Genomic DNA, 142,636 nt, shown 5'->3' with positions numbered 1-142,636 from the left:
TGTCATTGATTCCATGTAACCAATCCTAGCTCTCATCTCTATCTTTTTCCTTTTATGAATAAACCTTTAGATTTTAGATTCTAAAGGATTGGCAACAGCGTGATTTGTGGGTAAGATCTGATTTGTATATTGCCCTGGGTCTGGATCTGGGTCCTTTGGGATCGAGAGAACCTTTTTTCTTTTACTGGGGTATTGGTTTTCTTAACTATTTGTCCCCATAACGAGTGGCACTCATGGTGATACTGGGAAAGTGGAGTGTCTAAGGGAATTGCTTGTGTGACTTGTGGTTAGCCAGTGGGATAAAACTGAAGTCTTCTCTGTCTGGCTGGTTTGGTTTGCCTTGGTGTGCACAGAAACCCCAGCCTTGGGCTGTGACTGCCCTGCTTGAAACAATTTGTCCTGAATTGGCACTCTCCGTTGTGTCCCACCAGAACCAGCATCGTTACAGTGCCACAGGACTCTTTGCCGCTTTTACAGATCCAGGCTAACATGGCTACCCCTCTGATACATACCACAGTTAGTAGTTCTGCAATTTTATAGTCCTTCAGTTCCTTCAGAACTCTTGGATGAATACCATCTGGTGACTTATTACTGTTTAATTTATCAATTTGTTCCAAAACCTCTTCTCCTGATATCCTATTAAGGTACTTTATACAGTAATCAAGTGATCTCTCAGTCTTCTTTTTGATCAGCTTTGTAGATTAAGTTCTTTAAGTCTCTCACTGTATTTTTTCCATCCCTCAATTTTTGTGCCTGTTTTCTGCACCCTCTCCAATTTTTCAACATCTCTTTTAAAACATTAATTGAACTGGGCACAGTATTCCAGTATCTGTCTCACCAAGGCCACATTCTCCAATCAACATTAACTTCCCCCCGGGTCTGCAGGCCATCCCATTTGTATAGCTGTCTCCCACTCTGGAATGTGATGCAGTGCTCCACAAAACTAGAACCTCCAGCTTCATGAGTTGTACACCTCCCATATTTTCTGCCTCTCGCTCATGGGACTGAATGGAAGAATTTCTGAGAATCAGAAGGCTGGAATCCAGGCACGTTTTTGGTGAGGGGCCAAAGTGAACAGTGAGTCTTCACTCTCACTGCTAAGTAGTGCTGCTTCCAGCACTTCCTTGCCAAGAATCATAGAATCATAGAATATCAGGGTTGGAAGGGACCTCAGGAGGTCATCCAGTCCAACCCCCTGCTCAAAAGCAGGACCCATCCCCAATTAAATCATCCCAGCCAGGGCTTTCTCAAGCCTGACCTTAAAAACTTCTAAGGAAGGAGATTCTACCACCTCCCTAGGTAATGCGTTCCAGTGTTTCACCACCCTCCTAGTGAAAACGTTTTTCCTAATATCCAACCTAAACCTCCCCCACTGCAACTTGAGACCATTACTCCTTGTCCTGTCCTCTTCTACAACTGAGAATAGTCTAGAACCATCCTCTCTGGAACCCCCTCTCAGGTAGTTGAAAGCAGCTATCAAATCCCCCCTCATTCTTCTCTTCTGCAGACTAAACAATCCCACTTCCCTCAGCCTCTCCTCATAAGTCATGAGTTCCAGACCCCTAATCATTTTTGTTGCCCTTCGCTGGACTCTTTCCAATTTATCTACATCCTTCTTGTAGTGTGGGGCCCAAAACTGGACACAGTACTCCAGATGAGGCCTCACCAATGTCGAATAGAGGGGGACGATCACGTCCCTCGATCTGCTCACTATGCCCCTACTTATACATCCCAAAATGCCATTGGCCTTCTTGCCAACAAGGGCACACTGCTGACTCATATCCAGCTTCTCGTCCACTGTCACCCTTAGGTCCTTTTCCGCAGAACTGCTGCCTAGCCATTCGGTCCCTAGTCTGTAGCTGTGCATTGGGTTCTTCCGTCCTAAGTGCAGGACCCTGCACTTATCCTTATTGAACCTCATCAGATTTCTTTTGGCCCAATCCTCCAATTTGTCTAGGTCCTTCTGTATCCTATCCCTGCCCTCCAGCGTATCTACCACTCCTCCCAGTTTAGTATCATCATGTGCCAGCAATGCCCCTCTGCCATGTATATTGGCCAAACTGGATAGTCTCTGCGTAAAAGGATAAATGGACACAAATCAGACATCAGGAATGGTAACATACAAAAGCCAGTCGGAGAACACTTCAATCTCCCTGGACACTCGATAACAGATTTAAAAGTAGCCATTCTTCAACAAAAAAACTTCAGAAACAGACTTCAAACAGAAACTGCAGAACTACAATTCATTTGCAAATTTAACTCCATCAATTTGGGCTTGAATAGGGACTGGGAGTGGCTGTCTTACTACAAAAGCAATTTTCCCTCTCTTGGTATTGACACCTCCTCATCAATTATTGGTAGTGGACCACATCCACCCTGCCTACATTGGCCTTCAACATTGGTTCCCTACTTGTAAGGTTACTCCCTTCTCTTCATGTGCCAAAATATATTTATGCCTATACCTCTAATTTTCATTCCATGCATCTGAAGAAATAGGTTTTTTACCCACGAAAGCTTATGCCCAAATCAATCTGTTAGTCTTTGAGGTGCCACCAGACTCCTCATCTTATAGTAGTTTCATCTAGATCCTATTTCCCTAGTTTGCTTATGAGAATATCATGTGGGACAGTGTGAAAAGCTTTATTAAAGTCAAGTTATATCATGTCTGCTGCTTCCCCCTATCCACTAGTTCAGTGACCCTGTCAAAGAAGGAGATTGGATTGGTTTGGCATGGTTTGTTCTTGACAAATCCATGTTGGCCATTCCTTATCATCTTGCTATCCTCCAGGTTTGTATGAACTGATTGTTTAATAATTTGTTCCAGTATCTTTCTGGGTATCAAAGTTAGGCTGACGGGTCTATAGTTGTGCAGGTCCCCCTTTCCCCCCCTTTTTGAGAATAAGTGCTATGTTTGCCCTTCTCCAGTCCTCTGGGACCTCACCTGTCCTCCATGAATTCTCAAAGATAATCACTAACGGTTCAGAGATTGCTTTGGCTAGTGTCTTAAGTACTGTAGAGGGTGAATTTCATCTGGCTTGGACAACTTGAATACTTCTAACTTACCTAAATATTCTTTAACTTGTTCTTTTCCTATTCTGGTCTCAGATCACTCGAGCCATCTATCCCCACACACACACATCTCTATCTATCACGGTTCTTAACACCACGCTATATTTCAAGCATTCACTGTGATGAATTCCCAGCCATGTGACCAGGACACAGGCTGACGCTCCTAATGGGACACAGCCCAGAGGTGTCTTTAAAGTTGGGTGAGGCTGCAACCCTAACGAGCAATAAACCATCCCTGATTGAAATCAAGAAACAGGTTCTGTGCCCTTCAAAACTGGCAGGCACGTCCCAGCCTGTCCGCCCCTCCCTGCCCCCTGGGGACGCAGTTTGTATCAGCAGGTAAGATTCCCCTGGGATTGACAGGGAGGCTTCCAGGGAGTGTCCTTCTGCAAGGGAGAGCTGGGACACTCAAGTGGGGAAGGGGAAGCCTGGGTTTCCCTGCTCTGGGGCACAGCCTGGGCCTACGTTCTCAGGAATGCACTCACACCCCTTCCCCACGTTGGCATCTCCAGGCTCACACTCTCCAAACACTCACACTCCCCCTCACACATGTATGCATGCTCCTCCTTTCCCCCACACCACCCCAACACCCCCCCTTTTACACATGTACGCATGCTCCCCATACACACCCCAACACACATACCATGTACGCATGCTTCCCATACACTCCACAACACCTCCCCCTTTTACACACATACACAAGCTCCCCACACACACCCCAACACACACACACCCCTTTTACACACATACACATGCTCCCCAAACACCCCAACACTCACCCTTTACACATGCTCCACACACACATCCCAACACACACACCTTTTACACACCTATGCAAGCTCCCAGCACTCCCCTTTACACATGTACGCATGCTGCCCACACACACCCCAACATCACCCTTTTACACATGTACACATGCGCTCTCTTACACACACACTCCCTTCCCAGTTGTATGTATGCTTACACACACAGACACACACAACTCCTTTTACACACATACGCAAGCACACTCTCACACACATGCCTCTTCAGATGTATGTTCCTACACATACACACCCCAATACGCACCACCCCTTTTACACAAGTACGTGTGCTCTCTCACACACACCCCTTTACAGATGTGTGTATGCTTACACGCACACATGCCCTGACCCACACCCCTTTTACACACATACACATGCTCACACACACACACCAGCTCCTTCACCCAAATGCATATGCTTCCTCCCACACACGCACTTTCACAGTCATTTTCATCTTGTGTCTTCGGGGCAACTGCACATGGCCAAACACACACATGGCACTGAGGCCGTGTCTGCTCATAGGGGTGCTTAGCAGGACCCTGCCTTTGGAACGACAGGTGAGCCAGGGAGGCAGTGACTGAAGGATTCTCCCAAAGCACCTGGTACACCGGGTGGCTTAGCCAGGCCATGCAGACACAGCAGGGCTCCCGGGTGTTTAACCCAGCAGCCGGGGCGCTCATCTCACTCATCACTTTAGTGCTTTTGCTACAGCTCTGGCAGACGGACTTCTTAGTGTGTGCACCACATGCCTCAGGTGGCACCTGACCAGGATTCATCACTGAATTTGGTCCACTGGGCGGATCATTCGATTCCCAGGCTGGGTACTGACAGGGAGTGCAGCATGAACACTGATCCAGGCCCCCCAGGGATGGACTGAAAGGGGCCCTCTAGCTAATAGACTGGAGGAGCCCAGAGGGAAAGGCCCTCTTCCTCGCACCTGCCTCCTGGGGGCTTCAGCCAGCATCCAAACTGTGAAGGAGTACTTCCTTTTCTTTTTGTGAATACAGACTAACACACAGCTACTCTGACACCCAGCCAAACTGTGTGTCTCTAATGAGCAAGGCTTCACACTGAGCATGGGGGGTGGGGGGTGGGGGGGCACCAGGATCCAGAGGCAAGGAGTGGAGGAGTGGGGTGGGCTTGAGTGCGAGGCTGTGGAAGGGAGCTCAGGAAACTGTTGTGAAGGGGGAGGGAGGCAGCAGGGCTCTGGGAGGCAGTGGGGGCCAGAGGGGAAGGGTGGAGAGCCTGGGGGGGCAGCAGGGGCTGAAGCAATGGGGGGAGGTAGTGGGGACTGTGGCAATTGGGGAAGGCAGGCCTGGGAGGCAGCAGGGGCCAGGGGGGATTGAGGGGGAGGCAGCAGGGGCCAGGGCACCAAAAATTCACCCAAGGTGCCATTTTCCCTAAAGCCGGCCCTGCATCCTCCCCTGCCTGGGAGCCTGCAGGAGAGTTGACCCATGGCTGGGCAGGGTGTAGCAGGTTCTTCTCTACCAGCGGTTGCTCTGGCCCTGTGGTTGTCCACTTCCATGACTCAGTCTCTGACCAGGTCACTCCCAGGCATCAACAGCCACGCGGACAGTGTCCCTCATGCTGCGGGTCATTAAGACAACGTTTCCCGCCCTCTGGGGCTCCTCTGCCGTCAGATCAGGACCCTGCAGCTCCTCCCTGGGGCTCTCAACAAAACCACAAACCACAATGGAAGCTACTTCTGCCTTCTCCCTTGGGCTTAAACGTAATCAATGTGGGTCCTGCCCAGCTCTCCGGTCCTCTGCAGAACGCTGCCTCCCTGGAGTCTCGTCTCTGCTCCCCCACTCCTGTCCACCTCCAAGGCCGCTGTTTGTGGGTTGGCCTCTCTTTGACCCAAATCAGGAGTCTCCTTCACCCCTGCTGCCCTCTCCCATCACGGCCCATCTCCAGGTGCCCTCTTCAGTCAAACACCTCCCTGGTTTCTTCCCTGGTGCTCTGTCTGGGCTCTCCGCTGGAGCACGCTGCACCCCGGCTGCTTCTCTGTAGCTCTGGGTCCCACTCCCTATGCTCAGAGAGGGACTGCAGCATTTGTCCCTCTCCCCTGCAGCCCCCTCTAATCTGGGCCTCCTCCCTTTACAGAAGTTACCCAGCTCTCCCTAGTTGGACCTCATCTTTAATCAGGCCTGGCCCCCTCCAGGTGCAACCAAGTGTGTTCACTGGTCTCTCATGGCCACAGTAACCCTTACACCACCGGTGTGAGCAGACACTGCATTGCAGAGCCCTATGTAGGAGTGTTCCTGGGGAATCTGGGGGTGCTAAAGGCCTGCGGGACCATTTCCAGCATCAGAAGGGTGAGCCTTAGCATGCCACCTGGCATCTGAACAGGATTAGTCTCCGAGACAATCCTAGGGACCACAGGGGAAGGGAAGAGCTGACTTTGGTGACAGGAGACAGGATGCTGGTTTGAAGCTGCCATGGGTTGGTCACAATAAAAAGCTGTGACTATTTGATGGCCTAGGGAAATGAGCTGGTGGATATCATCCCATCCCAGCCTCTCACCACTCCTGGAGCGAGAGCCGCCTCCTCTGCAGCTCTGGGTGCCTTGAGCAGTCTTAGCCACTGTCACTCTTTCCTCCTCTCCCAGTGCCTCTGAATTCCTATTCCTCTCTGCTTTGGTTACTAAGGAGCCCATCTGGGGACAGGTCCTCTGCACCGTGCAATTAGACTGCAAGCTCTTTGGGTCAGGGACTGTCTGTTTGTATAGCACCTGGCACAAGGGGTTCCTGGCTCAGGACTGGGGCTCCTGGGTGCTACAGTAATGTGAATTCCTAATAAATCACTTTTTTTCCCTCCTGGAGTCACTGCCAGAGGGTGAATTTCAGCCCCATGCAGAGATCCAGAGCCAGCCCCAGCCCGAGGCACCATGAAGTCCCAGGTGGTGCAGAGCCCTCAGCACAGGGGTGAATTCCACCCACCAGCTGCCACTTCAGCTTTCAGGGCCCAATTCTGAGCTTGCATGATCAGCATGGTGCCCCACATACAGGAGGCAGGCGCTTGCCACCGGCAGCAGGGCAGGTTCTGCACCTGCATCCAGCTTGCACTTGCTGGCTGGACATGGTGCTAATGCACTGGGCACTGATTTTCAGATGGGGCTGGTGCTGCTGCGGGATGCAAGTCCTGCTGGCAGGTAACAGGCTAGCCCATCCATCTGCGGCATCCCAGCCAATCGCTCTGGCAAGAAGGATCAGTTGGATAAAAGCTTTTACTTTGCCAAATGCTCTGGCCGTAATTACATTTCATCACATTCTCATTTGTGCTGATGAATTACCTTATGACTAACTCATGATTAATTAATCCCAGGGAGGGGAACATGCCTTTATTAACTAAACTTTCCAGTTCACTTCCAGGCACTCTGGACACATTCCATCAGTTAGGGAGTAAGGGGATGTTTGTTGTTAGCTAACAGATACCGCAATGAATCTCCTGTGATGGGGCTGGCTGAGCTGATGGCTTGTTGGGGCTTCCCCCAGCCTGAGATGGCAGCCACCCATGTGCTGCATGGACAAAAAGAAACCGGTCGTTTCAGGACAAAAGGAACAAGATGAAACAGGATGAGTGATGATGTTGCAGAGGAACAGCTGCCAGGTGTGGAGCTGACTCCAGAGATGCCAAGGGGACTTGCCAGAACCGAGAATAGACCTGAGAGGAACAGGAAGTGCAGGCTCCTTGCTGAATCAGTCTCATTTTGTGGATTGGAGCTTAGACAGACAGACAGACATATGAGCACAGATGGGGGTGGATGGGGAGATGAAACACAGATCCTTTTCAATAATGTAGACAGACTCCGTATCACTTTTCATGGTCCTTTGTTCCCTCAGGAGTCCTATTCTCCATCTTCTCCCAAGGCACAGAGCAAGGGTCTCTCATACCCAATAAAGATTTACTGTCATCACCAGGTGTATTACAGATGGCAAACCTGAAGCCCAAAACCTTCTTTTCCACTGCTATCATGTTACCACTGCCTGTCCCAAAGGACTGGTAGCACTGATGGCAAGTGTTTGGCAGACAAGTCTAGTGTAGACACAGCCAGAGAGGTTAAAGGACTTTTCCAAGGTTACACAGTGAGTCAGTGGCGAGGTCAATTAAGGCACCTGGGGCCAATTATGATCTTTCCAGAAGGCAGGGAAGACAGCTAGGTTGATTGGGACATCTGAAGCCAATCAGGGGCTGGCTGAAACTAGTTAAAAGCCTCCCAGTTAGTCAGGTGGGCACACATGTCAGGAGTTGTAGGAGGAAGCTGTGCTCTTGGAGGAACTAAGCAGTACAAACCATATCAGGCACAAAGAAGGAGGTCCTGAGGTAAGGGTGAAGTAGATATTGAGGAATTGGGGGCTGCTGTGGGGAAATGGCCTAGGGAATTTTACATGTCCTATTTCCAAAAAGTCAGCTACCATAGCTGCTACTATTAGGGTCCCTGGGCTGAAGTCCAGAGTAGAGCATGGGCCCGAGCTCCCCCGCTCCCCTCCCCAATTAATCACTGAGACTGGGAGACAACAGAGACTTGCTGGCTTAGATGAAAATGTCTCAGTAGGCTGTGACCCTTGCCTCTAGAGAGAAGGGCTACGTGGAGGGTCACAGTGAGCCTCTGAGGCTAGCGAAATCTTCCAGGAAGCGTGGGACCCACTGAGACAAGGACAGAGCTTTGTCACCTGGGTTATATATTCTTCAGCATTTTGCCCAAACAAATTTTAAATTACTTAAGCTATGGGGCTCCCATCCCTTCCCTGGGAGAGATTATTTCACAGCCTAATAGCTCTCAAAGTTATTTTGATAAGGATAAGATATGAATAAGACAGACTCTTCTCTGGGCAAAAATTACATTGGGGAAGAAATCTACTAGAGTTTCCCCTGGGATAGTGCTTGGGGTGTGCTAGAGACTGCCGGGATCTCATTTGGATATGGATCGAGCCCTCTTTAATGTTTCTAATGAAGTAAATACTAATGGGAATTGTGTGATCATGGGAGACTTTAACTTCCCAGATATAGACTGGAGGACAAGTGCTAGTAATAATAATAGAGCTCAGATTTTCCTGGATGCGATAGCTGATGGATTCCTTCACCAAGGAGTTGCTGAACCAACAAGAGGGGATGCCATTTTAAATTTGGTTTTGGTGAGTAGTGAGGACCTCATAGAAGAAATGGTTGTAGGGGACAACCCTGGTTCGAGCGATCATGAGCTAATTCAGTTCAAACTAAATGGAAGGATAAACAAAAATAGATCTGTGACTAGGATTTTTGATTTCAAAAGGGCTAACTTTAAAAAATTAAGGAAATTAGTTAGGGAAGTGGATTGGACTGAAGAACTTGTGGATCTAAAGGTGGAGGAGGCCTGGAATTATTTCAAGTCTTTACTTTTTTGCGAACAGGGACCGCTAACAGGGAGTTTCGAGAGGGAGTTTGGAAAGGGGGCCAGGTACACTTGCCATTCTTTAAAACCTTTAAACTAAACTGTAATCAAAACTTATTGATTTAAACAAAAACCCTATCATTAACCTAGGTAACGGTAGGAGAAAATGCAGGCAGAAGCCCAGCAGCAGAGTGGGGGCTATCCAGTTTATTGCACTCAGAGTAGCATGTATGATTACCTGCCCTGTGGGCGGGTGGCGTATGTGTGCATTCGGTGCAAGGAGCTCCTGGCCCTCAGAGATCACGTGCAGGCTTCGGAGACCAGGGTGGCAGAACTGGAGGAGCTAAGGGAGGCAGAGAGGTGTGTTGATGAGGCTTTCCAGGACACTGTAGATTTGTCCCACCTCTGGTCAGACAGCCCCTGCGCTGTTAAGGAGGATGAAAGGCCCAGAGAAGGAGAGCAGTCAACGGGAGCAGAGGGAAGCCTTCCCATAGTTGGGACCCTCCTTCCAGGTGATGTTGGGGTATCCTCTCGTAGTGAGGTTACCTCTCCGGGGGAGGGAACTCCAGTCGTTAGGAAAAGACAGGTGTTAGTAATGGAAGATTCAACCATTAGAAACACAGATAGCTGGGTTTGTAATGACTGGGAGAACCGTAGGGTGACTTGCCTGCCTGGTGTGAAGGTTGCGGATCTCTCAAGGCATCGAGAAAGACTTATATGTAGTGCTGGGGAGGAGCCAGGGGTCGTGGTACATGTAGGTACCAATGACATAGGGAAGGGTCGGAGAGACGTCCTGGAGGCCAAATTTAGGCTGCTAGGAAAGAGACTGAAATCCAGGACCTCCATGGTGGCGTTCTCAGAAATGCTTCCAGTTCCAGGCGCAGGGCCAGGTGGGCAGAGCTTCAGAGTCTCAATGCGTGGATGAGATGATGGTGTAGATAGGAGGGGTTTACATTTATTAGGAACTGGGGAAACTTTTGGGATAGGAGGAGCCTATACAGGAAGGATGAGCTTCACCTCAACCAAAGTGGATCCAGACTGCTGGCACTAAACATTAAAAAGGTTTTTAAACTAAGAGATGGGGGAAGCTGATCGCTGCAGAGGCGCATGTGGATGGACAGAGACTTCTCTTAGAGGAGAGTCTAGTGAGAGAGATTCTCCAGGTTTTAGTCAGGAGGAGAGGATGGAAGAGGATAAAGTATGGGCCAGATCAGACAAGAAACATTCACATAAAGAATCTGACACATCAGAAAAGGGCAGACAAATAAACAGTGACAAGTTTTTAAAGTGCTTGTACACAAATGCTAGAAGTCTAAATAATAAGATGGGTGAACTAGAGTGCCTCGTGTTAAAGGAGGATATTGACATAATAGGCATCACAGAAACCTGGTGGAGTGAGGACAATCAATGGGACACAATCATTCCGGGATACAAAATATATCGGAAGGACAGATCAGGTCGTGCGGGGGTGGGGAGTGGCACTATAAGTGAAAGAAAATGTAGAATCAAATGAAATAAAAATCTTAAATGAATCCACATGTTCCATAGAATCTCTATGGATTGTAATTCCATGCTCTAATAAGAATATAACTGTAGGGATCTATTATCGACCACCTGCCCAAGACAGTGATAGTGATGATGAAATGCTCAGGGAGATTAGAGAGGCTATCAAAATAAAGAACTCAATAATGGGGGGTGGATTTCAATTATCCCCATATTGACTGGGTACATGTCACTTCAGGAAGAAATGCAGAGACAAAATTTCTCGATACTTTAAATGACTGCTTCTTGGAGCAGCTGGTCCAGGAACCCCCAAGGGGAGAGGCAACTCTCGATCTAGTCCAGAGTGGAGCACAGGATCTGGTCCAAAAGGTAACTAAAACAGGACTGCTTGGAAACAGTGACCACAGTATAATAACATTTAACATTCCTGTGGTGGGAAGAACACCTCAACAGCCCAACACTGTGGCATTTAATTTCAGAAAGGGGAACTATGCAAAAATGAGGAGCTTAGTTAAACAGAAATTAAAAGGTACAGTGACTAGAGTGAAATCCCTGCAAACTGCATGGACGCTTTTCAAAGACTCCATAATAGAGGCTCAGCTTAAATATATACCCAAAATAAAAAAAACACAGTAAAAGAACTATAAAAGAGCTACCATGGCTTAACAACCATGTAAAAGAAGCAGTGAGAGATAAAAAGGCATCTTTTAAAAAGTGGAAGTCAAATCCTAGTGAGGTAAATAGAAAGGAGCATAAACACTGCAAAATTAAGTGTAAAAATACAATAAGAAAAGCCAAAAAGGAGTTTGAAGAACAGCTAGCCAAAAACTCAAAAGGTAATAACAAAATGTTTAAGTACATCAGAAGCAGGAAGCCTGCAACCAGTGGGGCCCCTGGACGATCAAGATACAAAAGGAGCACTTAGAGATGATAAAGTCATCGCAGAGAAACTAAATGAATTCTTTGCTTCAGTCTTCATGGCTGAGGATGTTAGAGAGATTCCCAAACCTGAGCCGTCTTTTGTAGGTGACAAATCTGAGGAATTGTCACAGATTGAAGTGTCATGAGAGGAGATTTTGGAATTAATTGAGAAACTCAACAGTCACAAGTCACCGGGACCAGATGTCACTCACCCAAGAGTTCTGAAAGAACTCAAATGTGAAATTGCAGAACTATTAACTATGGTTTATAACCTGTCCTTTAAATCAGCTGCTGTACCCAATGCCTGGAAGATAGCTAATGTAACGCCAATATTTAAGAAGGGCTCTAGAGGTGATCCTGGCAATTACAGACCAGTAAGTCTAATGTCAGTACCAGGCAAATCAGTTGAAACAACAGTAAAGAATAAAATTGTCAGACACATAGAAGAACATAAATTGTTGTGCAAAACTCAACATAGTTTCTGTAAAGGGAGATTGTGTCTTCCTGATCTATTAGAGTTCTTTGAGGGGGTCAACAAACATGTGGACAAGGGGGATCCAGTGGACACAGTGTACTTAGATTTCCAGAAAGCCTTTGACAAGGTCCATCACCAAAGGCTCTTACATAAATTAAGTTGTCATGGGATAAGAGGGAAGATCCTTTCATGGATTGAGAACTGGTTAAAAGGGTCAGGCCTAGGACCAATCCTATTCAACCTATTCATAAACGACATGGAGAAAGGGGTAAACAGTGAGGTGGCAAAGTTTGCAGATGATACTAAACTGCTCAAGATAGTCAAGACCAAAGCAGACTGTGAAGAACTTCAAAAAGATCTCACAAAACTAAGTGATTGGGCAACAAAATGGCAAATGAAATTTAATGTGGTGTGACAAAGCTCTGTCCTTGCCTCCGTGGGTCCCACGTTTCCTGGCGGATTTCGCTAGCCTCAGAGGCTCACTGTGACCCTCCATGTAACCCTCCTCTCTTTAGAGAAAAGGGTCACAGTCTACTGAGCCATTTTCATCATAAGCCAGTGAGGGAGGTGAGGAGAAGTTATCCTTCCTTGCACAGTCTCTGTTGTCTCCCAGTCTCAGTGATTAATCAGGGGGCAAAGGTGGGGGAGGGGGGGAGCCCGGGCACACCCTCTACTCCGGGCTCCAGCCCAGGGACCCTAATAGTATCAGCTATGGTAGCTGACCTTTTAGAAACATGACATGTACAATTCCCTGGGCTACTTCCCCCACAGCAGCCCTCACTTCCTCAATCTCCACTTTACCCTTACCTCAGGGCCTCCTTCCTTGTGCCTGATATGGTGTGTACTACTCAGCCTCTCCAACAGCACAACTTCCTCCCACAGCTCCTGACATGCACACCCACCTGACTGACTGGGAGGCCTTTAACTAGTTTCAGCCAGCCCCTGATTGGCTTCAGGCTTCAACCTAGCCTTCTTCCTGCCTTCTGGAAAGTTTCATAATTGGCTCCAGGTGTCTTAATTGACCTGGAGCAGCTGCCATTTCACTTATCCTAGTACCAGGCATTTGTTTAGCCTGGAGCTAATATATCTATCTCCCACTACTTTTCCATAGCCATCTGGCCTTGCCCAGTCACAGTGGATAAATGTAAAGTAATGCACATTGGAAAAAATAACCCCAACTATACATACAATATGATGGGGGGTAATTTAGCTACAGCTAATCAGGAGAAAGATCTTGGAGTCATCATGGATAGTTCTCTGAAGACCATGCAGTGTGCAGCAGCAGTCAAAAAAGCAAACGGGATGTTAGGAATCATTAAAAAAGGGAGAGAGATTAAGACAGATTATTGCCCTTATATAAATCCATGGTACACCCACATCTTGAATACTGCATACAGATGTGGTCCCCTCATCTCAAAAAAGATATACTGGCATTAGAAAAGGTTCAGAAAAGGGTAATTCACATGATTAGGGGGTTGGAATGGGTCCCATATGAGGAGAGATTAAAGAGGCTAGGACTTTTCAGCTTGGAAAAGAGGAGACTAAGGGGGGATATGATAGAGGTATATAAAATCATGCGTGGTGTGGAGAAAGTGAACAAGGAAAAGTTATTTACTTGTTCCCATAATATAAGAACTAGGGGCCACCAAAAGAAATTAATTGGCAGCAAGTTTAAAACAAATAAAAGGAAGTTCTTCTTCACTCAGCGCACAGTCAACCTGTGGAACTCCTTGCCTGAGGAGGTTGTGAAGGCTAGGACTATAACAGGGTTTAAAAGAGAACTGGATAAATTCATGGAGGTTAAGTCCATTAATGGCTATTAGCCAGGATGGGTAAGGAATGGTGTCCCTAGCCTCTGTTTGTCAGAGGGTGGAGATGGATGGCAGGAGAGAGATAACTAGATCATTACCTGTTAGGTTCACTCCCTCTGGGGCACCCGGTATTGGCCGCTGTTGGTAGACAGGATACTGGGCTGGATGGACCTTTGGTCTGACCCAGTATGGCCACTCTTATGTTCTTACGTTCTTAAGTCATAGCTGCAGAAGCTATCAGAAGCCTGCATCCCAAGAAAGGGGAAAAAATTCATAGGCAGGAGTTGTAGACCAAGCTGGACGAGCAAGCACCTCAGAGAGGTGATTAAGAAAAAGCAGAAAGCCTACAGGGAGTGGAAGATGTGTGAGATCAGCAAGGAAAGCTACCTTATTGAGGTCAGAACATGTAGGGATAAAGTGAGAGAGGCTAAAAGTCAAGTAGAGTTGGACCTTGCAAAGGGAATTAAAACCAATAGTAAAAGGTTCTATATCCATATAAATAAAAAGAAAACAAAGGAAGAAGAAGTGGGACCGCTAAACACTGAGGATAGAGTGGAGGTTAAGGATAATCTAGGCATGGCCCAATATCTAAACAAATACTTTGCCTCAGTCTATAATGAGGCTCTTAGAGATAATGGTAGCATGACAAATGGGAATGAGGATATGGAGGTAGATATTACCACATCCGAGGTAGAAGCCAAACTTGAACAGCTTAATGGGACCAAATCAGGGGGCCCAGAAAATCTTCATCCAAGAATATTAAAGGAACTGGCACATAAAATTGCAAGCCCATTAACAAAAAATGTTAATGAATCTGTAAACTCAGGGGTTGTACCTTATGATTGGAGAATTGCTAACTACAGGCCTGTTAGTTTGACATCTGTAGTATGCAAGGTCTTGGAAAAAAATTTGAAGGAGAAAGTAGTTAAGGACATTGAGGTCAATGGTAATTGGGACAAAATACAACATGGTTTTACAAAAGGTAGATTGCGTCAAACCAACCTGATCTCCTTCTTTGAGAAAGTAACAGATTTTTTAGACAAAAGAAACACAGTGGATCTAATTTACCTCGATTTCAGTAAGGCATTTGATACGGTTCCACAGGGGGACTTATTAGCTAAATTGGAAAAGATGGGGATCAATATGAAACTTGAAAAGTGGATAAGGAACTGGTTAAAGGGGAGACTACAACGGCTCACACTGAAAGATGAACTGTCAGGCTGGAAGGAGGTTACCAGTGGAGTTCCTCAGGGATCTGTTTTGGGACCAATCTTATTTAATCTTTTTATTACTGACCTTGGCACAAAAAGCGGGAATGTGCTAATAAAGTTTGCAGATGACACAAAGCTGGGAGGTATTGCCAATTTAGAGAAGGACCGGGATATCATTACAGGAAGATCTGGATGACCTTGTAAACTGGAGTAATAGTAATAGAATGAAATTTAATAGTGAGAAGTGCAAGATCATGCATTTAGGGATTAATAACAAGAATTTTTGTTATAAACTGGGGACGCATCACTTGGAAGTAACAGAGGAGGAGAAGGACCTCGGAGTATTGGTTGATCACAGGATGACTATGAGCCACCAATGTGATATGGCTGTGAAAAAGCTAAAGCAGTCTTGGGATGCATCAGGTGAAGTATTTCCAGTAGGGATAAGGAGGTACCATTATACAACGCACTGGTGAGACCTCATCTGGAATACTGTGTGCAGTTCTGGTGTCCCATGTTTAAGAAAGATTAATTCAAACTGGAACAGGTACAGAGAAGGGCTACTCGGATGATCAGAGGGATGGAAAACCTGTCTTATGAAAGGCGACTCAAAGAGCTTGGCTTGTTTAGCCTAACCAAAAGAAGGCTGAGAGGAGATATGATTGCTCTCTATAAATATATCAGAGGGATAACTACCATGGCGGGAGAAGAATTATTTAAGCTCCGTACCAATGTGGACACAAGAACAAATGGATATAAATTGGCCATCAGGAAGCTTAGACTTGAAATTAGACAAAGGTTTCTAACCATCAGAGGAGTGAAGTTCTGGAGCAGCCTTCCAAGGGAAGCAGTGGGGGCAAAAGACATATCGGGCTTCAAGACTAAGCTTGATAAGTTTATGGAAGGAATGATGATGGGATAGCCTAATTCTGGCAACTAATTGATCTTCAACTATTAGCGGTAGATATGCCCAATGGCCTGTGATGGGATGTTAGATGGGGTGGGATCTGACTTACTACAGAGAATTCTTTCCTGGGTGTCTGGCTGGTGAGTCTTGCCCACATGCTCAGGGTTTAGCTGATCACCATATTTGGGGTCGGGAAGGAATTTTCCTCTACGGCAGATTGGCAGAGGCCATGGGGGTTTTTCGCCTCCCTCTGCAGTGTGGGGCAAGGGTCACTTGCTGAAGGATTCTCTGCACCTTGAAGTTTTTAAACCATGATTTTGAGGACTTCAATAGCTCAGACATAGTTTAGGGGTTTGTTACAGGAGTGGGTGGGTGAGATTCTGTGGCCTGTGTTGTGCAGGAGGTCAGACTAGACTATTGTAATGGTTCCTTCTGACCTTAAAGTCTATGATTCTATGATATTCAGCTGCATTTTCCCATACACCATTTCAGCCATTGCTCCTAGAGAAGAATGAGGACTGGATGGGCCCTCTGGGGCAGCCTCCCATCACTCCCCCTGCACCCCTGCAGGACTGATCTCAACACCTGGGAACAACCCTAGTGGATGGGTGGGTCTCTCTCTTCGCTGACCTCACACTTGGCAAGGCAACTCACATCCTTTCATTTTCCACTCCATGCATCTGATGAAGTGGTTCTAACCCACGAAAGCTTATGCCCAAATAAATTTGTTAGTCTCTAAGGTGCCACAAGGACTCCTTGTTGTTTTTGCTGATACAGACTAACATGGCTACCACTCTGAAACCTCTCTTCGCTGTGGTTCTCTCCATCAGCTTCCCGTTGGCAGCTTGTTCCATTGCTGAGCTGCTCCTGGATTTATAGCTCTTTCTCATAGTGGTGAAGCTAAGTTTTCCCTGCTGCAGTATCAGGTCATTACTTCTTGTTCTGTCCACACTGAGTAATGCAAATAATTGATCCCTCTCCTCTTTCTAACATCCCTCTACTCCTCTGCACACAATAATCATCTCTCCCCTGAGCCACCGCTCCTCTTTAGGCATTCACGTGGTGTTGCTCCATGGTTAGACTCCTCCATCACCAAGATCGATGCCGCTGGAACCACGTCAGAGGGATGGGGAGTGTCTGGGGTGAATCGCCAATAAATCAGCCATTGCTTCCCTCACTGCACTCCCAGCTACAGCAAGAATGTGGCTGGTCTCCTGGCTGGGAAGGAATCCACTGTGAACAGGACTATCTGACTCCTGCCCCATGGACAGAGCCAGTTGCTATGGGAGCGAGAAATCTCAGTGATCCATGAAAGCGGCTCTCTGCGTAAATGGGGGCAGAACTTCTGAGCTTTAACATCACTTCTGAGACTTTCTGGAGAGCACACTATCACTTGTGCCCCAGCGCACGGTGGGCTCTTTAACATGAGCCACCAGCCACTTGAATGAGACCTTTAAACTCATTACACTTGTGGCCCCAAGCAGGATGTAATCCCACATCCCCATTGGTGACTGGCTTGCACCCTAACCAAGGGCTGCCACTTAGCCTTGTAGCAGTAGACTTAAAAAGCGCTTTAGTACTCCTGGCGATCGTGCCTCAAACACACTGGCTGTTTCTGGGTTACATAGCCCACGCCAAGAGCTGACTCTTACCCCAGGATCACCAGCCCAGAGCATTCAAAAGAAAAAATCGTGAGATCTGGGAAAGTAAGAAAGGTGCAGCTCTTTCCTTTTGCCTTCTGCCTTTGGAGCCTCGTGGACAAACTCAGGTCACATTTTCTCTTTGCTCCCCAACCATTAGAGTGAAACTTTTTTTTTAATTAAATGAAAACTGGGATTCTTACACAATCCCAGGAGCTGGGGCTTTACAAAAAATACCAAATATTGTGATACTTGTAATAAACTCATGAGAGTCAGCAACACTGCTTGCCACTATGAATAGCTATTTAAATGCCATACTCTCTCTTTCGGGGCATAGATGCTTGCTAATCTGTTACTCTGTTTGCTAATCTACGGGAAGGGAGATTTAGGTTAGATATTAGGGAAAACTTCCTAAGATCTAGAACTGGCTTCCAAGCAAGGCTGTGGAACCCCCATCATTTGCAGGTTTTTAAGAACAGGCTGGACGAACACCTGCCAGGGATGCTCCAGGTTTACTCAGTTTGGCCTCAGGGCAGGGGGTGGACTTGGTGACCTCTCAATGTCCCTTCCAGCCCCACATTTCTACATTCTATGAAAATCCCACTGAGTGCCCACATACTTTTAAACATCTGACCTGAAATGTCTATACTGAGTTTGGCTGTGTATCCTTCGCTCTGCCCCCTGGTGCTCCCATGGTGCAATACAGCTTTAATGACATGGTCACATGTCATATTCCCACCCTGTGTTTGTTGTCTGGAGCACAGTGAAGGAGGCAGCTGTGCAATATTTATTTTTATCCCCATTATTCATTGAGTGGATTCTTGTTGCTTTCACGTCACACCATCCAGCCTGCCCACTGAGGGCCCTCGTGTGTTCTCAGTTAGATCAGGTTCATTTGCATTTACACCTTAGTAATCACAAATAGAACTAGGTTCCTTATCAGGGACAGATCCTCAGATTCCCAGCCTCATCTACTGCAAACTGCCCAACCCTAGCAAAGAGTCAGGGGACTTGGGGGGAAATAGTAGGTGATCATGTAATTAACAACTGTGGGTGGGATTTTCAAAGGAGTCTGGATGCCCAATTCCCACTGAAAATTAATAGGACCTGGACATCCACATTTGACAATCTGAGCCTAAATTGTTTTGCAGATACACAAGGGGACAGAGCCAAGTATGCACAACACCTGACCTCTGTATTGCAACATGAACGCTCTTGCAACTGAGTTGCTGTAGAGGATTTCCTAGATCATTGTTTCTAAAGGAAAATGATAAAGCAAAGAGAAAAGGAGGACTTGTGGCACCTTAGAGACTAACAAATTTATTTGAGCATAAGCATGCATGCATCCAATGAAGTGAGCTGTTGCTCACGAAAGCTTATGCTTAAATAAATTGATTAGTTTCTAAGGTGTCACTAGTACTCCTTTTCTTTTTGCGAATACAGACTAACACGGCTGCTACTCTGAAACCTGTCATAAAGCAAAGAAATCCCCTTGTGTGAAACTATTTGCTAGAGGGCAGGAGGGGGCTGATTCCTATACAAGACACTCACTAGCTCCACCTTATGGTGGGTGAAATTCACCTATGCAAAGAAAGCCAGTGCAATGCTTGGCCTTAAGTGGGACTTCAGAGATACAAAGGTTTGTGCTGGACCTCTGTCCAGGGGTGCATTCCAATCCCATAGGCAACTTCAAACATGGTATAGGGGAGGTTCTATAGTTACCTTCTGAGAGCTGAAATCCCATTGCAGTGATTTGTATGTGTCAGCCCAGTGCTAAGCCCAGTGGGGGAGGTTGTTACTAAGGAATCTGTCACATCTTTGCTCTTGAAATAACATTAGGAGTATGCAGAAAGCACGCTGACACCAGGGGGCTGCGAATAACAGGGCTTACTAACTATATGCTACATAAAAGGCCTATATAGCTACATAGACACGCACTCTGCTGCTCTTTTAGGCGATAGTGCATCCTGCAATAGAAGAGAGAGAGGCCCACCAGAGAGCTCCAAACTATTTAAAGAGACACTACCCAATTTTTTAACACTGCAGAATCCCTCATCATTTTCTCAAAAGAAAAAAACAATCGAAGCACACGCACAAAGTGTTTTAGCAAGTATTTATAACTCACCGTGAAAGGCTTCGCTCCACTCCCAGCTGTGGCAGCCCCTCCCCGGGGCTTATCTGTGGAATTCACTCACCACTGTGCGAGCCCCAGCCTGCTCGGGCTCAGGCCTTTGCCTCAAGCACTTGCTCTGCAGTCCTTCTCTTGCTAGCCAGGAACTCTAGCACTTCTGCATGGCTTTGCCCTCTGGCCTCCCCTGCCAGGGTCTCATCAAAGTCTCTTTCCACCAAGTCTCAGGCAGTCTCCATATCCCCTGTGCTGACTGTGCCCCTCCCACAGTGGCTGGTAGGGGAACCCGGGCCTGTCCTCTTCTCCTGGTGCCAGGCCAGGGACCCTGAAACCCACCGTTCAGGTCTATTCTCCCTTCACTGCTCCTTCCCTGGACTACTTCCGAAAGCGCCTTTTTCAGGGTCCTAGTCCGGCCCTTCTACCAGGGAGTGTGACTGCACCTCGGCTCCTGGGCTTTCTAAAAGCCCCCTCCTGGACCTGTCCAGATGAGCTTCAGTCTCAATGAGTGTCCTTGCCCCTTAGCTCCCCAGCTGGCGCTGCCTTCGGCTAATTGGCCTCTTGCCACCGTAACCCCTTCAGTGCTGCTAAGGGGTGAACACTCCATCACACTCACCCAAATCAAAAGGCGTTTTTCACCCCCCACTGAAAGGCACTTCTCTGAGCTGGCTCCTCTCCCCTGGCCTGGCCAACATGAGTGTTTCTGCACCAAACCACGGAGGCGTCAGAGCTGTTAAAAAAGAAGGGTTTCAGAGTAACAGCCGTGTTAGTCTGTATTCGCAAAAAGAAAAGGAGTACTTGTGGCACCTTAGAGACTAACCAATTTATTTGAGCATAAGCTTTCGTGAGCTACAGCTCACTTCATCGGATGCATACCGTGGAAACTGCAGCAGACTTTATATATACACAGAGAATATGAAACAATACCTCCTCCCACCCCACTGTCCTGCTGGTAATAGCTTATCTAAAGTGATCATCAGGTGGGCCATTTCCAGCACAAATCCAGGTTTTCTCACCCTCCACCCCCTGAAAAACCTGGATTTGTGCTGGAAATGGCCCACCTGATGATCACTTTAGATAAGCTATTACCAGCAGGACAGTGGGGTGGGAGGAGGTATTGTTTCATATTCTCTGTGTATATATAAAGTCTGCTGCAGTTTCCACGGTATGCATCCGATGAAGTGAGCTGTAGCTCACGAAAGCTTATGCTCAAATAAATTGGTTAGTCTCTAAGGTGCCACAAGTACTCCTTTTCTTTTTGTTAAAAAAGAAGTCACTTTTTATTTTATTTTTTTTTAATGCTGGGGAAAAAAGTATTTTCCCACCTTCTTTGTTCCTGAAATTGACTGAGCTGTTTTTGCTCAGTCTTTCAAAAACGAGAAAGCAGCGGACTCACAGGCACTGCCCAGGGCCAGAACAATTCACCCGGAAAGGGAAAAGCTTCCCACTGTAAGGACGTGCAAAAGAAAGGACAGCACCAGGGTGGAACCCAGGAGATCTGGGTTTGACTCGTGGCACTGCCAGCGACGCCTTAGTGAAAGCCCCACGGCACACTTCCTCAAGGTGCCTAACTCCCGTTGACAGAGCTGGATTAACACATAGGCCAACTGGACATATGCTGGGGGCCCAGATTCGTGGGGAGGAGGGGCCCAAGACATGGAGGTTTATTTATTTATTTATTTATTTTAAACCACAGAATCATAGAACCATAGAATATCAGGGTTGGAAGGGACCTCAGGAGGTCATCTCGTCCAAGCCCCTGCTCAAAGCAGGACCAACCCCAACTAAATCATCCCAGCCAGGGCTTTGTCAAACCGGGCCTTAAAAACCTCTAAGGAAGGAGATTCCACCGCCTCCCTAGGCAACGCATTCCAGTGTTTCACCACCCTCCTAGTGAAAAAGTTTTTCCTAATATCCAACCTAAACCTCCCCCACTGCAACGTGAGACCATGACTCCTCGTGCTCTCAATGTGGATTTGCAGGCAAACTGAAAGAACTTTGCTCCCTTGAGTGGGTGCTGTTGTGGCCTGGCACAAGGGTCCTAGCACCACTCAAATTTGGCCAGGCTGCCCTTTCATCCAAGTGAGCAGCACCCCTTGGAGCAGCAGGATGAGCAGCCGGTCCCAGCAGATCTGCAGCACAGTCGGCCTGGCTGCAACGGACAGTTGTTTGTTGTTATTCATATTAGAAGGTAGAAACCCAGAAGCGTCTGTTTGCCTAGAGCACAATGACGGGGTAATCTGGCTCTGCCCCTTGATTTCAGTGGGTTGGTGGGTTGTCTGTGGGCGAGGACTGGCCTGCCTCCCAAGGCCTGTGAAAGTGAGGGATCGCTGTCCAGGATGGGTTGTAGATCAGTGATGATGCGTTGGAGAGATTTTAGCTGAGGACTGTATGTGATGGCCAGTGGAGTTCTGTTGGTTTCTTTCTTGGGCTTGTCTCGCAGCAGGAGGCTTCTGGATACACGTCTGGCTCTGTTGATCTGTTTCCTTATTTCCTCATGTGGAAATAAGGAAAGAGGCCAGTCCTCGCCCACAGACAACCCGCCAACCTGAAGCATATTCTCACCAGCAACTACACACCACACCATAGTAACTCTAACTCAGGAACCAATCCATACAACAAACCTCGATGCCAACTCTGCCCAAATATCTACACCAGCAACACGATCACAGGACCTAACCAGATCAGCCACACCATCACCGGTTCATTCACCTGCACGTCCACCAATGTAATCTATGCCATCATGTGCCAGCAATGCCCCTCTGCTATGTGCATCGGCCAAACGGGACAGTCACTATGTAAATGGATAAATGGACACAAATCAGATATTAGGAATGGCAATATACAAAAACCTGTAGGAGAACACTTCAGCCTCCCTGGACACAATAGCAGATGTAAAGGCAGCCATCCTGCAGCAAAAAAACTTCAGGGCCAGACTTCAAAGAGAAACTGCTGAGCTTCAGTTCATTTGCAAATTTGACCCCATCAGCTCAGGATTAAACACAGACTGTGACTGGGTCGCCAATGACAAAAGCCGTTTCTCCTCCCTTGGTGTTCACACCTCAGCTGCTAGAAGAGGGCCTCATCCTCCCTGATTGCACTAACCTCATTATCCGTAGCCTGATTCTTGCTTGCATATTTATACCTGCCTCCAGAAATTTCCACTACATGCAGCCGACGAAGTGGGGATTCACCCACGAAAGGTCAAACTCCAATACATCTGTTAGTCTCTAAGGTGCCACAGGACTCTGTGCCGCTTTCACATTGAAAAGTCAGCCTTTAGTGCACAGAAATGCACGCCTCGCCGAGGCTACTCTGCCAGCCCTCGCCTCTCCCCCAAGACAGGGGAACTGCCAGCCATTTCCTGTTACTGTCCTGACTCTCTGCCCTCCTAGTTCATCTCCTTCACGAAAAGAAGGGCTGGATGGTAACTAGTTTGAGATCTACTGACCTAATTAATGCCTCATTATTAATCACTCACACATAGAACTTATATTACTGGTTAGGGGTGATGAGTTACAGAGAAGCATTTTAAAGAACTTTAAACTTAAATGAATCAGACACAGAAGCAATAATGACAGGTTTCAGAGTAGCAGCCGTGTTAGTCTGTATTCGCAAAAAGAACAGGAGTACTTGTGGCACCTTAGAGACTAACCAATTTATTTGAGCATAAGCTTTCGTGAGCTACAGCTCACTGCATCGGATAATCAAGGTGGGCTATTTCCAGCAGTTGACAAGAAGGTCTGAGGAACAGTGGGGGGTGGGGTGGGAATAAACATGGGGAAATAGTTTTACTTTGTGTAATGACCCATCCACTCCCAGTCTCTATTCAAGCCTAAGTTAATTCTATCCAGTTTGCAAATTAATTTCAATTCAGCAGTCTCTCCTTGGAGTCTGTTTTTGAAGTTTTTTCGTTGAAGAATTGCCACTTTTAGGTCTGTAATCGAGTGACCAAAGAGATTGAAGTGTTCTCCCACTGGTTTTTGAAAGTTATAATTCTTGACGTCCGATTTGTGTCCATTTATTCTTTTACATAGAGACTGTCCAGTTTGACCAATGTACATGGCAGAGGGGCATTGCTGGCACATGATGGCGTATATCACATTGGTAGATGTGCAGGTGAACGAGCCTCTGATAGTGTGGCTGATGTGATTAGGCCCTATGATGGTGTCTCCTGAATAGATATGTGGACACAGTTGGCAATGGGCTTTGTTGCAAGGATAGGTTCCTGGGTTAGTGGTTCTGTTGTGTGGTGTGTGGTTGCTGGTGAGTATTTGCTTCAGGTTGGGGGGCTGTCTGTAAGCAAGGACCAGCCTGTCTCCCAAGGTCTGTGAGAGTGATGGGTTGTCCTTCAGGAAAGGTTGTAGGTCCTTGATGATGCATTGGAGAGGTTTTAGTTGGGGGCTGAAGGTGATGGCTAGTGGCATTCTGTTATTTTCTTTGTTGGGCCTGTCGTGTAGTAGGTGACTTCTGGATACTCTTCTGGCTCTGTCAATCTGTTTCTTCGCTTCAGCAGGTGGGTATTGTAGTTGTAAGAATGCTTGATAGAGATCTTGTAGGTGTTTGTCTCTGTCTGAGGGGTTGGAGCAAATGCGGTTGTATCGTAGAGCTTGGCTGTAGACGATGGATCATGTGGTGTGGTCTGGGTGAAAGCTGGAGGCATGTAGGTAGGAATAGCGGTCAGTAGGTTTCCCATATAGGGTGGTGTTTATGTGGCCATCGCTTATTAGCACCGTAGTGTCCAGGAAGTGGATCTCTTGTGTGGACTGGTCCAGGCTGAGGTTGATGGTGGGATGGATTGACAGAGCCAGAAGAGTACCCAGAAGTCACCTACTACAGGACAGGCCCAACAAGGATAACAACAGAACGCCACTAGCCATCACCTTCAGCCCCCAACTAAAACCTCTCCAACGCATCATCAAGGATCTACAACCTATCCTGAAGGACGATCCCTCATTGTCACAGATCTTGGGAGACAGGCCAGTCCTTGCTTACAGACACCCCCCCAACCTGAAGCAAATACTCACCAGCAACCACACACCACACAACAGAACCACTAACCCAGGAACCTATCCTTGCAACAAAGCCCATTGCCAACTGTGTCCACATATCTATTCAGGGGACACCATCATAGGGCCTAATCACATCAGCCACACTATCAGAGGCTTGTTCACCTGCACATCTACCAATGTGATATATGCCATCATGTGCCAGCAATGCCCCTCTGCCATGTACATTGGTCAAACTGGACAGTCTCTATGTAAAAGAATAAATGGACACAAATCGGACGTCAAGAATTATAACTTTCAAAAACCAGTGGGAGAACACTTCAGTCTCTTTGGTCACTCGATTACAGACCTAAAAGTGGCAATTCTTCAACAAAAAAACATCAAAACCAGACTCCAACGAGAGACTGCTGAATTGAAATTAATTTGCAAACTGGATAGAATTAACTTAGGCTTGAATAGAGACTGGGAGTGGATGGGTCATTACACAAAGTAAAACTATTTCCCCATGTTTATTCACCTCCCCTCCCCCCGACCCCCCGCCACTGTTCCTCGGATGTTCTTGTCAACTGATGGAAATGGCCCACCTTGATTATCACTGAAAAAGTTTTCTTCCCACCCCTCCTCTTCTGCTGGTATTAGCTCATTTTAAGTGATCACTCTCCTTACAGTGTGTATGGTAACACCCACTGTTTCATGTTCTCTGTGTATATAAATCTCCCCACTGTATTTTCCACTGAATGCATCCAATGAAGTGAGCTGTAGCTCAGGAAAGCTTATGCTCAAATAAATTTGTTAGAAGCAATAATGTCACAGTAAAACCAATATGGGACTGGCCTAGTTGTTTTCAAGAAGCAACACTGCCCTTCCCCTCCCTGCGCACACTTCACTGCCTGAGATTGGGCAGCACCCTCCCCCCCGCTCTAGACCCCCATGTTCATCTCCTCCCCTGCTCCAGGGCCCCATGCTCACCTCACCCCCCCTCAGCTCCAGACCCCCATCTTCATCTCCCCCTCCTCCCCTGCTCAAGAGCCCCATGTTCACCTCCCCCCTGTTCCAGACCCCCCCGTGTTCACCTCCCCCCCATCCTCCCCTGCTCCAAACCCCGTGTTCACCCCCCCCGCACTCCTCCCCTGCGCCAGACACCCCCAGATTTCCTCCCCACCCCTGCCATACCTCCCCTACTCTGGATGCCCTCACTCTCCTCCCCACCCTGTCCTGCCTCCCCCTGCTCCACTTCCTCCTGCTACCCTCAGTGCTCTGCCCCCCCTCACTCTCCCCATTCCCTTTTCGCAGGGTCCCTGCTGCTCCTCACAGGCCCTGCGACCCCTAGCACAGCAGCCACGTTGCCGGTGGGCTTGGCTTTAATCGCACTGCAAGCAGCAGGAGGTGGCAGCCAGCACTATTAGGGGAGACAGACTGTAGGGAAATGGCAGCATCTTGCTGGCTTCAGCCCACTGAGAGTGATAGGAGATGGCGGCCATTGTGAACAGGGGAAAACTCATGAGCTGGCACCTTCCACCATGTTTTCATGAGACAGGTTGAAAACCAGCCCAGAATCACAAAAGTCAAACAGATCGTGAGAGCTGGCAATGCTGTAAATAGTGTGACTCTCCCCAGGGCTCAGTTCTCTTGTGCAAAATGGAGAGGGTGGCATGTCCCTTCTCTGTCTACAGAGATTGTAACCTCGCTGGGGCCGGCTCTGTCTCTCATTGGGTGTGTAACATGCCAGGGCCTGGGGGGGCCTGCAGCTGGGAGGCCTGCAGCTGCTCCTGTGAGAACAACGAGACCCTTTCAAATGAAAAGCCTTAGGGTATGTCTACACTACGAAATTAGGTTGAATTTATAGAAGTCGGTTTTGTAGAAAGCATTTTTATACAGTTGATTGTGTGTCCCCCCACACAAATGGTCTAAGTGCACGTAGTCGGTGGAGTGTGTCCACAGTACCATGGCAACTGTCGACTTCCAGAGCGTTGCACTGTGGGTAGCTATCCCACAGTTCCCGCAGTCTCCGCTGCCCATTTGAATTCTGTGTAGAAATCCCAGTGCCTGATGGGTCAAAAACATTGTCGCGGGTGGTTCTGGGTACATGTCATCAGGGCCCCCTTCCCTCCCTCCCTCCCTCCCTCCCTCAATGAAAGCAAGGGCAGACAATCGTTTTGCACCTTTTTTCTTGAGTTACCCATGCAGACGCCATACCACGGCAAGCATGGAGCCCGCTCAGTTAACTGTCACCATATGTCTCCTGGGTGCTGGCAGACGTGGTACTGCATTGCTACACAGCAGCCGCTCATTGCCTTTTTGGCAGCAGACAGTGCAGTATGACTGGTAGCCATCGTTGACGTAGTCCTGGGTGCTCTTTTAACCAGCCTTGATGAGGTCAGGGGCGCCTGGGCAAACATGGGAGTGACTCAGCCAGGTCATTCCCTTTTAAGTTTCATCTCATGGCGATTCAGTCCTACCAGCAGTGCACTGTCTTTTAATCAGCAGCCAGCAGAAGACGATGGCCAGGAGTCATACTGTACCGTCTTCTGCCGAGCACCCAGGAGATGACAATGGCTAGCGGTCGTACTGCACAGTCTGCTGCCAGCAAGATGTATAAAGATAGATGAAGTGGATCAAAACAAAAAATAGACCAGATTTGTTTTGTATTCATTTTCTTCTCCCTCCCTCCGTGAAATCCACGGCCCGCTAAACTCAGTTTTGACTTCTATCCTTGAGGGGGCCATTCAATTTCTCACAAAGCCACCCTCTTTGTTGAATTTAATTCCCTGTAAGCCAACCCTGTAAACCATGTTGTCAGTCGCTCCTCCCTCCATCAGGGCAATAGCAGACAATCGTTCCGCGCCTTTTTTCTGTGCAGACGCCATACCACGGCAAGCATGGAGCCTGCTCAGATCACTTTGGCAATTAGGAGCACATTAAACACCACACGCTCTATCCAGCAGTATATGCAGCACCAGAACCTAGCAAAGCGAAACCGGGCGAGTAGGCAACGTCAGCTTGGTGACGAGAGTGATGAGGACATGGACACAGACTTCCCTCAAAGCACGGGCCCTGGCAATGTGGGCATCATGGTGCTAATGGGGCAGGTTCATGCGGTGGAACGCCGATTCTGGGCTCGGGAAACAAGCATAGTGTTGGTGGGACCGCATAGTGTTACAGGTCTGGGATGATTCCCAGTGGCTGCGAAACTTTCACATGCGTAAGGTCACTTTCATGGAACTTTGTGACTTGCTTTCCCCTGCCCTGAGGGGCAAGAATATCAAGATGAGAGCAGCCCTCACAGTTGAGAAGCGAGTGGCGATAGCCCTGTGGAAGCTTGCAACGCCAGACAGCTACCGGTCAGTTGGGAATCAATTTGGAGTGGGCAAATCTACTGTGGGGGCTGCTGTGATGCAAGTAGCCAATGCAATCAAAGATCTGCTGATATCAAGGGTAGTGACTCTGGGAAATGTGCAGGTCATAGTGGATGGCTTTGCTGCAATGGGATTCCCTAACTGTGGTGGGGCCATGGATGGAACCCATATCCCTATCTTGGCACCGGAGCACCAAGCTGGCGAGTACATAAACCGCAAGGGGTACTTTTCAATAGTGCTGCAAGCTCTGGTGGATCACAAGGGACGTTTCACCAACATCAACGTGAGATGGCCCGGAAAGGTTCATGACGCTCGCATCTTCAGGAACTCTGGTCTGTTTCAAAAGCTGCAGGAAAGGACTTTATTCCCAGACCAGAAAATAACTGTTGGGGATGTTGAAATGCCTATATGTATCCTTGGGGACCCAGCCTACCCCTTAATGCCATGGTTCATGAAGCCATACACAGGCAGCCTGGACAGTAGTCAGGAGCTGTTCAACTACAGGCAGAGCAAGTGCAGAATGGTGGTAGAATGTGCATTTGGATGTTTAAAAGCGCCCTGGCGCAGTTTACTGACTCGGTTAGACCTCAGTGAAACCAATATTCCCACTGTTATTACTGCTTGCTGTGTGCTCCACAATATCTGTGAGAGTAAGGGGGAGACGTTTATGGCAGGGTGGGAGGTTGAGGCAAATCGTCTGGCCACTGGTTACGCGCAGCCAGACACCAGGGCGGTTAGAAGAGCACAGGAGGGCACAGTGCGCTTCAGAGAAGCTTTGAAAACCACTTTCATGACTGGCCAGACTATGATGTGAAAGTTCTGTTTGTTTGTCCTTGATGAAACCCCCAGCCGCTTGGTTCACTCTGCTTCCCTATAAACTAACCACCCTCCCCTCCTCCCTTCGATCACCGCTTGCAGAGGCAATAAAGTCATTGTTGCTTCACATTCATGCATTCTTTATTAATTCATCACACAAATAGGGGGATAACTACCAAGGTAGCCCAGGAGGCGTGGTGGAGGAGGGAAGGACAAGGCCACACAGCACTTTAAAAGTTTAAAAGTTTAAAACTTATTGAATGCCAGACTTCTGTTGCTTGGGCAATCCTCTGGGGTGGAGTGGCTGGGTGGCCGGAGGCCCCCCACCGCGTTCTTGGGCGTCTGGGTGAGGAGGCTATGGAACTTGGGGAGGAGGGTGGTTGGTTACACAGGGGCTGTAGCAGTGGTCTGTGCTCCTGCTGCCTTTCCTGCAGCTCAACCATATGCTGGAGCATATTAGTTTGATCCTCCAGCAGCCTCAGCATTGAATCCTGCCTCCTCTCATCACGCTGCAGCCACCTTTCTGCTTCAGCCCTCTCTTCAGCCTGCCACTTACTCTCCTCAGCCCGCCACCTCTCCTCCCGGTCATTTTGTGCTTTCCTGCACTCTGATATTGTCTGCCTCCACGCATTCGTCTGTGCTCTGTCAGCGTGGGATGACAGCATGAGCTCAGAGAACATTTCATCGCAAGTGTGTTTTTTTCGCCTTCTAATCTTCGCTAGCCTCTGGGAAGGAGAAGATCCTGTGATCCTTGAAGCACATGCAGCTGGTGGAGAAAAAAAAGGGACAGTGGTATTTAAAAAGATACATTTTATAGAACAATGGGTACACTCTTTCACGGTAAACCTTGCTGTTAACATTACAAACATAGCACATGTGCTTTCGTTACAAGGTCGCATTTTGCCTCCCCCCTCCCCATGGCTAACAGAGGGGAACATTTCTGTTCAGCCACAGGCAAACAGCCCAGCAGGAACGGGCACCTCTGAATGTCCCCTTAAGAAAAGCACCCTATTTCAACCAGGTGACCATGAATGATTTCATCTCCTGCGGATAACACAGAGAGATAAAGAACGGATGTTGTTTGAACGCCACCAAACGTACACTGCAATGCTTTGTTCCACAATGATTCCCGAGTACGTGCTACTGGCCTGGAGTGGTAAAGTGTCCTACCATGGTGGACGGAATAAGGCTGCCCTCCCCAGAAACCTTTTGCGAAGGCTTTGGGAGTACATCCAGGAGAGCCACAAATGCCAGGGCAAATTAATCATGAAACATGCTTGCTTTTAAACCATATATAGTATTTTAAAAGGTACACTCACCAGAGGTCCCTTCTCCGTCTGGCGGGTCCGGGAAGCAGCCTTGGGTGGGTTTGGGGGGTACTGGCTCCAGGTCCAGGGTGAGAAACAGTTCCTGGCTCTTGAGAAAACAGGTTTCTCCGCTTGCTTGCTGTGAGCTATCTACAACCTCATCATCATCATCATCTTCCTCATCCCCAAAACCTGCTTCGGTGTTGCCTCCATCTCCACTGAAGGAGTCAAAAAACATGGCTGGGGTAGTGGTGGCTGAACCCCCTAAAATGGCATGCAGCTCATAGAATCATAGAATATCAGGGTTGGAAGGGAACTCAGGAGGTCATCTAGTCCAACCCCCTGCTCAAAGCAGGACCAATCCCCAATTAAATCATCCCAGCCAGAGCTTTGTCAAGCCTGACCTTAAAAACTTCTAAGGAAGGAGATTCCACCACCTCCCTAGGCAACGCATTCCAGTGTTTCACCACCCTCCTAGTGAAAAAGATTGTCCTAATATCCAACCTAAACCTCCCTCACTGCGACTTGAGACCATTACTCCTCGTTCTGTCATCTGCTACCACTGAGAACAGTCTAGATCCATCCTTTTTGGAACCCCCCTTCAGGTAGTTGAAAGCAGCTATCAAATCCCCCCTCATTCTTCTCTTCTGCAGACTAAACAATCCCAGTTCCCTCAGCCTCTCCTCATAAGTCATGTGTTCCAGTCCCCTAATCATTTTTATTGCCCTCCGCTGGACGCTTTCCAATTTTTCCACATCCTTCTTGTAGTGTGGGGCCCAAAACTGGACACACTACTCCAGATGAGGCCTCACCAATGTCGAATAGAGGGGAACGATCACGTCCATCGATCTGCTGGCAATGCCCCTACTTATACATCCCAAAATGCCATTGGCCTTCTTGGCAACAAGGGCACACTGTTGACTCATATCCAACTTCTCGTCCACTGTAACCCCTAGGTCCTTTTCTGCAGAACTGCTGCCTAGCCATTCGGTCCCTCGTCTGTAGCGGTGCATGGGATTCTTCCGTCCTAAGTGCAGGACTCTGCACTTCATAAAATCATAGAATCATAGAATATCAGGGTTGGAAGGGACCCCTGAAGGTCATCTAGTCCAACCCTCTGCTCGAAGCAGGACCAATTCCCAGTTAAATCATCCCAGCCAGGGCTTTGTCAAGCCTGACCTTAAAAACTTCTAAGGAAGGAGATTCTACCACCTCCCTAGGTAACGCATTCCAGTGTTTCACCACCCTCTTAGTGAAAAAGTTTTTCCTAATATCCAATCTAAACCTCCCCCACTGCAACTTGAGACCATTACTCCTCGTTCTGTCATCTGCTACCATTGAGAACAGTCTAGAGCCATCCTCTTTGGAACCCCCTTTCAGGTAGTTGAAAGCAGCTATCAAATCCCCCCTCATTCTTCTCTTCTGCAGGCTAAACAATCCCAGCTCCCTCAGCCTCTCCTCATAAGTCATGTGTTCTAGACCCCTAATCATTTTTGTTGCCCTTCGCTGGACACTCTCCAATTTATCCACATCCTTCTTGTAGTGTGGATGTGGATAAATCTAGCCAACTTTCTATCCACCTTATAGTCCATTCATCCAGCCCATACTTCTTTAACTTGCTGGCAAGAATACTGTGGGAGACCGTGTCAAAAGCTTTGCTAAAGTCAAGGAACAACACATCCACTGCTTTCCCTTCATCCACAGAACCAGTAATCTCATCATAGAAGGCAATTAGATTAGTCAGGCAGGACTTGCCCTTGGTGAATCCATGCTGACTGTTCCTGATCACTTTCCTCTCCTCTAAGTGCTTCAGAATTGATTCCTTGAGGACCTGCTCCATGATTTTTCCGGGGACTGAGGTGAGGCTGACTGGCCTGTAGTTCCCAGGATCCTCCTTCTTCCTTTTTTTAAAGATGGGCACTACATTAGCCTTTTTCCAGTTGTCCAGGACTTCCCCCGATTGCCATGAGTTTTCAAAGATAATGGCCAATGGTTCTGCAATCACATCCACCAACTCCTTTAGCACTCTCTGATGCAGCGCATCTGGCCCCATGGACTTGTGCTCATCCAGCTTTTCTAAATAGTCCGGAACCACTTCTTTCTCCACATGGTCACCTCCTCCCCATGCTGTGCTGCCCGGTGCAGAAGTCTGGGAGCTGACCTAGTTCGTGAAGACAGAGGCAAAAAAAGCATTGAATACATTAGCTTTTTCCACATCCTCTGTCACTAGGTTGCCTCCCTCATTCAGTAAGGGGCCCACACTTTCCTTGACTTTCTTCTTGTTGCTAACACACCTGAAGAAACCCTTCTTGTTACTCTTAACATCTCTTGCTAGCTGCAACTCCAGGTGTGATTTGGCCTTCCTGATTTCACTCCTGCATGCCTGAGCAATATTTTTATACTCTTCCCTGGTCATTTGTCCAATCTTCCACTTCTTGAAAGCTTCTTTTTTGTGTTTAAGATCAGCAAGGATTTCACTGTTAAGCCAAGCTAGTCGCCTGCCATATTTACTATTCTTTCTACACATAGGAATGGCTTGTCCCTGTAACCTCAATAAGGATTCTTTAAAATATAGCCAGCTCTCCTGGACTCCTTTCCCCCTCATGTTATTCTCCCAGGGGATCCTGCCCATCAGATCCCTGAGGTTGTCAAAGTCTTCTTTTCTGAAGTCCAGGGTCTGTATTCTGCTGCTCTTCTTTCTTCCCTGTATCAGGATCCTGAACTCGACCATCTCCTGGTCACTGCCTCCCAGGTTCCCATCCACTTTAGCTTCCCCTACTATTTCTTCCCGGTTTGTGAGCAGCAGGTTAAGAAGAGCTCTGCCCTTTGTTGCTTTCTCCAGCACTTGCACCAGGAAATTGTCCCCTCCACTTTCCAAAAACTTCCTGGGTTGTCTGTGCACCGCTGTATTGCTCTCCCAACAGATATCAGGGTGATTGACGTCTCCCATGAGAACCAGGGCCTGGGATCTAGTAACTTCTGTGAGTTGCCGTAAGATAGCCTCGTCCACCTCATCCCCCTGGTCCGGTGGTCTACAGCAGACTCCCACCACGACATCACCCTTGTTGCTCATGCTTCTAAACTTAATCCAGAGACTCTCAGGTTTTTCTGCAGTTTCATACTTGAGCTCTGAGCAGTCCTATTGCTCCCTTACATACAGGGCAACTCCCCCCACCTTTTCTGCCCTGCCTGTCCTTCCTGAACAGTTTATATCCATCCATGACAGTACTCCAGTCATGTGAGTTATCCCACCAAGCCTCTGTTATTCCAATCACATCATAATTCCTTGACTGTGCCAGGACTTCCGGTTCTCCCTGCTTGTTTCCCAGGTTTCTTGCATTTATGTATCGGCACTTAAGATAACTCACTGATCCTCCCTCTTTCTCAGTCTGAGGCAGGAGCCCTCCCCTCTCGCGCACTCCTGCTCCTGCTTCTCATCATAGAAGCAGCATGTTTTGGGCTCTGATCCGGAGCAGCCGTTTGCCTCTCTGATTTTCTGGTAGGCTTGGCTCAGCTCCTTAAGTTTCACGCGGCACTGCTTCAGGTCCCTGTTATGGCCTCTGTCCTTCATGCCCTGGGAGATTTTGACAAATGTTTTGGCATTTTGAAAACTGGAACGGAGTTCTGATAGCACGGATTCCTCTCCCCATACAGCGATCAGATCCCATACCTCCTGTTCAGTCCATGCTGGAGCTCTTTTGCAATTCTGGGACTCCATCATGGTCACCTCTGCTGATGAGCTCTGCACTCACCTGCAGCTCGCCATGCTGGCCAAACAGGAAATTGAAATTCAAAAGTTTGTGGGCCTTTTCCTGTCTACCTGGCCAGTGCATCTGAGTTGAGAGTGCTGTCCAGAGCGGTCACAATGGAGCACTCTGGGATAGCTCCCGGAGGCCAATACTGTCGAATTGTGTCCACAGTACCCCAAATTCATCCCGGCAAGGCCGATTTCAGCGCTAATCCCCTTGTCGGGGGTGGAGTAAGGAAATCGATTTTAAGAGCCCTTTAAGTCGAAAAAAAGGGCTTCATCATGTGGATGGGTGCACGGTTAAATCGATTTAACGCTGCTAAATTCAACCTCAACTCCTAGTGTAGACCAAGGCTTAGGCAACCTTAGCAAAAGGATTGCTAGGCTCTTCATCTACAGTGCTGGGGGGGAGTCCTCCAGATTTCTGTCCTACTGGTGCCAACTTTCCAATGTGCTGGGGGATACTCAACCCCCGGACCTGCCCCAGGCCCCACCCCCACTCCACCCCTTCCCCCAAGGCCCCACCCTGCCTCTTCCCACCCCTATCCTGCCACACCCCTGTCCTGCCTCTTCCCACCCTATTCCTCCCCCTCCCCTGAGCATGCCCCCCTGCTCCTCCCCCTCCCAGTGCCTCCTGCATGCCGTAAAACAGCTGATCATGGTGGGTGGGAGGTGTGGGGAAGGAGGGGGAGGTGCCGAACGGTGGGGCCACTAGCGGGTGGAAGGCAGTTGGGGCAGGAGGGAGCTGATGGGGGTATTATTAGAGTCTTATTATGAAGAGGACCTGAAAGGTTTTAGCTCACAAAAGAGGGTGTTTTTTCTTCTTTATTTTTTTAATCTTAGAAGTACCCCCAACATGAAGCATTGTCTCTTCTAGCAGGGCTTGTGGGGGACTCCAGAGATGTGAATTGTGTGTTCTCACACCTTAATTGAAGGTGTTGGCTGAGGGGAATGGTGACTGTTTAACAATGACATCCTTTCTCCAAAGAGAAAAGGAGGACTTGTGGCACCTTAGAGACTAACCAATTTATTTCAGCATAAGCTTTCGTGAGCTACAGCTCACTTGCTCATCAGGATGCATCCGATGAAGTGAACTGTAGCTCACGAAAGCTTATGCTCAAATAAATTGGTTAGTCTCTAAGGTGCCACAAGTCCTCCTTTTCTTTTTGCGAATACAGACTAACACGGCTGTTACTCTGAAACCTTTCTCCAAAGAGTTCATAGGCCATTGCTATTCAATAGGTGTTAACAAAAACAAACCAAAAGCACAGCGTTTTAAGCAGCCTAATTAAATCTCCTTCCCCTCTCAGCCACTGCAGCTCTTTGATGATGGAATTTCACTAGCTCTCCAGACCCCAGTGACTCTTTGGGGCTAGACAAGATGTGAATCCCTAACATAAAAATAAACCTTTATTACTTTTTAACACAACCCCCTTTGGGCTCGTCCTGCATCAGCAAACACAAGGCACAAAGTGGCTGAATTTCCCCCTTTGCTGGTCACCTTTAAATGATCCCATCAAGACCTGGGCGAGTCCACCACAGGGAGGTGAATGGGGAGGGGGAAGTGGGCTGACTGCTGAGATGGAGGAGGGGCTGCTGCCGTGCTGGGCACCTTGTTGCTCTCACCCGGGGAAGGGATTGGTCCGTCGGGCTCAATGGGTAGTGATCAATGGCTCCATGTCTAGTTGGCAGACAGTGTCAAGTGGAGTGCCCCAGGGGTCGGTCCTGGGGCCGGTTTTGTTCAATATCTTCATAAATGATCTGGAGGATGGTGTGGATTGCACTCTCAGCAAATTTGCGTATGATACTAAACTGGGAGGAGTGGTAGATACGCTGGAGGGCAGGGATAGGATACAGAGGGACCTAGACAAATTGGAGGATTGGGCCAAAAGAAATCTGATGAGGTTCAATAAGGATAAGTGCAGGGTCCTGAACTTAGGACGGAAGAACCCAATGCACAGCTACAGACTAGGGACCGAATGGCTAGGCAGCAGTTCTGCGGAAAAGGACCTAGGGGTGACAGTGGACGAGAAGCTGGATATGAGTCAGCAGTGTGCCCTTGTTGCCAAGAAGGCCAATGGCATTTTGGGATGTATAAGTAGGGGCATAGCCAGCAGATCGAGGGACATGATCGTCCCCCTCTATTCGACATTGGTGAGGCCTCATCTGGAGTACTGTGTCCAGTTTTGGGCCCCACACTACAAGAAGGATGTGGATAAATTGGAGAGAGTCCAGCGAAGGGCAACAAAAATGATTAGGGGTCTGGAACACATGACTTATGAGGAGAGGCTGAGGGAACTGGGATTGTTTAGTCTGCGGATGAAAAGAATGAGGGGGGATTGGATAGCTGCTTTCAACTACCTGAGAGGTGGTTCCAGAGAGGATGGTTCTAGACTATTCTCAGTCGTGGAAGAGGACAGGACAAGGAGTAATGGTCTCAAGTTGCAGTGGGGGAGGTTTAGGTTGGATATTAGGAAAAACTTTTTCACTAGGAGGGTGGTGAAACACTGGAATGCGTTACCTAGGGAGTTGGTGGAATCTCCTTCCTTAGAAGTTTTTAAGGTCAGGCTTGAGAAAGCCCTGGCTGGGATGATTTAATTGGGGATGGGTCCTGCTTTTGAGCAGGGGGTTGGACTGGATGACCTCCTGAGGTCCCTTCCAACCCTGATATTCTATGATTCTATGATTCTTGGCAAGGAAGTGCTGGAAGCAGCGCTACTTAGCAGTGAGAGTGAAGACTCACTGTTCACTTTGGCCCCTCACCAAAAACGTGCCTGGATTCCAGCCTGCCCCCAAACAGACCATTTAAGCCCTAGGATGCTGGTTTACTCCTAGCCGGACAGTTTGTTGCTACTAGGGGGCGCTGTGCTGTCCTGGGGAGGGAGGAGGGCTGCTGACAGCAGGGAGTCTGAGTAAGTTGAGAAACTTGGGAGGGTCCAGAATGACACCCCCTCTCCCACCCTCCAGCAGCCCTGCCTCCTTCCCTGTCGCTGCTCCAATACAACCCAGCTTCCTCCCTCCCTTTGCCCCGGGCTGGGAGGAGACAGGCCATGTCAGGCAGGGGGCATGAGGGAGCCAGCCCAGTGCTGGCGGCAGGGGAGAGCCGGAAACAGGGCCCTGGAAGCTGAGCTCCGCAGCACCAGCCATGGCAGGGGAGAGGGGACCTGAGTCCCCACTCAGGCTTTGGCCTCTACACTGGGTGCAGGGCCCAGCTGTGCATGATGTCACTGCTCTAGCCAGACGGCTTAGGTAACATGGGCTGTAATGACAAGCTTTATTTTCGATACAGCTGAGTGCGAGGATGGGGCAGCTTCCTCCCAAGGCTGTCTGAGAAGCTGGCCCCTCAGAGCCGCCCATCCGATGTGAAGGCCAAAGCCTCGTGCCATGGGCCCTCCACTCAGCTGAGTCAGCCCAGGCGCAGGATGGTTTTAGCCCTGTTCAAGCCCCACAGGCAGTGTGAACCCCTGCACCCGCTCCTGGAACTGCAGCCACCAAAGGGCCCATTCCTGCCCTTGAGCTCGCTGGGCCCCAGAGAGCGACAAGTCAAATGCTGGGCAAAGCCCTGGGCAGCCAGAAGGGTGGGGAGAGGGACTCAGCCCAGGAGGGTGGCGGGGACAGGGAGTCACAATCGAAGAGTGGAAGCTGAGAGCGTGGAAAGGAGCACGGTGAAAGGACTGGCAGGAGGGGATGAGAGCAGAGAGATAGAGTGGGGAGGGCAAGATCAGTTGCACACATACAAAATGGGAAATGACTGCCTAGGAAAGAGTACTGTGGAAAGGGATCTGGGGGTCACAGTGGACCACAAGCTAAATATGAGTCAACAGTGTAGCACAATTGCAAAAAAAGCGAACATCATTCTGGGACATATTAGCAGGAGTGTTGTAACCAAGAATACAAGAAGTAATTCTTCCGCTTTACTCTGCTCTGATTAGGCCTCAGCTGGAGTATTGTGTCCAGTTCTGGGCACCACATTTCAGGATGGATGTGGACAAATTGCAGAGAGTTCAGAGAAGAGCAATACAAATGATTAAAGGTCTAGAAAATATGACCGATGAAGGAAGATTGAAAAACTTGGGTTTGTTTAGTCTGGAAGAGAGAAGACTGAGAGGGGACATGATTACAGTTTTCAAGTATGTAAAAGGTTGCTACAAGGAGGAGGAAGAAACATTGTTTTTCTTAAACTCTGATGATCGGACAAGAAGCAATGGGCTAAAATTGCAGCAAGGGAGGTTTAGGTTGGACATTAGGAAAAACTTCCTGTCAGGTGGTTAAGCACTGGAATAAATTGCCTAGGAATCTCCATCATTGGGGATTTTTAAGAGCAGGTTGGACAAACACCTGTCAAGGATGGTATAGATAATTAGTCCTGCCACGAGTGCAGGGGACTGGACTAGATGACCTGTCAAGGTCCCTTCCAGTTCTATGATTCTATGATCATGATGGCCCTTGTAGCCAATGAGGAGAGAAGCAGCAGGACTGGCCCTAGGTGGGCAGCTGCCAGAGGAGAGACATCCCCATGCTCTGTGCAGGCTGGGAGGCGCCCCAAGCCCTCCATCTCCCTGGAGAGGAGCATCAGCCCCGCCACTACCCAGGGGATTCAGACTGCTCAGCCATTGCTGGAGCCCTGCCAGGATCCCATCACCACATGGCACTGGGAGCAGCAGCTCTGCCTCAGCTGCTTCCCTGGCACCAGCTTCCTGGCGGCCCCAGGGTTCCTGGCCTGGCTCCAGAAGCTGGTTCTGGAGTCTTTGGGCCAGGGCTGCACTGGGTCTCTGCGGGGGTTCTCCATCTCCCCCTGGAGGAGGGAGGACAGGGCCTGACGTGTATGCACATGCAGGTCCATGTCTTCCGCCTCCAGGCCCTGCAGAGGCTCCTTTATGGTGCAGGTAGCTGGGCGTGGAGCACGTTGGTGCACACCTTCCTCCGCTGCCTGCGAGGGCTCCAATACGGCCGGCAGCTCTTTTCTCTCCATCTGAGAGGTCTTCCGCGAGACCTCTCCGAGCTGCCAGTTTTCTACCAGGACCTTCTCCGGAACTGGAAGCTGGTTTCAGCGACCAGGTCCATGGTACCCACCAAGGGGGCGGATCTCCTCGCAGAGCCCCTGCCACACAATCTTCATCTTTATGTACAGGTGGCGGAGTCCCCACTCGGTGAGCCTGGTGGAAGTTACCAGGATCGGTGACCTCCTGGACTATGACCGGGGGGACTGGGTGGGTGCCTATGCGCTCAGTAGGCAATGGGGCTCTCCACCCTTGGTACCCCCAGCGTGTACTTCGGGAGGTGGAGGCAGCCTTATTGTCCACTTTTCAGTCTTTTCTCGAGTGGGTCCTGAGAGAGAGTATCCCCCACCCGCCCCTTACCCTGGGCCATCCGGATCTCTTCATCCGGCCCCTGCCCTGTGAGTCCTCTCGGCCCCCACCCCTCTGTACCTCAAGGTGGCTGCGCGATTTGCAGCCGGTTCACTTCCGAACCACGCCATGGGACCATCTCTACATGCTCGAGCTCCACATTCTTCATTTCCCCACCCTCGCGTCCTACCAGTTGCAGGGGGTGGGGGACCCCGGTGGGCCAGTCTGTATTCCATCCTGGTTCCACGGCCCGCCAGGGACATTAGTTGGTGGTTCCTCCATGGAGCCATGAGCAGGGGCGTGTACCTGGCACAGTTCACCCCTCTTCCTGACGCCTGCCCTTTTTGCGGTGTGCAGGAGACCCTGGTGCACGTCTATCTGCAGTGCGCCAGGTTGCAGCCCCTCTTCCGGCTCCTCCAGAACCTCTTGTTGAGGCTCTGGCTGCACTGTTCCCTGCACCTTTTTATACATGCTCAACACATCCGTGGCCCCACGAAGTCGAGGGACCACCTCATCAACCTCCTAGCCACGGCCAATGTGGCCTTTTATAACACCAGGGAGAGGAGGTTGGCTGAGGGGAGGGCCAGAGACTGTGTGGCCTGTTTTCGTTCTTTCATCCGTTCACACATCCCGGCAGAGTTCCTCTGGGCGGCGTCCGCTGTCTCCTTGGATGCTTTTGAGGAGCAGTGGGTGCTGTCCGGGGTTCTCTGCTTGGTGTCCCCTTCTGGTTCCCTAGTTTTGGCCCTTTGACCCCCACACCTGTTCCTGGTTTTTTTTTTCTGTGTTGTCCCCCGACTTTGGTTGAGTTCTGGGCTCAGTAGTTCCTCCCCAGGAGGAGGACCTGCGCACCCAGAAGGACCAGCTTCCTGGCAGGTGCTTCCCAGCCTCCCCTCCAGCCCTGCGCCTCACCCTGACTGCAGCAGGGGAGCACAGAGTGGGGCAGGGCTGGGGGGGTGACAGCACAGTGCCGGGTGTGATGCATGCCCTGGCCCTGCCAATGATGTGCCTGCTCTGGGGATAAGCAGAGGCCCTCAGGCTCTGGGGCTGTCACATCCACTTGCATTCTGCTGCCCTGAGAGCTGCAGATCTGTGGACCAGCCTCAAGCCATACCGGAGTGGAGTGGCAGCCAGGGCATGCAGCCCCCTGCGGCTGGGGCGCCAAGCAGCACCAAGGCCAGGCTCTAAGGGCCCCTCCTGGATCATTGCAGGGAGGGGAGTCATGCTGGCTAAACAGGCAGGGGGCTGGGTGGGTGTGAACAGTGAGGAAACGATCCCCAACCCCCCAGAACAGGCAGCGCCGCCCTTCCCCAGCTGCTGCCCCCCAGCAAAAGCAAGTGCCTCGGTGTGAGGCCACCTCCTGGGTGACTCCAGCAGAGAAGGGGCCTGGACCGACCCCCTGGGGCTCAGATCTGGGACCAGCCTCTCCGGGCCCAGTAGCAAAGCTTGTGCTTGGGCCCATCTCTGATCCCTGAGACCCGGGGCACTTGTTTCCCAGGCTCAGTGCCCAGGCCATTCAGCTCAGTGAACCCCACTGCCCTGTCGCCACAAGCAGCATGGGGGGGGGGCTGGGACACAGTGGCCTGGCTGACAGCACCTCGCTGCTCACACCCTTCTCAGCTCTGCAGCAAGGTCTCAGGGCCACTTGCTCCCCACAGCGGTGGGCTGCTCTGATGCTTTGTGCCTGAGAGAAACCCGCTTCCCATGGCCCGTGGGAGCATTATGGGGTGTTTGGGAACGGAGTGGCCAGGCCAGCCCTACTGCCCAGGGAGCAGGCCAGCACCTTGGCAAGAGAGTGGGGTGTGCCAAGTGTTCCATTGGGTGATGCTGTGGGGACAGGTGAGCTTGTGGCTGTCATCCAGACCTGGGCTCAGGAGACATGGAGCCCATTCCCAGCCCTGGCACTGACTCGCTGTGTGATATCAGGCAAGTCAAAACAGTTTGACAGTTTGACTGTGTGCTTGATTGGTTGTTTGAAAAAAGTGTGAATTGGGCGTGCTTTGTTCCAGGTGAGCCTTGAGTGGGCCTGACTGTTATAAAAAGCCAGTCAGCTGCGAACCAGCGACCAGCAGAGAGGCTAACAGAGGGAGTTTGCCTGGGAGTTCGCCCAGGGAGAGCCCACTGAGCCTTACATCTTGCCAGTTTCTCTGAGTAGTTACTACAACTCCTGTGGAAGCTCGTAGAAGGAAGGTAACATGGATGAGGAGCGTTCAGCTGTTGTGACCTGCACTGGATGTGCCATGTTTGTCTTTCTTCCACAGGACAGAAGTGACTTTGTCTGTACAAAGTGCAAGCTGGTCTCCATATTGGAAGAGAAGGTTCAAGGTCTGGAGCAACAGGTATCGACCCTGCGTTGCATAAGAGAAACTGAAGATTTCCTGGACAGACGTCAGGATATGCTTCTACGGGCACAAGGTTCTGAAGATTCAGAGCAGGCTGCGCAGCGGGGACAGGAGGATGGGGAAGAAATTTGGCAGCATGTGACCTCCAGAAGAAGAAAGGGGAGCGTCCATGTACCAGCAGGGCAGATACAGGTATGCAACCGTTTTCGTGTTCTCTCCACAGGTACTAAAGCGGAGAGTGGACCAGATGATACATCTGAGGGACGGGAACAGAAGCAGACTCCGCCGATAGGAAGGCATGAGATGCACTGTCCCAGGGATGGGGGTTCCACGACCACCGCTCCCAGGAGGAGGAGGCGGGTGGTGGTGGTCGGGGACTCTCTCCTCAGGGGAACGGAGTCATTTATCTGCTGCCCTGACTGCGAAAACCGAGAAGTCTGCTGCTTGCCAGGAGCTAGGATTCGTGATGTGATGGAGAGACTGCCGAGAGTCATCAAGCCCTCGGATCGCTACCCCTTCCTGCTTTTCCACGTGGGCACCTATGATACTGGCATGAATGACCTTGAGCGGATCACTGCAGACGACGTGGCTCTGGGAAGAAGGATAAAGGAGTTTGAGGCACAAGTTGTCTTCTTGTCCATCCTCCCCGTGGAAGGAAAAGGCCTGGATAGAGACCGTCGAATCGTGGAAGTCAACGAATGGCTACGCAGGTGGTGTTGGAGAGAAGGCTTTGGATTCTTTGTCCATGGGATGGTGTTCCAAGAAGGAGTGCTAGGCAGAGACGGGCTCCACCTAACAAAGAGAGGGAAGAGCATCTTCGCAAGCAGGCTGGCTAACCTAGTGAGGAAGGCTTTAAACTAGGGGGAAGGAGACCAAAGCCCTGAGGAAAGTGGGGACCTGCGATACCGGGAGGAAGCATGAGCAGGAGAACGCGAAAGAGGAGGGCTCCTGCCTCATACTAACAAAGCAGGACAAACAGCAAGTTATCTCAAGTGCCTATACACAAATGCAAGAAGCCTGGGAAACAAGCAAGGAGAACTGGAAGTCCTGGCACAGTCAAGGAATTATGATGTGATTGGAATAACAGAGACTTGGTGGGATAACTCACATGACTGGAGACTGTCATGGATGGACATAAACTGTTCAGGAAGGACAAGCAGGGCAGAAAAGGTGGGGGAGTTGCATTGTATGTAAGGGAGCAGTATGACTGCTCAGAGCTCAAGTATGAAACTGCAGAAAAACCTGAGAGTCTCTGGATTAAGTTTAGAAGCATGAGCAATAAGGGTGATGTCGTGGTGGAAGTCTGCTAGAGACCACTGGATCAGGGGGATGAGGTGGACGAGGCTTTCTTCCGGCAACTCACGGAAGTTACTAAATTGCAGGCCCTGGTTTTCATGGGAGACTTCAATCACCCTGATATCTGCTGGGAGAGCAATAGAGCGGTGCACAGACAACCCAGGAAGTTTTTGGAAAGTGGAGGGGACAATTTCCTGGTGCAAGTGCTGGAGGAACCAACTAGGGGCAGAGCTCTTCTTGACCTGCTGCTCACAAACCGGGAAGAATTAGTAGGGGAAGCTAAAGTGGATGGGAACCTGGGAGGCAGTGACCAGGAGATGGTCGAGTTCAGGATCTTGACACAGGGAAGAAAGAAGAGCAGCAGAATACGGACCCTGGACTTCAGAAAAGCAGACTTTGACAACCTCAGGGAACTGATGGGCAGGATCCCCTGGGAGAATAACATGAGGAGGAAAGGAGTCCAGGATTGCTGGCTGTATTTTAAAGAATGCTTATTGAGGTTACAGGGACAAACCATCCCAAAGTGTAGAAAGAATAGTAAATATGGCAGGCGACCAGCTTGGCTTAACAGTGAAATCCTTGCTGATCTTAAACACAAAAAAGAAGCTTACAAGAAGTGGAAGATTGGACAAATGACCAGGTAAGAGTATAAAAATATTGCTCGGGCATGCAGGAGTGAAATCAGGAAGGCCAAATCACACCTGGAGTTGCAGCTAGCAAGAGATGTTAAGAGTAACAAGAAGGGTTTCTTCAGGTATGTTAGCAACAAGAAGAAAGTCAAGGAAAGTGTGGGCCCCTGACTGAATGAGGGAGGCAACCTAGTGACAGAGGATGTGGAAAAAGCTAATGTACTCAATGCTTTTTTTGCCTCTGTCTTCACGAACAAGGTCAGCTCCCAGACTACTGCACTGGGCAGCACAGCATGGGGAGGAGGTGACTAGTCCTCTGTGGAGAAAGAAGTGGTTCCGGACTATTTAGAAAAGCTGGACGAGCACAAGTCCAGGGAGCCGGATACGCTGCATCCGAGAGTGCTAAAGGAGTTGGCGGATGTGATTGCAGAGCCATTGGCCATTATCTTTGAAAACTCATGGCGATCGGGAAAGGTCCCGGATGACTGGAAAAAGGCTAATATAGTGCCCATCTTTAAAAAAGGGAAGAAGGAGGATCCTGGGAACTACAGGCCAGTTAACCTCACCTCAGTGCCTGGAAAAATCATGGAGCAGGTCCTCAAGGAATCAATTCTGAAGCACTTAGAGGAGAGGAAAGTGATCAGGAACAGTCAGCATGGATTCACCAAGGGCAAGTCATGCTTTACTAATCTAATTGCCTTCTATGACGAGATAACTGGCTCTGTGGATGTGGGGAAAGCAGTGGACGTGTTGTTCCTTGACTTTAGCAAAGCTTTTGACACGGTCTCCCACAGTATTCTTGCCAGCAAGTGAAAGAAGTATGGGCTGGATGAATGGACGATAAGGTGGATAGAAAGCTGGCTAGATTGTCGGGCTTAACGGGTAGTGATCAATGGCTCCATGTCTAGTTGACAGCCGCTATCAAGTGGAGTGCCCCAAGGGTCGGTCCTGGGGCCGGTTTTGTTCAATATCTTCATAAATGATCTGGAGAATGGCGTGGATTGCACCCTGAGCAAGTTTGCAGATGACACTAAACTGGGAGGAGAGGTAGATACGCTAGAGGGTAGGGATAGGATACAGAGGGCCCTAGACAAATTAGAGGATTGGGCCAAAAGAAATCTGATGAAGTTCAACAAGGACAAGTGCAGAGTCCTGCACTTAGGACGGAAGAATCCCATGTACCGCTACAGACTAGGGACCGAATGGCTAGACAGCAGTTCTGCAGAAAAGGACCTAGGGGTGATAGTGGACCAGAAGCTGGATATTAGTCAACAGTGTGCCCTTGTTGCCAAGAAGGCCAATGGCATTTTGGGATGTATAAGTAGGGGCATTGTCAGCAGATCGAGGGACGTGTTCATTCCCCTCTATTCGACATTGGTGAGGCCTCATCTGGAGTAGTGTGTTCAGTTTTGGGCCCCACACTACAAGAAGGATGTGGAAAAATTGGAAAGTGTCTAGTGGAGGGCAACAAAAATGATTAGGGGACTGGAACACATGACTTATGAGGAGAGGCTGAGGGAACTGGGATTGTTTAGTCTGCGGAAGAGAAGAATGAGGGGGGATTTGATAGCTGCTTTCAACTACCTGAAAGGGGATTCCAAAGAGGATGGATCTACACTGTTCTCAGTGGTAGCAGATGACAGAACGAGGAGTAATGGTCTCAAGTCGCAGTGGGGGAGGTTTAGGTTGGATATTAGGAAAAACTTTTTCACTAGGAGGGTGGTGAAACACTGGAATGCGTTGCCTAGGGAGGTGGTGGAATCTCCTTCCTTAGAAGTTTTTAAGGTCAGGCTTGACAAAGCCCTGGCTGGGATGATTTAGTTGGGGATTGGTCCTGCTTTGAGCAGGGGGTTGGACTAGATGACCTCCTGGGGTCCGTTCCAACCCTGATGTTCTATGATTCTAAGTCGCCTCGCTGTGCCTCAGTTTCCCCATCTGTGAAATGGGAGTAACGGAGCTACTCCTGCGAAGAACTGTGAAGGCTTGAGCCAGATCCCCAGCAGGTGGCTCCAATGGAGCAAAGCCAATGTACGTTGGCTGAGGATGTGACCTTCATGGGTGGCACTCACTGTGTCTGACTGGAGCATCCATGGCAGCTCCTCCACTCCCCAGGCCCTGGGAACTTCTGTTCTGACCTCTCCTTCCCCCTGGGGGCATCTGGCTTCTGGGAGACTTGCCTGGGACCAGATTACCATTAATGTCTGGTGATAAGGGGATTTAAGCCATCTCTGGATGGGTTAGGAGCAAGGCCTGTTTGGTGACATTTTGTCCATGTGCTTGGAAGCAGGGCAGGCATTTTCTAGGAACGCTCCCAGTCAAGGGTCAGGGGAGGCCTTGTCTCTCCCTCTCTGCTACAGCCACAGAGACAGAGCACATGTCCGGTTCAGTCACTCCCCAGCACGGGGACCTGGCTGGGCTAAGCTCCTTCTGCAAGGGCTCTCTCTGACTGTGAGTGTCTCCTGTGCCGAGGAATGCGGGCTGTGGGCTGCACTAACAGCCATTCCACGCCCACTGTCCCTTCACCTGCAACCGTGGAGCGACCTCCTGCCCAGACAGGCCCTAGTTACAAGGAGCTGAGCTGAATTGCAGGGAATAATGAGCCCAGGCAGCCTCCTTGGTCTCCAGGCTCAATTACCATGACAGCTCTGCCTCGGGCCAATTAAAACAGGAAGGTGCAATTATCCTGCCAGCAGGCAGCCTTGGCTAGCTCTGGAGATGGGCTGAGGAATGTGGCTCATCAGAGTTAACTCTTTAGTGACAGACGGAGAGAGAGCAGAGGGTGAGTGAGAAGCAAGGGGGTGAGATGAAGATGAAAGGGTGGCAACAAGGGATGTGCCCCCATAAAGAGCCTTCAGTGGGTCACCCCTCTAGTTTTGCACAGACTATTGGGGGTGGGGCACTGGAATCCAGTTCCTGGCTCTAGAAGGAGCCCATGTGCCCCGGTCTGTGTCCGGCTGGTGTGTTGCGAGTTCCAGCCAGAGAGACCAGAGACTTTGTGACCTGGCCCAGGCACCCGTGGAGGGTCCCCAGAGCATCTGTTGAAGGTGGATCCCAGAAACAAGCCTCTCTTCTCTCTCAGGCCTCCAGATGCCCAGGGCAGTGAGGCACAGCATGCCTCTCTCTGGCTCCTCCTCCAAGGCCGGCTGCTAATGAGTGTAATTAATCATGGCATAGGCATGAGTTCTATCTCCACCTGGTGCCTTGGCACCAGCAATATTCAGAGCCCAGGGGCCCAGCTCCACCCATATTTGGGGCTGAGTGTCCCCCCCATCCCCCACGCCTCCTACGGGTGTCACCCGGCCTCCCCTTGCTGCCCACAGGCACCCCAGCCCAGCGGCCCTGCCTCTGCCCTGCAGCTCCCTGCCGCCTCCCTGCAGCAGCTGCTGCCGCAGAGTCCCAATGCCCCTAACTCCACGGCCAGGGCAGACTGACTCTGAGCCGGCCCTTCTCCCTCAGACCCTGCCCTTTTCCGCCGGGACCCTCCACCCGCACAGGGGCCCCGCCCGCAGTCACCGCTCCTGCCCCACGCTGGGCAAGGGGCAGCCCCATCCCTCGCCCCCAGTGAGGCTACGGTCAGGGACAACAGCAGGGGGGGAGGCGCACGCAGCGCCCCCCGGCACCCACCACGGGGGAGGCGAGGGAGATTCCTGGGCCTGAGAGGGGCCCTCGGAGCACATGCAGGGACAGTGGTGGGGGGGAGTGTGCTGCTGGGGGGGCGGGAAAGGGGGGCTCCTCCCCCAGAGCTCGCTGCTGCCAGCAGGGAAAGGGCTGGGGGGAGTCCTCCTCTCTGGCCCCTGTCCCGGAGCAGCCTGCCTGCACCCCAAACTCCTCATCCCCAGCCCTGCCCCACCCCAGAGCCCACACCCCCAGCCAGAGCCCTCATCCCCCCACTGCACCCTCAACCCTCTGCCCTCGCCCTGAGCCCCTTCAACACCCCAAACATCTTATTCCCAGTCCCAGCCAGAGCCCTCATCCCCCCCCACCCCAACCCTCTGCCCCAGCCCTGAGCCCCTCCAGCACCCCAAACTCCTCATCCCCAGTCCCAGCCGGAGCCCTCATCCCCCTGCACTCCAACCCTCTGCCTTAGCCCTGAGCCTCTCTAAGCCCCTAACCCCCCCAGCCCCAGACAGATCCCACACCCCCCACACTCCTACTCTCACCCAGAGCCCCTCCCACACCCCAATCCCCTCATCTGCAACCACACCCCACAGCCCTCACCCCTGCACCCCTCCCTCCGCCCCCCTCCCATCCCCAAACTCCCTCCCAGAGCCTGCACCCCAATCCCCTGCCCCAGCCTAGGGCCTGTACCCCAGACCTCCTCCCCTACCCAAACTCCCTCCCAGAGCCTTGGGCAGGTGGGGGGGCAGAGTTTGGGCAGGGGCAGGTTCTGGGCACCACCAAGAATTATACAAACCTGCCGTCCCTGGGCAGAGGTGGGAATTTGAGGCTCATAGGCTTTGATTTTCTGCCCTGAGGGCTGGGAGCTGAGCTGAAATATGAATAGCTGAGGGAACTGGGATTGTTCCCAGGCGATGAATAGCTCATCATCAGAGACCTTCCCCTCCCCTTCGGGGGCTGGAGCACAGAGCTGCACATCCAGAGGCTGGGGGAGCAGAGGGCTCCCCACCAGCCCCACCACTCTGGGGAGGCCCCTTCTATTAGGCCACCCTGGGTTACTGCCGTCATTAGAGCAGGGGGTTAGGACTCCTCCTGCAATGCACAGCCCAAGCAGCCCCCGGCCTGCTCCTCAGACATGCCTGGCCAGTCTGGTTGGGGTGCCCATTTTCCTATGGCCAGCAGGGGGCAGGCTGACATAAATCACCACCCTTGTAAAGAGACTAAATGGCTTCTGAATGAGCCTGACCCTGCACAGTCTCGAGCTTTTACGGCCATGAGCAGAGCTGCTGGGACCAGTGGTGCCCCCTGTACGGACCCGGTTTGCTGGCACCACTAAGACAATAACATGCCTGCATAGGTTTGATCCTGCATGGTGCTGAGCACCACTGGTGACTCTAGCAGGGTGGGAGGGCACTCAGCACCACCCAGCATCACTCGCTGGGGTATGCGGGAAAGGGAGATGAACCCAGGCAGCAGCCCGGGCCCACCATCATCTGTTTTCCTGGACCCCATCCTCCCCCTCCTTGCTTGCAGCTTCCCCGACCCTGCCCAGCCTCTGCTTCTTCCCTCCCCATCTCCATTCTCCCCGGCCTTCATGTGTCTCATTCACCCTCCCCCCCACCCCCTGGCCAGGCAGGGTACCCCAGGCCACACCCAGCATTGTGGCACGCACGCTGCCCTGGGGGGGCCAGCCTGACATTCCGGGGCCTGACCCAGCAGATTCGTCACTTGTCTCTCCCCAGCGTGCAGGGAAATGGAGGATGCTCGCACCCACAGCTGGTCAAGGGATGCTTCAGGCCCGGATTGAGCCTCTGAGGGGATAGATGAAGGTAGGGTGACCAGATGTCCCGATTTTATAGGGCCAGTCCCGATTTTTGTGTCTTTTTTCACATAGGCACCTATTACCCCCCACCTCCTGTCCCAATTTTTGACACTTGCTGTCTGGTCAGCCTCGATGAAGGGGCTGGCCCCAGGGGAGTGCTACGTTAGCAGCGCACCGACTCCTTGCAATCTTCCCCGGGCCAATTCTGCAGGCAGGAGCTGCTCCAATCAGCCCTCGCCACCGCAGGCACCGGCCCTGCTGGGGAGCCAGAGCTGTGAATAGCAATTTGCCTTCAACAAATTAAACACCAAAAGCATATGTTCCCGGTCACCCTGTCATCTCCGCTCTGCCACAAATCATTTGCCAAGCCCTTTGCTCTCTGGAGAGCTGCCCGCGATCACAGTGATCCGTGCCGAGCGCTGCTGGGCCCCGCAGCCACGCGCCCTCTGCACAGCACAGGCAGCCGGCGCAGCTGGCAGCATTCGAACTCGCAGCTTCCGACACCAGTAACTGTCAGCCCCAGGGACCCGGCCGGCCGGCCCTGAGGAGCCATTAGAGGGGAGCAATTCTGGCATATTCCAGTAGAAGGCCGTGGGACATACACATTAGAGACCATTATCCCTCAGGAGTGGGGTCACAGCATGGTGCACAGGCTTCACGCACCACCAACCCCACCAGAAATACTCCACGAGTCAGCCAGAGATTCCCACTAGGATCTGAACTCCGCACCGCGCGCTCCAACCACACAGGCTCTCAAGTCAGGAGAGCTAAAGCAGCCAGGGCAGGCTGGGGCCCTGTGGAAGTCAGCGGGTGCGACTGACACACAGCTCTGCCTTGCAGCAGGTAAGGATTATTTTGTACCACAACAGGGTAGGCACCAACCCCACTGCCTGTGGGAAGGGTCAGCCCTGCCTGAGCTCAGCAAGCAGTGGGAGCTGGTGTATTCAGCAGCAGGCCCTGGACTGGATTTGAGTTCCTTGTGTCAGCTGCAGGGCGGGTGCGGGGGCGGGTGTGGCTCAGACGTTGTTCCCACTATGCAGCAGGTGTTCGGGACACTGAGCCCAGCCAGTGCTGGCCCTCATGTTGCCAGGACTGGTACAGCTGTCCCACTGCTGGAATGTGGGCACTGATTTGGCTACAGGGCAGTGCCCAGGTACCCGCCCAGGGATCTAGTCTGCTGACTATTGTGTAGTCACTGTGGGGTTTCCATCTCAGCCTGCTGCCCCTGCCTCGAGTGGATTCTCTGGCCCCTCCCCTGGCATGGAAGGGATCCCAGGATGGCCCTGCCCTGCTCAGTGCTGTTTAGCCCTTGGTTTCTTAGTGCCATGGGTGGTGGGAGTCTCTGGCATGGCGCAAGTTTGTGGCCTGGGCTCTGCTGCAGAGGCCTATGGGTAATCCATCCCTATTGCTGCCTCACTCCATTCCCAGCACCCCACCAGCACACACCAGGAGGGCTGAGAAATCTGAGGGTGTGGGGTTCCCAGGCAGAGCATCAGGTATTGGGCACTGTCAGAGGGAAGATGCTGGATGCTCGTTAGCCCTGTGGTTTGCTCCGGAGGGGCAGGAGATGGGACACGGCACTAGCTGGATCAGTGAGTCGGCGTCTTCATTACTCATCAATAGAGAGTGATGCTGAGAGTGCGGCTGCACCGGGGACAGCGGCAGCTCCGTGGTTATCCTGAGATACAGCAGCTGTGCATCCCACATAAACGATCCCCCGGCCTGGTACTTGGGGCAGGAGATCCATGGAGCAGGAGATGTGTGTGTATCAGTGGTAGGGTGACCAGACAGCAAGTGTGAAAAATTGGGACGGGGTGGGAGGTAATAGGCCTCTATATAAGAAAAAGCCCCAAACATTGGGACTGTCCCTATAAAATTGGGACATCTGGTCACCCTAATCAGTGGGCCAGGTCTGTGGGGTTCCAGGGTCCTTTCCTGAGTGGAGCTGAGGCTGCAGCTCCTCTGTTCTGTTCTGTCTCGGTTCCTATACTGCGTTCGTCACCAGAGTATCTGAGCACGAAGGTGCTGAGCACAGTATAGGGGCCTAGAATCATAGAATATCAGGGTTGGAAGGGACCTCAGAAGGTCATCTAGTCCAACCCCCTGCTCAAAGCAGGACCAATCCCCAACTAAATCATCCCAGCCAGGGCTTTGTCAAGCCTGACCTTAAAAATATCTAAGGAAGGAGATTCCACCACCGCCCTAGGTAACCCATTCCAGTGTTTCACCACCCTCCTAGTGAAAAAGTTTTTTCCTAATATCCAACCTAAATCTCCCCCACTGCAACTTGAGACCATTACTCCTTGTTCTGTCATCAGCTACCACTGAGAACAGTCTAGATCCATCCTCTTTTGAACCCCCTTTCAGGTAGTTGAAAGCAGCTATCAAATCCCCCCTCATTCTTCTCTTCCGCAGACTAAACAATCCCAGTTCCCTCAGCATCACCTCATAAGTCATGTGTTCCAGTCCCCTAATCATTTTTGTTGCCCTCTGCTGGACATTTTCCAATTTTTCCACATCCTTCTTATAGTGTGGGGCCCAAAACTGGACACAGTACTCCAGATGAGGCCTTACCAATGTCCAATAGAGGGGAACAATCACTGGCAGTGCCCCTACTTATACATCCCAAAATGCCATTGGCCTTCTTGGCAACAAGGGCACACTGTTGACTCATATCCAGCTTCTCGTCCACTGTAACCCATAGGTCCTTTTCCGCAGAACTGCTGCCGAGCCAGTTGGTCCCCAGCCTGTAGCCATGCATGGGATTCTTCTGTCCTAAGTGCAGGACTCTGCACTTGTCCTTGTTGAACCTCATCAGATTTCTTTTGGCCCAATCCTCTAATTTGTCTAGGGCCCTCTGTATCCTATCCCTACCCTCCAGCGTATCTACCTCTCCTCCCAGTTTAGTGTCATCTGCAAACTTGCTGAGGGTGCAATCCACACCATCCTCCAGATCATCTAGACACCCTCCAGTGATGCACTGAGCCTTGTGACTACACAGCTCTCAGGTGTTTGGTCTCTCTTGCTTGCCTCCAAGGAAGAAGCATGGGCAGGGCTTGGGCCCTGGCCTCTGTCTGCCAGAAGCTGGGAGTGGGCGACAGGGGATGGATCACTCAATGGCCTGGTCTGGTCATTCCCTCTGGGGCACCTGGCATTGGCCACTGTCAGAAGACCGGAGATTGGGCTAGCTGGACCTTTGGTCTGACCCAGGGCGCTCTTATGTTCTTATGTGCAGTGGCTTGGCTTGGCTTGGCAGTGTGTGCATATAACCTTGGCTGTGTGTTTCTGTTAGCAAAGGAGGCCAAAGAAATATGCCTCACACTTGGAGTCAGGGGCACCAGAACAGGGGGAAGGGGTGGAGCGAGTGACAGGGGAGAGCAGGGTCTTGGGGGGAAGATACAGCTTGGAGCTGGGGCCTTGGGGGAAGAGAGGGTGTGGGGGCAGGGTCTTGGGGGAAGGGGCAGTGTGAGGGCGGGGGCTCAGGGAGAAGGGCAGGACCTGCTGCTCCTGCTTGGACTGGAAGGTGGGGAGGTGTGTGATGGGGGAGTTCACTGCCATGTCAGAGCAGCCCCCGAGAAGGGTCTGTCTCCCGCACAGATGAGCTTTGCTCTTGTTGAGATTCCACTGGGCCAGAAGAGCGGAGCTGTTGATTGTGGTCTTCATCCTGGATCTTGCCCCTGGCAGCACCGTGGTGGGGGATATGCACCAACTCCCCCATCCCCAGGCATTTTCACAGGACACCATTCTCCCATTTTCTTGGGAACCTGGGCCCCAGAAAATCATTGCCCCTATTGAGCACACCTGGGGAGGAGTAATTGGGCGGATCAGACTCAGGTTCAGTTAAAGAAAGACCGTTAACGGCTGGGAAGCCGGGGGAGAGCACAGGTCGAGTACCCCTCCTCCACAGCCGGGCTGGAGACAGCATGTTCCCTAGGGGAAGAACTGTGCTCTCAGGTCCAAACAAGTGCTAAGCTGGCTAAGGGAAAGCACGGGGCAGGCTAGGGTTTTACTTGACCAGCTCAGCACAAGCCTACATAGCCTTGCCTGGTCTCTTCAGAGCAGCTTAGTGGGCGCCTTCTGACCCTGCACTGTTTCGCCCAGCCTGGGCCTGGGGCTGCCCGGCTGTGGGATCGGGGTAACTGCAGTCTAACCAAGAGGGAGCGAGCGCGTTCCCAGCAGGCGCTTGGGAGCGCTGATAATGTCAGTGTTGATCGGCAGCACTGTGAATCACAAGCAGCAGAGGCTGGACATGGAGACAGGCGAGCCTGTCCTGAGCACTGTGCCGGGCTCTGTCAGCGAACCTGCCCCTCTGCATTATGGCACGAAGCTGGTCAGGAGATGGTTCTGCTCCCACACCCCTGGCGTCGGGACGTTAGAGCATGTGGCTGTGAAAGAAATACATCACTTGCCACTTAGCCACAAGACCTGTGCTACGGACCCTGGCCCCAGTCCTGCCCCCAGCAAAGCCACTGGCCCCCTCTGCGTCTCCAGGCTCACCTTAGCAAGGGATCATCACTGCTTAGTCAGGGATGAGGATGCCCGAAGGGGCACTTTTAGCAGAACCCTCCTCTCGTCTCTGGGACTCCTTCCATGAGGCCCCTATGGTAGAAGCCCCCTCCCTGATGTGATCCGCTATCCCTCCATCCTCCCCAGCTCCGAGCCTCCCGCCCGCTCAGGACACCTTTCTCCCAAGAGGCCTCAACCTGACCCACTGAAGGCACCTGACAGCTGACGATGGAGCAGGTCGAGGAGGACACAGACATGGCAGACTCGAAGCGGCTGATGTCCCCTTCCTAGACAGGCGTGTCTGGAGCAGTGCCGCAAGCACAGAGTCATGCAGACCTGAGGTGACCAGCAGTGGGTCCAGAACTTTTGCCTGAAGAAAACTACATCTGTGGAGCTTAGTGAGCCGCTTGCCCCACCCCTCCAGCGTCACGACCCACGCATGCATGAGGCAGCCACGCTGGTCTTGACGCTGGTTGCTAGAGTCCTCTGGAAACTACCTTAGACTGTTCCGGGTCCATTGCCAACCACTCTGGGACTGGAAAATCAACTGTGGGTACAGCGGGGCGGAGGCTTCTGAGGGGATCCAGTTTGTGGGTTACCCCACAGTGGCGTGCGTTAGATATTCCGGAGGTAGCTGCTGGCTTTGAGAGAATGGGGTTTCCAAACTGGGCCGGGGTCATTGATGGGACTTGTGCCCATAGTTTGCCCTCCTCAAGGAGCACATGGGTATGTAAACTGCAGCAGGTTCCACTCCATTGGCACACAGGCCCTTGGGGACCACAGAGGCTGATTTCTGAATGACAACCTGGCTGCACTGGGAAAGATCATGGTGCCAGGGTTTTCTGCTGATCAGGAATCTACGTCCAAGGACAGGCTGTGCACTATTCCCTCCAAGTGACGTTGTCTTAAATGGAGTTAGTGTCCCCACTGTTCCTCTTAGGGACCCTGCTCACCCCTTTTTGCCTTGGCTTATGGAACTGATCTCAGAAACTCTGCCAAAAGATTACACTCTCAGCAGGCATAATTAACTCAATGATGTAACAAGCTGCCTGCTAACAGTGAACTGGGGAAGGGGGGATTGAAATGGGGTCCATTTACAATTGTAGTCCATTTCAGTTCAGTGTAGTCCATCTGGTCCACAGGTGGCAAAATCTTTTGTTCGGATTAAATATGCTGGGGGGTTGAGTGCAGCCCAGAAATGTGCCGGTGGGAAGGAAGGGGAGCGCCTGCAGAGTTCTGTGTGTCTCCATACAGTCATAATGGGCTGTTCTGTACACCATGGGGAGGCACCAACCCATATGGATGCTAATGCAGCATCCTGTAGTGTCCCTCATGAATTGTGACCTAATCCCAGGTGCTGAGAGCTGCAAACTTTTCCCAGAGCAGGAACTCCAGATAGGCAGTCACATTTTGGGGAAGGGCATATTTTTCAGGGCCGCTTCGGTAGCTGACCAGCCCACTCCACTCACAGATGTGCTGGTCATCACCATACATCTGAATACTTTGGTGGGACACACGGCTGGCTTGCCACTGGGGAATAAACCCTTGTGTCCTTCAAGGTGTGGAATGCCTCAAATGGTAGGGGCGCCTTAGGTGGAACACCCCAGGAGAACACCCCAGGAGCTGCCCTGCCCCGAGCCCGGACTGGTCTGCACTTCTTAGAAAAAAGCCATTGTAATTTTTAATTTCCATTCTCTGCAGTGGCCAGCACCTGGGCAAAGTCTTGGTAAAAGATGCATGATGATGGCGTGTTCCCAGAGGTGGGGTTCTCATCCCTTGCTTTGCAATGGTTGTTCTTGAGCTGCTTAATCTGCTCTCTGCATTGACAGCCTGGTCTGGGGAATTTCCATCGCTGCCAGCCACTTTGCTGTTTGCGGGTAGGTGCAGTCATTCCTTGGACTTAGTGAAAGCAAATGGTTAGTTTGTTGGCCTCACACCGGAGAGTCCCCGAAATCTGCTCGTGCCACCTGGAAGTTGTGGGTCTTGTGGGTCCTGCATTTGTCCTGTAAGGAAGGGACAGAAAACAAGGGCTGGTCGGTGGCCATTGCAAGTGCCGGAGGTTCACTCTCTTTGCAGCTCAGAGGTTAGATGCTGCGCTGTATTTGAACAAAGTGAGTTGACTGGCATCTTGTGGGATAGAGATGACAAGGAACACCGGCCAGGGGGGCTGTGGGATAGAGTTGGCACACTCTCCGGGGAAGAGTCTGTCATGGCTGCATCACGCTGCAAAATAATAGGGCTTGAACCCTGGGTCCCAGATGGACTCAGGTTTGGAACTCTCGGACCCTGAGTCTGAGCCCAAGTCTGAACGATCTGTGTGTAGACAGAAGGGGGATTCAGGATTGAGCCTGAGCCTGGGCTTACACTGCAGTGTGGACATACACTGAGGCACAGCGACTTCTCTCAGGCCTGTGGTGGAGTCAGGAATGGAGGCCTGACTCCCAATCCCCTGGGCTAGGCACTCGACTTCCCTGATGACTGGAAAGTCAGCTCTCAGGCTGAGAGTGCAGTGCTGAGAGCCGCACACTGATTGAGCTGAGCAGAGGAGAGTAGCTGTTGGAAGGTGCAGCCCCCACACAGACCAGCCCTCTGGGTTACACTGCAGTATGCCGAAAGGGTTCCGCTGAGGTCAAGGCTCCGTGGTGCTTGGAGCTGTACAAACATGCAGCCAGTGACAGTCCTGGCCCGTAGGTGAAGCTTAGCAGGCAGATACATCAAAGGAGGGGGTGAGTGGGGATTAACAAATGTGTTAGCATCAGCTAGCTGTATGGGCCACGCTTAGTCAATCAGGAGCAGCGGTCACAGCTCGCCGCCTGGCTTGCCATTTGCAGATGGTGATTTTCTGGCTGAAGAGGTGAGTTTGGAGAAGGGACTCGAATGGAGACGAAGGGGAGCTTTGTGGATTTTGGCTGAGCTTTTTTCCCCATTAGTAAGGGGCAGAAAATAAGGGCATAAATCATGATTGGAACTAGTAAACCTCAGCCTGTAATATCAGTGGCTCTTAGTTTGCTTGTTTGTTTTTATTTTTTGTAGTGGAAGAGATTCTTAGTTCAAAATAATGCAACAAAAGTTTTAAAAAATGGTAAGTCCATTTCATATTCTTGCTGAACCCAGCCTTTCAACTCCCATGAGCCAGGCCCCCCCAGAATCAGAAAACTGGCTTAAAAATCAGGAGATTTTAAAATATAATACACATTGGAGTCTTTTTCTGTGCCTTCGGGGAGTCACGTTTTCAAACTCTTCTGTGCAACCAGGCAGGCTAGAAACTTACTTTTTTTTAAAAAGAAAGCTGAGATCCTCATATACACACTTAACTGCGGCAGCTGGGGTTTCCAACAAAACACCAAGTATTGAAAGACTCATGACAAAATCACAACACTGGGTTACGTGGAAATGTTTGAAAATGTTTTCTTTTCTGATTTTTCCTCAAAAATAAAACTGAAAAATTGCTGACGTTCTGGGTCACCGCCTTTCCCTTTTTTCCCCTTTTTCAGTGGCAAAGCTGAAAAAGGGGGGAAAGGAGAGAAAGGGGAAGAAATCAACACACACAGACACACACAAAAATGGAAAAATAACATTTTTAGTGGTCATATTTTTGTCGACAAACTGGAAAATTTTGAAAAATCCCCCCAGAAGTCTTTCTTTTCAGCAAAAGATCATTTTGCATTGAGAAAGAATTTGGAATGAAAAAGTTCAACTGACTCCACGACAGGCCAAAGTCTTGTGTCCCAGGGAGAATCTCAAAGCCTCTTTGAGTCTGTCTGTGCTGGACCTAGTTCTATTTCCAGATCAGGTAGAAATATCTGACTGAGCCAGTGCGCTGACACAGGAGGCCAGCCAGGCTAACCAGCCTGAGTATGGATCAAGGGTTGCGGGTGAGAGTGGGTTTCATCGAAGCAGAGATATATTGCACCAGGCTTTGAGGAGATCCCAGTGACAGTTCTAGTGTAGACAAACCCTCAGAGCGAGTTGTCGGGGCGGAAGCTGGGCTGGTGTGTTGAGACTCTCAGAGGAGAAATCTGCAGCCTTTCTATGGATTTCTGAATCCATTTCCTAAAAGAAGAATTGCAGCTGATATTGACAAGGGGATACTTTCTTCCTGACCTCTTTCGATCCTTGGATGAAAGGCCCTCTGTGCACAGTATGGTGATTTGGTTTTCTCTGCATTGTCTGCAAACACTGGTTCCTAAAGGCAGGGTGGCTGGCAGGCACTGTGCACGCTGACCTTTTATTGCAGAGTTCTCCTGAATTAACATAGGGCTGCGCACACAGGTTTGTTATTGTCGAGTTGATGAGGAGCGCTGGGCTGAGCACACAGGTTTGTTATTGTCGGGTTGCTGAGGAGCGCTGGGCTGCGCACACAGGTTTGTTATTGTCGAGTTGATGAGGAGCCCTGGGCTGAGCACACAGGTTTGTTACTGTCGGGTCGCTGAGGAGCGCTGGGCTGAGCACACAGGTTTGTTATTGTCGGGTCGCTGAGGAGCGCTGGGCTGAGCACACAGGTTTGTTACTGTCGGGTCGCTGAGGAGCGCTGGGCTGAGCACACAGGTTTGTTATTGTCGAGTTGATGAGGAGCCCTGGGCTGAGCACACAGGTTTGTTATTGTCGGGTCGCTGAGGAGCGCTGGGCTGAGCACACAGGTTTGTTACTGTCGGGTCGCTGAGGAGCGCTGGGCTGAGCACACAGGTTTGTTATTGTCGGGTCGCTGAGGAGCGCTGGGCTGCGCACACAGGTTTGTTACTGTCGGGTCGCTGAGGAGTGCTGGGCTGAGCACACAGGTTTGTTACTGTCGGGTTGCTGAGGAGCGCTGGGCTGAGCACACAGGTTTGTTACTGTCGGGTTGCTGAGGAGCGCTGGGCTGAGCACACAGGTTTGTTACTGTCGGGTTGCTGAGGAGCGCTGGGCTGAGCACACAGGTTTGTTATTATCGGGTTGCTGAGGAGCCCTGGGCTGCGCACACAGGTTTGTTACTGTCGGGTTGCTGAGGAGCGCTGGGCTGAGCACACAGGTTTGTTATTGTCGGGTTGCTGAGGAGCGCTGGGCTGCGCACACAGGTTTGTTATTATCGGGTTGCTGAGGAGCGCTGGGCTGAGCACACAGGTTTGTTATTGTCGGGGTTGCTGAGGAGCGCTGGGCTGAGCACACAGGTTTGTTATTGTCGGGGTTGCTGAGGAGTGCTGGGCTGAGCACACAGGTTTGTTACTGTCGAGTTGATGAGGAGCGCTGGGCTGAGCACACAGGTTTGCTATTGTCGGGTTGCGGAGGAGCGCTGGGCTGAGTACACAGGTTTGTTATTGTCGAGTTGATGAGGAGCGCTGGGCTGAGCACACAGGTTTGTTATTGTCGGGTTGCTGAGGAGCGCTGGGCTGAGTACACAGGTTTGCTATTGTCGGGTTGCGGAGGAGCGCTGGGCTGAGTACACAGGTTTGTTACTGTCGGGTTGCTGAGGAGTGCTGGGCTGAGCACACAGGTTTGTTATTGTGGGGTTGCTGAGGAGCGCTGGGCTGCGCACACAGGTTTGTTATTGTGGGGTTGCTGAGGAGCGCTGGGCTGCGCACACAGGTTTGTTATTGTCGGGTCGCTGAGGAGCGCTGGGCTGCGCACACAGGTTTGTTACTGTCGGGTCGCTGAGGAGCGCTGGGCTGAGCACACAGGTTTGTTATTGTCGGGTTGCTGAGGAGCGCTGGGCTGAGCACACAGGTTTGTTATTGTCGAGTTGATGAGGAGCGCTGGGCTGAGCACACAGGTTTGTTATTGTCGGGTTGCTGAGGAGCGCTGGGCTGCGCACACAGGTTTGCTATTGTCGGGTTGCGGAGGAGCGCTGGGCTGCGCACACAGGTTTGCTATTGTCGGGTTGCGGAGGAGCGCTGGGCTGCGCACACAGGTTTGTTATTGTCGAGTTGATGAGGAGCCCTGGGCTGAGCACACAGGTTTGTTATTGTCGGGTTGCTGAGGAGCGCTGGGCTGCGCACACAGGTTTGTTATTGTCGAGTTGATGAGGAGCCCTGGGCTGAGCACACAGGTTTGTTATTGTCGGGTTGCTGAGGAGCGCTGGGCTGCGCACACAGGTTTGTTATTGTCGAGTTGATGAGGAGCCCTGGGCTGAGCACACAGGTTTGTTACTGTCGGGTCGCTGAGGAGCGCTGGGCTGAGCACACAGGTTTGTTACTGTCGGGTCGCTGAGGAGCGCTGGGCTGAGCACACAGGTTTGTTATTGTCGAGTTGATGAGGAGCCCTGGGCTGAGCACACAGGTTTGTTATTGTCGGGTCGCTGAGGAGCGCTGGGCTGAGCACACAGGTTTGTTACTGTCGGGTCGCTGAGGAGCGCTGGGCTGAGCACACAGGTTTGTTATTGTCGGGTCGCTGAGGAGTGCTGGGCTGAGCACACAGGTTTGTTATTGTCGGGTTGCTGAGGAGCGCTGGGCTGCGCACACAGGTTTGTTATTGTCGAGTTGATGAGGAGCCCTGGGCTGAGCACACAGGTTTGTTATTGTCGGGTCGCTGAGGAGCGCTGGGCTGCGCACACAGGTTTGTTACTGTCGGGTCGCTGAGGAGTGCTGGGCTGAGCACACAGATTTGTTATTGTCGGGTTGCGGAGGAGCGGTGGGCTGAGCACACAGGTTTGTTATTGTCGGGTCGCTGAGGAGCGCTGGGCTGCGCACACAGGTTTGTTACTGTCGGGTCGCTGAGGAGTGCTGGGCTGAGCACACAGATTTGTTATTGTCGGGTTGCGGAGGAGCGGTGGGCTGAGCACACAGGTTTGTTATTGTCGGGTTGCTGAGGAGCGCTGAGCTGAGCACACAGATTTGTTATTGTCGGGTTGCGGAGGAGCGGTGGGCTGAGCACACAGGTTTGTTATTGTCGGGTCGCTGAGGAGTGCTGGGCTGAGCACACAGGTTTGTTATTGTCGGGTCGCTGAGGAGCGCTGGGCTGAGCACACAGGTTTGTTATTGTCGGGTCGCTGAGGAGCGCTGGGCTGAGCACACAGGTTTGTTATTGTCGGGTTGCTGAGGAGCGCTGGGCTGAGCACACAGGTTTGTTATTGTCGGGTTGCTGAGGAGCGCTGGGCTGAGCACACAGGTTTGTTATTATCGGGTTGCTGAGGAGCCCTGGGCTGAGTACACAGGTTTGTTATTGTCGGGTCGCTGAGGACCGCTGGGCTGAGCACACAGGTTTGTTACTGTCGGGTCGCTGAGGAGCGCTGGGCTGAGCACACAGGTGTGTTATTGTCGGGTCGTTGAGGAGCGCTGGGCTGCGCACACAGGTTTGTTACTGTCGGGTCGCTGAGGAGTGCTGGGCTGAGCACACAGGTTTGTTATTGTCGGGTTGCTGAGGAGCGCTGGGCTGCGCACACAGGTTTGTTATTGTCGAGTTGATGAGGAGCCCTGGGCTGAGCACACAGGTTTGTTACTGTCGGGTCGCTGAGGAGCGCTGGGCTGAGCACACAGGTTTGTTATTGTCGAGTTGATGAGGAGCCCTGGGCTGAGCACACAGGTTTGTTATTGTCGGGTCGCTGAGGAGCGCTGGGCTGAGCACACAGGTTTGTTACTGTCGGGTCGCTGAGGAGCGCTGGGCTGAGCACACAGGTTTGTTATTGTCGGGTCGCTGAGGAGCGCTGGGCTGCGCACACAGGTTTGTTAGTGTCGGGTCGCTGAGGAGTGCTGGGCTGAGCACACAGATTTGTTATTGTCGGGTTGCGGAGGAGCGGTGGGCTGAGCACACAGGTTTGTTATTGTCGGGTTGCTGAGGAGCGCTGAGCTGAGCACACAGATTTGTTATTGTCGGGTTGCGGAGGAGCGGTGGGCTGAGCACACAGGTTTGTTATTGTCGGGTCGCTGAGGAGCGCTGGGCTGAGCACACAGGTTTGTTATTGTCGGGTTGCTGAGGAGCGCTGGGCTGAGCACACAGGTTTGTTATTGTCGGGTTGCTGAGGAGCCCTGGGCTGAGTACACAGGTTTGTTATTATCGGGTTGCTGAGGAGCCCTGGGCTGAGCACACAGGTTTGTTACTGTCGGGTTGCTGAGGAGCGCTGGGCTGAGCACACAGGTTTGTTACTGTCGGGTTGCTGAGGAGCGCTGGGCTGAGGACACAGGTTTGTTATTGTCGGGTCGCTGAGGAGTGCTGGGCTGCGCACACAGGTTTGTTATTGTCGGGTTGCTGAGGAGCGCTGGGCTGAGCACACAGGTTTGCTATTGTCGGGTTGCTGAGGAGCGCTGGGCTGAGCACACAGGTTTGTTATTGTCGAGTTGATGAGGAGCGCTGGGCTGAGCACACAGGTTTGTTATTGTCGGGTTGCTGAGGAGTGCTGGGCTGCGCACACAGGTTTGCTATTGTCGGGTTGCGGAGGAGCGCTGGGCTGAGTACACAGGTTTGTTACTGTCGGGTTGCTGAGGAGCGCTGGGCTGAGCACACAGGTTTGTTACTGTCGGGTTGCTGAGGAGCGCTGGGCTGAGCACACAGGTTTGTTATTGTCGGGTTGCTGAGGAGCCCTGGGCTGAGCACACAGGTTTGTTATTGTCGGGTTGCTGAGGAGCGCTGGGCTGAGCACACAGGTTTGTTATTGTCGGATTGCGGAGGAGCGCTGGGCTGAGTACACAGGTTTGTTATTGTAGGGTTGCAGACAGTGACAAAAGGGCTGCTGACTGATGTTTTTTTAAAGCAGAAAAAAACGGCACAGAAATGTTTGCTTTAGAAAAAATCACAAGATGAAGAACAGCCTGAACTTACGAATTTTGGATCAGACAGCTGGGGGGAGGGGGCGCGGGATTTTGAACGAATCCCCTCCCCCACCCCACCCCACTCCCAGCACTCTTCCAGCATCCACAAGACTAGTGAGAAGCGACACATGCTCCCGGGGCTACTGCTCACCCAGCCGACAGCCTGTGCAGCACAGAATTCTGACACCCCACCTTAAATCGGAGCAAATTCCATCTTTCTGCGAGGATGGCTCGCTCATTGCCAGTCTAAACACGCAGGGAGGTTGGCTGCTGGCCAGGGCTGCGAGGGCCCCGCAAAGAGCCCGGGGGAGTGTCTGTGCAGTGCTGTTATTGCTCTGCCAGGAATGGGCTGCTCCCTGGCCTCACAATGCTGCCTCACAGCTTGCTCGGGCAGCTCCAGCACCAGGCTTGCAGACCAAGCTGTATGGCGCTGCAGGTTCTGCAGGGTGGCCGAAGCCCAGAGGAGTGCACCCCTTTCTCCCTGCCCCGAATGCCCTGGGGCAGCAGCAGCAGACACCCAGCTACGAAACCCTCTGACTGAATCCCAAGGAAAATCCAAACCGGAGTCCATCTCATCCAGCATCCTGCCTGAGAGCAACCAGCACCTTTCAGACCAAGGTGCAAGAAACCCCCTGGTGAAGCACTAAGGAATAACCTACCCGTAGGTTTCAGCCTAATCCAGTAAGGGTGAATCACTGCCAGCTGAGAGCGATTTTAGCCCTTCTAAGAATCTATATTTCCTATTTACGGGGGTTCTCACTAGCCATTTAAATGTCCACTCCCTATTTTAACCCTGCCGAGCTCCTCACCTATCTATCAATTTGCCTGGCCTCTGATAACCTCCAAATCTTTAATGTTTTTATCCTTACCACTGTTATGGAGGGGCTATTCTCCCCATGGGAAAATGAGGCACACAGAAACTGAAATGACTTGTCTAAGGTCACACAGGAAGTCTATGGGGAGCAGGGAATTGAAGCCAGGTGTCCCAAGTGGCTAAGCCACTGCCCTGATCGTCCTCCCTCTCTCAGAGATATCTTCTGGCAGTGAGTTCCACAGGTTAAGTACATAGTTTGTAAAACAATGTTTCCTTTTTCTGTGTTCAATTGGCTGCCTTTCATTGCCAATGTGTTGGTTTTGGATTATGAGAAATGGTCAACGGGAGAATCTGGGCCATTCAGTGTCATATCCCCGCTTATTCATCTTCTCTCTAAACTAAACAGTCCCAATCTTCGCAGTCACCTTTTCTGTAGAAGTCTTGCTAGGCCTCTAACCATTTTCAGTGTCCATCTCTGAACCCCTCTGGATCTGCTATATCTTGCTGAGAAGGGGTCTGCACACACTATTCCTAGCGGATGTATAGAATGGCATTCGAATGTTTGCTGTGTTATTCTCTCTCCCACTCTTTTGGCATCCCAGTATCAAGTTTCCATTTCTGACAGTCGCTGTGCAAAGGGTCTGAAAACATTTTACAAACTATTTGCCCAACATTTTCAGATGCAGCCCTGAAATTACAGGTGCCTCAATTTTGGAGGGATCACACTAAGACACCCCAATAGGGAGACATCCAAACCTCAGCAGCCACTTTTGAAAATGTTGGCCTATATCTGTCAGGATGGCTTCACCCACCACTGGAATGCAGCCACCTCTGGGATGCTGCAGCTGTTTAACAGTATAGAGCAATGTTACAAAGCAGTTTAGGACAAGTGAAAGAGACTGTCGTATCTTCATGAAATATAGGGGAATTTAAGGATGCTGAATGTAATGAACTGCACTGGAACTTGCCTTGAAGGTGTAGACTAACAATTTGGCAGAATTTGCCACAGCATCCACATGACTGGGTTTACGAACCATTCTATAACAGGGTTATGTACCATATACAAATTACAGAGTTGCTGAAGGAAAGAGATTAAGAGACAAAGGAGAAAACAGATTTGAAAGGGGATGAGGGATGGTTAAGAGGAAGAGCTGCAGAAAGGCTGTTCCAAGAAGAAGGCTCTTGCACCAGTAGTGACTGTATTGGGGAGAGCCCTGCTCATATGTGCTTTTCAATCTGACACAGTTGAAAGCTACATCAGATAGTTTGGATTTCAAAATGGGAAAGAGCTGATGTTCTTAATCCACAGAGTGACTGCTTCTGGGGGCTGGGGCATAAGCAGCGTGGCTTTGTCTGAACTGGGAAAAGTGGTTGAGTTTAGGTTTCGCTTCGCTAACACAAGCTAGCTCACTAAGCTCAGCCTAGGTGACAACTCAGCCTGCTAAAATTTGACTACCCTGCATCTACACTAGGAAGGAAAAGTGCCTGAGTTTAGATCAAAGTTAGCTAGGTCACGTTAGCTGTCCCAAACTAAACTCAACCCCTTCTCCTAGTGAAGATAAGGCCTGTGAATACCCAGGCTCCAAAGGTCTATATTATTATTATCATTGCTCCTCTATCCAGCAGCTGATGGGAAGGACCTTGCAAGTTGGCTACCCAATGGAGGAGAAATTACTGACATGGAGTCTAGGTGTATTCTAAGGGATGAATTAAAAGTGAATTAGTTGAACTGCATTAAACGCCTGTGTGGACATTCTCATTCATAATTAAAGTGGCCTTAATTCAGTTTGTGAATTAAACTAAACTGAATTAAGGCCACATTAATTCTGAGAGTGTCCACACAGGCATATAATGCAGTTTAACTAATCCATTTTAAATTCACACCTTTAGTTAATTCAGGTTATTTTTCCTGAGTGTCTTTGTGCAGACAAGTTCTAAGTGTAACTTGTGTTATTTACACATATACTCCAGTTCTGGAGCAGTGGTGTTCACAAACAGCAGGCAGGGAAATCCCCAGGAATCTCAGCCCAATACTAATATCCAGTTCTCAGAGAGCAATTCAGCCTCAAACAGTGACTCTAATCAGACCTCATGGCAGAGAGCAAATGCTCCTGCTGCTCACACAGCTCCCGCTAGCCAGAACCTTGCATAACAAAACTAACATCATATAGCATTTCTTCCCAAGACTGCACATTTGCTCGCACACTAGAAAAAGGTCTTGGAGAACTCTATGTAACAGCACCACCTGGTGTTAGTTATATTCCAGGATGTTACGCCAGTTGATAGCATGCCCTGTATGGAGCAACAGCATCACATGAGTGGGTGAAGAGGAACGCAATACCTGCACTCCAAGCACAGTAGGCTGTGCAGAGGCAAGAAGCCAGGGGGCAATGCAAGTAGAGGGGAGTCTTCCAAAGAGCCCACTCCCCTGTGACTAGGTAAAGGAAGGGCAGAGCAAAGGTAGGGTCATGCTCCATGAGGCTCAACACTCTAGTTTTGAGGCTCCAGAAGAGTCAGGCTCCCCAAAGAGGCTTTCGCTCTGTGGGATCTTGTCTTCCTCCCAGATCTGAGCCCTTCCTCTTTAGAGCCGGGGGTGGGGAGGGGTGTGTGTGTGGAATTTTGACTAAAGCTTTTTTCAGACAAAAATGCAGATTCAAGTAAACAGAAATATTGTGTGATTTTAGGTCAGTTTTGGCTAATTGTTTTGGTCGGGGAAAAAAACTAAAAAAAATTCTGAAAAAGTCAAAACACTTGGTTCTGACATGTTTTCGATGAAATGCTTTGACTTTTCAATTCAAAATGGCTTTTTGTTTAGAAATTAGCCCTTGGAATTTAACATTTTTAATGTAAAAATGAAAAAAAGCTCAACACTGAAAGGAAACAAAACATTTTGTCTGACCCAAAATTAATTTTTTCCCCAATTTTTCAATTCACCAAAAATTTCAAAAACAATTGTTTCCAGTTTGTCACAAAATTATTTTGTTGTTGTTTTGGAATGGCCAGTGAACCGAACTATCCATTACTCACACAGATCTCTTCATCTCCCTCCCAAGTGGTCCAGCCCAGCCCAGCCCAGCCCAGAAGGAGTCTGTCCAGCCAGCAGTGACCTTCTGTGCCCTGCACTGCCAGTTGCTGGTCTGCCCCAAGGCTGCAACGAGGCTCCCTCTGATCATAGGACCCAGATCCCATTGATCCTACGCAGCGAATGGTGGAAAGCGATAGAGAAGACAAAGATGAGGAAGGTGGATATGCACCCGGAGGATGAAGAAAGGAGGCAGCCAACCTATCCAGTTGCCTATGTAGCTTGGGGCAGGGACTGTGCTCTCACGGATGTTTGATGCCAGGCTGAGCATGATGCTAGTGCTCAACAAATATTGATAATCACGATCAGCTCTGACCACTTCTGAGCAGTGGTCATCACCCTGGGGCTAGAACAGGAATCACAGGAATCACAATCAGCTCTCAGAGTAGCAGCCGTGTTAGTCTGTATCTGCAAAAAGAAAAGGAGGACTTGCAGCACCTTAGAGACTAACCAATTTATTTGAGCATAAGCTTTCGTGAGCTACAGCTCACTTCATCGGATGCATGCAGTGGAAAATACAGTGGGGAGTTTTCTATACATAGAGAACATGAAACAATGGGTGTTACCATACACACTGTAACAAGAGTGATCAGGTAAGGTGAGCTATTACCAGCAGGAGAGCGGCGGGGGGGTGGGGAACTGGTGTAGTGATAATTAAGGTGGGCCATTTCCAGCAATTGACAAGAACGTGTGAGGAACAGTGTGTGGGGGGGGAAATAAACATGGGGACATAGTTTTACTTTGTGTAATGACACATCCACTCCCAGTCTTTATTCAAGCCTAAGGTAATTGTATCCAGTTTGCAAATTAATTCCAATTCAGCAGTCTCTCGTTGGAGTCTGTTTCTGAAGTTTTTTTGTTGTAATATTGCGACTTTAGATCTGTAATCGAGTAACCAGAGAGATTGAAGTGTTCTCCCACTGGTTTTTGAATGTCCCCTGAATAGATATGTGGACACAGTTGGCAACAGGCTTTGTTGCAAGGATAGGTTCCTGGGTTAGTGGTTTTGTTGTGTTGTGTTGTGTGTGGTTGCTGGTGAGTATTTGCTTCAGGTTGGGGGACTGTCTAGAAGCAAGAACTGGCCTGTCTCCCAAGATCTGTGAGAGTGATGGGTCGTCCTTCAGGATAGGTTGTAGATCCTTGATGATGCGTTGGAGAGGTTTTAGTTGGGGGCTGAAGGTGATGGCTAGTGGCGTTCTGTTATTCTCTTTGTTGGGCCTGTCGTGTAGTAGGTAACTTCTGGGTACTCTTCAGGCTCTGTCAATCTGTTTCTTCACTTCAGCAGGTGGGTATTGTAGTTGTAAGAATGCTTGATAGAGATCTTGTAAGTGTTTGTCTCTGTCTGAGGGTTTGGAGCAAATGCAGTTGTATCGTAGAGCTTGGCTGTAGACAGTGGATCGTGTGGTGTGGTCAGGGTGAAAGCTGGAGGCATGTAGGTAGCAATAGCGGTCAGTAGGTTTCCAGTATAGGGTGGTGTTTATGTGACCATCGCTTATTAGCAGAGTAGTGTCCAGGAAGTGGATCTCTTGTGTGGATTGGTTTAGGCTGAGGTTGATGGTGGGATGGAAATTGCTGAAATCATGGTGGAATTCCTCAAGGGCTTCTTTTCCATGGGTCCAGATGATGAAGATGTCATCAATATAGCGCAAGTAGAGTAGGGGCGTTAGGGGACGAGAGCTGAGGAAGCGTTGTTCTAAGTCAGCCATAAAAATGTTGGCATACTGTGGGGCCATGCGGGTACCCATAGCAGTGCCGCTGATTTGAAGGTATGCATTGTCCCCAAATGTGAAATAGGTATGGGTGAGGACAAAGCTCTGACTGCCTGTGAGCAGTGGTCATCACCCTGGGCTAGAACAGCTGTGGGGAATTTGCCACACCTCCCAATGTGCAGTCTCAAGAACTATTGACACCAGAGCAGTATTTTAGTGCTGTTGACCTCAGATACCATCACTGGACTCTGAGCAGCAGCAGGTAATTGTAGGGACCAGTTGGTCTTGGAGGAGCAATCAAGAAATGGGTGTATGTGAGAGAGTAGCATATCGTGGGCCTGGAGCAATGAGCTTGTTTCCTTCCCCTCCCCTGGGATCAGCTCTGAAATGGCTTTGCCCCTGCAGCATTCCCCTCAACTCAGTGCTGCTCATCTAGCCTGGGTAATAAAATTGCTGGTAAGTCATCACCTACAGGGACTGAACCTATGACCTGGGGACCTCAAACCCAGAGTCTCTAGTGCCTGAGCTGAAGGGCAAGGCCCCCTGCAGGCAGCAGCAGACTCATCGAAGAGCCGCACTGTGGAAGTGCTGCGGGTGTGATGGCAGCAGAGAGCGTGCCTGTCAGGCTTCCCTCCCCACTCTGAACTCTGGGGTACAGATGTGGGGACCCGCATGAAAGACCCCCTACGCTTATTTCTACCAGCTTAGGTTAAAACTTCCCCAAGGTACAAATTCCTTGCCCTTGGAGCAAGCGTACCGCTGCCACAACCAAGTGATTTAACAAAGAATCAGGGAAAGGACCACTTGGAGTTCCTATTCCCCCAAAATATCCCATCAAGCCCTTACACCCCCTTTCCTGGGGAGGCTTGAGAATAATATCCTAACCAATTGGTTACAAAGTGATCACAGAACCAAACCCCTGGGTCTTAGGACAATAGAAAAATCAGTCAGGTTCTAAAAGGAAGGATTTTATTTTTTTAAAAAAAAGGTAAAAATCACCTCTGTAAAATCAGGATGGAAAATATTTTTACAGGGTAACAAAAGCACACCGACAGGTTTCAGAGTAACAGCCGTGTTAGTCTGTATTTGTACTTCATCGGATGTATATATCGGATGCTATAGCTCACGAAAGCTCATGCTCAAATAAATTGGTTAGTCTCTAAGGTGCCACAAGTCCTCCTTTTCTTTTTGCAAAAGCACACCAGGACTTCCTCTAGGCTTAGTTTCAAAGTTATAAAAAACAGGAATAAACCTCCCCCCAGGAAAGGAAAAATTCACAAGCAGAACAAAAGATAACCTAACATGCCTTGCCTGGCTTTTACTTTCAATTTTTGTAATATGAGAGACTTTTAGGATGGTTTATATGAGAAGGAGTTTTCTGACCTGATGCTTCTCAGCTTCTCAAGAAAACACACAACACAGAGCACAAAAAGTCTCCCCCGCCCCCCAGATCTGAAAGTATCTTCTTTCCCCATTGGTCCTTTTAGTCAGGTGCCAACCAGGTTATTTGAGCTTCTTAACCCCTTACAGGTAAGGAGGAATTTTAGGCTACCCTTAGCTGTATGGTTATGACAGGGCCCAATCAGCACAGGGGCATTGCTGCCAGGAGAACAGAGGTGGGCAAACTGTGGCCCACACCGGGGAGGCTAGCCCAGGCCCCTCCTCCGCTGTCCCCCCTCCCCCGCAGCCACACGGGCAGCATGGTTTGCACCCGCCCACTTCCCAGGCTTTCCAATAAGCCTGTCCTGCCACTCTGAGCAACATGGTAAGGGGGCAGGGGGAGGAGGGGGGGGGTTGGATAAGGGGCAGGAGGTCCTGGGGGGCAGTCAGAGTTGGATAGGGGGTGGGGTCCTGGGGAGGGCAGTTAGGGACAAGGAGTGGGGGGGTTGGATGGGTTGGGAGTTCTGAGGGGGGCAGTCAGGGGGCAGGAAGTGGGAGGATGTCGTTATCCTCACTAAAACAGAAGGAGGACTTGTGGCACCTTAGAGACTAAAATTTGTTTGAGCATAAGCTTTCGTGAGCTAGAGCTCACTTCTTCAGATGCATTCTGGATGCATTCATCGGATGCATTCACTGGAGCTTGAAAGGCCTGTGATTGATGTTTCCCCTGAAGTGGAGACCAGCTGGGCTACATCTCTCTAGGGAGCTGCTGAAGGAGACCGGGCCTGCTGCAGATCCTGCCAGCATTCAGAAAGGGCACAGCCTTCCCAGCTGTGAACTCAGTGGCTTTCCTCCCAGAGGACCAGCCTCTCTCATTCACACAGCTGCACCCCCAGCAGCTCTTCTCTTGTGTCTCTGGCTCAGAAGTCACAGCTCCCTTTCAAACTTTGTATTCCTGGTGCCATCAGTGGGGAAACAATGTCTTACGATACGCTACATACTTCATTTCCCATTATTTGCATGCAGACTACGTGCTGAGCATCTCCATCTGGAGTCAGAGACGCATCCGGTGCATGTTAGGTGATTCTGGTCTGATTACACTGTCATTAGGCATGGATATCAGTAATACGCTTTTTGGATTTGGATTTCCAGCCTTAAATTGCTCAGCATTTGTTGTCATAATAAGAACATGGCATCTGTAAAGTAAGGAACAAGAGTCTTTTTAGGGACCTTTGAGGATGCAAATCGTTGTGAGATTTCAAACTGTCAAGCGAGGGGATAGGTGAGGGGTCTGGAAGAGGGGCGAGACAGATGTGCGGGAGGAAGATAGATAGCTAATTAGATTCACAACAATGGCACTGTACACATACTGTAAAAAATAACAGATAGGTCAGGACAAAGGTGTGAGGTCACCTGAGTCAGATTAGATAGATAGTGGGCTGTATAGGGATAGATAAATGGATAGAGAGAGGGCCTGTTTCGGGACAGATAGATAGATATGAGGGGCTTGAAATAAAGCATATGGTAGAGAGAAGCAAAGATACAGTGTGGGAAATGGGTTGAAGGGATAGGGATAAAACAAAGAAGAAGAACACTGTTTTTTAAAATGAAGTATAACATTAAATACTGTCCCCTCCTACCCACTGAAATGTCCCTCCGTTAAGGCTCTAAATCCAGCTCAGGCTGTGGTCTCATGCTCTGTAGTAGCCTTGTGTGGTGTACAGAGTGGGCTCTAGTCATTAGAGCTGAGAAGCAGAAGTCAGGACTCCAGGGTTCTGCTCCCAGTTGTGGGAAGGACTGTGATCTGGGTTCATGCCCTGGTTCCACCACTGCTATTGGGCAAGTCATCTCAGTAGCTGAGTAGCCCCGCTGATGAAATTGGGACAATTATAATTACCTTGGGAGGCTGGGGGAGGCTTTAAAGCTTAGAAGGACAATTTTAAAATCACTCCTTGGTCTGAAAATGTATTTGCTGTTACAAGTAACATGTAAGGTGACTAGAACAGCCAGAGAGCAGAGTGGTCTTTTCCAAAGCAACTGATTGATTTAGGAGCACAAGCCCAGTTGTCAATGGGACATGCGCTGTTGATTGCAATGGGAGGTTAGGAGCCTAAATACCTTTACAGATCTAGGCCCTAGAGCTTTCAGGATCCCACCTGCATTTGAGCCAAGGCAGTTTGCTGCTTTCCCCCTGTTCATTGGGACCTCAGGCCCAGCGATATGGCAGGGACAGAAGGTACAAATGCCTACTTTCTAGTTGCAGGGATTTTGACCTTTGCTGTAGTAAATCAATCACAGCAGAAGCTTCAGCCCTAAGGGATTTCCAGCCCCACCCTGGAGAAACCCCCTCTGTTCCTCATCCTCCCTGGAAAAGCAACCCATCAGAGCTACTGCAGGAGGCATGCAGCACTCTCCCCCCTTCCCTCAGGAGCCAGAGGAGTTTGGGTAGGGGAGGAGGGAGAGGAGCAGCCCTTCCTTCCCTGGAGAGGCTGGTAAAGAGCCCTGGAGCTGCCCCCACCCAGGCATGGGACAGGGGAGACGAGGAAGCCATTGTGGTGTCCTAGACCTTGAGGAGGGCTCAGGGGCCCCACAGCTGCAGGTGGGGCAGAGCTGGGAATGGAACTGGGAGTATGGTGTAACTGGGACCCAACTGCCCTCACTTCGGATGGGGGAAAGGGGGCTGGCAGAGCCGTAACTGCCCCAGCACTGTGCGGGGGGGGGGGGGCTGGCAGAGCCGTAACTGCCCCAGCACTGTGCAGGGGAGGGGGGGAGGGGGGGCTGGCAGAGCCGTAACTGCCCCAGCACTGTGCGGGGGGGGGGGGGCTGGCAGAGCCGTAACTGCCCCAGCACTGTGCAGGGGAGGGGGGGAGGGGGGGCTGGCAGAGCCGTAACTGCCCCAGCACTGTGCAGGGGAGGGGGGGAGGGGGGGCTGGCAGAGCCGTAACTGCCCCAGCACTGTGCAGGGGAGGGGGGGCTGGCAGAGCCGTAACTGCCCCAGCACTGTGCAGGGGAGGGGGGGCTGGCAGAGCCGTAACTGCCCCAGCACTGTGCAGGGGAGGGGGGGAGGGGGGGCTGGCAGAGCCGTAACTGCCCCAGCACTGTGCAGGGGAGGGGGAGAGGGGGGGCTGGCAGAGCCGTAACTGCCCCAGCACTGTGCATGGGGAGGGGGGCTGGCAGAGCTGTAACTGCCTCCACCCTATGCAATGGGGGGTTGGGGAGTGTGGGGAAAAAACCAGAATCATCTTATTAAAACCATCTGTTGATTTTGGGGGATCTGAGTCATGATTTTTGACCTTTTAGGGTTGGCAGCAGGGCGGATGCGCCTGCTAAGCCACAGATGGTGGCAAGGTCTCAGGCCAGGGGAAGCCCCTGACTAGAGCTGGACCCCGTCCTTCCCTTTCAGGGGGTTCCAGTGTCAGAATGTGGTTTGGGTCCGATTTGAAGCCAAGCCCCGAAGTTCTAAAGTCTCCGGGGGGACAGAGCCCCGGCTGCAGGGCAGGGCAGGGCACTGCGCCCCGCTAGCACCCAGCCACCTGCCTGGCGGGCTGTCCAGGAGCCGGGCGGGGAAACCCGCCTGATTTCTGCGGGAGTTTGGGCGAAATGGAGCCCGTCCCACGACTTCAGCAAATTCCAACCAAACATTTTCCTCCTGGAATTTCCCCCGCCAGCTCTCGTAGTGAGCCCGGACGCGTGCGGGTTGGGCCGAGATGGGGGGAGGGCACGGCCCATGTAGGGGACACTGAGCCCGGCTGGGCACAACCTACTCCTCCCGCCCGAGCCCCACGCCCAGAGCCAGCCAGCCAGCCAGCCGTGTGCTGCGGCCGGGTCCCATGCAACCCCGCAGCGGGGTGCAACTCCGAGCTCCCAGGGCGGCGGCGCCCTGCAGGCGGGGCGTGCGGGCTGCTGCGGGCTCCGCTGACCGCGGGCAGGAGCGCGCCGCGCGGGGCTCCATGCCGGCGGGCGGAGCGCCCCCAGCCCGCCCCGGCTGCCGGGATCCCTGCGCCGCTAGCCCCCGCCCCGCCAGTGCGCAGAACCGGGAGGAAATTCCCCGGCCGGCCCTGACGCGGCGCGGGGAGCAGGCGCGGGGCCCCGCGGGCTCCCTTTGTCCTGGCAGCTGCGCCGGGAGGGGCGGGGAGGCCAGACTCGAGCCGGGCGCGGCTCGCTCCGTGCTCGCGGCTGCCGGCGCCGCTCTGCCGCCGCTTCCGGAGCGGGAGCCGCGGGACAAGGCGGGCCCGAGCCCCCCCGGCAGCGTCCCCAGCCCGGGCCGGCCGCGGGGCAGCCCGCCGAGGGGGTGTGGACGCGCAGTGCCGGCGGCCGGCCGGCTCCGCGGAGGCAGGGGCACAGAGGCCGGGCGTGTGCGCGCTGCGCAGGGAGGCGCCTCGCCCGGGGCCGGGGCCGGGCTGCCCGGGGGGCGGGCGGCTGCAGCGGCCGGGGCAGAGCCGCTGTCGGGCCCCGCGGGCCATCGCCGCTGGGGGAGGCGGCGCCCGCCATGGCCTGCAGCCTGAAAGACGAGCTGCTCTGCTCCATCTGCCTGAGCATCTACCAGGACCCGGTGAGCTTCGGCTGCGAGCACCACTTCTGCCGGAGATGCATCACGGAGCACTGGGTCCGGCAGGAGCACCAGGGCGCCCGCGACTGCCCCGAGTGCCGCCGCACCTTCGCCGAGCCCGCGCTGGCGCCGAGCCTCAAGCTCGCCAACATCGTGGAGCGCTACGCGGCCTTCCCGCTGGACGCCATCCTGAGCGCGCGGCGCCGCTCCGCGCCCTGCAAGGACCACGAGAAGGTGAAACTCTTCTGCCTCACGGACCGCGCCGTGGTCTGCTTCTTCTGCGACGAGCCCGCCGTGCACGAGCAGCACCAGGTCACCAACGTGGACGACGCCTTCGAGGAGCTGCAGGTGGGCGCCCCGGCTGAAGCGGGATGGGCCCTGCCCCCGGCCGAGCCTCCCGGGAGGGGCCGGTGCTGGGGAGCCCGCTGCCTGGCAGGGCGGCGCCCCGCGCTCGCGCCCTCAGTGGTGAATAAAACCAGCGGGGAGTCCGGTGGCAGGGCAAAGAGGAACAGATGGATTTGGGCAGAAGCTGTGGTGGGTAGAAAGCCCTTTCTCCCCGCCAGGCATCTGAGGAAGTGGGTACAAATCTGTTCGCCTTTAAGGTGCCACCGGACGCCTCGTAGTTTCTGTGGCTACGGACGGACACGGCGACCCCCGGCACTCAGTTGTGACTGTAAAAAGCCCTGGCACCCCTTTCATGACACGCTGAGCTCTGCCGAGGAGGTGCCCACGGGCGAAAGCCCTGCGCTCAGCCTGGCTGGCCAGCTGCTGCTCCGCCCAGAGCTAGGCTCTCATTCCTCCGGCCGGCCATGCCTGCCCCCAGCCCGGCGCTGGGTCGCTCCGGAGCCCTGAACCTGCCTGGCTCAGGCAGTAGCTCTCTCCTGGGGCAGCGGATAAGAGCCCAGAGCCTCTGCCCTGTGCCGGGGGAGGGAGGGAGCGCTGTGTGGCAGTCCGGCCTTAGCGCATCAGCCCTATGCCGAGCTCCTGGAGAGAGCTTCTGCTGAGGGTACAGACGGTGCCACACGCCCCCCTTCTGTCCCTTCCCCAGAGGCGGCAGCCTCTTCTCATCCTCTACCCTCCCCTTGTTTCCTTAACCACCGTTCTTGTTTTGGGGTTTCTGACTGGAGCCAGCCCCCCAGGAGGGCCTGTTCCCCAGGCAGGGCGTGCTGTGCTCCATCTGCTTCACAAGGAGGGGTGGTGAACCCCTCATTTAATAAAAGGAGCAGCCAGCCCCTTTCTGAGCCGTTTGGCAGGGATCATGCCCCCACAACAACCCTCAGCGAACTGCGCCTCCTCTTGATTCCATCCCCTACCCGCAGTTCTCTTCTCACCCCCATCCTGCCTGCTTTGCTGCTCTGTGCATCTGTCTGAGCATGCGCCTCGGCATCTCAGCTCCCCGGTACCGTCCAGTGATTCAAATGGTGCTTGACTTGAGTGACATTGTAAGTGACATGGGCTGGCTGTATACTACCTCCCAGGATCCTGCGGTCCACGGAGCTAGAAATACCCACAAGGAAGATGCCAAAGACCAAATGGTGCAGAAAGACCGATAGACCTGTGGAATGAATCCACTTCCTTCTGCTGGGGAGTAATATGGTGTTCCTTCTATCCTGAGTGCTGCTGAAAGGGATAGCAAGGTAAACAGCTTTCTCTCCAGTCTGCAGCGTACCATGCTTTGGGGGTGAGCAGCAGAGGTTGAGATTTAAGATAGGGATGATTGAATGCCATGCTTTGCAGGGTCAGGAAGGAACTGTGTCCCTCCTGTGCAGCAGTCCTCTGTGGGACGCTTTGCTGCGGAGGTTTATTTGGGTGGATGTGAGTGGTGGGTGTCTACATCTCTCTCTGCTCTCAGTGACAAAGCTTGCTTGCCTCCAGGGCAAGAGATTGAGCTGAGATTCCCAAACTTGAGACCTCCATGAGCCTGTCTCCTGCATTTCCAGTGGGTCACGTAGCTGGGCACAGCGCAGTGGATGATTTACAGCGCATGCTCTGCCGGTATCATTGGAGGCATCGTGTTGGGCAGGAAGCTGGTAATCACGTGTCTGTTTTAATTTTTGGATTAATAATCTAGCAAGAGGGAGACTGGGGGCCTGGTCTCAGTCTCCTGCTGCTTAGTACCCTTTGGGATTTTTAAAGCAAATTTCCTCTTTCTCTGTGAATTGGACTTTAACCAGGGGAGCTGGGGTTTTTTATGGCTATGAAGTGAAACTGGCTAAGATCTCTGCACTGGGTAGGAGCCAGACACTGGCCTCAGACCCACCAACTAATTGCTTCCCAGTTGATAACAGCATTTATTGCCTTATTAAGGATACATCTGGCTGGTATCAGGGTGGCACGCAGCCTGAGATCTCAGCGATAGGGTACAGTTATTACCCTTCCACTCCAGAGTGGTATCGGAGCTGGCTTTAGGATCTTTGGGTCCCAGAACTATTGGTGGGGAAGGGGATAGGGATGGTGGGGTGTTGGTGAAGATAAAAGGGGTAGCCTGTAAATTGCCCAAAAATCACAGGGCCTCAGAGTTTGTGTGTGCTTTGGATTGTCCTAGGATGCCTGCGGGGTGGGAGATATATCTAGTTGGGCTATGAGGCAAGGGGTGGTTCAGGAGGGAGACTAGTGTGTGGGGTTCTCCAGTGGGGAATGCTGATTATTTGGGTGTGGCCAAAGTACTCCTAGCATGAAGTTCCTGGGCTCATTCATGATTCAAAATTGTTCCCAAATTCCTCCCCCAAATTATTCTCTCCCTATGGGTTGTTTGCCCACTGAGTTTGTGAAATCAGGTTCTTTATTGGTTAGCAATAGAAGTCACATAGTATTGTTCCTGCTTGGGTGACTTATGCAGCTAACCAGCAACTGCCATGGATTTTGAAATCATTTCAGAGATCAAATTTGAAAATTCCCTTAGTGCTGGTTCTGCTTTGCACTGAGGGACCCCAGACTGAAAAGTCTCTTAGGAACACCGGCATTGCCTGGCCAAATCAGAACAGGGACCTGTCTAGCCTGGTATCCTGACTCTGACATGGCCAGTACTAGTTGCTTCAGGGAAAGGTGCAAAGAGCCTTCAGTTATGGAATAACCTGCCCACAAGGGATGTTTTTACCTAACCCCTGTTACTCAGTGGTTGGCTGATGCATGGAGCAGGAGGATTTATAGCCCTCATCCATATAAACCTCTCATTCTTTTTGTTTAGGTCTCCTAATAAGTTCTTGAACTATGTGAAATCTTGTGGTTCCAGAGGTCAATACTGCGCTGTGTAGAGAAATATTTGTTAGGATCCGTTTTAGGTTTTTCTGGCTTTCAACTTTGAGCTGCCTCCCTGTTCTTAGGAAGGGTGACTGGAGCTCCTCTTTCCAGGGAATTGAATGCGAGAGGATCACAAGGTGTTCACGCTGGCGTTGGTGTATGCTGCTTTGCTAGGCGCACTCTGCTCAGCCTGTGACAGGCAAATTGGCCTGATTTCAGAAGATATGTATTTTGCAAACATAACTAGCTTCTGTCACTCAGTGAATCTCTAACGGGCTGGTCATCATGGGAACAACTCCATGACTGGTGACTATGACCTTACCTCAGGCTCTATCTTGCTGCATTTGAAAGCTGTTGGTATTTAGTAGCAGGACTGGGGTTAGGGCTTTTGGTTGGGAAGGCAGGTGCTCTGGGAGACTATGGGAATCTGAGCCCTGGTCTATGCTACGAGTTTAGATTGAATTTAGCAGCGTTAGATCGATTTAACCCTGCACTTGTCCACACAACGAAGCCATTTTTGTCGACATAATGGGCTCTTAAAATCGATTTCTGTACTCCTCCATGACGAGGGGATTAGCGCTGAAATCGACATCGCCGAGTCGAGTTTGGGTTAGTGTGGACGCAATTCGACAGTACCGAATGGGAGGTACTCGTTCTGATCGCTGTATGGGGAGACGAATCCGTTCTATCAGAACTCCGTTCCAAAAGACGAAATGCCAAAATATTTGAAAAAATCTCCAAGGGCACGAAGGACAGAGGCTATAACAGGGACCCACAGCAGTGCCGTGTGAAAATTAAGGAGCTCAGGCAAGCCTACCAAAAAAACAGAGAGGCAAATGCCCACTCAGGGTCAGAGCCCCAAACATGCCGCTTCTATGATGAGCTGCGTGCCATTCTAGGAGGTGCCCCTACCACTGCCCCACCCTGTCCGTGGACTCCTGCAAGTGGGGAGTCTCACGCAACAGGGATGAGGATTTTGGGGATGAGGAAGATGATAGCGCACACCAGGCCAGTGGAGAAACCGTTGTCCCTGACAGCCAGGGACTGTTTATCACCCTGGAGCCAATACCCTCCCAACCCGGGCTCCTGGACCTTGAAGGCGGAGAAGGCACCTCTGGTGAGTGTACCTTTGTAAATATAATACACAGTTTAAAAGCAAGCGTGTTTAATGATTAATTTGCCCTGAAGACTTTGGATGCATTCGTGGCCAGTACAGCTACTGGAAAAGTCTGTTAATGTGTCCGGGGATGGGGCAGAAATCCTCCAGGGACATCTTAGGGAAGCTGTCTTGGAGTACTCCCAAAGCCTTTGCAAAAGGTTTCTGGGGAGGGCAGCCTTATTGTGTCCTCCATGTTAGGACACTTTACCATGGCAGGCCAGTAGCACATAGTCTGGAATCCATTGCATAAGAAAGCATGGCAGCGTGTGGTCCTGGTGTTTGCTGGCATTCAGAGACTTTACTTCTCTGTGTTATTCTCAGGAGAGTAATATCATTCATGGTCACCTGGTTGAAATAGTGGAATTTTATTAAGGGGACATCAGAGGTGGCCATTCCTGCTAGGCTGTTTGCCTGTATCTGAAAAAAACCATCCCCGCTGTTAGCCATGCGGTCGGGGGAGGGGTGAAGCAATCATCCCAGATAACTGGTGTGTGTGTGTGTGTGTGGGGGGGGGTTAGTTGGGTTTGTGCTGCACGTTAACCCGAAAACATCAGCCCCTCCTTTCAAATGGCCAATGTGTCTTTTTCAATTTTAACCTCCCTTTTTTTCCTCCCACAGCTGCAAATGTTTCAACACTGCGACTAGCATCTCCGTCCCAGAGGCTAGTGCAGATAAGAAGGTGAAAAAAATGCACTCGCAATGAAATGTTCTCTGAGCTCATGCAGTCCACCCAAACTGAAAGAGCCCAGCAGAATGCGTGGAGGCAGACAATGGCAGAGTCCAGGAAAGCATAAAATGAATGTGAGGACAGATGGCTGGAGCAACAGGCGAGGTGGCAGCAGCATGATGACAGAGGCAGGATGCAATGCTGAGGCCACTGGAGGATCAAACTGATATGCTCCGGCGTATGGTTTAGCTGCAGGAAAGGCAGCAGGAGCACAGACTGCCACTGCAGCCCCTGTGTAACCAACCTCCCTCCTCCAAGTTCCCTAGCCTCCTCACCCAGACGCCAAAGAACGCGGTGGGTTGGGGGGGCCCTCCGGGCACCCAACTACTCCACCCCAGAGGACTGCCCAAGCAACAGAAGGCTGGCATTCAATAAGTTTTGAAGTGCAGTGTGGCCTTGTCCTTCCCTCCTCCCCTCATCCACAACCCCACCCTGTGCTTCCCTCCTTCCCCACCCCCCCGGGTACCTTGGCAGTTATCCCCCTATTTGTGTGACGAATTAATAAAGAATGCATGAATTTGAAACAACAATGACTTTATTGCCTCTGCAAGCGGTGATTGAAGGGGGGAGGGGAGGGGAGGGCGGTTGGCTAACAGGGAAGTAGAGTGAACCAAGGGGGCGGGTTTTCATCAAGGAGAAACAAACAGAAATGTCACACTGTAGCCTGGTCAGCCATGAAACTGGTTTTCAAAGCTTCTCTGATGCGCACCGCGCCCTGCTGTCTGGCTGTGTGTAATCTGCGGACAGGCAATTTGCCTCAATTTCCCACCCTGCCATAAATGTCTTCCCCCTTAGTCTCACAGATATCGTGGAGCACACAGCAAGCAGTAATAACAATGGGAACATTGGTTTCACTGAGGTCTGAACGAGTCAGTAAACTGCGCCAGCGCACTTTTAAACATCCAAATGCACATTCTATCACCATTCTGCACTTGCTCAGCCTATAGTTGAACAGCTCCTGACTACTGTCCAGGCTGCCTGTGTATGGCTTCATGAACCATGGCATTAAGAGGTAGGCTGGGTCCCCAAGGATAACTATAGGCATTTCAACATCCCCAACGGTTATTTTCTGGTCTGGGAAGTAAGTCCCTTCCTGCAGCTTTTGAAACAGACCAGAGTTCCTGAAGATGCGAGTGTCATGAACCTTTCCCGGCCATCCCACGTTGATGTTGGTCCCTTGTGATCCACCAGTGCTTGCAGCACCATTGAAAAGTACCCCTTGCGGTTTATGTACTGGTTGCCTTGGTGGTCCGGTCCCAAGATAGGGATATGTGTTCTGTCTATCACCCCATCCCAGTTAGGGAATCCCATTGCAGCAAAGCCATCCACTATGACCTGCACATTTCCCAGAGTCACTACCCTTGATAGCAGCAGCTGAGTGACTGCGTTGGCTACTTGGATCACAGCAGCCCCCACAGTAGATTTGCCCACTTCAAATTGATTCTCGACTGACCGGTAGCTGTCTGGAGTTGCAAGCTTCCAAAGGGCTATCGCTGCTCACTTGTGAACTGTGAGGGCCGCTCTCATCTTGGTATTCTGGCGCTTCAGGGCAGGGGAAAGCAAGTCACAAAGTTCCATGAAAGTGCCCTTATGCATGTGAAAGTTTTGCAGCCACTGGGAACTGTCCCAGATCCGCAACACTATGCGGTCCCAGCAGTCTGTGCTTGTTTCCCGGGCCCAGAATCAGCATTCCAGAGCATGAGTCTGCCCCTTTACCGCCAGGATGTCCAAGTTGCCAGGGCCCGTGGTTTGAGAGAAGTCTGTGTCCATGTCCTCATCACTCTTGTCACCGCGCTGCCATCGCCTCCTCGCCTGCTTTTGCAGATACTGTATAATAATGTGTGAGGTGTTTACAGTGCTCATAACTGCTGTGGTGATCTGAGCAGGCTTCATGCTTGCTGTGGTATGGCGTCTGCAGGAGAGCAGGGTTGCAGGGGAAGCGGTGGTTGGATGACCAGTTTTGCAGACTTACTGCACCGTCTGCTGCCAGGACACAACAGCTGAGCGGCCTGCACGCTTGCCGTGGTATGGCGAGACAAGAGCAGCTGAGCAGAGTTGCAGTGGAAGCCGGCCCTGCGAGACCACCAGGAGAGCAGAGAGCCAGCGGAAGCGGTGGATGACGACAGTCATAGAGGACCTGCGAGGTGAATTCATAGCATCAGGAGAGCGGAGTGGATGACGATGATGACGATGAGCAGTCCTACTGCACCGTCTGCTGAAAGCAGTATGGCGCCCGCACGGAAAAAAGGTGCAAAATGATTGTCTGCCGTTGCTTTCACAGAGGGAGGTGGTGACTGACGACATGTACCGAAAACCACCCGCGACAATGTTTTTGCCCCATCAGGCATTGGGAGCTTAACCCAGAATTCCAATGGGCTGCGGAGACTGCGGGAACTGTGGGATAGCTACCCACAGTGCAATGCTCTGAAAGTCGATGCTAGCCTCGGCCCAGTGGATGCACTCCGCCGACTTAATGCGTTTAGTGCATTAGTGTGGGGGGACACACAATCAACGGTATAAAATTGCTTTCTAAAAATCGACTTCTATAAATTCGACCTAATTTCGTAGTGTAGACATACCCTCATGAGATCGATTGTAGGCTGATTGGAGCTGGGAGGGGTTTGCCAGGCTTGCTGATCCTCTCTGAATCTGGTTGCCTTGCTCTCTGCTAGGTCAGGAATCCTGTGCCATCCCAGCACATGATGGTAGCTGTGCCTGGTTGAGCAGCTTCCTCCACTGCCTATGCTAGATTGAGCGGTTGCTTTGCATGGCCAGGAACAGCGACCTCTCCTGCTTGGAGAATCCGGATGAGGCTCCGGACATTTCTCCTCTTGCCATAGTGGTGTGTTGGCACTCGTCGCATTGGCTGCAAAATGGCTGAGGGACTTGGCTGCTCAGAACTCGTATTGTATCTTAGGATTTTATCCTGCCACTCATCATGATAGTATCTGGACACCTTCAGTGTAAAATCCTTAGCAATAGTGGAGTCCCTAGTAGAGGTCTCTGGCATTTCTCCATATTCAGGACCCAAACTCTGGCTGGGGTAGGTTTTTTCTTTTTTGCTGGTAGGGGCTTGAGGCAGAGGGGATGTCGTGCTGTGCGTTTCATTCTTGTGGTGGAAAGGGCTTCTCAGAAAGGAAAGTTTTGCAGCGTTTCCTAAAGATGGTCCGATTCAGGATTCCCCCATTCGGCTTGGAAGATTGCTTTGTCCCCTACTCCTGCGTGCTTTGTCCTGGGCTTAGCGCTCCACATTGTCCCCGAAAAGCGCAGCTGTTACAGTAGTTCATGGATCAGAATTCAGTCGTTGATGTAGCTGCGGGTTGGGCTATAAATTGCTTTTAAAATTAGGACCAAGGCATTAAATTGGCACTGAGAGCAACTGGGAGCCGTGGAGGGGCTGTCCCATGGCCTGATGTGCTCCTGGCAGCCTGAGCTTTGGAGAAGGGGTGCAGCTGTATTCTGTTCCAGCAGGGATCGCTGACTGTCCCGAAGGAATCAGCAGTGTCTGTAGCCCCCCAGTGTGTACTGCTTCTGCTCCACCCACGCTGTCCACCCAGTGCGAGATGCAGCACTGCCATTGGCTAGCGACCCCCTTGGTGCGGTAGCTCACATCTAGCATACATGCTGCAAGGCCAGGTAGCAGAGTTAGTCTTCGTTACTTGCATCGCATGGTAATTGTGCATGGCACGTTGTGAATGCCAGGGCCCTGCCCCAAAGAGCTTGCTGATGTAATATAGACAGTGAAGGGTGGCAACAGTGAGATCAGGGCTCTAGCAGTGGGATCTAATGAGAGATTTAATTGGGGAGAGGGAGGCTGCTAAGGGATCTGTTTGGTGTTTGCAGGAGAAAATGGTCATTTCCATCAGAAGTTTTCCCCTTGTTTCACCCAGGTGGTCCAGGTACAGTCAGGGGAAAGCGTTTAACTCTCCTTGTGCAGCAGAGCGTGCAGCGCCATCACCTGGGGGTGGGAGGATGTTCTCTGCCTGGCCCCAGAAGCAGCTTCTCAGCTGCTCCTTTGATTGCTGTGGACTTGAGCTGAAAGGCCCTTGTTCCTCCTCAATAAGGGCCCTTCCTGTGTCTCTATAGGACTCTATAAACTGGTGCATCTCAACCCATGGGACCTGTAGGCTGCGGTATGTGGAGGGCTGGGAGTGGGGTTGGGCTGCTGGAATAAGGTTGGCTATAGGTCAGGAGGGTCCAATCTAGGGCCGCACTGGTAACTTCCTCGGAGACATGCATGGTGCCACAGAGTGCAGCCGCTCTCCCTTGAGATGGTGGTGTAGTCCCAGAGGCCTCCCAGCCTGCAGTGTGGCTTGGCTGCTTGGGTCAAGGTGGATTGTCGCATGCTGGCACCCACTGAACTTTGGGCCTGACAGCCACGCTGGCCGTTGCCCATCTGCAGGCGACCTGGGCGATTTAGCCATCTAATGATATTAGGCAGGTGCTTAGAAGGGCAGGTGGCCTCTATCTCTGCCCAGCTGTCTTCCTGAAGCCTCCTCTTAGGCTGCTGAGCAGAGTTCACCTTGGGGAGCTGCAGCTCCGCCCCTTGGTCCCAGGTTTACCCAACCCCTGCAGCACTTGCATCTCATCCATTGCAGTAGGGTGCTAGAGGATAACCCAAAGGGAAATGCGTTTGCAAGCAAAGTGTAATCAGTAGCCCAGGATGGGGAACGCCAGCTGCAGAGCATGACCCTGCAAGCAGGTTGCCCAGACTGCCTGGCCGCACCTGGAAGTGGGGAGGAGCCGGAGTGGGTTGGCACTGGCTGTTGGAACACAGGAGTAGGGATTAGGGATGGCTTAGCACCTCTGTTGAGCACCAGCGGCCAGCTCCCCAGCCTTGCTGTTGCGTGATAATCTTCCTGACAATTAGCAGAATCCCGCAGAGGCCAGTGCTAAAGGGAGGTGGCTACCAGCCAGGCCTGTGCTGTTCTACCAATGGGACACGTCAACGGAGGCGTGCTTCCTTTGTTGGGGGGGTCAGTGCACCTGGAATAGCCCCCTGGCCCTTGAGGGAGTCTGTGCTTTAGCCTGGCACAGTGCAGAATCGGCCTAATAGTGCCCTCCTGGGGGCTGTCCTGGAGCCCTGGGTGACAGACACCCCAGAGCCGGCACACAGCAAGCGCTCCCGTGTTAAGGAGAACAAGCAGGGTAGGGCCTCATCTGCCTTGGCTTAGAAACTGAGCCCCCCATTGCTGGCTCTGCTGTGGCTCCTTTGTAGCCGCTCAGCCGCTGTCAGGGGCCCCCAGAGTCGGCTTAACCTGCCTCCAGGGCATAGCCCCAGGCTGGGGGAGGCATTGAGCTGGCATACCTGGCTCTTCGGCAACCCCCATCATGCAGTTGCTCGCAGGGGTCCTGAGTTACAGAGCAGTCCATTGGTGGCTGTGGAAGCTGCTATGAATTAGAGCAAGGCTTGGGGCTGCTCTGACGTACACCACAGGCCAGCCCCGCCCTGCAGCCCCCTCTACCTAACCTCCTAGACTGGCGGTGAGACCCACCCTGGTCCCACCGAAATCCAGGCTGCCATTGCCTGCCGGGGAAGCAGATCCCTACCTAGCACTCTTTAAACCTGGCTTGTCCCCGCAGTGCAGGCCAGCCTTGGAGACCAGCACAGGCATCCAGTGCAGGCCACGCCTGTGGTTAGCTTGGCTCTGAGCTGCAGGCTGGCTGGGAGCATGAGGCGTGAAAGCACTTTGCCTGGAGAGTTTAATCTCTGTGAAGGGTATCTAAGCCAGAGGCCTAGCAAACTCATTATCTGTGTGAGTGCCTAGACTGATGGAGTCATAGAGACCAGCCCTCAGGAAATCTTGGGCTTACAGTCTTCAGTCAAATGCAGTGACTCATGATGGGGCCTAGCCGCACTGTGGTGCCGGGTGGGGGAGATGGGAAGGGGCCAGCATCGGCTGGGTGAGGCTCTGGCCTGACTGAATTAACCAGGGTGAGTGGGAATCTTGAAAGCGGCCAGTGAGAAGCGTCCCTCCAGCAGCTGGGGCCTGCTGCTACCTCCACCTCCATAGGGACCCTTGTCTCACAGCAGCAGGAGTGATCCCATCCCCTGAAGTGCCCGTCCCACCGCCACTGATTCCCTGGGTGCTGCTGGTGAGAATGAGCATCCTTCAGGTACGGGGGCTTTCTGCAAGATCTCCCTGCTTGCTGGCTCTCAGCTGACCTGGGACCTCCAGGGAGACAGGATGATGTGTCGTTAGCAGGCGACTGGGGGGTCCTGGTTGCCCACCCCGCAAACCCACTTCTGCTAGGCCGGCTTCAGCTTCCTTCCCTCTGCCCCGGGGGAGGGGCTTGCGAATCAGCTGCCTCTCGCTGATTGCTTCCCACACTGCCGTGGAGGCAGAGCACTCTCTGCACAGCCCTCCCTGAGCTGCCAGGAGGATGAGACGTTGATGGGCCTCGCTCCGCAGGCGGTGTAAACGGGGATGCTGGCATATGTCAGGGGCGCCCGAGGCAGGGAGGTGGAGCACGGCGTGGGAACAAAAGGGCTTGTTGCTCCTGTACGCCTTGGTGGGAACATGAGAGCAAGCGGCGCGAACACGCACGGGGGAGGTGACCCTAGGAGCTGGTTGCTTGCTCAGCCAGATTCAGCCCCATGGCGAGTGACCACACTGCTTCCAGCACCAGCTTTGGTCATGGCCACCTTGCCGTGTACAGCTGATGGAAGCTGTCCACGTGGCGCCTGCTGCAGGCGGGCAGAGCGATTAGAGAGAGGAGAGGCCTCCCTCGCTGGCCAGGATCCCAGCTCCTGGCTTTTCCGTTGCACCCCTCAGTCCCCTGCCTTCTCCAGAAACCAGACCAAGCATAACACTTCATGCATACCTTGTCTCTTTCACCCTGAATTCCTGTATAAATCCTCCATAGAGGAATTGCCTCATGTACTGCTTAACAGCAACTACTTCTGGGGTGGGGCGCTGCAGCCATACACAACAGCACTGCCCAGCAGTTCCAGACTTGCAAATACTGTACGAGCGGACGTCAGGGAGGCAAGTAATAATAATCCTGGGTTATTGGGCCAGCTATTGCGGGGCAGGAAGTTCCGTAGGATCTGTTCTGAGGACAGATACTCAGGGCCTTAGTTTTATGTCCCATCCTAAAGCCTGCATCTCCCTACCTGCCATTGCATTGGCTCACTGTCAAGCCAGAGGAAGAGCGATAGCTCCTGAATGCAGCACCTTGGGTTGTTCTGGAGGTCTCCCACCCGAGCGCCGATGAAGGCTGTGACCTTACCTGGCTGATGAAGCTAGTGCACAGGCTGAGGCTACAAGCCATCTACGCTGCTTTTCCTTCTGGCTGAAGTCACCTTCTCTGGTCACTACGTGAACATGGCCTCCTGCCTCTGTCTGCAATTCCCTCTTGGCTCCCTTGGCTTTTAGGGGCTGTTCCAGGACTGGCAAATCTCTTGGCAGAATAAAGAAGGGTCTTCTTTGCTATGTACCAGGGCAGGGGTGCCCAGGAAAGGCTGTGAGCCTGTCGCAGTATATCTGGCTAGTCCCGGGCAGAGATGGGGTGGTCCTATGGGGAGGCAAAGAGCTTTTGTCTCTTCCTCTGACACAAGTCCTGCAGGATCACACTGAACCTGTTGCTAAGTAGTAGCTGTACAAGTCTAATACTGCTTCAAGGGCAGCGTTACAGTAATTGCACTTTTCACTCTCGCTTTCAGAGCACTGTACAGAGGAGGTGAGGGTCATTATCTTCATCGTACAGATGGAGAAACGGTGGCACACAGCAGCAAAGTGACTTGCCCAAGGTCATCCAGCAGGCCAGTGGCAGATCTGGGAGTAGAACCCAGCTCTCATGGGTGCCAGGTCAGTGCCCTGGCCATTAGGCCTCACTGCTTCTAAATAGTTCTGTTGCATTATAGCTGTATTGTTTAAATAATTAACTTTCACCATCTCCCCCTTTCTTTGCTAGTTTATTTCCCTCCTTCTGCTGCACATCTTGGTTTGAAGGCTTCCTCCCTTCCCTTCACTGCACCCTCCCTCTCTGATCTCTCTTTACGTGATGACAATGCTTCCCTCGTCTCCTCTCTTGTTTTCACAAACCATGGCTGTGCACATGCAGGGGCTACGGTCCTTGGCAGGGACCAAATCGGTGACCTCAAGCCCCTGTTCCTGGAGCTAACAAGCAACTCGGTCCGCTGCTGCCAGTAGCAGGCTGTCAGTCAGAGAGGGCAGCCCTAGCGGGAGACATGCTCTAACAGCTAAGCCAGGGTGGTGCATTATTGCCCAAGCAGATGACGATGCGGCGTGCAGAGCCCTCCGGCGACCAAGGTGCCTGCACGTAGGGCCATGGTATGATACGTTATAGTTTCCTTTCAGCTTTTCTCCCGAGACCCCCGAATCCACAAGGTTGAGCATGTGGAAACCCTGTTCCTGGCTCTGGCGTTTGTCTCCCTGCTCTCACTGCCACACCTCTCAGTATCACAACAGTGCTATGCCAGAGAGTGTTAGCTGCAGGGATTAAGACAGGATGGTGCTTGCGATGAAGGCGTAGAGATTCCTGCAGCCTCAAACCCTCACTGTGTTCACTTGAGCCCAAGTCCCATCCTCAGCTCTCCTGGCACCTGTTCCGGCATGCAAACCACTCAGCAGCAGGTCCGTTCGTAGCCTGACACGGGAAATTCCCAACACACACTGGCTGCCCTCTGGGGCCATGAGCTTCTTTTCCCTGCCAGCTTGGGACTCCAGAACCCTGCCTTGTTGAGCCAGACATGCTAGCCTGATGCAACACAGACCCAGATCTGGTCCACGCCCCCAAAGCTGCAGACTTCAACTAAAAATTGCTCAGCAGGTAATTTCAGCATGTCATAGAATCATAGAATATCAGGGTTGGAAGGGACCTCAGGAGGTCATCTAGTCCAACCCCCTGCTCAAAGCAGGACCAATCCCCAACTAAATCATCCCAGCCAGGGCTTTGTCAAGCCTGACCTTAAAAATATCTAAGGAAGGAGATTCTACCACCTCCCTAGGTAACGCATTCCAGTGTTTCACCACCCTCCTAGTGAAAAAGTTTTTCCTAATATCCAACCTAAACCTCCCGCACTGCAACTTGAGACCATTACTCCTTGTTCTGTCATCTGCTACCACTGAGAACAGTCTAGATCCATCCTCTTTTGAACCCCCTTTCAGGTAGTTGAAAGCAGCTATCAAATCCCCTCTCATTCTTCTCTTCTGCAGACTAAACAATCCCAGTTCCCTCAGCCCCTCCTCATAAGTCATGTGTTCCAGTCCCCTCATCATTTTTGTTGCTCTCCACTGGACTCTTTCCAATTTTTCCACATCCTTCTTGTAGTGTGGGGCCCAAAACTGGACACAGTACTCCAGATGAGGCCTCACCAATGTCGAATAGAGGGGAACAATCACATCCCTCGATCTGCTGGCAATGCCCCTAAATATACAGCCCAAAATGCCATTGGCCTTCTTGGCAACAAGAGCACACTGTTGACTTATATCCAGCTTCTCGTCCACTGTAACCCCTAGGTCCTATTCTGCAGAACTGCTGCCGAGCCATTCGGTCCCTAGTCTGTAGCGGTGCATGGGATTCTTCCGTCCTAAGTGCAGGACTCTGCACTTGTCCTTGTTGAACCTCATCAGATTTCTTTTGGCCCAATCCTCTAATTTGTCTAGGTCCCTCTGTATCCTATCCCTACCCTCCAACATATCTACCTCTCCTCCCAGTTTAGTGTCATCTGCAAACTTGCTGAGGGTGCAATCCATATCCTCCAGATCATTAAAAAAGATATTGAACAAAACCGGCCCCAGGACCGACCCTTGGGGCACTCCACTTGATACCGGCTGCCAACTAGATATGGAGCCATTGATCACTACCCGTTGAGCCCAACAATCTAGCCAGCTTTCTATCCACTTTATCGTCCATTCATCCAGCCCATGCTTCTTTAACTTGCTGGCAAGAATACTGTGGGAGACGGTGTCAAAAGCTCTGCTAAAGTCAAGGAACAACACGTCCACTGCTTTCCCCTTATCCACAGAGCCAGTTATCTCATCATAGAAGGCAATTAGATTAGTCAGGCAGGACTTGCCCTTGGTGAATCCATGCTGAGTGTTCCCGATCACTTTCCTCTCCTCTAAGTGCTTCAGAAGTGATTCCTTGAGGACCTGCTCCATGATTTTTCCAGGGACTGAGGTGAGGCTGACTGGCCTGTAGTTCCCAGGATCCTCCTTCTTCCCTTTTTTGAAGATGGGCCCTACATTAGCCTTTTTCCAGTCGTCTGGGATATTTCCCGATTGCCATGAGTTTTCAAAGATAATGGCCAATGGCTCTGCCGTCACATCCACCAACTCCTTTAGCACTCTCGGATGCAGCGCATCTGGCCCCATGGACTTGTGCTCATCCAGCTTTTCTAAATAGTCTTGAACCATTTCTTTCTCCACAGAGTGCTGGTCACCTCCTCCCCATGCTCTCCTGGACTCCTTTCCCCCTCATGTTACTCTCCCAGGGGATCCTGCCCATCAGTTCCCTGAGGGAGTCAAAGTCTGCTTTTCTGAAGTCCAGGGTCCGTATTCTGCTGCTCTCCTTTCTTCCCTGTGTCAGGATCCTGAACTCGACCATCTCATGGTCACTGCCTCCCAGGTTCCCATCCACTTTTGCTTCCCCTACTAATTCTTCCCAGTTTGTGAGCAGCAGGTCAAGAAGAGCTCTGCCCCTAGTTGGTTCCTCCAGCACTTGCACCAGGAAAGTGTCCCCTACACTTTTCAAAAACTTCCTAGATTGTCTGTGCACCGCTCTATTGCTCTCCCAGGAGATATCAATGTGATTGAAGTCGCCCATGAGAACCAGGGCCTACAATCTAGTAACTTCCGTGAGTTGCCGGAAGAAAGCCTCGTCCACCTCATCCCCCTGGTCCGGTGGTCTATAGCAGACTCCCACCACGACATCACCCTTGTTGCTCATGCTTCTAAACTTAATCCAGAGACACTCAGGTTTTTCTGCAGTTTCATACCGGAGCTCTGAGCAGTCATACTGCTCTCTTACGTACAGTGCAACTCCCCCACCTTTTCTGCCCTGCCTGTCTTTCCTGAACAGTTTATATCCATCCATGACAGTCTCCAGTCATGTGAGTTATCCCACCAAGTCTCTGTTATTCCAATCACATCATAATTCCTTGACTGTGCCAGGACTTCCAGTTCTCCCTGCTTGTTTCCCAGGCTTCGCGCATTTGTGTATAGGCACTTGAGATAACTTGCTGTTTGTCCTGCTTTCTTAGTATGAGGCAGGAGCCGTCCCCTTTTGCGTTCTCCTGCTCGTGCTTCCTCCCGGTATCCCACGTCCCCACTTACCTCCGGGCTTTGGTCTCCTTCCCCCGGTGAACCTAGTTTGAAGCCCTCCTCACTAGGTTAGCCAGCCTGCTTGCGAAGATGCTCTCCCCTCTCTTCATTAGGTGGAGCCCGTCTCTTCCTAACACTCCTCCTTCTTGGAACACCATCCCATGGACAAAGAATCCAAAGCCTTCTCTCCGACACCACCTGCGTAGCCATTCGTTGACTTCCACGATTCAACGGTCTCTGCCCAGGCCTTTCCCTTCCACGGGGAGGATGGACGAGAACACCACTTGCGCCTCAAACTCCTTTATCCTTCTTCCCAGAGCCATGTAGTCTGCAGTGATCCACTCAAGGTCATTCTTGGCAGTATCATTGGTGGCCACGTGGAGAAGCAGGAAGGGGTAGCGATCCGAGGGCTTGATGAGTCTCGGCAGTCTCTCTGTCACATCGTGAATCCTAGCTCCTGGCAAGCAGCAGACTTCTCGGTTTTCCCGGTCAGGGGGGCAGATAGATGACAGGCTTGACAAAGCCATGGCTGGGATGATTTAGTTGGGGATTGGTCCTGCTTTGAGCAGGGGGTTGGACTAGATGACCTCCTGAGGTCCCTTCCAACCCTGATATTCTATGATTCTATGACTCAGTCCCCCTGAGGACAGAGTCCCCGACCACCACCACCCACCGCCTCCTCTTGGGAGCGATGGTCGTGGAACCCCCATCCCTGGGACAGTGCATCTCATGCCTTCCAATCGGTGGAGTCTCCTTCTGCTCCCTTCCCTCGGATGTATCATCTGGTCCACTCTCCGCATTAGTACCTGTGGAGAGAACATGAAAATGGTTGCTTACCTGTATCTGCGTTGCCTGGTACATGGACGCTCCCCTTTCTTCTTTTGGAGGTCACGTGCTGCCAAATTTCTTCCCCATCCTCCTGTCCCCGCTGCGCAGCCTTCTCTGAATCTTCAGAACGTTGTGCCCTTAGAAGCATTTCCTGACGTCTGTCCAGGAAATCTTCCGTTTCTCTTATGCAACGCAGGGTCGATACCTGTTGCTGCAGACCTTGAACCTTCTCTTCCAATATGGAGACCAGCTTGCACTTTGTACAGACAAAGTCGCTTCTGTCCTGTGGAAGAAAGACAAACGTGGCACATCCAATGCAGGTCACAACAGCTGAACACTCCCCATCCATGTTACCTTCCTTCTACGAGCTTCCTCAGGAGTTGTAGTAACTACTCAGAGAAGCCGGCAAGATGTAAGCCTCAGTGGGCTCTCCCCGGACGAACTCCCAGGCAAACTCCCTCTGTTAGCTGCTCTGCTGGTCGCTGGTTCGCAGCTGACTGGCTTTTTATAACAGTCAGGCCCACTCAAGGCTCACCTGGAACAAAGCACGCCCAATTTACACTTTTCAAACAAACAACCAATCAAGCACATGGTCAAACTGTCCCCAGAACAGACACTCAGATACTCACCAATACAGCCTCCCTAATGCAGCCCTTACCGTACCTCCTCTCAGGCAGATCCCAGGCAAACTCCTTCTGTTAGCCTCTCTGCTGTTCGCCACTCAGCTGGTTCGCATGTCAGGTGACAGTCCCAAGGGGGTCTCTTTGACCGAACCCGTCACACCCCTTTCCTGTGGGAGTTTTGCTAATGGCCCAGCTGCCCTTTAGCTAATGTATGGGGATGGGATTGGCTGCTGTCCTGGAACCCCAAAGTGTCACCTGACCTGGCTGTGGGAAGTGTGTCATTGACTGGAACTGACTGTGCAGAACAGGGGTCCCTTCAGGACAGCTGAGAGGTTAAGGCCAGGTCGATGTATACCTCTGCTTTAACCCAGGTGATACTGCCCCATGTCTCAGGGGAGCAGGGAGGCTAAATGCATCGATGCTTGGCAGGCACTTTGAGCTCCTCAGAGGAAGGGCATTGGGAAAGGGCAAAGTGTTATGAGATCTTTTTGATACAACCTTCATTCCCCCCTGCAGCTACAGGGAGATGTGCAAAAGCTGGGAAATCAGAGGCCTGTACGTTTGGTAGAGCGGGCCTGATTCTAGGGATCACTGCCTGGCTCTGCAGACTTACCAGCACTAGGAGGGCTTTGGGCATCCTGGGTGTGGTGTCCTGTGCTGGCTGGCGGCACCTTGCCATGGTCTGCTATGGCCAGACATAAGCACATTTCAGTTCTGGGGTCGTCTGAGCATCAGGGCTGGAGTAACCCGGGAAGTATTTGGACATAGAGTTGTTTGTATTAACTGTAAACTTTCTGATGGGAGTGTGTGTGTGGGGGGGGGGGGATGTTGAGGGGTTGTGTATTCGTGGGGGTGGGGAAGTGTGTGTGTTAAGGGGGAACTTAGGGGTGTGTTTGGGGGGGGTCTGTATGGGAGGATATAGGGAGTATTGGGGTGGCAGCTCCTGGCCCCTGCACTTGTCTCTGTTCTGAACTCTGTCCCGACTGTGCCATCATACTCCTTTTCCCCAGGCCCCGGCCAAGTCTCCCCATTAGATGTTACAGAGCGGGCGTGAGTGATGGTGGCAGAGCGCACAGAGCTGAATTCCCTCCTGCACTGAATGGGGACCACACGCAGCCCAGTACTGACTGCCAGGCTGGAGGCCTGTCGCAGACAATACGGTCCCTTCTGTGACAAGTGCCTGAGCATCACATTGCAGCAGGTGGGGCCAGCCCAGGGTGGAGCAGCCCTCTCCTGGCTCGGATGGTGCTGTGGGGAGAGGGGCTAATGCCTTAATATCCTCGCTAGCCCTTTGGCTTCTCCCCTTTGGCACCGAGCACATCTGTTGGCTCCTCCAAAATCAAAAGCTGTAGTGGCTGAAATGGGCCAGATCCAGCCCGGGGGGTGCCCCTCCATCCTCACTGCAGCTTACTGCATCCTCACTGCCCCCAGGAGTGGTCTCTCCAGTGCATGGCGCTGTCTGCTGGGGAGAAGCGGGAGGTGCTCTGGCATCTGGGCTTGGCATGTCCTGCACTGATGCCTAGTGAGGGGGTCAGCTATGTGGCAGCCAGAGAGGGGTGCTTGTCATGGCTGCTTCTCCCTGAGTGCAGGATGGGTGGCTACTCCTCCATCATGCTCTGGCTGAGATTTCCATCGCTGCCATGGGGATCTGGACTGGACACAACATTCCCAGGGCCCGCGGGCTGCTTTGAAGATCACAGCCTGTCCAGCACTGGTGAGCCGAGTGTGCACAGGGTGGGTTGTGACGGACTGGATTGTGGGTGCCAGCATCACACACCCCAGCAATGGAGGCTCTTCCTCGCTCCCCCATGCATTCTCTCTGGCTCTAAATCTCCCATCCATAAACCTTTGCCCAGACAGTGGGTCACTCGGACGGGGTGAGGGTCCATCACATCAAGTTGGTCACCTGTGAGCCTGGAAATCTGAGCTTGTGGGGAGTGAGGGGATGGGCTAGGAGAGAGGACAGCTATAAGCACAGCAAGGCAGTGTAATCTAGTGGTGTGAGCACTGGCCTGGCTGCCCAGAGCTCGTGGGTTCTAGCCTTGGCTCTGATGTGGCCTTGGACAAACTGCTTCCTCTCTGTAGGACAGGGCTCGTGATCCCTACTCAGCCCCAGGGGTGGTTGGGCAGAAGGCTGGCAAGCCTGTGCTGAGATCTGTCTGGGTAAAAGTCCCTCTGATTTATTAAAATGCTCTGGATCCAGATCAGCACCTGAACAGTCTCTGTGTCCCTTACTGCCGTGAAAGGTGCTCTGGGCAATGGCACCCGAGGTCACCTCTCTCCTGAGGCGCCCTGGGTCCTCTGCTTAGGTGCTGCATCATAGCTCAGAGAACCCACCCTGCTCGGAGCAATGAGGCTGGACGGCTCTGGCCCTGCTTGACTGCTCTTTGTCTGTCTCCTTGCCTTGTGTTTCAGAGAGAACTGAAGGAGCAGCTCCAGGCACTGCAGGACAGCGAGTGCGGCCACACTGAGGCCCTGCACCTGCTCAAACGCCAGCTAGCCGAGACCAAGGTAACTGACTCAGGTGCAGAGCCCCCACTGGTTGGGGGGTGGATCATGACCGCCCAGCTGTGGCCTGTGGAGATGAAGGTCTCAGTGAGCTTGGGTGTCTCAGACTGGGAGGAGCTGCAGTCCATGGATGGGGCGACAGACCTTTCACAGCCTCATTCTCCCCAACCCTCGCCGTATCCAATCCCCGTTGGCCTCCAGAAAAAAGCCCAGCTCCCTCCAAACCGGGAGGCTTGTGTAGCGGTGGCTGTGGTGTGTACTCCCAGGAACTGCAGACTAGAGGTTCTAGTCAATGGGATGGTGGTGCCTAAATACCTTTACCTGGTCCCTAGAGACCGAGCAGACCTGTTAGGTCCCATCGGCTGCCCGACTCAGGCCTGTTCCTATCGGACCATTTTCTCATGCTGCAGTTGCCTTGTTCCCGGTGTCCCAGCGGTAGGACCTTCCCTTGGGCCGGTGACGCCACAGCCCAGCGGGCCATGACAAATCTAGACAGCCACCTGCTGTGGTCGGGCATCACTGCCCCAGGCTGCCGTGGCCTGAGGTGTGCCCGGGCCGGGGGCAGCTCGGGAGGGCAGCCAGAGGTTTTGCATCAAGTGCGGACGCAGCAGAGGTTTGCTCTTCCCTGGCCTGCCTGGGCTCCTGGTGCCGTCTGTGCCTCGCAGTCCAGAGGAAAGCACCCTTGTTACCTCCCATTGAGCACCTCTCATGGATCCCTTTTGTGTGTTACAGGAGACCCTCGAGGCCCTGGCTGAGATCAGGGCCCCATGGTGCTAGGGGCTGCCCCAAAAAGCTTAGGCCAGCTCCACAATTCTAGTTTGGGACCTACCTCTATCTGAAATCAGTAGAGGTGAGGAGCCTAAATGCTGGTGTGGCTCTGACTTTGCTGTGTAAGCAATTGAGGCAGACAGCGGGTGGGAGAAGGGGGGTGCTATGACCCCATGTACATATGGGGAGTCAAGGCCCGGAAAGATTAATGGCAGAGGATCATGTGCCCCCACCCAGCAGCTCCTCTTCTTCTCAGGGTGATGTCGTGGTGGGAGTCTGCTAGAGACCACCGGACCAGGGGGATGAGGTGGACGAGGCTTTCTTACGGCAACTAACAGAAGTTACTAGATCACAGGCCCTGGTTCTCATGGGAGACTTCAATCACCCTGATATCTGCTGGGAGAGCAATACAGCAGTGCACAGACAATCCAGGAAGTTTTTGGAAAGTGTAGGGGATGCTTTCCTGGTGCAAGTGCTGGAGGAACCAACTAGGTGCAGAGCTCTTCTTAACCTGCTGCTCACAAACCAGGAAGAATTAGTAGGGGAAGCAAAAGTGGATGGGAACCTGGGAGGCAGTGACCATAAGATGGTCAAGTTCAGGATCCTGACACAAGGAAGAAAGGAGAGCAGCAGAATACAGACCCTGGACTTCAGAAAAGCAGACTTTGACTCCCTCAGGGAACTGATGGGCAGGATCCCCTGGGAGAGTAACATGAGGGGGAAAGGAGTGCAGGAGAGCTGGCTGTATTTTAAAGAATCCTTATTGAGGATACAGGGACAAACCATCCCGATGTGCAGAAAGAATAGTAAATATGGCAGGCGACCAGCTTGGCTTCACAGTGAAATCCTTGCTGATTTTAAACACAAAAAAGAAGCTTGCAAGAAGTGGAAGTTTGGACAAATGACCAGGGAAGAGTATAAAAATATTGCTCGGGCATGCAGGAGTGAAATCAGGAAGGAAAAAAATCACACCTGGAGTTGCAGCTAGCAAGAGATGTTAAGAGTAACAAGAAGGGTTTCTTCAGGTATGTTAGCAACAACAAGAAAGTCAAGAAAAGTGTGGGCCCCTTACTGAATGAGGGAGGCAACCTAGTGACAGAGGATGTGGAAAAAGCTAATGTACTCAATTAAATGTATTCAATGCTTTTTTTGCCTCTGATTTCACGAACAAGGTCAGCTCCCAGACTACTGCACTGAGCAGCACAGCATGGGGAGGAGGTGACCAGCCCTCTGTGGAGAAAGAAGTGGTTCGGGACTATTTAGAAAAGCTGGACAAGCACAAGTCCATGGGGCCGGATGCGCTGCATCCGAGACTGTTAAAGGAGTTGGCGGATGTGATTGCAGAGCCATTGGCCATTATCTTTGAAAACTCATGGCAATCGGGGGTGGTCCCAGAACACTGGAAAAAGGCTAATGTAGTGCCCATCTTTAAAAAAGGGAAGGAGGAGGATCCTGGGAACTACAGGCCAGTCAGCCTCACCTCAGTGCCTGGAAAAATCATGGAGCAGGTCCTCAAGGAATCAATTCTGAAGCACTTAGAGGAGAGGAAAGTGATCAGGAACAGTCAGCATGGATTCACCAAGGGCAAGTCATGCCTGACTAATCTAATTGCCTTCTATGATGAGATAACTGGCTCTGTGGATGAGGGGAAAGCAGTGGACGTGTTGTTCCTTGACTTTAGCAAAGTTTTTGACACAGTCTCCCACAGTATTCTTGCCAGCAAATTAAAGAACTATGGGCTGGATGAATGGACTATAAGGTGGATAGAAAGCTGACTTAGATTGTCGGGCTCAACGGGTAGTGGTCAATGGCTCCATGTCTAGTTGGCAGCCGGTATCAAGTGGAGTGCCCCAAGGGTTGGTCCTGGGGCCGGTTTTGTTCAATATCTTCATAAATGATCTGGAGGATGGTGTGGATTGCACTCTCAGCAAATTTGCGGATGATACTAAACTGGGAGGAGTGGTAGATACGCTGGAGGGCAGGGATAGGATACAGAGGGACCTAGACAAATTGGAGGATTGGGCCAAAAGAAATCTGATGAGGTTCAATAAGGATAAGTGCAGGGTCCTGCACTTAGGACGGAAGAACCCAATGCACAGCTACAGACTAGGGACCGAATGGCTAGGCAGCAGTTCTGCAGAAAAGGACCTGGGGTGACAGTGGACGAGAAGCTGGATATGAGTCAGCAGTGTGCCCTTGTTGCCAAGAAGGCCAATGGCATTTTGGGATGTATAAGTAGGGGCATAGCGAGCAGATCGAGGGACGTGATCGTCGCCCTCTATTCAACATTGGTGAGGCCTCATCTGGAGTAGTGTGTCCAGTTTTGGGCCCCACACTATAAGAAGGATGTGGATAAATTGGAGAGAGTCCAGTGAAGGCCAACAAAAATGATTAGGGGTCTGGAACACATGACTTATGAGGAGAGGCTGAGGGAACTGGGATTGTTTAGTCTGCAGAAGAGAAGAATGAGGGGGGATTTGATAGCTGCTTTCAACTACCTGAGAGGTGGTTCCAGAGAGGATGGTTCTAGACTATTCTCAGTGGTAGAAGAGGACAGGACAAGGAGTAATGGTCTCAAGTTGCAGTGGGGGAGGTTTAGGTTGGATATTAGGAAAAACTTTTTCACTAGGAGGGTGGTGAAACACTGGAATGCGTTACCTAGGGAGGTGGTAGAATCTCCTTCCTTAGAAGTTTTTAAGGTCAGGCTTGACAAAGCCCTGGCTGGGATGGTTTAGTTGGGGATTGGTCCTGCTTTGAGCAGGGGGTTGGACTAGATGACCTCCTGAGGTCCCTTCCAACCCTGATATTCTATGATTCTATGAACTGTAAATTACCGTTAGATGATGGGAGGTCAGCAGAACTGGGATTGTTGCTGAGACAGGACAGTGTAATGTGCCATGATATTTTTTTTATACAAAGGCCTGCACCAGAGAGGAAATTAAAATGGAATGTGTGGTTTAAATCAGATCATTTGGAGATATTCTGAATTCAGAGAATTATGCCATCCAATATCCCATTTCAGATATTCAGTTTCCTTTGCTTAAAATTACCCTATCAAGATAAAAAAAATCATATTTAAAAAGATGATTTTTGCAGGGCTGCCCTAAAATCCCTCAGATTGTGGAAGCGGAAAGAACTGTAAACCTTGGATTTACTTTTCACTGATTGTACAATCTAGCCTTCACATTTTGTACTGCAAGGAGACTTGTCAATTTCATTTTGTTTCTAGTCAGTTTCATTTCTTGTTTCTGATCTTGTTTCCTTCCCTAAATTCCAGGACAGTTTGGTATTGCCAGACCCCTGCTTCCTAAAATCATGAGCCAGGCCCTAAAAATGCATGATAGACTTACAATTCCTGAAATGAAATAAACTATTAATAAATACTTATTATAAAATTGTAAACAATAATAAATAACACTGAGGTACTTTTTCTTTTGCTTTCTGTTTCTTGAACCTTTAGGGGTCCCCTTTTTAAGCTTTTCTAATAAACCAGGAGGACTAGAAACTTAGGGCTTGATCCCCAAAGGTACTTAGCCACCTAAGTCCAGTTTCTAGGTGCCACTCTGGGATCACAGAACTCCCCTTGGCTACCACCTAACTCTGTAGGGTAAACTCACTTACGTTTCTGCAGCAAAAGTTCCTTAGGTGCCAATGTTTCTGCCTCCAACCATGCACACTGCTGGACATCTAGGGGCTGATCTTCCATCCGAGCTCCAGAGAACTTCATGAACTGGGGGAAGATAGGCATTCGGCCACCCAACTCTTCTGAGGGGCCTGCTCTGGTAGGCATGCTCAGAGGCCGCCTAACTTCCGATAAGGTGGTGGAAGATGTCCCTTTAACCCAGTGGTTGGGGCACTTACCTGGGATGTGGGAGACCCTCAGTTCAAGTACTCCCTATGTCTAATGAGGAGAAGGGATTTAAACAGAGATCTGATCCCTTTCACTTGTGTGTGCAAACTATTGGACTATAAAGGAAGAGATAGGTATAGTTAGGAAGAGACAGGTGTTAGTTATGGGGGATTCGATCATTAGAAACACAGATAGCTGGGTTTGCGATGAGCAGGAGAACCGCAGGGTGACTTGCCTCCCTGGTGTGAAGGTTGCAGATCTCTCAAGACATCTAGATAGACTTCTGTGTAATGCTCGGGAGGAGCCGGTGGTTGTTGTACATGTAGGTACCAATGACATAGGGAAGGATAGGAGAGAGGTCCTGGGGACCGAATTTAGGCTGGTGTAGGTAAGAGATTGAAGTCCAGGACCTCCATGGTAGCATTCTCTGAAATGCTTCCAGTTCCACGTGCAGGGCCAGGTGGAACTGCAGGGTCTCAATGCGTGAATGAGACGATGGTGTAGGGAGGAGGGGTTTAGATTTATTAGGAACTGGGTAGACTTTTGGGAAAGGGGGAACCTATACAGGAAGGATAGGCTCCACCTAAACCGAAATGGAACCAGATTGCTGGCACTTCACTTTAAAAAGGTTGTAGAACAGTTTTTAAACTAAGGGCTGCGGGAAAGCTGACAGGTGCGGAAGAGCATGTGGTTCGGACAGAAACACCTCTTAGGGGAGGATCGATTAATGGAGATTCTAGTAAGGAGGAGAGGATGAAAGATGATAAAATACAGGTAGGATCTGATGAGAAACAGTCAAATCATAGAATCATAGATGAAAAAGAGTCTCATTCAATTACATCATGTAATGGCAGACAGCAAAAAGTTTCCATTTTTTAAAGTGCTTGTACACAAATGCTAGAAGTTTAAATAATAAGATGGGTGAACTAGAGTGTGTTGTGTTAAAGGAGGATATTGACATAATAGGTATCACAGAAACCTGGTGAGTGAGGACAATCAACGGGACAATTATTCCAGGGTACAAAATATATCGGAAGGACAGAACAGGTCGTTGGGGGGGGGGGGCGCGGGGGGAGTGGCACTATCTGTGAAAGAAAATGTAGAATCAAATGAAATAAAAATCTTAAATGAATCCACATGTTCCACAGAATCTCTATAGATAGTAATGCCATGCTCTAATAATAAGAATATAGCAGTAGAGATATGTTACTGACCACCCTGACCAGGATGGTGATAATGACTGTGAAATGCTCAGGGAGATTAGAGAGGCTATTAAAATAAAAAACCTCAATAATAATGGGGGATTTCAACTATCCCATATTGACTGGGTACATGTCACCTCAGGATGGGATGAAGAGATAAAGTTTCTTGACACCTTAAATGACTGCTTCTTGGAGCAGCTAGTCTTCGAACCCACAAGAGGAGAGGCAATTCTTGATTTTGTTCAATATCTTCATTAATAATCTGGAGGATGGCGTGGATTGCACCCTCAGCAAGTTTGCAGATGACACTAAACTGGAAGGAGAGGTAGATACACTGGAGGGTAGGGATAGGATACAGAGGAACGTAGACACATTAGAGGATTGGGCCAAAAGAAATCTGATGAGGTTCAACAAGGACAAGTGCAGAGTCCTGCACTTAGGATGGAAGAATCTCATGCCCTGCTACAGACTACGGACCGAATGGCTAGGCAGCAGTTCTGCAGAAAAGGACCTAGGGGTTACAGTGGACGAGAAGCTGGATATGAGTCAACAGTGTGCCCTTGTTACCAAGAAGGCTAACAGCATTTTGAGCTGTATAAGTAGGAGCATTGCCAGCAGATCGAGGGACGTGATCATTTCCCTCTATCTGGCATTGGTGATGCCTCATCTGGAGTCCTGTGTCCAGTTTTGGGCCCCACTCTACAAGAAGGATGTGGACAAATTGGAGAGAGTCCAGCAGAGGGCAACAAAAATGATGAGGGGACTGGAACACATGAGTTATGAGGAGAGGCTGAGGGAACTGGGATTGTTTAGTCTGTGGAAGAGAAGAATGAGGGGGGATTTGATAACTGCTTTCAACTACCTGAAAGGGGGTTCCAAAGAGGATGGATCTAGACTGTTCTCAGTGGTAGCAGATGACAGAACGAGGAGTAATGGTCTCAAGTTGCAGTGGGGGAAGTTTAGGTTGGATATTAGGAAAAACTTTTTCACTAGGAGGGTGGTGAAGCAATGGAATGCGTTACCTAGGGAGGTGGTGGAATCTCCTTCCTTTGAGGTTTTTAAGGTCAGGCTTGACAAAGCCCTGGCTGGGATGATTTAGATGAGGCTTGGTCCTGCTTTGAGCAGGGGGTTGGACTAGATGACCTCCTGAGGTCCCTTCCAACCCTGATATTCTATGATTTAGGCCTAAGTGGAGAACAGGATCTGGTTCAAGTGGTGAATATAGCTGGACAGCTTGGTAATAGTGACTGTAACATAATTAAATTTAAAATCCTTGTGGCGGTAAAAACACCAGAGCAGCACAGCACTGTAGCATTTAATTTCAGAAAGGGGAGCTACACAAAAATGAGGAAGCTAGTTAAACAGAAATTAAAAGGTATGGCACCAAAAGTGAAATCCCTGAAAGCTGCATGGAAAATTTTTAAACACACCATGATAGAGGCTCAACTTAAGTGTATACCCCAAATTAAAAAAACATAGAGAACCAAAAAAGTGCCACCATGGCTAAACAACAAAGTAAAAGAAACAGTGAGAGGCAAAAAGGCATCCTTTAAAAGTGGAAGTTAAATCCTAGTGAGGAAAATAGAAAGGAGCATAAACACTGGCAAATGAAGTGTAAAAATACAATTCGGAAGGCCAAAAAAGAATTTGAAGGACAGCTAGCCAAAGACTCAGAAAGTAATAGCAAATTTTTTTGAAGTACATCAGAAGCAGGAAGCCTGCTAAACAGTTAGTGGGGCCACTGGACGATTGAGATGTTTTAGCAGGACGCTCAAGGATGATAACGCCATTTTGGAGAAACTAAATGAATTCTTTGCATCGGCCTTCACAGCTGAAGATGTGAGGGAGATTCCCAAACCCGAGCCATTCTTTTTAGATGACAAATCTGAGGAACTGTCCCGGATTGAGGTGTCATTAGAGGAGGTTTTGGAACAAATTGATAAACTAAACTGTAATAAGTCACCAGGACCAGATGGCATTCACCCAAGAGTTCTGAAGGAACTCAAATGTGAAATTGCAGAACTGCAAACTGTAGTCTGTAACCTATCATTTAAATCAGCTTCTGTACCCGATGACTGGAGGGTAGCTAATGTGATGCCAATTTTTAAAAAGGACTCCAGAGGTGATGCCGGCAATTACAGGCTGGTAAACCTGACTTCAGTGCCGGGCAAACTGGTTGAAACTATAGTAAAGAACAAAATTGTCAGACACATAGCTGAACATAATTTGTTGGTGAAGAGTCAGTATGGTTTTGGAAAGGGCAATGATGCCTCACCAATCTACTAGAATTCTTTGAGGGGGTCAACAAGCATGTTGTCAAGAGTGATCCAGTGGATATAGTATACTTGGTCTTTCAGAAAGCCTTTGACAAGGTCCCTCACCAAGGGCTCTTAGGCAAAGGAAGCTGTCATGGGATAAGAGGGAAAGTCCTCTCATGGATCGGTAGCTGGTGAAAAGATAGGAAACAAAGGGTATGAATAAATGGTCAGTTTTTAGAATGTAGAGAGGTAAATAGTGGTGTCCCCAGGGGTCTATACTGGGCCCAGTCCTATTCAACATATTCATAAATGATCTGGAAAAAGGGGTAAACAGTGAGGTGGCAAAATTTTCAGATGATACAAAACTTCTCAAGATAGTTAAGTCCCAGGCAGACTGCGAAGAGCTGCAAAAGGATTCCTCAAAACTGGGTGACTGGGCAACAAAATGGCAGATTAAATTCAATGTTGATAAATGCAAAGTAATGCACATTGGAAAACATAATCCCAACTATACGTATAAAATGATGGGGTCTAAGTTAGCTGTTACCACTCAGAAAGAGATCTTGGAGTCATTGTGGAGAGTTCTCTGAAAACATCCACTCAATGTGCAGCAGCAGTCAAAAAAGCAAACAGAACATTGGGAATCATTAAGAAAGGGATAAATAGTAAGACAGAAAATACCATATTGCCTCTATATAAATCCATGGTATGCCCACATCTTGAATACTGTGTGCAGATGTGGTCGTCCCATCTTAAAAATGACATATTGCAATTGGAAAAGGTTCAGAAAAGGGCAACAAAAATTATTAGGGGTATGGAACGGCTGCAATATGAGGAGAGATTAATAAGACTGGGACTTTTCATCTTGGAAAAGAGATGACTGGAGGATATGATAGAGGTCTATAAAATCATAACTGGTGTAGAGAAAGAAAATCATCCTTCTTGTTGTGTGGGGCCCAAAACTGGACACACTACTCCAGATGAGGCCTCACCAATGTCGAATAGAGGGGAACGATCACGTCCCTCGATCTGCTGGCAATGCCCCATACATCCCAAAATGCCATTGGGCTTCTTGGCAACATAGGGAAATGTTATTTACTCCTTCTCATGACACAAGAACTAGGGGTCACCAAATGAAATTAATATGCGGTAGGTTTAAAACAAACAAAAGGAAGTATTTTTTCACACAATGCACCATCAACCTGTGGAACTCCTTGCCAGAGGATGTTGTGAAGGCTAAGGCTATAACAGGGTTAAAAAAAAACTAGGTAAGTTCATGGAGGGTAGGTCCATCAATTACTATTAGCCAGGATGAGCAGGGAGGGTGTCCCTAGCCTCTGTTTGCCAGAAGCTGGGAATTGGCAATGGGATGGATCACTTGATGGTTACCTGTTCCTTCTGGAGCACCTGGCATTGGCCACTGTTGGCAGACAGGGTACTGGGCTAGATGGACCTTTGGTCTGACCCAGTACGGCCATTCTTATGTTCTTAAAGTGATTTTTGACACAGTCCCACAGGACGCTCTCTTAAGAAAACTAGGGAATTGTGGCCGAGATGAGATTAGGCCACTATAAGGTGGGTGCACAGCTGGTTGAAAGAACGTACTCAAAGAGCTGTTATCAATGGTTTGCTATTAAACTGTGGAGAGGGGCACATATAGTGGGCTCCTGCAAGGGTCAGTCCTTAGTCTGGTACTATGCAATATTTTCATTAATGACCTGGTTAATGGAGCAGAGAGTATGCTTATAAAATTTGGAGATGACACCAAGCTGGGAGCAATTGCAAGCACTTTGGAGGACAGGATTAGAATTCAAAATGACCTTGACAAAGTGATGAGTTGATCTGAAATCAACAAGATGAAATTTAATAAAGATAAGTGCAAAGTACTGCATTTAGGAAAGAAAAATCAAATGTACAACTACAAAATGGGGAATAACTGGCACGGTGGTTGTACTGATGGAAAGGATTTGGGGATTAGAGTGGATCACAAATTGAATATGAGTCAACAGTGTGATGCTGTTGTGAAAAGGCTGATATCATTGTGGGCTGTATTTACAGATGTGAAGATATTGAAGGGAGTCCAGAGGAGAGCAACAAAAATGAGAAATGGTTTAGAAAACCTGACCTATGAGGAAAAGTTAAAAAAAGAACTGGGATCGTTTAGTCTTGAGGAAAGATGACAGAGGGGGGACCTGATAACAGTCACCAAATATGTTAAGGGCTGTTATAAAGAGGATGGGGTTCAATTGTTCTCCATGTCCACTGAAAGTAGGACAAAAAGTGATGATCTTAATCTGCAGCAAGGGAGAGTCAGGTTAGATATTAGGGAAAACTTTCTGAGTATAAAGAAAAGGAGGACCTGTAGCACCTTAGAGACTAACCAATTTATTTGAACATAAGCTTTCGTGAGCTACAGCTCACTTCATCGGTTGCATCCGAAGAAGTGAGCTGTAGCTCACGAAAGCTTATGCTCAAATAAATTGGTTAGTCTCTAAGGTGCCACAGGTACTCCTTTTCTTTTTGCGAATACAGACTAACACGGCTGTTACTCTGAAACCTTTCTAAGTATATTGGTAGTTAAATGCTGGAACAGGCTTCCCAGAGAGGTTATGGAATCCCCGTCATTGGAGGTTTTTAAGAGCAGGTTGGATAAACCCCTCTCAAGGATGGTCTAGGTTTACTTGGTCCTGTCTCAGTGTAGGTTGCTGGACTAGATGACTTCTCAAGGTCCCTTCCAGCCTGACATTTCTATTATTCTCACTCTTTTTCTGGCCCAAATAATACTAAATTATTCAATTAAACTGGAACTACTTCAACAGGAGAAGTTGAGGGAGACCCCACTCAGAATAGCCCCTAGCCCTCATTGAAAGGTGGCAGATCCCTGTTCAGATTCCTTCTCCCCGAGAGGGGACATGACCCAAGCATCTCCCACAGCCTGAGCGAGTACCTGAACCACTGGGCTAAAGCCTATAGGGTGGGCCTCTCTTTTTTCCTCCTCCTCCTCCATCTGTTTTGTGTGATCTAGGCAGCCTCTGAAACGCCTGCCAGACTGAGCCCTGCGTGCAAGTTAGGTAGAGGAATGACTGTGTTGCCCCAGTTTGTGGATCACAGTCTAGGACACCTGGCTCTCTCCGTTCACTGTATAGGGAGCCTAAGCAGCAGATTCAGCGTTATGGATCCCAGTATTGTTCCTGAGATTTTCTAGGCACCTTTAAAACTTTGGCGCCATGATGTTTGGCATCACAGTGCCCAAGACCTTTGTGGATCCAGCCTTCCTTACTTCCTTTAAATGAAAGCTGAGAGTCTCACTTAGTCACATGATTGCAGGAGCTTTAAGAAAACCTGCAAGTATCACTGGACTTGCAATAAAATTACAAGAGTTGGCCATGCTGAAAAAGCCGTTTGTTTTCATTGAAATTAAAAATAAAACATAGCCCTATTCCTAGTCAGAATTATGTCTCCTAAGAGCCCTTTTCTATTACATCAAAATGTTGGACCTGAATTAACAGGAACAGCCTCACTTGAAAACCATGCTGTACCTGAAAACGTTGTGCCCTGTGCTTACAAGTCACATGGTCGGCCCATCCCGTCTCAAAACTCCTTTGCTGAGATGCTTACAAGAGCTTGGCAGTAGTTAGGCAACTAGGTCCACAGCCCAATGTGCTGGCCAGTATTGTCTCGTCCATCTGCTGTCTCTTGTCTCGGACTTGGACTGTGAGCTCCGGGGAGCAGGGGCCATCTCTTTGTTCTGTGTTTGTGCAGCACTAGAGCCATGGGGTCCTGGCCAGGTGCTCTCACAATACCAGTAATAAATCACCAGAATTCCTACATCTGATAGCACGCTGGGCCAGATTTTCCAAAGAGCCCCAAGCAAGATTTCCAAGGGCTCAGCCCTTACAGCTGGGGCCAGATGTTCCAAAGACCTCAGCTCCCATTGGATGAGGTCCGAGTTTGCACAAGCACTTTGCTTCCAGCAGCCCCCGTTCTGACACTTATGGCTGGGCTGGCAAAAGTGCCCTGCACCCAGCATGCCGAGTCCCTGAGCATCCTAAGTGGAAACAGCTCTTTGGAAAAGGTGTGGGTGTATAGTCAGTTCCCCTCTTTCTCTTTTATAGTCAGTTTCACTGCTTCTCCTGGGTGTCCTCAGTAAGTCACTCCACCCATCCCCCCCCAGTCTGCAAGGATCTTTTGACAGTGATAGGGGAGAGAACATTTTTTTTTAAACAATGGGGAAATGTGATTGCACAAGGGGAGGGAGGCAAACACACCTGACCCTCCCATTTTAAACCAACTAGATTTCAAGCTGACTGTGTCCCTTGGGAAAAAAATCTCATTAACAGGGTTTGCAGTAGCAGTGTGATTCTGAAATAGTGGATTCTGGAGCAAAGTGTCACATGGGTGTTGGAGGCAGGCTGAGGTTGCTCTCAGGGGTGAGGACAGCATGATTCCACAGGAGGGAGGAGTGGAGTGGTGTGTGGTGAAGGGAAGTAAGCTGGGAGTTAAGGGCAGCGAAGGTGCTGTTAAATAGCCTTAACGTTCTTTCCACAGGCGAGCAACTGGGAGGGAGGGGGAAGGTCAGCGGTGCTGGGTGCTGTAGGGAGGAGAGACTGAGTCAACTGTGGGGTGAGGTGCCAGGGGCTCCCCAGCTGTAACACTGACCAGCCTTGCAGAGTGACTAGGCGTAGTGCCATGAAGACGCAGGGCGCAGCGTCAGTGCCTGGCACTGCCAGAGAGCAAGGCTGGGTGCTATAGTGAGGGCGTAATGGCCAGAGCAGGGAGGTGTGTGGGGAGCCCAGGGCTGGAATACTTCTGGGGATACAGGTCTGGAGAAGGGGTCTCAGCAAACCTGTAGAGATGATTCATAGATTCCACTCCAGGAGAGCTCGGTAATTGTTGAGTCTGAGCTACTGGGCAGTTCCTGGAGCCGAACTTTCAGAACCCAGCCAGTCTGCAGAGCACGTCTCGAATTTGGAATGAGAGAGATGAGCCCTGAAAATAGAGTGGAAGGGCTGCACGTCTGGAGCCAGGGGCCCTGGCAGAGCTGGGTGTGGGGAGCTCAGGGCCGGGCGGGCTGTGGGGGAGGCGTGGGGGGCAGTGGCAGAGCTGGGTGTGGGGAGCTCAGGGCCGGGCGGGCTGTGGGTCAGGCGTGGGGGGCTCTGGCAGAGCGGGGTGTGGGGAGCTCAGGGCCGGGCGGGCTGTGGGTCAGGCGTGGGGGGCTCTGGCAGAGCTGGGTGTGGGGAGCTCAGGGCCGGGCGGGCTGTGGGTCAGGCGTGGGGGGCTCTGGCAGAGCTGGGTGTGGGGAGCTCAGGGCCGGGCGGGCTGTGGGTCAGGCGAGGGGGGCTCTGGCAGAGCGGGGTGTGGGGAGCTCAGGGCCGGGCGGGCTGTGGGTCAGGCGTGGGGGGCTCTGGCAGAGTGGGGTGGTGCTGTCGGGAAGGAATGAGGGTGGTGTGTGGCTCTGTTGTGACTCTTCTCTGCTTGTCTGTCCTGTGCAGTCCTCTGCCAAGAGCCTGCGAGCCACCATTGGGGAGGCCTTTGAGCGGCTGCACCGGCTCCTGCGTGAGCGCCAGAAGGCCATGCTGGAGGAGCTGGAGGCCGACACCGCCAGGACTCTGACCGACATCGAGCAGAAGATCCAGCGCTACAGCCAGCAGCTGCGCAAAGTGCAGGAGGGCAGCCAGATCCTGCAGGAGCGGCTGGCTGAGATGGACAGGCATGCCTTCCTGGCCGGCATCGCCTCGCTCTCGGAGAGGTACTGGGGGAGGGGGGCATCACCTGGCTCTCAGAGGGGTGCATATGGCCTTTGCAGCCCAGCACTGTCTCAGTGCATCTCCCTGGACAACAGCTTTTCCCTTTCGTCAGCACCCAGCCCAGACTGGCCCAGCCCAGGACAAAGCCCTTCCTGTTATGGCTCCCTCCCATACATTCCTAGTCCCTGATCATCCTGAAGGCCTGCTTAGCCCCACCCCCACGGAAGGGTTTAGTAGGTGAGGACAGGACCTTTCTAGTCCAGAGCAGCTCCCCAAACCCACCCTGGCACCAACGGGACACTGCCAGGGTGTGCATACCGACTGGCCTCACTCAGCGCTCCCATGGTGTATGCACCCCAGGGCCCACGTGGCTGTGACCCAAGAGGCAGTGCCCTATGCTCCTTCCAGAGCTCCTGCCTCTAGGCCAGGCCCTCACTCAATTGACCCCCTACCCCTGTAACCTCTCCCCTTCCTCACCAGCAAACCCCACATTGCAGTAGGGGAACTGCAAGGGCTCCGTGCTAACCAGCTTGACTCTCCAACCAGGCTCAAGGGAAAGATCCATGAAACAAACCTCACGTATGAAGACTTTCCTACCTCCAAATACATGGGCCCCCTGCAGTACACGATCTGGAAATCGCTCTTCCAGGACATCCATCCAGGTATGGTTCCCCAGCCCAGGGAGAGCAGCCTGCCCCTCTAACATACTACAGGCCTTTCCTGGCATAATGTGGCAGCCGGGGCCTCTGGCGTGATTATCAGAAGTGCTGAGCATCCACAAGTCTACTGGTCTGGGGGCGGTGACGCTCATCCTCCCTGCAAATCCTGCCGTGTGGGGAGAGTCGCCTTAGCTAGGTAAATACAGGCTGCTGGGCCCAGCCTTTGTGATAGGAGGGATTAAACTGCAGACAGATGGCCGCGGTGGCCTCCTCAGGGCATTGTGGTCTGACGCCGGCAGGAAAACCCTGCACGTAGGGCCAGATTCTGAACTGGAAGTCACAGGGCTGCAGAAAGAAAAGGAGTACTTGTGGCACCTTAGAGACTAACCAATTTATTTGAGCATAAGCTTTCGTGAGCTACAGCTCACTTCATCGGATGCATTCAGGGCTGCAGGACTCAGCACGTCAGCTGGGGACGAGCAGCAGCAGACTGTATGTGACATGCCAGTGCCTGCTGGGCAGCAGTGCCTGGGATCCAGCACCTGGCATGTCCATGATGGACCTCTGTCAAAGGGGCCCCAGCTGTGTGGTTTGATGTTTCTCCTGTTCTAAGGCTCTGCGGGAGTGCAAGTGGCAGACTGGTGAGGGGACAGAATCCTTTGCCTCCAGGTCACTGGTTCAAATGCCGCCCCCTCCAGTAGTTGCATGTGGCTGCTCCGTGACCCAGGCAAAATCCGAATGGGCAGAAGGCTGAGCACCGAGGCAGCAAAGCACCCATTGACTGCAGTGGGGGTGAGAGTGCCTTGGGGAGAACACCCTGTGTCTGGGGGGTCCTGAGATCCTGCAGGGACGGGGCCCAGAGCCTATGCATCACCCTCCCCTTCCCTCCCCCCTCCCCGCCCAACCACTGCTGCTGTTCCCCCAGCCAGGGCCATGCATGCCCCAGTGTGCAGCCCAGACACCAGCTCCTGTTCCTGGGAGAAGGGAGAACGCATCAGAGGCTGACAAAGGCCCTTTCCGCAGGGCTGCTCCCACTGCTATGGTAACGGGAGCTTGGGGGTCTGCAGTGCAAGGATACGGCCCCAGATGGAGCTGGCCTGGAGACAGGCTGGGGAGTGGGGGGTTAATCCAGGGAGGTGGGGGTTAATTCCATTTCTAGCTGGGTTTCTTGTCACTGAGCTCAGTGTCTGATACAGACATTCACAACCCATGTTTATTAATTAGCCGATCCATCCCCTGGGGCATGGAGTGTTCTGCTGAGACACAGTGACCTGTAAGAGAGCTTGCTCCCGGCCTGCTGGCCTTTCTGCTCTTGTTTATTCGGGCCCCACCCTCTGTCCTGCCTGGGCATAAGGTCTGCCGAGTACAATTACACTTGCCTGGATGCGGCTAAAACTGCTCTGTGCCACCTCTGCCATTGTTCTTTGCACTCAGCACAGCAGCAGCCCCGCTTGAGCTGTCACGCTGCTGCGGCCCCAGTGGGCACAAGCTCCTTTGATGGGCTGGCGGGATCTGGGTTGTAAAGAGCCAGGCTCCGAGTGGTGCCCGCCCATTGTGCCTGGGGGTTTCCCTTTTAGACCAGGTTTTCTCCCCCTGCCCCCTCCCCCATCCACAAAATAAGTCAGATTGGCCTCGGAATTGGTAGGTTAGACCTGGTGCCATGGTCAAATTTGTCTACAAATTTTGAAGTGACTTGGACAAGGGCTTCCTGAGTTATGACTGTCTAATCATGGAGGCATTCCACACCATTCCAAAAGCGCCTGTGGGGGGTGGAGTTTACCACTCTGCAGCAAAACCAAAAGAAAGGAGAGGGATGAAATCACCATGCCTGGCTCCCCTCACTGAGCTCGAGTGCCTGGCACCAGCCTTTCACTGATGAATGTGAAGTTACCAATGGTGTTAATTAATATCGCTGGGCAGCATCAGCTCTTTCAAGCCCAGCGCGGGGCATTTGTGAGCGCTGGGGACCTGAGCTTCCATAGAGGAGGCTGTGGGCCTTTCCCCACAGGGAGCCCCTTGCTAGGGGGCTGGGCAGTGGTGGGAAGAGAGAACTGCTTGTCCAAAGCTTGTGAGGGAGCCAGAGTCTCTATGGATCCTGGGGCCCCCAGCAAGGCGCCCCAGGAATCTACTGCTCCTGCCAGCCTGGAGCTGACCTTGTACTCCTGCCCTGTGGCTCCGAGCAGCGTGGGGCCCCTCTTGCCAAACCCCAGGAGGTCTGTTAGATGGAGCAGGCAGGGAGCTCTGGTGCTTCCCACCAGCCACCCCACCTTCTCCTTCTCCAGTGCCCTACTCCCCCTTGCAGCAAGATTCCTGCCCTCTCGGGCCTCCTGGCTCCACTCTCCCCTTTTCCCCCTATATCCATAGACCCATCCTCATCAAAGATTTCTTGAGGCAGGGTTGGGGCAGGGGCTGTCACCCTCTGTAGCTCGCTGGGGGGATCCCACCACAGACACCAAGGAAGCTGCTGCTTGTGCTGGAGCATCCCACATTGAGGCTACATCTGCACTGGCCCTGGAGTGTAATTTCGAGACGTACCCACGCTAGCTCTGATCAAGCTAGAACGCCGCAAATAACGCTGCAGCCACAGCTGCACAGATGGGGGAGGGTTAGCCGCCCTGCGTCCGCACCTAGGGTCTCAGGGAGGTTGTATGTGGGGCGGCTGGCCTCTGGTGCCACCGTGGCTACCTATCTATTTTTAGTGTGCTCGCTCACTCAGAGCTAGCCTGGGTACATCTCGAGCTGGGAGCCCAGCAGAGCCAAGCCCTGTGACACACCTGGTTGGAGTGTTTGTTATCCCACCCCAGATCAGCTCACCCAGGGCGTTGATCTGTGTGTCTAACTCCCACCACTGGGTGAGCTCTCAGAGATGTAGCCGTGGTGTGGGGTCCCCCAGAAAGGCCCCAAAGCATCAGCCCCCATCTCCGAGGCCCTGGCACATCTGTGCATATGGTCTGTACTCTGGCAAGAGCACTCCCTACCTCTTCGCATCTTCCTCCTCCTAAAGGAAGCTTCAGTGCCAAAGGGATTGCTAAGCAGTGTCACGGGTGCGATTTTAAATGCAGCCGAGGCACTGGTAGAGCCTAGCTAGCTATACTGCCTCTCCCGTGCTACAGGGCCGCAAGAAGGTCCCTCCAACAGCTTTCCCCGCCTGTGGGACCAGTCCCTGCACGGAGCACAAGGGCAGATGGGGAGTTACAGGGGGCTGGCTGCCGAGCCACCTGACTGACCCCATCACACGTCCCTCAGCACAGCCCCCTCTGGTGTCCCTGCAGCTCTTTGTGAAGTGCTGTCTGTGTGAGGGGTGGCTGGGTGGGTGCTTGTAGGCCCCTATTTTGGGGGCATTTACATTCCCGTTGCATAAGCAAGTGCTTTGCCTGTAATTGACTAGCCGTGTGGGGTGTGGCTAGGTTCTGAGCCCCTTCCTGTCCCTCTGCTTTCCCAGTGCCAGAAGCCCTCACGCTGGACCCCGTCACAGCTCACCAGCGTCTCATCCTGTCGGATGACTGCACCATCGTGGCCTACGGCAACTTGCACCCGCAGCCGCTGCAGGATTCACCCAAGCGCTTTGACGTGGAAGTGTCGGTGCTGGGCTCAGAGGCCTTCGGCAGCGGCGTGCACTACTGGGAGGTCATCGTCTCAGAGAAGACCCAGTGGATGATCGGGCTGGCACACGAGGCTGTCACCCGCAAGGGGAGCATTCAGATCCAGCCCAGCCGCGGCTTTTACTGCATCGTCATGCACGACGGCAACCAGTACAGCGCCTGCACCCAGCCCTGGACCCGGCTCAATGTTAAGAGCAAGCTAGAGAAAGTCGGCGTCTTCTTGGACTATGACAAAGGCCTCCTGATCTTCTACAATGCTGATGACATGTCGTGGCTGTACACCTTCCGGGAGAAGTTCCCCGGCAAGCTCTGCTCATACTTTAGTCCTGGCCAGAGCCATGCCAATGGCAAGAATGTGCAGCCACTCCGCATAAACACCGTCCGGATCTAGGAGGGAGCAGAGAAGGGAGCCTGGAGCTGTATAGAGCCTCCTGGCCGGCAGGCTGAGTCCAGAGTCCCTGCTAAGACAGTTCCCACCTACTCCTTTCTGCAGGCTCCAGGGCTGTGCCATTCCTAGCTCTGACCTCCTGGCATTATCCGGGTGCAGGAGGGTGCAGGGCTGGGGCTGGGGGGTTGTGGGGATGGAGGGAGGCCATGGAACTGTTGGTATTTCAGTGTGAGAGGATGCAGCATTCCTGCCTCCCTGTCTGCGTCAGCTTCCAGACTAACCCAAGGATTCGGGCTGAGTGTGGACATCCAGCTGGCTATCCCTGGCATGACCCCGGCATTGCGATGGGCACTCTGCCAGGATGGATGCAGGTGGGACCCTGTGCTGTTGGAGCCTCCTGCTGGCATGGAGCAGAGCTGCTGCTGAACCGCTGCTTGGTATCTCAGCTCACCTGTGAGCTCCTAGCTGGGTTTGCTCCTACGGACAGAGCATGAGCCATCCTGCACAGGGCTAGTGACCTGGCAGCATCTGCACTTCGTATGTGTTACATTGGCACTCAGGGGCCCCCGGCACCAAGGGGTCAGGATCCCGTGCTGCTAGGCCCTCTGCAAAGAAGTGGGTGGCAGCCTCTTTCCCAGAGAGCTGCAGTCTAGGTTTAAGACAAGGTGCAGCTAAGGGGGAGAGGGTGGGGAAGGACAAGGGGGAGGGTTAGATGAGCATGTTTTGCATAGTGGGCTGCAGTCTGGGCTTGCCAGCTGGGCTTGCAGTTCCTTTTAGCAGCAGCTGGAGGCTGAGGCAGCCTTGCCCTGTGCCTCCCTGAGAGCAGAGGGCTCAGATTGCCAGAGGTAAAGTCATAGAGCCACCAGGTCATCAAGCCTGACCGCCTGCATGTCACCGGCACCAGCACCATCCCGCACCCGAGCCTGAATCCAGCAACTGAAATGACACCAAAGGTGTGCAGTCCCCTATTTGGAGCCTGGGTTGGCAGTGCCCCAGGCAGAGCACAGGAGGGGCTGATGGCGCGGAAATGACTGAGGTACACCCAGGTAACCCTGGCAAGTGACCCACACACTGCAGAAGGCAGCAGAACTGCTCCCTCAGCTGATCCCAGCACAGAGCATGGGTGTCTGAGCAGGGATGGGGTGTGCGCATGACCCCAACGAGGGCCACCCTCCCCCAGGCCAGTTCCCTCTTGTGTGAGGCCCTCCCCCCCAGCTGTCCCCTTCACCAGGTTCGTTGGCTTGGGCAAAATCTGCCAAGAGGAGCCTGGATTGGAGTACCCCGGGAGCCAGCCTGGCTCCGCACCCTGATGGCTGCCTTAGGGGCAGACATGGCTGGTGCCTGGCCCCAGATCTGCCATGGGTAGAGGCCAGCTGAGGTGCATGACCCTCAGCCCAGCACTGGTGGAGCCTGCTCCGGCACTGTATGCCACAGTCCTTGTTGAAGCCAGTTTGGCACCAGGGAATAATGGTCAGCCGTGATCATGGCTTGGTCCTGTGGCAGCTGCCTGTGGTCTTCCCTGCCCAGAGCCCTGTGTGGACAGAACAGTCACTGCACCTGTGTAACCAGGCTGGCTGGTCCTCCTGGCGTCACGGGTAGCGTGACACTGCGGAACACGTTGCTGGTGCTGCTCTGTGTGCATGCCACGGGGCTCTGCCCCTGCTCAAGCGTGGTGGGATAGCAACTCAGGTTTTCCCAGAATGCACTGCTCCCAACACATAGGTAGCAGAGCACAGCTCCCTGGTGCTGCAGGTGGATCAGGTGAGTGCCAGTTACTGAGCACGGTGCACGTGCAGTGTGGGCAGCACCCCTTGGCGCAGCTTGTTTCCTACGGAGTGGAGTGTTGACCTGCGGGTTGCCAGGACAGATCTGTGACTGTGACCGTGTACCCGGCTCCGGAGGCATACGTTCCTCCCTCCACCTCGCTCTGGAACAAGTGCCTTGGCTCTTGTCAGCGAGCGAGGTGTGCTTCAGGTTTCCCCGCACCCTCTCCCGGGTGGAGGTCACCTCTTGGGGGAATGCCTGCAGCTGCCTGGACTCGGGCAAACGCCTGAGCTGTGCAGTGGGCAAGGGCAGAGGGGGCTGGAGGAGAGGAACAAGGGATGCGAGAGGGGGATATCAGAGTAAAGGGTGGGGATAGGCAAGGTGTGTCAGGATAGGATAGGAGCGTGTGAGGCGGGTGACAGCCAATAAGCAAGGAGTCCCATTTCCTCTCTCCAGCTGGGGCAGCCTGAGCAGAGCCCCAGGAACCAGCAGCTCCTGGTTCTTTGTGCCATGGCCTCTCCCCGTGCGTGGTGGGGCAGACAGGTGATGGGGCAGTGCTCAGCCCAGTGCGGCCTGTCAGGCGCTACGCCTCACCCGGGAGGGACGCGCTCACACACTCCCTGGGCAGCGGCATTTTGCCAGGCGCTGCTAGTGGTACTGAGGCAGCCCGAAGGCGGCAGCCTTGGCAAGTACCCTGGCCATGGGAGGGGCTGGGATCGCTTAGCCCGACTGGGTCTCCCCGCAGCGACGGGCACTTTCACAGGCTCCAGACGTTGTGTCCTCCGAAGGCCCATACCAGGAAGCATGACGGGCTGGGCTCCTTGTTAACGATTCGTAGATATTTAGGTCAGAAGGGACCATCATGATCATCTAGTCCGACCTCCTGCACAACGCAGGCCACAGAATCTCACCCACCGCTCCTGCAAAAGACCTCACACCTATGTCTGTGCTACTGAAGTCTTCAAATCGTGGTTTAAAGACTTCAAGGAGCAGAGAATCGTCCAGCAAGTGACCCGTGCCCCATGCTACAGAGGAAGGTGAAAAACCTCCCAGGCCTCTTCCAGTCTGCCCCGGAGGAAAATTCCTTCCCCACCCCAAATATGGCGATCCGCTAAACCCTGAGCATATGGGCAAGATTCACCAGCCAGGTACTACAGAAAATTCTTTCCTGGGTAACTCAGCTCCCACCCCATCTAATATCCCATCACAGGCCATTGGGCCTATTTACCATGAATATTTAATTACCAAAACCATGTTATCCCATCATAGCATCTCCTCCACACGGGGCAGAAGTTAGAGCACGTGACCCGGGTGGCCAACACACAGTGAGTAGTCAGTGTGATCAGCTCCAGCCGGCCCAGCAGCCAAGGGGGACGGGAAGCGCTCCAGTGCATACAGGTAGGGACCTTGGCCAGGAATCTGGATCGAGTAGCTAACAATAGAGAGGCTGAGACCGAGACTTTCCTAACAGGGGCTTCTGTTTTGGGGGGCCCCTTGGGCCTGATATCCAGGGGCACTGAGCGAACAACACCAGTGCCCATCAACACCAGCTAGAGCCTGGAAGAACAGGCCAAAAGGGGCTCACAACAGGCACCCAAAAGCAGCTGCTATGACTGAAGACATAGGCCTCACATTGTAGCCAGTTAGTGGTAGCACCTAGCCCAATTGGCACTAAGCCCATAGCTGGCCCAGGAGCCGGGGCCACTGGTCTGCACCCAGAGCAGCAGGGAGGCTAGCTGGGGGAAGTCCTGCCACCGGGAGGCGTGGAGCCTGCAGATTTGCCTTGGGGCTGTGGCAAGCGGTTGAAGGACAGATCTGGACAGGAGACGTCAAAGCCGGGCCCTGTCTGTGGAGATCCTCAAGGGGCAGCAGGGAGCTATGCACAATGGTGGGGAGCAGGCACAAAGCTGAACATTGAGGTAGTTCTCTTGAGGCTGCCTGGAGCCCATCTGGTGCTGGCCTGATGCCCTTACTCCCGTCTCAGGTCAAAGGCTCTGTGCCTTCAGCAGGAGTGTGTTTGTGACAGGCCCCGGGAATCAGTTCCATAATGGTGAGAACCCTGAGGCAGGGAAATAGACCCCCACGGAGTCACCAGGGCTTTGAGAAGGGCAGGAGGCTGATGAGACTTTCCAGTCTATGGTCACTGATCTCAACGCATCAGACAACAGAGCAAGAGCATCCCGATTTGCAGTTACAGCTGGGGAAACTGAGGCACAGAGAGGGGAAGGCACTTGGCCAGAGTCCCACGCAGCTCTGGGACTGATACCGACAGCAGATTCCTGGTTCTGGGCCCTGTCACCTCCCCCAGACCCAGGCTGGGCTTGGCTAGGTGCCCCAAGGGGAGAAGTCCATTGCTGGCGATGGATGTCACCAAACCCTCCCCCTCACTGCACCAGGAGGTCAGTGGAAGCACAGGGACCTTGGGCTTGCTGCGGTGCCTTTGTGGGCAATAGCGCCATGGTAGGAGTGTCTGAATGGCAGCCAGGAGGTCCCACGGGCAATGGGTGCAGAGACAATGTGGCAACAAGCCGGGTAGGGTGGCAGCCCCACACATATGTGGCTCCAGCCCAGCCCACGGCAGCTGGCATGTGGTGAATTTCACGTGGCAACAGACTTGCTAAGTCCAGGTTTTGTGAGCACCAAGGAGCCGCTGTCTGCAGGCGTTTGGAGAGGCAAAGGGGGTGTTCCCCACTGGTATTTCTTGGCTCAGGGACTCCAGGCTGATCATGTTGCTTTGTAAATGAACGAACTTGGGACATGTCAGGGTCTCTGGTCTGAGCAAGGGGGAGCAGCCAGCTGTGCTCACTCTCTGTACAAGTGTGCGCAGCAGCCTGGTACATCGCTGCCTTGGGCACATCTGCTCCGTGCACTATGGGGAGAAGGGCGTGGACAGGGATTGCTCTGGTTGTACGAAGAGCCCGTTCTCCCCTTCCAGAGATCCAGCTGAGACATGAGCCATCCATCATAAGGACTCAAGATCCAGAGGACACTAGATGTTGTGACTGGACTCAGGCCCTCCTGTCCTCCTACCCCTGTGAGCTGGATCACATGCAGTGTGGTTTGCTTCTTGCCCCTTCTGGGGCCATGTCTTGTCAGCCACCAGGCTCCCTGGAGACTTTCTGTTCAGTGAATGGCCAACGCTAATTGCTGCTCTGCAGCCTGGCCTGGCTGCTCACTTGGTGACAGAGAGGGGAAGAATAATGCTCCCCCATTTTACGGCTTCCACTGGAGGTAGCTGATGAGCAACACTTCCTCCTACCAGGAGTTGGGCTTTCTGCCCTCCAAGGCACCAGCTGGCTATTCTGTGCCGAGTGCCTGGCTGCAGACTCCCCCACCTGGAGAGCTACTCCCCTCTCTGAGTACTTGCACACAGCCCGGTGGATGTAGGGGAGCAAAACCCAACATCACTGGTGACATGTGGTGTCTCCCCCATCCTGGCCCAGTTCTTTCTGGGAAAACAGGTCCAGCTTGCAGACCAGACTGAGGACGCTATTTGGAGGGAGGTGCTGGAACTCAGCCCCATCCCACTTTGGGGATGAATCCTGAAAACTCCTTCTGTGTGTAGGGAGTCCTATGGGGTGTAGCCCCATGAGTTTACTCGTCTGAGCAGGTTCAGCCTCTTGGCAAGGAGGCTGCTCTGTTGAAGTCACTGAGAAATCTCGTGGTATGGACAGGAGCTGCAGGGAGAGAGCTGGTGTGGTGGGGGGACAGCATCCCTCTGTCGCCTGGCAGGATGGAGTGTCGCAGGGTAATGCACCCACGGGCTGCGATCCTGCAAGGCAAGCTCAGTGCCTGGCATGAGTCGGCCCTTCCTGGCTTCACCATCCAAGTGACTCCAGTGCCTGCTGGGTGCACTTCCATCTCCACCACCTGCCTGCGTGCTCCGCCAGTGCTGTGCTTTTTCCTTTTGCAGAAGCTGATGGATTCTGTATTTATTCCTAGCTCCGTAGCACGTAGTCTCTGACTGCTGCAATAAAGGCAACTTTCTAAAAAAGAGGAATGGAAACTTGTTTCTGCAATGCAGCCGCCCCCGGAGCTCCTGCCTTCCCCTCCTGGCCCATCTCCTTGCAGACGCCCCGCGGATTGCATGCAAACACAGACAAAGGACAACAATGCAGCTGGCAGCCAGACCTGCAGAAAGGCTGCCATTTGCATGCTATTGTTCTGCCGAATGGATCTCCATTGGCTCATAACATTCCTACCGCACACACACCCCCCCACCAAGGTAGCAGGCATTATACACAGTTCTTGGGCCCGATTCTCTTCTCACTGGTGCAATTCTATTAACCTGAATCAAGTGACCACTCATGGATAACTATGAGAACAGATTGGGTCCTTTACCTATGTGCCACAGGAATCAGGCCCTACCACGAGATCGCAACACCACAGGCCTGACTCAGTGGAGTCACACCACACTGGGTTTTACACCATTGTAGCCATGGGACCTGATCCTCCTCTCAGTTACAAAATACTGCTGTTGGCAACTGTAATGCTCCTCTCTTGGGGAGCGCGGCCGTGTGGTCATGGCTGCAACTCCTGACATTCAAGGGGATTGTGGGAGGGGAGCCCGGGCGCTCCTACTCCACTGAGCTCTGATCCAGGGCCCTTTGGGCTACTGGAAGTCTGGCAACCAAGGCTGTCCACCCTGGGCCTCTTCCTCTCATCCACCCCCCTGGGGTCAGCTCAGTCCAAGGCTTTCCCCTCATGGGGAGATCCAAACCACAAGGAGACCCATGTCCACTGGATCCTTCCCTCTCTGGTTGTCTCTGGGGTGGGTCCTCCTTTCCCTCAGGTAGAGCCCCTTTGGGCAGCTGTGTCAGAGCCGTTAGGCTTCCCTCTGCGCTGCTGGAGCTGTGGGCTGCAGATCTGCTCACCTGCAGCTCTGCCACGCAAATGAGCTAATTCCTGGCCTTTTAATTCCCTCAGCAGATGGAGTATTTGCTGCAGGTGTGGCGGGGTGGGGCTGGCTGAGCCCAAAATAATCCCTTAACCCCTTATTGCCCAGCACCCCATCACAGCAACAAAGAGCCAGCCAGCCCTAAGGCACAGCCAGACAGCTCAAGATGCACAGGTAAACTGAGGCACCGGGAATGCCCTGATACTGCAATGATGGCCATATTTGTGCCAAGATAGTGACTTGCCCAAGGTCTCAGAGCTAGTCAGTGACAGGGACCTTGATTCCCTCTCTGCTGCTGTTTCGCTAAGACAATTCCATCTGTGTTAGATGAAGGTTGGGGGAGAGGAGCTGGATGGAGTCTCCTGGGTATTATGCATCATTGGCCTGGCTCCTCCAGCCATCCAGGATTACAGAAAATGCAGGACTAGCTAAGCGCCCCCCACCCCCATCTCTGCTGACAAAATGAGCTCTCTTACCAACTCCTCTTCCTAATGGGCGAGCTGCAGCGAGCCAATTCTGTACCACGACTAGGACTTTCTCCAGAGGGAGCCTTGGCAGTGCCATCTGCACTTAAGGACGTCATCTGTCAGCTCAGCATGGCCACGCCTGGGCCTGCATTCAGAGGCGCCAATTGAATTGCAAAGCTGCTGTCAGTGCTGACTCTCAAGCCAGCTCAGGAGGGGGCAGAGCCTCCTTGTGCACTTGCAAACAAGCGAGGGAGAAAATAGATTCTGGGAAAATAAGGAACAAAGGATTTGCACAGACCAAGTGGAGCCACAAATGTAGATTCTGCCCTCAGTTATCAAATGGGGCAAAGCCAAAGGGACTCCACAGTAAACAGTTTCAGCTAAAGTTTTCATTTGGGGGTTTAAAAATTTATATTTGTTGCTTTACAAAACCCAAGATTTTTTTGAAAATGAAAACCCAAAAATTGTTACTGAAAAAATCGCCGAGGGGGGAGTCATTAAGTTTTCCCATAAAAATTTAAAAGAAAGAGACAAAAGAAATTTCCTGACCTTCCCTTGGTGAATCCATGCTGACTGTTCCTGATCACTTTCCTCTCATGTAAGTGCTTCAGGATTGATTCTTTGAGGACCTGCTCCATGATTTTTCCGGGGACTGAAGTGAGGCTTACTGGCCTGTAGTTCCCAGGATCCTCCTTCTTCCCTTTTTTAAAGATTGGCACTACATTAGCCTTTTTCCAGTCATCTGGGACTTCCCCCGTTCGCCACGAGTTTTCAAAGATAATGGCCAATGGCTCTGCAATCACAGCCGCCAGTTCCTTTAGCACTCTCGGATGCAACTCATCCGGCCCCATGGACTTGTGCACATCCAGTTTTTCTAAATAGTCCCTAACCACCTCTTTCTCCACAGAGGGCTGGCCATCTATTCCCCATGTTGTGATGCCCAGCACAGCAGTCTGGGAGCTGACCTTGTTAGTGAAAACAGAGGCAAAAAAAAGCATTGAGTACATTAGCTTTTTCCACATCCTCCGTCACTAGGTTGCCTCCCTCATTCAGTAAGGGGCCCACACTTTCCTTGGCTTTCTTCTTGTTGCCAACATACCTGAAGAAACCCTTCTTGTTACTCTTAACATCTTTCGCTAGCTGCAGCTCCAGGTGCGATTTGGCCCTCCTAATTTCATTCCTACATGCCCGAGCAATATTTTTATACTCTTCCCTGGTCATATGTCCAACCTTCCACTTCTTGTAAGCTTCTTTTTTATGCTTAAGATCTGCTAGGATTTCACCGTTAAGCCAAGCTGGTCGCCCGCCATATTTACTATTCTTTCGACACATCGGGATGGTTTGTCCCTGTAACCTCAACAGGGATTCCTTGAAATACAGCCAGCTCTCCTGGACTCCTTTCCCCTGCATGTTAGTCCCCCAGGGGATCCTACCCATCCGTTCCCTGAGGGAGTCGAAGTCTGCTTTCCTGAAGTCCAGGGTCCGTATCCTGCTGCTTACCTTTCTTCCCTGTGTCAGGATCCTGAACTCAACCAACTCATGGTCACTGCCTCCCAAATTCCCATCCACTTTTGCTTCCCCCACTAATTCTTCCCGGTTTGTGAGCAGCAGGTCAAGAAAAGCTCCCCCCTAGTTGGCTCGTCTAGGACTTGCACCAGGAAATTGTCCCCTACGCTTTCCAAAAACTTCCTGGATTGTCTATGCACCGCTGTATTGCTCTCCCAGCAGATATCAGGAAAATTAAAGTCGCCCATGAGAACCAGGGCGTGCGATCTAGTAGCTTCCGTGAGCTTGTCTCTCTCATGAGCAGAAGTTGGTCCAGTAAAAGGTATTCCCTCCCCCACCTTGTCGCTCTGATATCCAGGGGCCAACATGGCTACAACACTGCATGTGCCAAGTCCTCCAAGCAGCTTATGAGTCTGCATTAGAAAAGCAGCTAAGGGATTTATGTAGCCTCCATTGCTGCAAAATCTCAGCATCTCACCATATTTAACAGATTTATCCTCACACCGCCTGCGAGGCAAGACAGGGCTGTTATCTCCATTGTACAGATGGAAGAAACTGAGGCACAGAGCAGCGAAGTACCTTACTCACGCTCCCACAGGAGAGCTGTGGCAAAGCAAGGATTTGAACCATGGTCTCCCTAGTCCTATGCTAGAGCTTCTCTGAGTCTGTCATCAATTTATAAATGCCATGGAGTCCAACCAGGATGTTTGCCTGGTAAATTGCTGCCCGCAGATGAAGGGATTGAACCTGTCCTCTGGCACCCAGCACCCTCTGAAACCCAAGACACCCCAGAGCTCATGGCCATTGGAGGGGACAGTGCCTCTTGCTGGGATATTTCTGTCTCTCCCCACGCCCCTCCCCCCCCGCCGCCCCCCATTGCCTGGCCTCTCTGGAAGCACCAGGCACATGGTAACATGCTGGCTGTGTGAGCGAGTGGCTGGCCCACAGGCCGATCAAGGGAAGGCGGATCTCCCTAGCTCCAAGGGCCAAGGCCTCATTCCAGCCTCCTGTGGGCGTTGGGAGAACTTGTAATTTGACACAGGAACACCAGGCAGTGTATGCAGCCGGGTGTCGTTACCCACCGGCAGGGCAGCCTGCTTAGCCTTTGGTTTGCTGGTTCCTTTCGCAGCTGCCTGGACCCGGGAAGGGGATTCTCAGGCCCCGCGCCCCCTCCTCCGACCTGCAATGCCAGAGGAGCAGGGTGAGTGAGACAGACTCCCACAGATGCTTCCCCTGCGAATAGGGAGGCTATTGGTAAGACAGAGCTGGGACTCCCCCGGGGAGGCACTGCCCAGCCAAGCCCTTGGGACCTTGGGTGCCAGGGTTGGGGAAGGGTGGCAGAATGCCAGGGGGGCCAGGGAGCCAGGCTGGATTTAGCGTGGGGGGCAGCTGGGCTGGGAGAGCGGCATGTTGACAAGATGTCTCCTCTGCCCTTTCCAGAGCCAGCAGCCCCACGGCAGGACACAGCCACATTGCTGGGGGGTCGGGGGGAGCTACCTGCACGGGAATGCACGGGAATGCACGGGAGCTAGCTCCTCCCGGAGGCCATGAGTCTGCAGCTCTTCCATGTCTGAGTTCATACTGAAGGCTGGGGCATGTGAGAATTCTCTGTGCAGGGGAAACTAGTGGATTTTAATAAAAACAATTATTTGCTGGTTGGAATAAAAACTTGGGTGGTTGGAGATCCCTGAGGCCCAGAGTTGTTATCCCCTGGTTTAAACACAGAGTCAGTGGACAGAACAAGAGAAATTTTCAAAAATAAACTTGTTTTATATTCAAAAAGATATTCAAAAAGAAAACTGTTCTATCAATACAACAATATGTTTATTTTGCATATCACCTGGTCATAGCACTCATCCATTTGAAAAACACCTTACAGTCCAAATACTATTTGGGGTAACACCCCCACAGCTCCCCCCCCATAGTCTGGTGGTTAGGAACCCCCCCAACCCCACAGCTTGGTGGTCAGGACACTCATCTAGGATACTAGAGACCCAGGTTATTGCTCATCTCTAAGGCTCCGTGATTGTCACAGAGGTCACAGAAGTCACGGATTCCGTGACTTTCTGTGACCTCCGTGACTTCTGCAGCGACTGGTGCAGCTGGCCTGGGGGCAATCTGCTGGGGCAGTCTTGGCCTCCCTGCCCCACAGCAGCAGGAGTTTGGGTGTGTGTGTGGTGGGGGGGCTCAGGGCTGGGGGTTGGGCTGCCGGATGGTGCTTACCTGCAGGGAGCTCCCAACAAGCGCTCCCCTCCCTCATCTCCTAGCTCCACGGGCTGCCTCCTCCCACAGGCACCACCCCCGCAGCTCCCATTGGTAACGGTTCCCAGCCAATGGGAGCTGCAGAACCAGGGCCTGGGGCAGAGCAGAGGCAGCCCGTGGCGCTAGGAGCTGCCGTAGTGTTGCCAACTTAGCGACTTTGTCACTACATTTAGTGACTTTTTGGTTTCCTCAGCGAGCAAAGAAGTGTCCAAGTGACCAGCGACAAATCTAGCGACTTTCACTGCCAATGACAGTGACGTTCAGAGAAAGTCGTCACCAACAGGCGTAGTCACCAAATCATTCACAAGCAGCTCAATAGTGTTAATAAAATCCATTCCATGCTCTTCTGACTATGTTCTGTTGCACCCAAAGTCAGTGTCATTATGTCTCAACTGAGCATGTCCTCGGAAGGAATCGCATTCCAGGGCCGCTTGCGCTGAGATCACTTGAATCTGCAGGCGAGGAAATGAAGTTTGTGGAGACTAATTAAATATGTTGCTAAAGCCAGGCGCACATTGGAGAGAGCAGCACATTAGCCAGGGCTTGTTTTTACCCAGAGGTGTTCTTTGTTGCTGCTCCGTAGTACTGTAGGTAGCCCAGCCTGTGATGCAGGGGAAGATGGCTAATGAAGCAGGCTGGGTGTGGGAGGCAGGTTAGCCAACAAGGAGAGCTGCATGGATGGAAGATAAATTCATGGAGGTTAAGTCCATTAATGGCTATTAGCCAGGATGGGTAGAAGGGCTTGGCTACACTTGTGAGGTAGAGCACATTAAAGCAGCCCCGGGCGCCCCAGCTCACTCCCCGTCCACACTGGCAAGGCATGTAGAGTGCTCGGACTCCACGGCTCGAGCGCCGCTGGTACTCCACCTCGGCGAGAAGATTAATGCTTGTTGCGCCTCGGCTGAAACGCCCGGGCGTCAGTGTGAACGAGGTGTTGCATTACTGCGCTCTGATCAGCCTCCGGAAACGTCCCATAATCCCCTTAAGTCACGTGGCCACTCTTGTCATTGTTTAGCCTTCGCCTAGGAATGTGGATATGCCCTTTGAAAGCTCGAAGCAAGCCGTTACTGTGGAATGCTGTGTGTGAGAGAGAGGCGGGGGCAGGGGGGTCTGCTGCTGTCTGAACTTACAAGACAGCATGCTGACGTGCTTGCCTCTCTGCTGCTTTGGTGCAGCCAGCTCTGGGGGCAACAGGGGGAGCTCAGTCTTTGGGTCTGTGCCCAGGGAGGGGGAAAGGGGGCCAGCTGCACTGTGGACGCTAGGACACTGGAAACGAGGCTGAGCACCCTGCTATGGCCACCTTACACACCTCACCCAACAGTCACCAAATGCCAGCAGAATCCCACATCTTCCAGGTGCCTTGGCCAGGGAGTGGCAGAAGCAGGGAAGGGAGTGCAGGGGGCTTGAGAAATTGGTGAATAATTCCATCACCACTGGAGGGCACTCCGCAGGGCCCAGGGAAGAGCACCCGCGAGGCTGATGGGCACCTTGGCTGCCAGCTCAGGGTGTTCCAGGCCAGGACATGCTGCTGGCAAGCTCATGGGGATGGCACTGAAATGTATCTGTTTCACACCTTCACACCAGCTGCCCCTGCAGAAATGTGGATCCCCCCCAGGAAAATAACGTACTGGTGATTAAACGATGCTGCCTGGGCCCCCCGTTCCCCTCCTGGCAGTGAGAGCAGCACCATTATCATCTGTTTATAAAGCAAACAGGGCAGCATGGTGCACAGGCCTCCCCACGCCAGCACTGCTGATAGCCAGCCAGGGCATAGGGCTCTGGCACACACAGGTGTGGCTGGAATTCACCAGCAGCAACTCTACCCCATGCTTCCAGTGAGCCCCTCCCCACCCAGGGCAAAACTGCCCCAGGCAGCATAGGGCCATCAGTGGTTAAACAGCACCATGGCCCAGGGCTGGGCCCTCTGCTGAGGGGTGAGTGTCACTCCCTGTATTTCCTCCCCATTAATCCCTGGGCATCGCTCCCCTTTTGCCCACCCTGCAGGCATGTCTGAGCTCCCTCCAATTCACCCCCTCCTTGGCTTCTTCTGCCAGCACCAGGGTCAGTGGGGCAGGACACGCCAGACACAGCCCTGACTTAGGGCATCTGGCCTGAGCTGCTGTGGAACTGCTACTGGCCTGTGGTGCGAGGAGGCAGCTTTGCTCAGATGCTCCGGGCTCATCCGCATGAGAAAGCTGCAGTTTGGACACCCATTGGGGCAGCCCCACGCAGGCCCCTGGGCACAGGGATTTCAGGCAGGGTGGGGCTTGGGGCTTGCTGGAAAACAACAATTCCACTGCAGGAAAACATTGGAGGTTTCAAACTCTGGTGTAATTCCACATCAGATCAAATCCCAATGGCTTGACATTTTTCCTGAAAAGCAGGACACTCCTCCCCAACCTGATCCTCCTGGCCGCCTGGTGGTCAGGACAACCGCCAAGGCCAGGGCACCCTCCCCAGCCTGGTGGTCAGGACAACCCTCCAAGGCCAGGGCACCCTCCCCAGCCTGGTGGTCAGGACAACCCTCCAAGGCCAGGGCACACCCCCATGCCCAGGACACTCACCTAGGATACTAGAGACCCAGTGTGACATTCTATATCTTGGGGGAGCATCCTGGAACCCCCATAGTCCTCATTTTATATAATCGTGATTTTACATATAAAGCATGCCTTGTAAGGTATCGGGGAAAGGTTATGAACTGCTGAAAGTCATTTCTCTATCCATATATGTATAGCAGGAGTATTGTATGTATTAGCAGGAGTGTTGTAAGCAAGACACAAGAAGTAATTTTTCCACTCTACTCCATGCTGATGAGGCCTCAACTGGAATATTTTGTCCAGTTCTGGGCACCACATTTCAGGAAAGATGTGGACAAATTGGAGAAAGTCCAGAGAAGAGCAACAAAAACGATTAAAGGTCTAGAAAACATGACCGATGAGGGAAGATTGAAAAAATTGGGTTTGTTTAGCCTGGAGAAGAGAAGACTGAGAGGGGACATGATAACAGTTTTCAAGTATGTAAAAGGTTGTTACAAGGAGGAGGGAGAAAAATTGTTCTTCTTAACCTCTGAGGATAGGACAAGAAGCAATGGGCTTAAATTGCAGCAAGGGAGGTTTAGGTTGGACATTAGAAAAAACTTTCTAACTGTCAAGAGTGGTTAAGCACTGGAATAAATTGCCGAGGGAGGTTGTGGAATCTCCATCATTGGGGATTTTTAAGAGCAGGTTGGACAAACACCTGTCAGGGATGGTCGAGCTCAGTGCTACTCAAGCTATCTCATGTGGGGGACCGGCAATTTTTTTCCCCAATGTGCCCACAGACCGGCAGCCGATGGCTCGCGGACCAGCATCGGTCCGCGGACCACCACTTTGAGTAGCACTGGTCTAGATAATACTTAGTCCTGCCTTGAGTGCAGGGGACTGGATAGGATGACCTCTCAAGATCCTTTCCAGTTCTATGATTCTATCATTAATGCATATGAAGTTATGAGAATTGTGTTGTATGGTGGTCACTAAAACATGCTGTAAGTTGGGGAATCAGCCAGCTTTTAGATCCCCAGGGGTAACAGCAAGGAAAGTAACCAACGCCCAGGCGGGGTGTCAAACAAACAACCCATCAACAGCCATTGTCCAGCAAGGGAGCTACAATTCAGTGACTCACCGGCATGAGGTCACACCAGGGGAATTGCTCAACCTTTCCTGGAGACTCAGCAATGCCCCAGACATGCCTAGACTTGTGTTCTACAAGCACATGGACTGAGGGTATAAACCAGACACAGTGGCCACGTGCTGGGCCTTTCTCCTGCTCCCACCTATGCTGCAAGCAACAAAGACACTCAGAAGAAGACTGAAGACTGTAGCTGAGGGGACTGGCCCAGATTTAAGGGACTACAGATATTAAGGACTGCAATATCCAGTCTGGTGAGAAAAACTGCTTAATCTAGATGTTGCCATGTCTAATAGGGTTCAGAATTTAGACTGTGTGCTTGTATTTTATTTCCTTAGGCAAAAAGTCAGTTAGTTACCAATCACTTAATATCACTTAAAATCTATCTTTTGTAGTCAATAAATCTGTTTTACTGTTGATCTTTACCAGTGAATTTGTATGAAGTGTGTGGCAAATCTGCTCAGGTTTACAAAAGCTGGTGTATGTCCACTTTCCATTGATGAAGTGGTGAACCAATTAATAAATCTGCATTGCTCATCTTGAGCAGTGCAAGATGGTATATTCCTGAGGTACAGTGCTGGGAGCTGGGGGGATTTGGCTCTAGGGCCTTTCTCTGCGTGATTGGCTCTGGGAGCATCCATGCAATCTAGCTGGCTGTGGGGCTCCACATGCGGTTGTGTTGAGTGATGATAGCGTCTGGAGGGGTTGCTGCTGGTCCCTAGTGAGGCATTGTGAGACACAGCCCAGGCTGAAGAGAGTTCAGGGGGCACAGCGGTCCCACAGTCCCAGGCTATACCCCGGGGAGCTCGTCACACCCAGGTCAAGTTGCTACTCTGAATCTAGCAGAGGAGGGGCTTGAACTATGACTTCCACACCCTGGGGAGGGCCTGCGCCCTTGGGATGCAGCTGGGGGCCTCTCTCTCTCTCTCTCGCTCTCTCTCTCTCCTTCCTGCTTCCAGAATCTGGCTGTGGGAAACCTTCGTGACAAAGCCTGTGTCCACACCAGCCCATTTCCAGAGCCCTGTCTGTATTCACAAGGGAACGTGGTGTGGGAAGTTTTCTAATCCACTCTAGTTGAGAGCAGCTTGTAGCCCTTTAGCTTAACCCTGCTCCTTCATCGACGTAAACTAAACCAAAATAAGCCTCGCTTTAAACCAAATTCAGCATGTCCACATGGGGGTTTGCACCAGTGCAGTTAAACCCTCGTAAAGTCACACCTAAAGTTCAACTGATGCAGCTTTCCCTCCCCCCCCCCCCCCCCCCCCCCGCAGATGGGCCTTTATTGCACCTGACTCACCGGCCAAAGCTGAGCAGGGGCTGGGGAGGGAGGGGGCTGGGCATTCTTGGCTTCCAACATGCTCCCATGCATGGGTAGGGGTCAGTGTCTCCTATTCGGCACAGCTACAGTAATGGAGCCCCTTGGTTTGGCTGCCTGGGTGGTTTCCCCCTGAGGAACCAGGGGCCAGATGGACATATCACTGACGAGGAGATAAAGAGTGGAGGCCTGTCAGGGCTGTGCCAGTGATAAACAAGACACAAAAATCACGTGTTCCCTTCAGAGGACATCAGTCCTGGAAAGGCAGCAAAGACCTAGGGCTGGAGGGGACCCCCTGACTCTTCAAATTCAGGCCCCTGCTCACACAGACAACCCAACAATATCCTCCCATGCACAATGCTAAAAGGAAACCTGAAAGGGGCTGCCTTGTTCCCCAGGGCTCACCCTCCTTTACTGTGGTCCTCAACCCATCTTCAGATCAATGCCCCCCTCCACCTCATCTTCATTTCTCATAGGCCACAAGGCCATCACTATCTGCCATCAACTGGCCTGTGCCCACCAAACCAGCATAAAGCCAGAAACTCAACCCGCTCCCCAGAAATGCTCTCATTAGTGGCCTGAGATCATACCATGTGCTCCAGACACCACCCTCCCACCCACTGTCTTGCCATGAGCTGGGGAACTCCAGCTGCCTCCTCAACCCTCCCATTGACTGGAAGCCAGATGGTGCCAATCCCATTTACCATCTCATTCCAGAGACAAGCCTAGCCTCCCTTGCATCCTGTGCTCTCCCTGTCTGTGCGATCCTCCCAGGAGCTCCAGGCAGACGAACAGGAAGAGCACATGTGCCAATTCTACTTTGCTGCCCCTCCCATTTGTGAAACTTCAGTTTCAGACACTCTTCTCTTACATGTTTCAGAGTAACAGCCGTGTTAGTCTGTATTCGCGAAAAGAAAAGGAGGACTTGTGGCACCTTAGAGACTAACCAATTTATTTGAGCATAAGCTTTCGTGAGCTACAGCTCACTTCATTGGATGCATCCGATGAAGTGAGCTGTAGCTCATAAAAGCTTATGCTCAAATAAATTGGTTAGTCTCTAAGGTGCCACAAGTCCTCCTTTTCTTTTCTTACATGTGGATGATCAGCTCCTTGGGGCAGGAACCGCTTTGACTTCAGTGTCTGCAGCACCTGGCTAACAGGACCCTTGGCCATGACCTGTTCCTTGGAGTTCACACAGCACAGATCATCAATGTCACTGAAAAATGACTACACTAATGGAGATCTGTATTCGTGAGTGGCATCAACTAGGGACATCAATGCAGCAGTCCCAATAAAATGGCCCTCGGGGTCCCACAGCAAGACAACACATCACTCCGTCGTGCTAGTTGGAAAACAAGTTTCCATTTTGCAAACAATGTTGAGGTTCCAAACTTTATTTTTGTTCCCCATCAGAAGAAAAGCAAGACCTTCCAAAGCGTTCCTGTAAATCACCTGGGAGAGAGAGCCCCCATCCAGAACAGCCAATCCCACAGCAGTTAGGGCTCTTGTGAGAAAGTGAGGTTCAGGTCCCTGCTTTGAAGCAGGTAGAGAAAGGACTTGAACCTGGTGTGCTCTCTCTTTCTCTCTCTCTCTCTCATTTTGATCAGAAATCCCATCCTGTACCTAAGGAACCTTCCCAACAGACGTGACAGCAAAACCTTGGGGTTTCGGTAAAACGTTTAGGTTTCAATGAAAACACATTTTGCTGAAAAATTCCCAGCCAACTCTATGTCCCCGTTCAACCCAACCAGACCTAATTGGCATGACAAGCTACATAGGTCTGGGCAAGGTGTAACAGAGTCAGACCCATCAAGTATTCATTCCCCAAGGCATGTAAGATCTGCCATGGAGATGGCTGCCTGGGGACTTGGGGGTTCACCCCCTGGGCCCGTTTGTCACTAATGTCCATGCCTGAGTCAGAGCGCTTAAGGCCAGAAGGGACCATTAACTCATCTAGTCTGACCATCTGCTTAACACAGGCCAGGGAATTAACCCACTTATTCCTGTAATGAGCCCCACCCATCCATGGCAGGGAGATTGCTGCATAACACAATATTGTCTCTCTCCTGCCCCCGCCCCCAGAGTGGGGCATGGTCTGTTGCCATTACTTTCTGATGAGAAGTCTCACAGTTCTGGACCATTTGATGAAGTCTTTCTTGTGCTCACCAGGTGACTTTTCTCCCCAGGTTCTATGGCTCAGCTTAGCTAGCCCTCCCCAAAACCAACACTCGCACTTTGGTTTTAGTTTTGGCTGTTTCAGTGGTTTGAGCATTGGCCTGCTAAAAACAGGGTTGTGAGTTCAATCCTTGAGGGGCCCATTTAGGGATCTGGGAAAAAAATTGGGGATTGGTCCTGCTTTGAGCAGGGAGTTGGACTAGATGATCTCCTGAGGTCCCTTCCAGCCCTGATATTCTATGGCCTTGTCTACACTATGAAATTAGGTCAAATTTATAGAAGTCGGTTTTGTAGAAAGCGTTTTTATACAGTTGATGGTGTGTGTCCCCACACAAATGCTCTAAGTTAATGTAGTCGGCGGAGTGTGTCCACAGTACCGAGGCAACCGTCGACTTCCGCAGCGTTGCACTGTGGGTAGCTATCCCACAGTTCCCGCAGTCTCCGCCGCCCATTTGAATTCTGGGTAGAAATCCCAGTGCCTGATGGGGCTAAAGCATTGTCGCGGGTAGTTCTGGGTACATATCGTCAGGCCCCCCCTCCCCTCCCTCCCTCCCTCCGTGAAAGCAACAACAGACAATCGTTTTGCGCCTTTTTTCCTGGGTTACCCACGCAGACACCATACCACGGCAAGCATAAAGCCCGCTCAGCTCATCATCACCGTATGTCTCCTGGGTGCTGGGAACGCAGTACTGCATTGCTACACAGCAACAGTTTATTGCCTTTTGGCAGCAGACAGTGCAGTGTGACTGGTAGCCGTCATCGACGTAATCCAGGGTGCTCTTTTAACCGACCTCAATGAAGTCAGGGGCGCCTGGGCAAACATGGGAGTGAATCAGCCAAGTCATTTCCCTTTTAAGTTTCGTCTCATGGCAATTCAGTCCTACCGGCAGTGCACTGTCTTTTAATCTGCAGCCAGCAGAAGATGATGGCCAGGAGTCATACTGCACCATCTTCTGCTGAGCACCCAGGAGATAACAATGGCTAGCGGTCATACTGCACAGTCTGCTGCCAGCAAGATGTATAAAGATAGATGAAGTGGATCAAAACAAGAAATAGACCAGATTTGTTTTGTACTCATTTTCTTCTCCCTCCCTCCGTGAAATAAACGGCCCGCTAAACCCAGTTTTGAGTTCTATCCTTGAGGTTTTGAGTTCTATCCTTGAGGGGGCCATTCTGTTTCTCGCAAAGCCACCCCCTTTGTTGATTTTAATTCCCTGTAAGCCAACCCTGTAAGCCATATTGTCAGTCGCCCCTCCCTCCTCCAGAGCAACGGCAGACAATCATTTCACGCCCTTTTCCCTGGATTGCCCGAGCAGACGCCATAGCACAGCAAGCATGGAGCCCGTTCAGCTCACCACAGCAGTTATGACCATTGTAAACACCTCACGCATTATCGTGCAGCTTATGCAGAACCAGCACCTGTAAAACCAGGCGAGGAGGCGACAGCAGCGCGGTGATGAGGACATGAACACACTTTTCTCTAAAACCGTGTTCCCCCGCAATTTGGAGATCATGGTGTTAATGGGGCAGGCTCATGCGGTGGAATGCCAATTCTGGGCCCGGGAAACAAGCACAGACTGGTGGGACGGGTTGCAGGTCTGAGGTGATTCCCAGTGTCTCCAAAACTTTTGCATGCGTAAGGGCACTTTCATGGAACCTTGTGACTTGCTTTCCCCTGCCCTGAAGCGCCAGAATACCAAGATGAGAGCAGCTCTCGCCGTTCACAAGGAAGTGGCAATAGCCCTGTGGAAGCTTGCAACGCCAGACAGCTACTGGTCAGTTGGGAATCAATTTGGAGTGGGCAAATCTACTGTGGGGGCTGCTGTGATGCAAGTAGCCAACACTATCACTGAGCTGCTGCTATCAAGGGTAGTGACCCTGGGAAATGTGCAGGTCATAGTGGATGGCTTTGCTGCAATGGGATTCCCTAACTGTGGTGGGGCTATAGACGGAACCCATATCCCTATCTTGGCACCGGAGCACCAGGGCAGCCAGTACATAAACTGCAAGGGGTACTTTTCAATGGTGCTGCAAGCACTGGTGGATCACAAGGGACGTTTCACCAACATCAACGTGGGATGGCCGGGAAAGGTTCATGACGCTCGCGTCTTCAGGAACACTGGTCTGTTTAAACAGCTGCAGGAAGGGACTTACTTCCCAGACCAGAAAATAACCATTGGGGATGTTTAAATGCCTATAGTTATCCTTGGGGATCCAGCCTACCCCTTAATGCCATGGCTCATGAAGCCGTACACAGGCAGCCTGGACAGTAGTCAGGAGCTGTTCAACTACAGGCAGAGCAAGTGCAGAATGGTGGTAGAATGTGCATTTGGATGTTTAAAGGGTCGCTGGCGCAGTTTACTGACTCGCTCAGACCTCAGTGAAATCAATATTCCCATTGTTATTGCTGCTTGTTGTGTGCTCCACAATCTCTGTGAGAGTAAGGGGGAGACGTATATGGTGGGGTGGGAGGTTGATGCAAATCGCCTGGCCACTGAATACGCGCAGCCAGACACCAGGGCAGTTAGAAGAGCACAGCAGGGTGCGCTGCGCATCAGAGAAGCTTTGAAAACCAGTTTCATGACTGGCCAGGGTACTGTGTGACACTTCTGTTTGTTTCTCCTTGATGAAAACCCGCCCCCTTGGTTGATTCTAATTCCCTGTAAGCCACCCGCCCTCCCGCCTTCGATCACAGCTTGCTTGCAAAGGAAATAAAGTCACTATAGTTTAAAAAACATGTATTCTTTATTAATTGATTATAAAAATAGGGAGATAACTCACAAGGTATCCTGGGTGGGGTGTGGGCGGAGCCTAGGAGGGAAGGAAAAGGCCACTTTAAAACTTGCTGAATGACAGCCTTCTGTTGTTTGGGCTGTCCACTGGGGTGGAGTGGTTGGGTGCCCGGAGCCTCTCACGCCGTGTTCTTGGGCGTCTGGGTGAGGAGGCTACGGAACTTGGGGAGGAGGGAGGGCGGTTAAGCAGGGGCTGCAGCAGCAGTCTGTGATCCTGCTGCCGTTCATGAACCTCCACCAGACGCCAGAGCATGTCCATTTGATCCCGCAGTATCCCCAGCGTTGCCTCATGCCTCCTCTGATCTTCCTGCCGCCACCTCTCCTCACGTTCATCGGCCACTGTCCTGTACTCTGCTATTGTGATCCTCCACACAGCTCTGACAGTGCCGGACGACTGCATGAGCTCAGAGAACATTTCATCGCGTGTGCGTTTTTTTCACCGCCTTATCTGAGATAGCCTCTGGGACGGAGGAGGGAGGCTTGAAACATTTGCAGCTGCTGGAGGAAAAAAAGGGAGTGAAGTATTTTAAAAGATACATTTTACAGAACAATGGCTATACTCTTTCACGGTGAACAACGCTATTCACATTACATAGCACATGTGATTTTGGTACAAGGTCGCATTTTGCATCTTATATTGAGTGCCTGCGGCTTTGGTGTTAGAGATCACACATGCAGGGCCGGGCAACAGGCAACGGCTTACAGGTGGCCATGATAAGCCACAGTCTTTCGGCTTCTGCAACCTTCATAACAGCAGCGCCCTCCTTTCCCATACCAAGCAAAGCACGTTGAGTTGGCCATTTGGTGCTGCGGTTTTCCTGTTAACGTGTAGCAGCAGAAACCAAACTAACCCCCTCCCCCCATCCAATTCTCTGGGATGATCGCTTTTCCCCTCCCCCCACCACCTGGCTGCTATCAGGGAAGATCCCTGCTAGCCAAACGCGAACAGCTCAGCGCCAATGCCCCCCTCCCCCATGTGGCTAACTGCAGGGAGGATTTATTTTCAGCCACAGGCGAACAGCCCAGTAGGAACGGCCACCTCTGAGTGTCCCCTTAATCAAATTCCCCTATTTCAACCAGGTTACCATGAACGATATCACTCTCCTGAGGATAACACAGAGAGATAAAGAACGGATGTTGCTTGAATGCGAGCAAACACCGGGACCATACACAGCCAGGCTTTGTCATGCAATGATACCAGATTACTTACTACTAGCATGGCATGGTAAAGTGTCCTACCATAGAGGACGGAATAAGGCTGCTCTCCCCAGAAACCTTCTGCAAAGGCTTTTAGAGTACCTCCAGGAGAGCTTCATGGAGATGTCCCTGGAGGATTTCCGCTCCATCCCCAGAACTTTTAACAGACTTTTCCAGTAGCAGCACTGGCCACGAATGCATCCCAAGTCCTCAGGACTACTTAATCATTAAAAAATGCTTGCTTTTATAACATGTATTATATTTAAAAAGGTACACTCACCAGAGGTCCCTTCTCTGGCTTCGTTGGGTTAGGAGGGTATTTCAGTCAGGGTGATAAAAAGATCCTGGCTGTTGGAGAGAACAGTGTGCTGTGTGCTCTCCTCAAGCTCCTTCTCCTCCTCCTCATCTTCCCCATCTGCAAAATCCTCAGCCATGGCGGATAGTATCCCATCCTCAGAGTCCACGGACAGGGGTGGGGTAGTGGTGGCGGCCCCCCCTAGCATTGCATGTAGCTCAGCATAGAAGCGGCATGTCTGGGGCTCTGTCCTGGAGCGTCCGTTTGATTCTTTGGTTTTCTGGTACACTTGTCTGAGCTCCTTAAGTTTCACGCAGCACTGTGTTGCGTCCCTGCTGTAGCCTCTGTCCCTCATGGCCTCGGAGATTTTTTGAAATGTTTTGGCATTTCGTCTTTTGAAACGTAGTTCTGATAGCACGGATTCCTCTCCCCATACAGCGACCAGATCCAGTACCTCCCATTCGGTCCATGCTGGAGCTCTTTTCAGATTCTGGGACTGCATGGTCACCTGTGCTGATGAGCTCACCTGGCCAAACAGGAAATGAGATTCAAAAGTTCTAGGGGCTTTTCCTGTACACGAGGCCAGTGCATCCGAGCTCAGAGTGCTGTCCAGAGCGGTCACAATGGTGCACTGAGGGATAGCTCCCGGAGGCCAATACCTTCTAATTGCGTCCACACTAACCGTAATTCAAAACAGCGATGTCGATTTCAGCGCTAATCCCCTCTTTGGGGAGGAGTACAGAAATCGGTTTTAAGAGGCTTTTATGTAGAAAAAATGGCTTCATTGTGTGGATGGGTGCAGGGTTAATTCGGATTTAACGCTGCTAAATTCGACATAAACTCGTCGTGTAGACCAGGCCTATGATTCTACGGATTTTGGTAGGGGACAGAACATCAAAAAAGAAGACTGGGTGTAAATAAGGAGCTCAATAGAAGCAGGGAAAAGCTGTACTGTACAAGAGGGCAAAGTGGCTGCTTTGTCTGACTTGCATGGGGCCTTTGCCTTTTCTGTTCATAAAACCTATTTGCTATTAAAAGCTTTTGGGGGTGGGGAAAGGTAGGAAATAACTTAGCAATATAATGTGAAAGCTAACAAAGGTTTCGTCTAGGATTTGTTTTTTTAAATACTATGATCATGACATCAATACAAGCACATAGCTCATGGTGAACAAACAGATTTTATTTTCTAGGTAAGTAGTGATGACACCCAAAGTTTCAAAGTCAAAGTGTGTTTTTATTTTGTCCGCGAGAAGCAAGGACAATTGTACATCTGAAGCTCTGTTCTCTCGCCAGGTGACATCAATCATGCTGGCAACCCAAAGGCACAGAGAGTACTGCAGTCTTTCTGAAAAAAACAAACATGTTTTTGGTCAGGAATTGCTGGTGCTTATTCTTCTCATTGCCACAGTCGTTCAGCAATATCTAGTTTGACATTTATTCCCACTAAGCTCATTTCACTGCAAGCTCCTTGAAGATAAATCATTCCATTGTAAACGGATGCAGAGTAATTTCTCCAGACTCACAGGAGATATACATTCAATAACATTTTTATCAATAAAACCAACCCCAGTTCATTTCAGATTGCAACCCAACCTTGTTCAAGATGTATCATTTCTCACAAGTTGTATTTATAGTCCTTGTTGAAAACCTTTTCTTTTTGGAAGAAAGCTCAATAAAATACATTCTTTGTTCATCAGGAAATTATGTCGCCTTGCTGTTTCTCAAGAGGAACCTGAGGCCTCTTTTATTGCAAATTTGTTCACAATTAATCATTTCAGTGCACACTTAAGAGGAATTGTTTCATTGGTAGGTGTCCGATATAAAAGATCAGTTTGGTTCAAAACGATCCTATCCATTAACTCTTAGGAAGGGAACTTCAGGCTAGATTCACAAAGGGACTAAGGTGCCTAAGAGTACGTCTACACTGCAATACAAGATCCGCGGTGTGGCTGTGGCTGGCCTGGCTCAGCTGACTCAGGCTCACTATAAAATCGCCATGTTCAGGCTCTGGCTGGAACCCAGGTTCTGAGGCCCTGCGAGGGGGGAGGGTCTCAGAGCCCAGGCTCCAGTCCCAGCCCAAATGTCTACACTGCAATATTATACCCCACAGCCCGAGCCAGCTGACCCAGTTCTGAGACTGAGCGCTGCAGGGCTTTTATCACAGTGTAGACGTTCCCTCAGTCCCAGAATCAGGCCCCCTGGGGATTTGCATGATCCTTGCCCAGCTTCACCCAAACCATGTAGGTGCCTAAAAATCACTCAGCGCCTAAACGTTCGCAATAGGAGCTCTCTAGGCACCTGTGTTTCTGCCTCTGGGCACGTGCCCAGCCCCAGAGACAGCTGAGCCCCAGCTCCGGGGGGAGGGATAGCTCTGTGGTTTGAGCATTGGCCTGCTAAACCCCAGGTTGTGAGTTCAATCCCTGAGGGGGCCATTTAGGCATCTGGGGCAAAAGTTGGGGCTTGGTCCTGCTTTGAGCAGGGGGTTGGACTAGATGACCTCCTGAGGTCCCTTCCCACCCTGAGATTCTATGATTCTATGAAGCCAGTGAAGATGGACATGCCTCCACCTACCTCACCTGCAGGGTAAGCCTGCTGGATCGGGCTCCTATAGGTGAGCTCACACAATGGCTGGGGAGGGCCTCCTACACAACGTTTACCCCACTAGTTAGGGTATTCCTCAGGGACATGGCAAACCCTGGAACAAGTCCCCGCCACCTGCGGGGGAGAAGCAATCTGAACAGGGATCTGCCACTTCAGGCATCAAGCTATGAGGTATTCGGCTGTGGGGCTCCTTCAGTCCCTCCTGAGGATAAATAATGACAGAACCATTTTGCCAGAGTGAGCGAGAGCATGCGCACGCAAGCATGAGAAGGGCTCTGCAGCCAGGTGGCTGGAGCACTCCACTGGCAGCCCCTGGATCCAGTCCCCTGCTCCAGTCCCTCTTCCATTATTTATCCCCAGGGGACCAGCTTACCAGGAGGGACTGAGGGAGCCCCCAGCAGAATACCTGCAGCCCAGTGGTTAGAGCACCCTCCTGAGAGCTGGCAACTCCCTGTTCAAATCTTCTCCCCTCCTCGGCTGGAGGGGGAACTTGAACAGGGGCTTCCCGTGTCCCAGGCATATGCCCTAACCACGGGACTAAGAGCTATGGGCAGAGGGAGCGCCCCTTCCCCTGCCTAATGCCGAGACAGGGTTCAGCTGAGGCAGTCGGTGCCTTCCTGCAACCTGGACTTTAAGGTGCATCGCTCCAGGAAAGGAACAAGGCTCAACAGTTAGCACAGACCCCTCAGCGTGGCACCTCTCATTTAGGTCAGGCACTGCCTACCATGCTGGCCATTGTGAATCCCACTAGGAGGCCCTGGTCTCTCCCCAGTCACGGCACAGGGTGCCTGGGCCCTTAACTCTGGCTTTGTAAGTCCCAGCGATTTTCTAGGCACTGGAAAGGCTGAGTGCTGCCATGCCTATGGTTGTGTGTGAAGCCAGCCCTTCGGGCACTTGCTGCGAAGAGTCTGGGAGTTCAGGCTTCCCAGATCAGACACTGGCCACATTTACACTGGGGTTGGTCAGCTCGCTGGGGGAGGGGCCATCTTGTTGTTCTGTGTTTGCACAGCACAAGTGCAATGGGCCCATGGCTGGGGCACACACCAAAGAAATAATAACAACCCCTTTTGGAGCCAAGAATGAAATTCACGCCCTCCATCCCCCGAAGAAATCCAGATAGCTGAGGATTTAGACCAGTTCTGAAAGCAACGTACCTGAGAAGACTTTAGCAGCAGATCTCACCTCCTGGAGCCCAGAGAAAGTCCCAGGTGCCACAGGTGGGCGTCAGGTGTAGCTTGATGGGGAATCCATGCAGTGAGACAGTGAGTTAGTCTGCTGGGTTATTGTTACATCACACAGGCTGGGAACTCAAGGAGACAGGCAAAATGCCCTAGAAAGCTGGTGTCTGGCCATGTGGGAATATATTTACACAAGGAGGGTTTTTTTCCAGGTTTACACCTAAAAAATAGGGTTATTGAGCCAAATTCACAGCTGGTGTAACTCTGTTAAATCAGTCAAATTTCTCCCGGGATAAATCTGGCACCATAATTATAAGGCAGGGAGAACAGAGATTCTTAGAGATGAGACATGGAGAGCAGACAAGTCAAGAAACGTGTGCTCTGTATATTGCAGGTATCACCGTAGTAACTACAGCTCCCGCCCTAGGCCTGTTCTACGCTGGCTCAGTAAATTCTGGGGACACAGAATCTGGGGTCAGAGGGAGGAAGGCAAGTGGGTTTGGGCAAGAGCTTCTCATCTCTGGAGAGCTACATTCAATCCCTGGTCTAAGCCAAGTTCAATGAGACCGATGGGTCACTGGCTAGTCCAGGTCACAACCCCCCTGAGTATGGTTCCCAGGCAGCATGGCAATGAGCTTGCCCGGTGGCATAGGCGCCGACTTCTACTGGAGCCAGTGGGTGCTCGACCCCCCTCTGCCTCCAGCCCCAGTCTGACTCCACCCCTGCCTCGCCCTCTCCCACCCCCATTCCAACCCCTTCCCCAAAGTCCTCGACCTGGCCCCGCCTCTTCCCCGCCTCCTCCCCTGAGCGCGCCACATTTGCGCTCCTCCCCTCTCCCTCCCGGAGCCTGCTACAGCTGTTTGGCGGCGGCAAGCGCTGGGAGGTAGGCGGAGGAGTGGGGACGCGGCGCGCTCAGGGGAGGAGGTGGAGGTGAGGGGGGGGCGGGGAGCTTGGGTGCCGGTGGGTGCAGAGCACCCACTAATTTTTCCCTGTGAGTGCTCCAGCCCCGGAGCACCCACGGAGTCAGCACCTATGCCCGGTGGCTATTAGCACATTATCTGCCCTGCCTTTCCTCTGTGTGCCACGTGCTACTGACAGCTACAGCAAGAGAGTGGAGAGGCTGCGTGAGCCCCACGCGATCTCTGCAGGCGGGTGCAGAGATTACTTGGCAGGCCCCCAAGGCTGCCACAGCATTGGGAGCTCTCCAGGGCATCCTCCCTCTTTATAATTATTTCCTGCCTGCAGAGAAAGAGGAAAGAAACAACAAGAGGCTACAAAGTACTAAACTTGATGCTGCTCCCCTGGAAGCCAATGGAAGTTTCCCAGAGTTCAATGGGGGCTGGATCAGGCCCGCCATAGACTAGAGACAACAAATAAAAGAGTTAAATAGCACATGGAGTCCTTGAACTTGAGACCGATACCCAAGTGCCACATCTGCAATCATAAAACCGCCTGCTCTTAAACCTTTGCCCAGTGCTTCATGTCGTAACCTACCCACCAAGGCATCTGCATGTGGGAGAGGGCTCCCAGGTTACCTGAGCAGCTGGAGAAGAGAGGCAAGTGGCCAGGCCCTGTAGCATTACAGGGCACCCAGTTCCCTTCGCTGACACACACTTGCCTTTCCTGCTAGGAGCCCTGGAGCTGGGGCAGATTGAGCCACACTTGTTGGAGTTCTACACTTGGAAGAGGACACTCTCCAACTGGAAGCCAGCACCCTCACTGCAACTTCTCCAGTGGAGATTATCTCTGCAGTAAATCCTGTACACTTCCTCTTGTCTAGGCTTCTTTGGGGCGTTCTCTGTGCATAGTCCTAATCTGTCTAGGCCTATCACCGAGCAATGGCAGCCACTCCAGAGCAAAGTTGGAAGCTAGCTTCCCATTAGAGCCACGTACCAAACTCCACTCCTAACTTCCTCAAAAAGAAACCAGATCCCCCGATGGCACATGCCACCTCTCAGCCCAGGGGAGAGCTTGTCTGGGAAGTTTTGGGAAAAAATATCAAAGTTGTGGTGTTTAAATCTTTACACCAAGTCACAACAGGGAAACGTGACCTAATTTTTCTTTTTCTTTTGGCTCATCACATCTTTAAACACCTTATTTTGTGCTTGGGTCACAAACACCCTATTACTAATAATTATGTGTTACAATAACTTTCTAAGTGATTCTAAATGGAAACTGATACTCCGCTGCCTCAAGCCTGTGCTCCTTCCTCCCAATGCTGTACAGAGGAAAGGCAAAGGGGCTGGAGCCAGGAACAGAAAATCTGGAGGGACCAATGAGGTGGGGAAGGGGAGAATACTGGGGGGCAAATGGAGGGGTGGTTTCAGAATGATCTCTAAAGGGGGAATTGGCAGGGCATGGGGGTCAGTGAAGGGGCAAGAGCAGAGCTGGCTGGAAAAAAAACAAGAACATTTTCAAAAGTTGGAGAGTTTTAATACCAAGGATTTTATGGTTTTCTTTCTTTCCCCCTGAAAAAGAAGAAGGGAAGGAAAATAACCGAAGGTCTGAACATTTTTCAGAGTTTAATAGAAACATTTCAAAATCAAAACACAAAAAAGTAACAACATTTTCATTTTTGAGAAAAGGCCAATTTGTGATGAAAAAAAATTTGTTCCAAACGTGTTGCTCAGGTGTTGGTACAAGACCCAGCGGTGGGGCAGAAAGGAGAGGGGGCATGGAGAGACAGGGGCTTTTATCCCGGTTTGAAAACCAGAAGCCTTTTAAACCATTGACGGCTTAAAGAGCTTCTCTCCCTTCCATTTGTCACAGTCCACCCAGAGAGTGGGTCACTAATGTTTGCAGGTGGAGAGTCCTTTGGAGGGCTCATGATATCAGACAGAGCAGAGTTGGCTGGCTTTATCATCAGCCAGACGATGTCTTTTACACAAACAAGGAAATTCCTAATCCAATAACTTGGTTATGAGAGGAGTTAATGCTGAAGACATATTTTATCCTCAGCTCACGCCCCACTTACGAGAATGTTACACATTTAAAAACAAAAATTAAGTGTGGCAATGAACAGTCACTCCCCACCCCAGCCCACGTCCCCTCCCCTCCCCTTCAGGCAGTCCAGCTATCACCATGACCACACCCCATTTATATACCTCACTCTCAACTTGAATTTTGCCCCCTTGTGTTTGCAGAGTGAACATGCCAAGGTCAAAATAATGAGTTACTAGATTATAAAATCCCATTCCCTACTCAAAGGCTACGTCTGCAATGCACTCTAACACTAGCGTAATTTGCAGTGCGACACCCTGCACACTACCTTTAGTTGGTACACAATAGAGCTGAAATAGTTCAAAATACCAACGTGCAAGCTCTGTGTACCTTATCCAGCCCTATGGCATCACACACTCAACACACATCACAACACCAAGCGAAGCAACCGTGCATTGCATTCCTACAGGGCCCCTGCTGTCCCACCCACACATCACACTGAGAACACGGAGGATAAACTCCTGCCCTACTGAAATCCTTGACAAAGGCCCCATTGACTTCCCTGGCAGCAGGATCTCACCCATACAACCCAGTATTGCCACGCACAAGCATGGAAAAACAGGAGAGTTTTTAAAATACTGACACACCTGGAGTTGAGTTTGGCCTGCACTTCTGAGCCTTTTGGTTGCACTCAGGTCACATTCTCAAGATCTCCTCTGCAACCATGAGGCCTAAATGAAAGCTGAGATTCTCCTGCAATCTCCTGCTTTCAGCAGCTGCGCTGGTAAGAAACACACCCAAGATCGCTAGATGTTTAATAAAATCGTTTGAGTGGGGCAGCATAGACACC

General features: G+C 51.6%; 1 protein-coding gene and 1 long non-coding RNA gene across 3 annotated transcripts; one reads left to right on the top strand and one right to left on the bottom strand.

The window, feature by feature from the left end:
* Positions 1-29,208: 29,208 nt before the first annotated feature.
* On the bottom strand, positions 29,209-48,184 carry LOC311532957. The gene is made up of 3 exons (XR_014714479.1): positions 48,099-48,184; positions 30,337-30,542; positions 29,209-29,783 (listed from the first exon to the last, which is right to left on the bottom strand). It is a non-coding gene; the product is annotated as an uncharacterized lncRNA (long non-coding RNA).
* A 25,188-nt stretch (positions 48,185-73,372) lies between these two features.
* Positions 73,373-118,483, top strand: TRIM62 (tripartite motif containing 62). Of its 2 annotated transcripts, none has more exons than XM_084651951.1 (5): positions 73,373-74,229; positions 94,165-94,260; positions 107,828-108,084; positions 108,629-108,744; positions 112,184-118,483. In XM_084651951.1, exons 1-5 carry the CDS (start codon positions 73,822-73,824, stop codon positions 112,732-112,734), a joined length of 1,428 nt encoding a protein of 475 aa, XP_084508077.1. In that variant the 5' UTR covers positions 73,373-73,821; the 3' UTR covers positions 112,735-118,483. The 2 variants fall into 2 exon arrangements, with proteins under 2 accessions (XP_084508077.1, XP_084508078.1); XM_084651952.1 differs by having other exon boundaries at positions 73,379-74,229; positions 108,563-108,744.
* Positions 118,484-142,636: the final 24,153 nt, after the last annotated feature.

This window comes from Lepidochelys olivacea (assembly GCF_965140295.1).
Source record: "Lepidochelys olivacea isolate rLepOli2 genome assembly, chromosome: 18".
NCBI lineage: Eukaryota > Metazoa > Chordata > Testudines > Cheloniidae > Lepidochelys > Lepidochelys olivacea.
Note: the sequence above shows the minus strand (reverse complement) of the source record. Positions and strands in the feature narration are given on the sequence as shown.

Coding starts and splice junctions, on each gene's coding strand:
- TRIM62 (XM_084651952.1), top strand. CDS start 73,822: ATGGCCTGCAGCCTGAAAGACGAGCTGCTCTGCTCCATCTGCCTGAGC. Junction 74,230..94,164: donor ACGCCTTCGAGGAGCTGCAG/GTGGGCGCCCCG, acceptor CTTGTGTTTCAG/AGAGAACTGAAGGAGCAGCT. Junction 108,745..112,183: donor CTTCCAGGACATCCATCCAG/GTATGGTTCCCC, acceptor CTGCTTTCCCAG/TGCCAGAAGCCCTCACGCTG.